Source organism: Bos indicus x Bos taurus, chromosome 3, assembly GCF_003369695.1.
Source record: "Bos indicus x Bos taurus breed Angus x Brahman F1 hybrid chromosome 3, Bos_hybrid_MaternalHap_v2.0, whole genome shotgun sequence".
Classification (NCBI taxonomy): Eukaryota; Metazoa; Chordata; class Mammalia; order Artiodactyla; family Bovidae; genus Bos; species Bos indicus x Bos taurus.
In genome coordinates, this window is record NC_040078.1 from 49,153,082 (window position 1) to 49,297,260 (window position 144,179).

The window sequence follows — 144,179 nt, forward strand, 5'->3', positions numbered from 1 at the left end:
AGATCCTCCGGAGAAGGCAATGGCACCCAACTCCAGTACTCTTGCCTGGAAAATTCCATGGACGGAGGAGCCTGGTAGGCTGCAGTCCATGGGATGACTGAGAGTCGGACACGACTGAGTGACTTCACTTTCACTTTTCACTTTCATACATTGGAGAAGGAAATGGCAACCCACTCCAGGGTTCTTGCCTGGAGAATCCCAGGGATGGGAAGCCTGGTGGGCTGCCGTCTCTAGGGTCACACAGAGTCGGACACAACTAGAGTGACTTAGCAGCAGCAGCAGCAGCAAAGATCCTCAGTCTGCGGCTGCTGCACTGGAAGGTCTATCACACATGGTCTGTTAGGACTTTTCCTGTTGTAAGGTGCCGAAACTCAGGAGAACTTAAGCAAAATTGGGAGGACTATTCTCTCTTTTTGTCAAGTGAGCTAGTTGTTCGAAAGTTCAATAGTTTTTAGCTTAAATTCTGTGATTATGTGTTATTAGATACAGCACAAATAATTACCAACTGAAAGATAACAGTACCTCTGGCAGAAATGGAAATACTTTATAACAATCCAGGAGTTTTGTAACAGAAATTGCAATTCACCTTGAACACACAAAATCCAACAAACATTTAGAACGGGGTTCTAAAAAAGCTTTAAGAAAGGTTTTTGACATAATGTAGCCTGAATTTCAAAAATCACTGGAAATCTATGCTCCATCTGCGAAGCAACACGTCTTCTTTAAGTTTATAAGGTCAGAGAACAAGAAACTTTCAGAGGGGCAGGAAGATGCTTTTCCTTTGCATAACAGCATCTGGGTGGGAAGTACCCTTTAAGACCAAGATTGTGGCGCCATCTTCGGTTCCTGAGAAAGATTGCAACTTGACTAGAATTCATGAACTGGGCTTCCCTGGTGACTAAGCTGGTAAAGTGTCTGCCTGCAGTGTGGGAGACGTGGGTTCAATCCCTAGGATGGGAAGATCCCCTGGAGAAGGGAACAGCTACCCACTCCAGTATTCTGGCCTGGAGAATTCCATGGACTGTATAGTCCGTGGGGTTGCAAAGAATCAGATACAACTGAGTGACTTTCACACATACATAGTAAATAAAACACCTATAAATGGTTAAGAATGAAGGAGCATGGGGGTTGGAGTGGTCAGAATCACTGGACCAGAGAACCTTCTCCAAGGTGCTACAAGTCTACCTGTGATGGTCTCTTTAGTCTAAAGCTAGACAGCTCCACTCCAGAATCTGCTTTCAATACTTAAAAGTGTGGCCTTGGGACATCATTTGAGAGGCACAGATAGAAATTTTCGGATCCTACCCCCGTCCTACCAGAATCTGCATTTTCCAGGCACTTTGTATGCACACTGATGTCTGGGAAGCTCTGTGCTTTCCCCAATCATTTAGCTCACTCTTCTGATTTCACAAAGGCAGGGTAGGGGAAGTAAGGTGGAGAAGGGAGACAGACACTTAAGCAATGGACAGAAGTGCACAGCCCTGACAAGAAGATGCCATTTAGTAACCTTAAATATCAGCAAGTTATTAATCCATGCCAAAACTAAAAGCAGAGACATGATAATACTCAAATACTACACATTTCACTAGGATAGTATTTTGAGGACCTCTGCTTTAATTCACAAGTTTCTTAAGACCAAAAGCTTTCCTGCCTCGATTTCACAGATTCATGCGCCCTGCTTCTATCTACCCAGTGATTTCTTCAACGGGGCAGGTGCAGAAGTAGCACTGATTAGGAGTTTCCTCCCCTTTAGAAGAGCATCATTACACGGTGTGGTCAATTCTTAGTTACTTAGCTGCAACAGAGCTTCCCCATTTCCCCACACAACCTCCAATTAGAAGACTATTATCTAGGTTTAAAACAACAAAGAGACCTTTATCAATTAAAAAATAAAAATATATCTTTCTTTAAAAAAGTTTTAGAAAGTACTAGCTCTATTTTTTTTAATTTAGGATGATCATTAATATTTTAAGAAGCATTTTCAAAGAACCAGAATGACCAGGTCACAGAGCTTGCTCTTTCATTCGAAGAACTAGCAAAAAGAGCTTTACCTGAGTCAGCAGAACATTCTAAAAAAGTTATATATCATGGGTCTCTCTACATAATCACTGGAAATATGATACTCTAAAGAACACCACAGAATCACTGCCCGATTTTTCATTTTGAGTTTTCTTAAATGTATTATCCTCTTTACTGCTAAAATAAGCAAACTTTTGTGAAAAAAAAAATGAATATAATGACTCTTAAAAGTCTTTATGGACTTCCAAAGATGAAACATGCTTCTCTTCTCCTTCCTAAGACCCCACTACCATGATACTAAGTAATCTTAAAAGGTTATAATCTATAGGGACAAAGAAAAAAAGAGAGAGGAAATTAATGCACTCAGTCAATAATGCACTGAGGCACAGAAAAAGCTTATACGCAGAAAGGGGAGTCATACCCTATTGTGTGCAGAGGAGGAAAGGAGGAGAGGAAAATTAATTTGTCTTCACAGAGCTCTCAAGAGGCTCAGACACTCCGACTTGCCAGATATGGCAGAGGATATTCTTGAGACTATATTCAGTGACTATAAATGGAAGGACAGTGGCTATAAAAAATATTTAGGGGAAAATGATCTTAAGCTTAAGTTCAGTTATTATAGCTGAACTTCCCACCAAGTGTAACAGAACAGGATATTTTCACACATAAGGGACTTTACAGAATTTTCCTTCCATGCTTTCTTTCCCAGGATGCTGCTGTAGGACACATTCCACTAAGCAAGTGAGTAAATCCCAAACAGAGGAAGATGTGGGATGCAATGCAAGAGAGCTCAGTGTCAGGCTGACAGCTCGGTGGGCCTACAGAACCACAGTGAAGAGGGACAGAGGAGCCCAGGAAGACTATCTCTGGCAAGTAATAGAAACTTTGACATGGTGCACAGCTGGGAATAATTAAAGATTGTTATCTAACAATTAAAGCAGATGGGGCAAAATTTTTTTTTTAAAGGAAGGCAATCAGAACCTAGAGGGGAAAGACAGGAAGAAAGGGACACAGTTTTCTGCTTGGTTCTGCAGTAAACAGTATTACAGATTCATTACAGAAAAACACTGGAAAAAAAAGAAACAAACGCTGATCATTAATTTTAAATGATTTAACTGGAACTTCTGCTGTATTCTATCAATTGCAGAAGTATTCTATAAATGAGCCAGAGACAGCTCTTCAGTAATCATCTATAATGGCTCCTGTGTTGCTTATTTCTTCACAGGAAGTTAGGATGATAAGCTAAAAGTCCACCTGTGACAAAATCAAACCCTCACACATCGACTGCTTTAAATATAGTCCCAAACCATGGTTTTAGCTGATCAGAGCCTACCTACTTTACATATCCCATGAAATTGTACTGAACATCTGCTAACCATAGGTAAGATAACCCTGTTGCCAAACCACTGTTGTCACAGAGCAATTGCTGCTGAGGGACATCACCTAGACATGTGAACCCTTCTCTGATTTCCACGACCCCCCTGGAGTCCCCTTGTCCTACTGCCTTATAGGCGGTGGTCTCACGCCACCATCACTGGAACTAATTTTTTCTTAGTTCTGTCAGTTTTCACATGTTGAAGGGCTTCCTCTCATGCAATCCTGTCCAAGTGCTGCCAAATAAAGTTTATGTGTTACTGCCTCCCATGATCTTGTCTCCTTGATCAACTCCCAAGCCCCCGAGCTTACCACCAGAAGTTACAAAGGTTTACAGGCACAAGGGGAGGGAATAGAGACCTCACTTCCCGATGCAGTATGTTGACCCCACACTGCAAAGAACATGTGGGGTGGGACCATCCTTGGAAGACACTATCTGTCACAAAGGCACATTTATAAAAAGTAACAACTAGGAAATAAGACAGATACAAGAATCAGAAAATAAAATAGGATCAACAAATATCAAATGCCTAGCAATAAAACTAATGAAAATATGTAATACCTCTACACTGAAAACAACAAAACATGCAGTTCAGTTGCTCAGTCGTGTCCGACTCTTTGAGACCCCATGGACTGCAGCCTGCCAGGGTTCTCTGTCCATTACCAACTCCCAGAACTTGCCCAAACACACGTCCATCGAGTCAGTGATGCCATCCAACCATTTCATCCTCTGTCGTCCCCTTCTCCTCCTGCCCTCAATCTTTCCCAGCATCAGGGTCTTTTCAAATGAGTCAGTTCTTCACATCAGGTGGCCAAAGTATTGGAGCTCAAGCTTCAGCATCAGTCCTTCCAATGAATATTCAGGACTGATTTCCTTTAGGATTGACTGGTTGGATCTCCTTGCAGGCCAAGGGACTCTCAAGAGTCTTCTCCAACACCACAATTCAAAAGCATCAATTCTTCGGTGCTCAGCTTTCTTTATAGTCCAACTCTCACATCCATACACAACACAGAAAAAACTATTTGACTAAATGAAACTTTGTTGGCAAAGTAGTATCTCTGTTTTTTAATATGCTGTCTAGGTTAATCATAGCTTTCCTTCCAAGGAGCATCTTTTTAATTTCATGGCTTCAGTCACCATCTGCAGTGATTTGGAGCCCAAGAAAATAAATCTGTCATTGTTTCCGTTGTTTCCCCATCTATTTGCCATGAAGTGATGGGACCAGATGCCATGATCTTCATTTTTTGAATGTTGAGTTTTAAGCCAGCTTTTTCACTCTCTTCTCTCACTTTCATCAAGAGGCTCTTTAGTTCCTCTTCACTTTCTGCCATAAGGGTGGTGTCATCTGCATATCTGAGGTTATTGATATTTCTCCCAGGAATCTTGATTCCAGCTTGTGCTTATCCAGCTCGGCATTTTGCATGATGTACTCTGCATATAAGTAAAAGAAGCAGGGTGACAATATACAGCCTTGACGTACTCCTTTCCCAATTTGGAACCAGTTTGTTGTTATATGCCCAGTTCTAACTGTTGCTTCTTGACCTGCATACAGATTTCTCAGGAGGCAGGTCAGGTGGTCTGGTATTCTCATCTCTTGAAGAATTTTCCACAGTTTGTTGTGATCCACACAGTCAAAGGTTTTGGAGTACTCAATAAAGCAGAAGTAGATATTTTTCTGGAATTCTCTTGCGTTTTCTATGATCCAACGGATATTGGCAATTTGATCTCTGGTTCCTCTGCCTTTTCTAAATCCAGCTTGAACATCTGGAAATTCTCAATTCACATACTGTTGAAGCCTAGCTTGGAGAATTTTGAGCCTTCCTTTGATAGTATGTGAGATGAATTGAAAAAGTCTTAAATAAACAAGGAATCTATCATGTTCAGGAATTTTGCAGTTGTTGGGTGCACACATTAATTAGGTCAAGGTGGTTAGCTGTGTTCAATATTTACGTGAGGTTTTGTTTTGTTATTGGTTGATGAAGCCTTTATCATTACGCAACATCCTTTTTAATGTTTAGAAATGCTTGATGCCTTAAAAGTATACTTTGGGTTCTGAGACAAAATGATGGAGTAGAAGGATTTGAGCTCACCTCCTCTCACAAAAACACCAAAATCACAATTATCTGCTGAAGAACCATTGACAAAAAAGATTGGAACCTACCAAAAAAAAGATATTTTACATCTAAAGACAAAGAAGCAGCCACAACGAGACAGTAGGAGAGATTTGTGATATAATCAAATCCCATATCTTCCAGGTGGGTGACCCACAAACTGGAAAATAATTTTATCACAGAGGTTCTCTCACAGGAGTTAGAGTTCTGAGCCCCCATCAGGCTTCCCAGGCTGGGGGTCTGACATCAGGTAGAGGAGCCCTCAGAGCATCTGGTTTTGAAGGCCAGTGGGGCTTGATCAAAGGAAGTTTACAGGACAAGGGGAAACAGAAACTCTACTCTTGGAGGGTACACACAAATCTCATGTGCACAGGACCCAGGGGGAAAGCAGTGACTTCCTAGGAGCCTGGGCCAGAAGCACCTCGTGGTCCTGGAGGGACTCTGGGAGATGTAGGGGCAGGGTGTGGCTATGGCTCATTGTGGGGACAGGGACACCAGTGGCAGAGGCACCCCCAACAGCCCTTAGGTGCCAGTGCTGGGACGCCTCAGGCAGACAACAAAGAGGGTGACACAGGGGACAGGCTGCCTAGTCTTCCTGAGCCCACAGCTACCTGAAAACACACCTGTTGACACAGCTCTGCCCACTAGACAGACAGACAAGACTCAGCTCCACCCACCAGTGGGCAGGCACCAGGCCTTCCTACTAAGAAGCCTACACAAGTTTCTAGATCAGCCTCACCCACCAAGAGGCAGACACCAGAAGCAAAAGGACCTACAACCCTGCATTCCAAGCATCGGAGGTCACACACACAGAAAGTTAGACAAAATGAGACAGCAGAGGAATATGTTCCAGATGAAGGAACAAGAGAAAACCCCAGAAGAATAACTAAGTGAAGCAGAGATAAGTAATTACCTGAAAGAGAACTCAGAGTAATGAGTGTAAAGATGATCCAAGATTTTGGAGAAAGAATGGGGGCACAGACTGAGAAGATAGAAGAAATGCTTAACAAAGAGCTAGAAGATATAAAGAATAGTTGAACAATACAATAGTTGAAATGAAAAATACACAAAAAGGAATCAATAGCAGAATAAATGAGGCAGAAGCATGGATAAGTGAGCTGGAAGACAGAATGATGGAAATTACTGCTGTGGAACAGAATACAGAAAACAGAATGAAAACCAATGAGGACAGTTTAAGAGACCTCTGGGACACAATTAAATGCACCAACATTCACATAATAGAGGTTCCAAAGGAGAAGAGAGAAAGAGCCTGAAAAAAATACCCAAAGACACAGTAGCTGAAAACTTCCCTAGCGTGGGAAAGGAAACAGCCACCCAAGTCCAAGAAGCACCGAGAGCCCCATACACAATAAATCCAAAAAAGAACAAGCCAAGACACATAATAATCAACTTGACAAAAATCAAAGACAACATTAAAGAAATTAAACAACAAAAATTAAAGAAAAAACATCAAAAGCAACAGGCAAAAGCAACAAATAATATATAAGGGAATCCCCATAAGGTTATCAGCTGATTTTGCAGCAGAAACTCTGCAGGCTACCAGGAAGCAGCACAATATTTATTATAGTGACAAAAGGAGAAAACCTACAACCAAGAATACTCTACCCAGCAAGGTTCTCATTCAGATTCAACAGAGAAATTGAAAGCTTTACAAACAGGAAAAATCTAAGAGAATTCAGCACCACCAAACCAGCTTCCCAACAAATGCTACAAGAACTGTTCTAAGTAGAAAAGAAAAGACCACAGCTACAAACAAGAAAATTATGAGCGGGAAAGCTCAATAGTAAAGGCAAACATACAGTAAAAGTAGGAATCATCCACACACAAGTATGGTATCAAAACTAATAATTGTGTTCAGTTCAGTTGCTCAGTTGTGTCCGACTCTTTGCAACCCCATGAATCGCAGCACACCAAGCCTCCCTGTCCATCACCAACTCCCAGAGTTCACTCAGACTCACGTCCATCGAGTCAGTGATGCCATCCAGCCATCTCATCCTCTGTCGTCCCCTTCTCCTCCTGCCCCCAATCCCTCCCAGCATCAGGGTCTTTTCCAATGAGTCAACTCTTAGCATGAGGTGGCCAAAGTATTGGAGTTTCAGCTTTAGCATCAGTCTTTCCAATGAACACTGAGGACTGATCTCCTTTAGAATGGACTGGTTAGATCTTCTTGCAGTCCAAGGGACTCTCAAGAGTCTTCTCCAACACCACAGTTCAAAAGCATCAATTCTTCGGCACTGTGAGGAGAGTACAAATGCAGGATACTGGAAATGCCTTTGAAATTAAGACACTAGCAACTTAAAACAATCATAAACCTAAGCACCTATGGTCAATTAATCTAAAACAAAGGAGGCAGGAATGTACAGTGGAGAAAAGGTATTCTCTTCAATAAGTGGTACTGGAAAAACTGGACAACTATATGTAAAAGAATGAAATCAGAACATTCTCTAAAACCATATACAAAAATAAACTCAGAATGGATTAAAGACCAAAATGTAAGACTGGATACTATAAAATACTTAGAGGAAACATAGGCAGGACACTCTGACATAAAGTGCAGAAATATCTTTTTGGATCCACTTCTAAGAGTAAAGAAAATAAAAACAAACATAAACAAATGGGTCCTAATTCAACTTAAAAGTTTTTACAAAGCAAAGGAAACCACACACAAAATGAAAAGATAAACTATAGAATGGGAGAAAATATGTGCAAGCCATGTGACCAAAAAGGGATTAATCTCCAAAATATACAAACAGTTCATGCAGCTCAGTATTAAAACAAACAATCCAAAAAATGGGCAGAAGATCCAAACAGACTTTTTTCCAAAGAATATATACCATAATTTGAAAATATACATGCACCTCAATGTTCACTGCAGCATTATTTACAATAGCCAAGACAGGGAAGCAACCTAAATGCCCATGGACAGATGAAAGGATAAATAAAATGTGGTACATCTATACCACGGAATATTACTCAGACATAAAGAATTGAAATAACACTATTTGTTACAACACAGAGATTATCAAACTAAGTGAAGTAAGTCAGAGAAAGACAAATATATATCATTAATATGTGAAATCTAAAAAAATGATACAAATGAAATTATTTACAAAACCTAGACAGACTCACAGACATAGAAAACAAACTTATGGTTACCCAAAAGGGCAGGTTGGGGGGAGAAGAATAAATCAGGAATTTGGGATTAACATATACACACTACTATATGTAAAATAGATAATTAAGAAGGACCAGCTGGTCTAGGTTTTGTAATCAGACAATTTAGAACTCAAATTGTTGGTCTACCATTTATTTTTTCTATAAGCCCAATAATTTACTTTGTGCTATGAGTCTTAACTTACCTTTCTGGGGATCATTTTAACCATCTTATAGTATACTTGTCAAATAAACAATAAACATGAGGATCTGGCAAGTTTTAAGAGTCTACTTTGATATTTAAACATTCATCTAACAAAGGACTCATATTCAGAATATATATAAATCTCTAACATCAATAGGACAATTCATAAAAGGAGGCCCAAAGATTTAAATGGCCCCTTCAAAAAGGAGGCTATCCAAATGGAAACATGAAATGAGCTCAGTTGTTACTGGTCAGGGAAATGCAAAATGAAACCACGATGATTTACTGTTGATGGCTAAAAATACATAAATAAAAGAGAAAAAACATTCATAATACCAAGGACTGGGAAAACAGATTCTCATACACTTACAGTGGGAGTGTCAAAATGGCACTTCAGTGAACAGTCTGGTGGCGGTGTACGTATCAAAGTTGAATACATTACATTCCAAAAATGAACACGTATGTGCACCAAAAGACATGCATAAGGTTTATAGGAACTATTTGTAATAGCGCCAAAGAGAAAGCACAATGCCCATTGATGGTAAGATTAATGAAGTGTCATCTATTCATATAATTAAATATTATACAGCAAATAAAAGTGAAGGCACTTTTGCCACATCTAAAATGTATCAGTCATTTTCATAAGGTTGACGGAAAGCAAACACACACAAAGGGTATTTAATTACATATGAAGCTCGAAAACAGGTAACCACATTTCTAAGTCTAAATAAAATGGTTTTTACAGTCATGATTGAACGAAGACATGAAGGTGGCCTTGAAGTGGGACAATGTCCTATTTCTTGATCTGGGCGGGGATGGTAATGAGCATGAACACTTTCTAAAAATTCAATGAGCCTAAGATTTATGGGCTTTTCTGTTTACATATTATATTGCAATAAAGTGTTTACAAATTTTTTAAAATGATTTAACTATATGCGGTGGGTGTGACAGGAATACAGGCAGTAGGGAATGCCTAAAACTGATAAATTAAGAAACAGTTATGTAACCCACTATCTAAAAAATACAAACCACCACAAAACAATTAGAAGTTAAAAATGGTTGCCCTCAGGGCATGGGGAGGGGCTGTTATTCATTAATTTCTGGTACTAGAATTTATTAAGTGACATGCTTGTTTACAGGTTAGAGCATTTCAATTCTTCACAAAGGAAAAATAACTGACGTAGGGAAAAATGTAAACCATTTCCTACAGTTAACAATGCTGAAGTCCATCTACTAGAAGAAAATTCATTCTGCTTTTAGGCAAATAATGGTTTTAAACATCAAATTTAAAAGTTAAAAAATTATATAAGGAAATGACAGATGTTATAACATCACCACAGTTTTAAGTCAAATGCTAATCATTAAGTAGGGTGGAGGTGAAGGGTGGCAGGATTTGTCATCCCAAAATACCCACTTTGCAATAAGGACTAGTTTGAGTTAAAGGCACTTAAAACAGCAGGTGCAGGAAGGTCACTCTGACTCTCCCCCCTTTCTTCCTAAAAACAGGAAGTAAAACCTCCGTAGACAAGATGTCCTTCCTACACCAGAAGGAAAATAACACTCTTACCAAGGACAGGATGTTGAGGCTGACAGAATTCTATACAAACCTTATTAAATAATGCTTACCTTCCCCTAGGCTCTCCACAGTTACTTTTCCACAGTCACCTCTCTTTGCAGCATCATCGGCTTTAGTTTTGCCACTTCTTTGGGGCTTCCCTTCCTTATAAGGGCTCCTGTAAAACTTAAATAAATGTGTCTGTTTTTCATCTGTTAATCTGTTTTATGCCAACTTAATTCTTAGGCTGGGCCTAAGAGGGTAGAGATAAAATTTTACCTCCCCTATAGAGGCAAACCCCAGGTACCTGCTATTCTGTTAGTGCACAGCATACAATGCTAGTTGTTTACATCCCTGTTTTCTCATATAAAAGTAGAAGCTCGCTACGAGAACCAAGTGATAAACTTGATATGCAGTGTTGCTCACGGATGAAAGCCCTTATCCTTAGCTTCAGTTAGTTCAGTTCAGTCACTCAGTTATGTCCAACTCCTTGCAACCCCATGGACTTCAGCAGGCCAGGCCTCCCTGTCCATCACCAACTCCCGGAGTTTACCAAACTCATGTCCATTGAGTTGGTGATGCCATCCATCCTGCCTTCAATCTTTCCCAGCATCAAGGTCTTTTCAAATGAGTCAGCTCTTTGCATCAGGTGGCCAAAGTATTGGAGTTTCAGCTTCAGCATCAGTCCTTCCAATGAATATTCAGGACCAATTTCCTTTAGGATGGACTGGATGGATCTCCTTGCAGTCCAAGGGACTCTCAAGAGTCTTCTCCAACACCACAGTTCAAAAGCATCAATTCTTTGGCATTCAGCTTTCTTTATAGTCCCAATATGACTACTGGAAAAACCACAGCTTTGACTAGACGGACCTTTGTTGGCAAAGTAATGGCTCTGCTTTTTAATATGCTGTCTAGGTTGGTTGTAACTTTTCTTCCAGGGAGTAAGTGTCTTTTAATTTCATGGTTGCAGTCACCATCTGCAGTGATTTTGGAGCCTCAAAAAATAAAGTCTTTCACTGTTTCCCCATCTATTTGCAGATTAAACAGCCATTTATTTCCCACTGCAGTCTATGGATGATGCTAACAGGAATTATGTGGAAAAGGATGTCCCATGGTCAATCACATCTTGGAAACACTGGATTCCTTTATTGTAAGCCTTCCTAGAACTATCAAGTTAATGTACACGGTGATTCTCCAGGGAAGGGATCTTCTTTCACACCTCAAATGGTGAGGCAATTTTTAATTTACAGGGAAGAAAAAATCAAGGAGAAACATTTTTTTTTTGATCACAAGAGGCATAACGGGGCAGTTAGGAAAATACTTCTATTAGTAGGCTTAGGGTATCTTAGCAATCTGATAATTTGAAACTTCCCCCATGTCATAAAATCTTCCCTAGGACTGATACGATCTTTCAAGGTCCCCTGACTATTTGGTAGCATTTGTGAAGTACACCTAAGGTTTTTTCATGATTTTTCTAAAAAAGAAATTTATTTCAATAAAACCACATTTGACAAAACTTTTTAAAATTGAGACACTGGGTGCCAAAAAGGCCTTCTGAATTTTTATTTTTGTATTTTTCAAGGCAAGACTGTATGAACTCTGTATGAACTATCTAGGATTTATATACCAGAATAAAAAGAACGAGCAAAGATTGTATAGGATATCTGATTCTTTTTTAATCTGAACAGAAAATAAGTAAGTATACAAGTTTGCTAAACAGAAGTTGTAAAAACTGAATGTTATGTATTATGGAATCAGTACAAGTTTTACTTCGGTAGTTGGTGATTCTTAGAGTTAATTTTGCAAAAAAAACAAAACCAGTTATGCAAAAACAAGAATATAAAAAGCCCCTTTCTGAATCCCAGTTTGATAAAACTGATTTCATATCTAGCTTATTGATAATACTCAATTGCAGTTTTCCCTGTGCAAATAATACACATAGTCATTAATGGTGGTTTGGTGAGATAAAATTGATTTCTCTTAGGATATAGTTCAATATAATAACCCAAATATAAAAAAGTTATTCAAGATTCACAGAGATAAACCAGTGCCTCAGGAAACATAATTCACCCACGTGCATAATTTTATAACACACTTCTTAAACATACAATCACGGTCAAAGACAGTGATAACATTGCATACTCAGTGCTTCACATGATGTAGTGCACTCTTAAGGCTCATCTGGAGTTTAACACCGTGTAACCACCATGCATTTAATGAATGGGCTTCTAACATACACAAATCCACTCAATTCATTAGAAATTCTAAAAATCTTAGAAGACTTTGAGCTTGACATGTAAGGACTTTGTGTTCTAATATCCCAATCACTGAGAAGACTAGGTGGAAACACAGTAACCCTCCCCTGTAAGCAAGACTGCACATGTACTTTCGTTGCATCATCACAAAGAACCCCAAAACAACTCAATACTGAAGACTGTGAGGGGCATATTTATTACTTAGGCAAAGAAAATTCAAATGGCTTTCTTGGAGTCCAGTGTGCCCCAAGACATATGCAAGGAATGAGGATAACTGTGGCAGCCCAAGAACTCTGCCACGGTGTCATAAATGCCATTATGCCAAGATACACATTTTGATAAAACACTGTGATTTGTTTCCCGCTATCATGGGACACAAGAAAATGAAACTCAAGACTCTTGTTAGAACAGGACAAGTGATGACCCCAGTTTTAAATAGGGTTCTTCATTGAAGGAAAAGATAGAGCCATAAAAGTCAAAGTAGCTGACTTCAAATGGTTTACATCCCAGGATGAATCAGGTTACACTGATTTAAGCCCAATTTAATTTAGGCAGGTTTTTAACCACAAGAATAAGGACATTCTTAGTACATATTAATAATTAAACCAACATATACACAATTAGCAATATCCTATATAATATTAAATGTTTCAATAACTTGTTCTCGATTATTTGGTACCTAATTTGTTGCTTTGTTTTAAAAAACAAGCTCAACTTTATTTTACAATGTACTTTGTATTTCTAATTGTATTGTGTAATTATTTCATTGAAGCTGGTACAATACAGTTCTCCGGATTCTAGGAGCCAAATTCAACTGTATCTTCTGTTATCTGTTTGAATTCATAATTGCCTCTGCCATCCATATGTAGGTAGTACTATGGGAAAGAAGGGAGAAAGAAATCAATAACTGAGAATCTTCTTTCAGTCAGGAATTTATGTAGAGGTCATCATACAAGAAAATGACTGGAAACAATCATTGTAAGCCACTAAAATTTTCAAAAGTTTATACTCAGAAATGCATACCATTTTCCAAGGAAAGACTAAATGACGAAGTTTGCTCTTTTTAAAAATAGTCACAAAATACCTCTGCTTGTAGCGGATATAGCACTTTCCATTATGAGAACTAAAACACCAGACCTCCTCATTCATTTTAAAGGAACCAAATCTGTAAGCATCCCGCAGAGTAGAATGCTTCTGTCACTCCACAACTGATCTGGTCAGCAGAGGTGCAGCTGTACTGTGTGCAAGCCTATCAGGCAGGACAGCCTCTGAAACATTCACTTTAGCTGGTTTCCCAGATTGGTTCCGAACCTCTAACTTAAGGCTTTTTGTTCAATTGTTGACTTGGCAAAGGCGGAAAAGAGCCCATATAATTCCATCCTACAAAGATGCTTAGGATAGCAGCTACAAAGCCTTCTGTTTTATTTAGTGGTTTTTTTGTTTACTGAAAAGATCTTCTTTTTTCCAGTTTTCTATATTGTTATTTTAAGCTATTTTGGACTCAACACTGCAGTTCTTTGTGTCTCCCCCTCCATCACATGGTCACTGATCCGATGGTTACTTTGCTACTTGTCTACACCTCCAGGAGAAGAGGAAAGGGGAAACCCAAGTCCTTGCACTGTTCTATGGTTGTAATGTTTATGAACTTCTGTGAAAACACAAAGGCTTGGGTATATTTTAAACTGCCTTGATATCCAGTTAGTCTTCCATTCAATTAACAAAAGTGGGAAAATCATAATGTGCCATTATAAAACTATCTTTAAAAGTCAACAGCTATACACAATTTCATTAAAGTTTATTAAGAGCTTTCATACAGACTACATCTGATCCTCATGGTAACCTAGGAGACAGCTGGGCAAGATCAGTAACTCTATTATACAAAGGAAACAATGTCAGAAACAGTGTTGCCTAAACCCAGGTATTCTGACTTCAAATTCCATGATCTTCATTTAACCATCTGTACACTACCATTTGGACCATAATATTCCTGAGAGCAAAGACAGTACTCTGTATCCCGCATAACACTTAACCCAGTATTTGGCTTTTTTTTAAAAAAGGAGCTCAATCAGGTGTATTTTATGGGACAAGATAGCCTTACCATATTGCAATTTTTCTCAAACCCTTTCTTTCACCTGAAATTTCTGTATCATTTAGGAAGGAAAGGAGGAAGGAAAGAAAGAGAGAAAAAAAGAGAGGGAGGTAGGAAGAAAGAAAAAGAGAGAGCAAGAGAAAGCAAGCAGGGAGAAAGAAAGAAAAAAGAAAGGAAAGAACGAAGAAATGAACTAAGCTGGGTTTATTCTTCGGGGTTGATCATTTTACACTAGGAGAGGAAAAGAACTGCTATGGTGAGAAGGGCTCTGTGATACTGCCGGAGAACCTGAACTGCTGCAAAGCTCACTGTAGTGTCTTTGTAAATTAGAGGGACCACTTAATGAATTCTATTTTATTATAGTGTGTGATGATAAACAGCTTACATTATAGTTTCCTCCTTGTAGTCCTGATTTCTACTAAAGCTGTCCCTAAACTTTTTGCCATCTGATCCTTCTTAAGACTCTCTTTCCTTTTGGTCAGTAGAGAATGGTTAGAAAAGGCTGTGATCAGATTATGTACATTTTAGTCAGTTCATTATGTAATAGTGATTTATAAAACTGGAGAATCATTAACTGGTTCTCTAATACCTTTCCTATACAACTAGAGACTATCCATATTAATATATATTATATAGCCCTCAAAATTGACAACTACAATAATATTTATAAAAATGCTATTTTATAACAATGAATTAGAATCACCTTTTCCCCTTAAATTATATATCTATGATGGAACACACACCAAGAAATCTAAAGTCATAATCACCTAAATTCATATTATGAAAATAAAACAAACTTTCACTATACCATTCAATATAAGAAATACAAACCTCATGGTGTTTCCAAAGAGACTTTCTATGTGACACAGTGAAGAGGGTAATGCCAACCTAATACAAGGAAAACGATTTAGGTTTACATCAATAACACAGTTACAAAGTAAATTAGTTTATATAATTTAAGCTGTTAAGATGACTGGCTTCAGTAGCTATAGTTAAAAATCAACTGATACCAAATGTTTAAAGTAACAGAAAGTATAGGCCATCAACTACATAATAAAAACTAACAAGTATCAATAGAGTCTAAGAAAGAAAAAAAACTAAACTAACAGTTACTAGCTTAATTAAGTGTATTGTTTTGTTTTGGGCACAAAATATATATCCTAGCATATTTTCTATTTTATTGTGAAAAATATATGAAAAGAGCATAAGGATGGTAAAAATAGCAAAAGGTCAAAATCAGGAAAATTAAATCAATATAGTATTGCCTACAATAAATCTGTTTTTCAAATACAGTACAATCTTTACTAGAACCCCTTAATTTGGAACATGTCTTAGAATTCAGATTTTGGAAAAGCAGCATTTACCACTCCCAGAGGGTTCTGAGGTAGAATTCTGAAATTAACACATCAATGTTTCTGCAGCAACACATATGGACATGGACATTCAGGAAGATAAATATCAATAAAAGGGCTTAAAAATCTATTAGTTCAGGCCAGCTCTGGCTACCCAGTAAACTTGCCACAAAACAATGAAAAATCTTTTTCAGTTTTAAAAGCTCACTGGATTTTAGACTGTGAATTAGGGTTTATGGACCATTCTTCAGATTTTCAAAACAACATCAAGAGATGTAGCTAGCTGCTCTGGATCAGTGATTCTCAACCGGGAAGAAGAGGCAGGACATTTTGCCCCGTAGGGGACACATTTCAAGGTCTTCTGATTGTCAAAACTAACAGTGCTAGAGACATCTAATGAGTTGAGATCAAAAATGTTCCAAACATCCCACAAAGCAGAGGACAGCCTCCCACAACTAAGAATAATCCACCCAAAACGTCAACAGTGCTGAGCCTGAGCAACCCTGCTCTAGGATCACGGTTTCTCAACATGGGTCTCTCGAGGCTGAGAAACAGGCTAGGGTAACCAGGAAAAAATCTCCACCCTGAGTTCCAAATCTTACTTTCATTTTGAGAATTAAAAAGAATTTGGGTAAGTATATTCTTCTTATCACTTCTATCATGAGATTTAAGTGCCTAGGTTCGTGCATACACTTCTGCTGGTACCATGTGATGACTTAAGCTGGTATTGTTTAAAATTTTTAATGTGTAATAAGTTCAGGTGCCAAAGGAAAGGTTATCAGACAGGTCAGAAACTGCATGACAAATATACTATCAGTTATTAATAAAATATATATTTCAATGGTGCAACACATGTGATTTTTGAAAGCTTACTTCAGATATTATTTCTCCTATAATTCTAAAATAATTAGATCAGATCTCAACTGAATGAAGGCATTCTTTATTACAGAATTATTTAAGTCAAAATACATAGGCAAAATTCAAAACATAAGATCTGGACTTCATATTATATTTGGACCTCACATTTCAAACTAGTAGTTTAGTTTCAGCAAAACAGTATCAAATGTCTTTCTAATGCTGCAATTTTGAAACTGTGTTTTAAAATTTCTTCTGTACTTAATTTGTAAGTTTATACCAGTTTTGTAGCTGTAAAGGAGTTTCAAGTTTAAGTTCATACCTCATATCATGTTTATCCATTTTTAAGTGCCATTAAAGTAATACAATTTATCAACCGGGGGCCCCACAGGAATTTTTTTCTTTTAAATGGAATCTATACACAGGAGAATTGCATATTTTATGTGGACTTGCAGCCTACAGCTAGATATAAGAGGAAATTGCATGGAGCGTCTAAGTCACTAATCAAATACAGACTACATTGTTTTATGTATAAGAGAATTCCACAAACACCTCTTAATACCTTCAAATCTGAAAATCTATATAGATAAATGGATTAAAAAAAAAAAAAAAAAGGCTACTATACTAAAAGAAGCCTTGGTAAAATATTGACCAGGCCAGACAAAAAAAACAGATATATTAAAAGTTGCCAAATAATTAGCCAATTTTTTTAATTAAAAATTTTTTAAAATTTTCTTTATAAAAAAACAAATGATATTTAGGTAAAGCTAATGGAACAAATTAAGAAAATATCAGTTTATTAACAATGAGGATAGGGAATGAGATAAAAGGGGAAATTTTTAAATATTTATTTTATATCTAACACATGGCTAGAAAGAATTATACACAGAACTCACTGACAATTTTCTCTTTTAGTCGTATCTATTTTATCAGTTTAAAATCTTTATTAAAGCAAGATACCTTCCTTTGATAGTAATTTTGTCACTTCATAACTTGGAATCTTCTCTTGGATAGATATTTGGTTGGACACAGTAAAGTGGGAGCAGGGACAGAATATCACACTCACCTCTCGACAATGACTGTAAATGTAGTCTTCCACATCCACACTAACTGCACTTGTACATTCATCCAAAATAGCAAACTGGGGCTTGTGATAAAATAGTCTTGCCATCTGAAGCACGAAAGGAAATACTCTGTATAATCATATGTCACACTACTGAATAACATTAGTAACCTAAAACAGATTTACTTTCAATTAAATATATATTTATATTCTTGTAAACAAAGAAGGAAATGTATTCTAACTCAAAAAATTTACTTCTCAGAAACAAAAACAACATAAAGAAACTTGATTGCTTTCATTGCCTTCCCAAGCAAAGAGAAAAATGTAACACATGAGAAACACTGTTACGAGTAAAGCAAAAGCTCTTGACTGATATGAGATGAAGTTGAGCTTTAAATTAATATTAAAAAATTCTCTAAACAAGATTAGAGGATACACATTTTCATGAAATCTTAGAATTCAGACTATAGATAACTCAATGCAAAAACTATTTTTAAACAGTCTGTTGCTTAAGGAATGCCAACTAATATTAAGTTGCGAATTTATATTCCTACCAATAATGTCTAAGTGCACATGTTGTATATATCACTGTGGTCAATATTGGGCATGCTCATTTTTAAAAGTCTATGTGAATTTCGTAAGTGAAAATTAACATCAAGACTGTTATAGCTTAACATTTCTTTGATTAGCAGGAATGCTGAACATGTTGCTATTTATTTTCCATATGTATTTTATTTTCCAGGAATTATTTATCCTGACCCTTTGTCTAACAGATATTCCAAATGTCATCTGCCTCCTAACACCAATCTCGATGATATAAAGTGGGCACTTTCTATCCTTGCCCAATTTATCTTCTCTGCAACACTGAACTCAGGTGACCATTCCCTTCTTGAGAAAGTGAGAGTGAGACCATGGGGTTTCAAGTATCTTAAGCTGTTTTCTCAAGTTTCTTTTCCAGCATTTTCTCTTTTGCTGGACCATTAAATGTTGGGGTCCCTGAGGGTTAATTTCTAGGCCCTCTTCTGTTTTTCCTATTTTGTTTCTCTGAGTGATCTTTTCAAGTCTCATGATTTCAAATATTATTTACATTTACTCCCCCAAATCTCTCTCCCACCCATACTTCTGTTCTAATTTCCAGGCTGATACATAAAAATTCCTATTTAATCTTTCTATTTGGATATCTTACAGGACTCACAGATTTTAAACATAAATCCATTCATCCATTTCCTCCACCCCATATTGAACACTTCAAAGCAGCTGCTCAAGCTAGAAAGCTGTCAGTCCTCCCTGGTCTTCTCTTCCTCCCCTACCCCCATCTTTAGTCCAAGTCAGCCCTGTGACATCTACTCACTTTCCCCCAGCTTCCAATCATGCCCTCAGCCCAGAGCACAACCTTCTCCTGCCTGGATAACCACAAACAGCCTCCTGCTTCCTCCTCTGTGCCTCTTTAATTCTCCATGTAATCAGAGAGGATCTTCCAGAAATGTGAGAATTTCATTCTTCTACTTAAAACCCTTCAATGACTTCCCATTTCACTCAGAATAAAATCCAAACTCCTTACCATGACCTACAAGACACTGCACAACCTTATTCCTACTCACTCTCTAACCTCAACATTCCACACCATCACCTCCTCTCAACGATCAGGAGACAAGGTGTCATAGGCCTTAGAGGCTTAGTACATGTCACGTTCCTCACGTCTCAAACGCCTCACTCTGCTCCTTGCATCATTCAAATTTCTGCTTAACGTCACCTTCTCAGACAAACCTACCTGATCCCTCCCAACCCAAGCGGGTCCCTTTTGTAACATCTCTGTAGCTCTTCACACAGCATAAACTACGTTGTCTGTTTCTTTGTCTATCCCTTGGCTGTAATACTCACAAAAGCCAAGACACCATTTTAATCACTACTGCGTACCTAACGCCTGTATAGAATAGCAGACATTCAAATATTTGATCAGTGGATAACCAAATCAGCTTTCTTGGGGTTTACACTTTATTTATAAAGGGTGAGGAAGGAGAAACAGCAGGGACAGACTATTGAGAAGTTCAGCTGTGCAGAGAACGAAAGGCGTGGACAACCTGGGACCTTCGGTTACGGGAGAGTTTGGTCTCTAGATCACAGCGACCTGAAAATATCTTTCTGAAAGAGGGCTGCTGCTGCTGCTGCTAAGTCACTTCAGTCGTGTCCGACTCTGTGCGACCCCACAGACGGCAGCCCACCAGGCTCCCCCGTCCCTGGGATTCTCCAGGCAAGAACACTGGAGTGGGGTGCCATTTCCTTCTCCAATGATGGAAGTGAAAAGTGAAAGTGAAGCCTCAGTCATGTCTGACTCGAAGTGACCCCAGGAACCACACCCTTCCAGGCTCCGCCGTCCATGGGATTTTCCAGGAAAGAGTACTGGAGTGGGGTGCCACTGCCTTCTCTGGAAAGTGGACTATAAGAAATTAAATATAGGTGTGTGTGTGTCAGGGTGGTGCAGAACTGAAGGAAAGGGATGTGATACAGTTGGAGGAGGGAGGGTCCAAAAACACAGATGGAAACAGTTAGCCTAATTAGGCTTTCTCAAGAGGAAGGATGATATATCGTCCACAAACAGAGGAAACAGGAGTTCAGGACAGCCCAGTGCAAGGTTATTAAGAGGGGTGGTTATTTGAAAGCATTCAAATGCTCGTCCTCTGCGTTCCCAGGGAATGCTTTGCATTCCTTGTCTCCACACTTACCACGCTGTAAGGAAGTTTTCTCATCACATGTCTTTCTCTCTCCTACTATGTGGTTAGCCACTTGGTATTGCAATACAAGGAGATTTTGAAGAATATGAACACTGCAGTCATACTGCTGCCTGAGCTTGACAAGCCACCCACAGCCTTCTACCAGCTTTAACATTTACTAGATATCTTCGCCTGGCAAGCCACTTAACTGTTCTACAGTTCTATTCCCTCTGCGGAATGGGATTCTCGTAGCTCTCATCTCACAGGACTGCTGAGAGAATGAAGTGAGATAACCTGTGTAAAGTGCTTGGCATATTGCCTATCACCTATTAAGCACTCAATAAAAATTAGCTGTCATTTAACTGAAATAACAGCTTCTCTTTTTTCTTTAAGGGATAGGAGGTGAGTTATTCTGCTGAGAGTGGTGGAGTAATAATGGGGTAGAAGGCCTGAAACTGGTAGTTTTCATATGATTATCATGAAAAATGAGACAGAGGGACAAAAATCAGTAAAATGACTGCCAAGACATGCTGTGAGGGCCTGAAAGACTGGAAACCATGAAGTGTGGTGGCAGCAATCCATCTCTTTCTCTGACTTTTTTTCCAGCGGTGCTCAGAAGCCCATGTACAGAAATGCTAAGGCAAGCAAATGCTCTTGGGTCGGTATTTAAATAATATGAGAAAACAAAAAGTGAAAAAGGAAGTTAAGGGGAAGAGATCATTTGTTCATGTAAGAAATACCTCCTCTGTACCTCCTATGTGCCAGGGCCTAGATTAGTAAGTCTGTGCGGGATAGGAAAGAAGGCAGAGTCAAAAGGGAACTGATCAGCTGTAGAAAAGGAAAGGGTCAATATTAGAGAGATCTCAGTGACTTTGAGGAACGGGAACAACTGCCAATAAGGTAAAAGAAATAATTACAAAACGGACTTAAAAAACACTAAAAATCTTATGACACTGGAATCTCTGGTAAGAGGCTTTGTGCCTTTCTTCATACTTTTGTAAGTATTTCAACTTTTCCATCATATATATTTTTTCATTAAAAAAAAAAAATCACTAAAGACGAATAGGAAGGAATAGTGGAGCAGAGGCACTTCCCTGGTGTTCAGTGGCTAAGACTTCACGTTCCCAAATGCAGGGGGCTCGAGTTCTATCCCTGAGCAGGGAACTAGACCCCAGACACCACAACCAAGAGTTAGCATGCTGCAACTTAAAAAAAAGATCCTTCATGCTGTGACTAAAGATTCTGTTTGCTGCAACTCAGACCTCATGTAGCCAAATAAATATTAAAGAAAGAACAGTGGAGCAGAAAAGATGACTATGAGTCAAAGAAATAAAGCAGACCAATCTATAATATTATCTGGAGCAACCCTGGCTGATGGTGCTGGACCCAAATGAGTGTAACGAAGGAAAGAGACATGTCACCCAATCACTCAATGCCAATCACTTCAAATTCTCACTCCTCCAGCCCAATATCCACTTTGAGAATGGCTGATCTCTCTCTTCTGTTTATGATGTATTCATCAGTCTAGATTAATTTCACCTTATAGCACTAGCCAAATGAATCACAATATTAGGTTGATATTAAGTTCATAAAGAATGGGTATGAACTGGGGGAAAACAACAGGCAAAACATGTTCCTCACAGAGTGGGAGGCAACCATGAGGCTGGATACAACCTGAAGAGACAGAGTGAGCAGTTCAGGATACGTCAACTCGTGCTATGCTTCCTTGGCTACGTTTTCTCTCATTTACACAAAGTTTACACTCCCTCCCTCCAAAATCCTCTGGATCTGCTCAAATTATGGTACTAGTTAGAAAATGACTCTTTAAAAAGTTATCCCTCTTTACAGAGTACTCCTCGAATCACTCTTAATATGCTGTGTTTTATAGCCATGTTGGATTGGGATAAGTTTAGCCAATTATAGAAACATTAAAACAATTCCTTTCAAATGTTTCTTTATATTATGAAATTTTGAAATTCTAACTTTAAGTAGTAAATATTGAGCTCTGAAACAAGAATACATATAATGATAGAGGGAAAGGGCAAGAACAGAACAAAGAATAAAAATAAAATAAACATCTCTAACACCTTCAGCTACTTTAGAGAGAATAGCCTGAGTAAGACAGAGAGATGTTTACAGGGAAAAAAGTACTAAAGGGATCTCAAACCCAACCAGGACCAATGTGCTACAAAGTTCCCCTAACTTTTAGAAAAACAGATTAATGGTATATAATTGGATCTGCATCTTTTCCTTTCAAGGGAATATTTATGAATTTTTCAGAATTCTAAATTTACATGCAAATTATTCTTTTATTATCATATAAACAACTATACTATAGTCATTGATAAATAAAAAGATTAATAAAACTGTATGCCTTGATTATCAAAATGCTGGAGTCTAAGAGTGGACTTCATGCAACCAGCTGCATTGCTGTGCAGTGTCTTCAGAGCACACTTACCGCCATTCTTTGCTTCTCTCCACCACTTAGCACATCCATCCAGTCCTGAACACTGTCCCAGCCACCTTCACGTTCAAGGATATGACTCAACTGGACATTATCTAAGTACTCCTTCAGCACCTTTCAGCAAAATGATTAAAGATGAAATCGTGTTTAACATAAACCAACATTATCTGTCTTGCTTTATTTTTAAAACTAGAATTGCTATAATTCTATTGCCAATATCACTAAAAAAAGCTACATTCACCAAAGAATGTGAAAGGTAAACCAAAAACTCTTTTACTTCCTATTTATAATAATTTTGACAAAATAAATCTAGCAGCTTAAAAAGAATAACATTATTCTGCACAATTAAGGGATGAGGACAATGAGGAAACAAATAATAGTGTAAAGATGACACTAAACATTCAACAGTCATATTTAAGCAAAATGGTTAACATCTTACCACAGCCTGAAAAGTTATAATTAATGATAAGGTTTTAGAATTCTTTACAAAAGGTTAGGATTAACCACTTGGCATCTAAAATACTTAATTGATTAAGATACAGACTCTGAAATGGAGTGTTTTCAGTAAGGCTAGTATATAAACATTTCCTTACGAGGTCAGAAATCCCCTTCTTTTTCTGATCTTCCTTTCCATCTGGATATATCACTTGGTCTCGAAGGGTTCCAAGGGTCATGTAAGGTCTCTGATAGTAAAAGGGAAAAAAGCATTAGAAGTAAATTTATTAAAAAAAGATCTTTAAACCAAAGATTATAAAATAGCTCAAGCGAGGCCTTACCTGCGGAACATAAAATAACTTTCCTCTCTCAGGTTTAGTTAGACGTCCTCCAAAAAGAGGCCATAACTATAAAAGCAAAGGAGGAAGGGGAACAGTTGTAAATTTCATAGTGTGGTATAGATGACAGGCCAAAGTAGGACTGCAACATCCTAAGGCCAGTCTTTACTTACTTCACCAAGAACACGGAAAAGTGAACTCTTTCCACAGCCGTTTGGACCACAGATTAGAACATTGGCCCCAGATCGAACCTGAAAAGAAATCAGTCTATGAATTAATTAAATAGAACATACACACAATCAACATTTCCTTGGAGTCAAATAAGCTAATGATAAGCTTTCCATTTTGTCTACAGATGTGACATTAGATAGAGGCAGCGGACGGTATAATGAAGAGGCCTTTTATTTTTGTTTACTTTCCATTTTTACTCAGTCACTTTTTTTCTTACTTAAAAACCACTATTGATATCAACTTAAATCTCCATCATAATACAAAGAGCTAAAGCTTGAATTCTTGAAAAACAGCAATTATGTATATATACAATCTTTTTTTTTTTTAATGCAGTTGTTCTATATATACTACTCTGTAACTTGTTATTATTTAACAATATATCACAGATGTTCTTTTACGTCAGTATATTCAGATTCTCCCCATTCTTTTCTTAATGCCTGTACTGTATTCCATAGTAAGGATGTATCAAAATTTATCTAAATACTCTCCTTTTGTTAAGTATTTAGGTCATCTGTATTTTGTTTGCTTTTTAATAATACTGCAATGAAACTCCAAGTCAGCAAGCAAATTGATACATGAGTGAGAAATATTTCTATAGATCAGATTCTTAGAAATTATAAGTTGCATTGAAGTATATGTATATTATAAATATTTATAAGTTCATCAAATTGTTCTGCAAGAATATAAGGATGGAAGTTAAATGCAAAAATGTCAAAAGGGATTGAGTTCTAAGTTTATATAATGTGAGTTAATCAAACCTGTGATGAATCAAAAACCCTGGGTCATAATTCTAGCCTTCCCAGCAATGCAGCACAGCAGGAAACACATCAGAGAGAGATGAGTTACCCTAGCTGCGGAACCTGCCTTTTTAAAAACTGTCGAGTCTTAGGTTCCTGTTACTTAACTCAATGAATATGTATTGAATACTAAGTGTCAGGCTCTGTTCTAAGGCAATACAGATAAATTAGTGAGTAAAAGAGACCAAAAAACCCCCCAAACAACAACAACACACCAAAATCCTAACCCTTACCAGTATACATTCTAGTGGGAGACACATACAACGAGGAACATGCATAATAAATAAGTAAATTAAACAGTACGTTAGAAAATAAGTACAATGGGGAAAAAAATCAGAGATCAGATCAGATTAGTCGCTCAGTCGTGTCCGACTCTTTGCGACCCCATGAATCGCAGCACGCCAGGCCTTCCTGTCCATCACCAACTCCCGGAGTTCACTCAGACTCACGTCCATCGAGTCAGTGATGCCATCCAGCCATCTCATCCTCTGTCGTCCCCTTCTCCTCTTGCCCCCAATCCCTCCCAGCATCAGACTCTTTTCCAATGAGTCAACTCTTCGCATGAGGTGGCCAAAGTACTGGAGTTTCAGCTTTAGCATCATTCCTTCCAAAGAAATCTCAGGGCTGATCTCCTTCAGAATGGACTGCTTGGATCTCCTGGCAGTCCAAGGGACTCTCAAGAGTCTTCTCCAACACCACAGTTCAAAAGCATCAATTCTTCGGCGCTCACCCTTCTTTACAGTCCAACTCTCACATCCATACATGACCACAGGAAAAACCACAGCCTTGACTAGACGAACCTTTGTTGGCAAAGTAATGTCTCTGCTTTTGAATATGCTATCTAGATTGGTCATAACTTTCCTTCCAAGGAGTAAGCGTCTTTTAATTTCATGGCTGCAGTCACCATCTGCAGTGATTTTGGAGCCCAGAAAAATAAAGTCTGACACTGTTTCCACTGTTTCCCCATCTATTTCCCATGAAGTGGTGGGACCAGATGCCATGATCTTCGTTTTCTGAATGTTGAGCTTTAAGCCAACTTTTTCACTCTCCACTTTCACTTTCATCAAGAGGATTTTTAGTTCCTCTTCACTTTCTGCCGTAAGGGTGGTATCATCTGCATATCTGAGGTTATTGATATTTCTCCCGGCAATCTTGATTCCAGTTTGTGTTTCTTCCAGTCCAGCGTTTCTCATGATGTACTCTGCATATAAGTTAAATAAACAGGGTGACAATATACAGCCTTGACGAACTCCTTTTCCTATTTGGAACCAGTCTGTTGTTCCATGTCCAGTTCTAACTGTTGCTTCCTGACCTGCATACAGATTTATCAAGAGGCAGATCAGGTGGTCTGGTATTCCCATCTCTTTCAGAATTTTCCACAGCTGATTGTGATCCACACAGTCAAAGGCTTTGGCATAGTCAATAAAGCAGAAATAGATGTTTTTCTGGAACTCTCTTGCTTTTTCCATGATCCAGCGGATGTTGGCAATTTGATCTCTGGTTCCTCTGCCTTTTCTAAAACCAGCTTGAACATCTGGAAGTTCACGGTTCACATATTGCTGAAGCCTGGCTTGGAGAATTTTGAGCATTACTTTACTAGCGTGTGAGATGAGTGAAATTGTGGGGTAGTTTGAGCATTCTTTGGCATTGCCTTTCTTTTGGATTGGAATGAAAACTCACCTTTTCCAGTCCTGTGGCCACTGCTGAGTTTTCCAAATTTGCTGGCATACTGAGTGCAGCACTTGCACAGCATCATCTTTCAGGATTTGGAATAGCTCAACTGGAATTCCATCACCTCCACTAGCTTTGTTCATAGTGATGCTTTCTAAGGCCCACTTGACTTCACATTCCAGGATGTCTGGCTCTAGGTCAGTGATCACACCATCGTGATTATCTGGGTCGTGAAGATCTTTTTTGTACGGTTCTTCTGTGTATTCTTGCCATCTCTTCTTAATATCTTCTGCTTCTGTTAGGTCCATACCATTTCTGTCCTTTATCGAGCCCATCTTTGCATGAAATGTTCCTTTGGTATCTCTGATTTTCTTGAAGAGATCTCTAGTTTTTCCCATTCTGTTGTTTTCCTCTATTTCTTTGCATTGATCGCTGAAGAAGGCTTTCTTATCTCTTCTTGCTATTCTTTGGAACTCTGAATTCAGATGCTTCTGTCTTTCCTTTTCTCCTTTGCTTTTCGCTTCTCTTCTTTTCACAGCTATTTGTAAGGCCTCCCCAGACAGCCATTTTATAGATCAAGGTAAAAAAAAAAAAAAAAAAAAACTAGGGGTAAGGGGGTGGGTGCTGCATTTTTAAGCTGGTCAGGCCAGGCCTCACTGAAAATGACAACTGGGCAAAACTTTTGAAAGAAGTAAACTAGTTTACCTGGAGGAAGATCATTATAGTTTCCACCCACAAGGAGGAGCTACAAAAGCTGAGCAGGAATGCACCTGTCCTGTTCAAAAATCAGAGAGGATTCTACTAGAGAAGTAAGAGCAGGAGAGAAGAACGGGAGAACTGAGCTCAGAGGAGTAGACGGGGTGGCAGGCAGTAGCGGGCAAATGCTACAGGGCGCTGTAAGCCACTGAAGGCGCTTCTCCTGATGTAACACACCCAGCCACTTGCATTATTCACACCAGTCAAAAGGTGGAAGCAACAAAATGTGGCATATACATACAATGGAATATTACCATTTGGCCTAAAAGGAATGAGATTCTGTGTGTGCCACAACATGAATGAACCTGAAGACATGATGTTATGCAAAAAATGCAAGACACAAAAGGACAAACATGATGACTCCACTCACGAGGTCCTCAGAATAGGCAAATTCATTGAGACGCAAAGTAGAACAGAGGTTACACGGGACTGAGGGTGGGGAGAAAAAGGAGCTACTGTGTAAGGGTGGTTTGTTTGCTGCGAAGACAGTGGTGACGGCTGGACCATACACTACATGTACTTAATGTCACTAAACTGTACACTTAAAAATAGTTAAAATGGTAAATTTTATGTTGTGTGCATTTTACCACAGTTGTTCTCTAACAAAATGCCACAACTTATGCATGTCAATATTAGAGAAGGAGCTATTGTGAATGAGTTTTCCAAATGATGAGCGGTCTCTTTTTCCGAGAAATTAGAGAGTCATTTTGATGGACTTCTAAATACATACTTCTTGCTTCTATATAATTGAAAATAGTGACTATTCCTAAGAATACATTATATATAATAACTGTACTCTATTATAATAGTGATGCCTTGAGAAGTGCCTGAAGTTCAGAGAACTATTAATTAAATGGATCCCTATCACCCTGATTTATCTAGATAATGTTAGCCATAAGTATTTTTTTCCTGCACCTAACTACTTATTGTGGTTTTCACTGCCATCCTATAGCTCTCCACATTATTTGGTGCAACATGCCAGGAAACCTAGAAACCAAGTTTGTAATGACGTGTATAAATAATAACTAGAGTTACTGAAATCCTTAGATACTCTTATGCACAAATGTCTTGAGACTCAGCATTAACTTTTCTTTACTCCACGGTAATAATAATGTTGGACAAAACTTCCAATTATGCCATCAGCCATGGTAAGCCAGTGATAATTTTTCCAAATTAAAGAGTTATAGGACTGTATTTCCCCGCCCCCGCCCCGGAATGAATTACGACTAAAAGCCAAGGATAACTTTCACTGAAAACCAAGTTCTTAAGAACACTCTATTACTGAGGATCCTGGATTGCTTTACTAGGGCAACAAATGCTTTGAACCACATTATGTTTCTTTATTTTCAAGCAAGCCAGATGGGGAGAAAACAATCAGATGCTTAAAAAAAAAAAAAAAAGGATGTTTGAATTAAAAAAAAAAAAATTACGTTAAACAAATGTTGGAAAAGACAAAATAAATGAGAAAAAGGCAAATCTAACTTAAAATATCTTAAGTCAGAAACAGACAGAAGAAAAGCTTTTAACAGTGGACCAAAAGGACAGATGTCAAAGAAAGGTCTCAGTGGAGAAGAACGCAATACAAGAATCATAGAACAGGTCAGAGTGGTATAGAATATGATCACAGAGTTAAAAAACTTAAACAAGCAGGATTGTAAAATAAGACTTTCCAAAGTGAAACCCAAATAAAAGCAAAAAAGTAAGGGCCTCTCTCAGGCTAAAAAAGTGAAGTTACCAGGACTGGCCAGAAGTATACTAAAATTCAAATATAAAGGTTTTAAAGGGAAGGGCTTTGGACTAGAATGAAAAGGACAGCAGTAGTGTGGTCGCCTTATGACAAAGTGAGCAGACCAAATTCATGATCTACTTTCTTCTTGTATCTGTACACACAGATGGCAAATCTCTGCCCACTAGGCACAAGACACGTGTGCATCTGTGCTGCCGGTGTATTCTCTGCTGCGTAAAGACAGAAGTAAGGGAACCAGGAGAAAGGGCCCAGAGGATTCTTCAATGGAGAAAATCTCATGGCTCTTTCTATGCTTGGGTGATAACAATAAAGGGGCTACTGGAAATCTATCAAAGATGGGGTTTTGAGCTCTGTTTATTCCTGATACCAAGCCCTGTAGGTGGCCACATACTCTGCCAACGGAGCCTATTTGACTACAGCACCCAGGGCTAAATGAAAAACACACTTCTGTAATACTTGCGCCATTAATCATTTATCAACCATACTCACATTTTCAGTACTTCCCTTTGTGTTTCCTGGCTTTAAAACAAACATGACAGTATATAATATTCAATACTGAGTAAGTCCCAATACTTTACAAAACTAACACTTTACAGTTTTACAGTTTTTTTAAAAAAAAGTGGAGATGTACGTAATAAATATACATGCTAAAAGTAGAAAAACTGAAGACTTACCTAATAACACTTTGAAAACAAATCTAATAACTCTACTTCTATTTTATAAACTATCAGACAACATTCTTCAACGCAAGCAGTTGGAAATAATCTCCATATACAACACAAATTACAGAGGGCCATGAACATAGAGCATGTGGAGAATTCTGGAGTTGTGCTTTCCAATACAATAGCCACTAGTCACATGTGGCTATTTAAGGGCAAATTTATTAAGTAAAATTTAAAATTCAGTTCCTCAACTGTACTAACCACATTTCAAAAGTGCAATAGCCACATGTGGCTACAATACTGGACAATGCAGATACAGACCATTTCCATATCACAGAAAGTTCTATTGGATAGTGTTATTCTAGAGTAATGGTATCTGGAACTAGAGAGACAGCACATGTAATAGACATTGATTACTATCTTCAAGATTTACAGATGTGAACTAGTTATAAAGTCACAATAGATACAAACAAAATAATAACCCCTAGGTCTGTGAGAATCATATACAATCATACAATAATTCTCATGTTTTGCTTTGCTTTTTAATTTGGCCTGCTCTTTTGGTTAACAGACTCTTCTGCATCAGCATCACAGTCCACCTGGCTCGAGCTGTCTCGTGTCTTGGGTGAGGGGCAATCTGCAGTGGTATTGCGCTGGTCTCGTATGGTTTTCATCAGTAATATAAAAAACTGTATTTTGTTTTTATAGGTACAGATCTTCCTGTACCATCAAAACAATACCAACTCATAAATTATTTTAATTTAAAGAGACTAATGTTATATATGCAAGTTTAAATATTCATCTTACAGTGAAGATTCCAATTATCTATATCTTCTATGGCTTTCTTGAAAGGGACTTTATTTGCAAAAAGGTTTTTTGATAGCAGTATTTGAAACTTTAAAGTTCTGTCAAATAAAAATAGATTTCTGTTTCAAAGACTTATTTTTTACTTTTTATTCCAATTATACTGAGATCTCACTGACATGCAGTACAGTTTAAGGTATACAGCACAGTGATTTGACTCCCATTCACCATGAAATGATTATCATAGTAAGTTCAGTGAACATCTCATACAGATGTCAGATTAAAGAAACAGAAAAAAAAAGTGTGTGTGTGATGAGAACTCTTAGGGTTTCCGCTCTTAACAACTTTCACATATAACATCCAGTATTATTTCTATATTTATCATGTTGTATATTACATCCCTAGTACTGATTTATTCTGTAACTGGAGATTTACAATACCTTACTCCAAGGCAGTCCTCCTTTACAAAGGCTTACTTTTTAAAGCAATTTTGTGGATTCAGAGACTAAGTGAAGCCTTAAAATTCTTTTAAACATTCAGACAACAGTTTCTCAGTTCACGTTTTGAAGATGATTTAAGCTTTTATATAACCGTGTAAAAACTTACTTCAAAATTAAGGTCTCGAATCAAGATATCTCCATTTGGCGTTGCTAAAGGAACATGATCAAATCTATAGAGGAAATTAATAAAAAGAGAATAGTTTGACGTTAAACACTAAGTAGATGTAGCTGAAAGAGAAAGGCTACTGTGTAGTTTAACAAATGTTTATGGAGCTAAAGAACCCTTTTCTGTACATACTTTATAATGTTATCTGTATTGATGATTTCTCCAATTCCAGGTATCAAGGGAATGTCTTGTGCTCCTTCAACACATTAAATGGAAAACTAAGTATTAAAGCATCAAGCCATGTCAGCAAAAACTTATATGACTGAGTGCATTCATATTTACCCTTTTCCTGTTGTGAGACCATAGTGCGTTCATATTTGCCCTGATTTAAATCCTTTAGTACTTGCATTAATTCTGTAATCCGAGCAGTAAAGCTGGAATTAAAAAAAGAAAAAGAAACAAAGAAAGCCATAAGCAAAACTCCAAAGGCTATCGTATCTTTTATTTTTATTAATTTGAATATAACTGACATGTAACATCAAGTTCTTTTCTTTTATTTTATACAAACCTGACTTAAGTTTCTAAACTTATTATGTAGTTTCAATGAAATCACGTAAAAGAATTCTCACCAACATTAGTGACGTTATACAAGTATTAGTGATACTATACACATTTTACTATTATGGTTTAGTGGGAGAGCAGGAAGATGGGGCTAAGAAAAGAGGTCTCATAGGATCCCACCTCAACAGATACTGACTTTATTAATAGGCAAGTCAAGAAGGTTGTCTGCCACTAGGACTTTAAGGAATTTTCCAGTAAATACTAAAAAAGGACACATGCTAGTGGCATTTCAGGGTTCGTGAAGCACGAACCCTGAGTTCCTGCTGGGGTGAGCTACGCAGCCTTGGATAAAGCTGGCCTTTCTCTCTGAGGACATCATTTATTTTAAGTATGCCACATGCACACTACTTTCCTGCAAACAGGGAAGAACTGGAGAGATCCTTCTCCTTCTTCCTCTGAAGAGGGGAAAAGATGAAGTGTTCTTAACATTAGAGAGAAATCACTGTGGTGATAAGAGAGAAAGCACAACTACTGACAACAAGTTGAAAAGTATGAATGGCATGACGGCCAAGGAGAAAGCATTCTAACCAGAGAAGCAAACAGAGTTGTCCTGTGAATAACAAGCAGAAACCTCCTAAAGGAATGGAAGCATCCTCTACGCCAGGAAATGTAAAGGCATGAGGAAGTTATTAACAAGTTGGAAGAAATTCAGCATTCTCAAGAACGATTCCGCACAATAGTCACAGCTTCTTCTATCCTGTCATGAAGACCTTAACTGCTAAAGGAGTAGAGAAGAAGGAATAGAGGAAATAACGCAAATTAATCACAGGCCTGGAAAAGATCCAAAGTCATTCAACTTCTTCAGATAACCTGAAACTTAAGGCTTTTTTACATTATGTGCTGTCTTAAATATCATACCAAGCCCTTTATACTAAACTTTGAAATTCTGAAATATTTAATTCCATTTGATGGTCTAAGAATAATTTTACCAGACACCTTGACCGGTTTACAACTGGACTTAGAGCTACCACAAGGTAACTTTTCTTTTTTTTTTCCATTAAAATAAATTTCATCCTTGCTTATGCATTACCAGTACCAAAGACCTAAGGGGAAGAAATGTCTGGTAGGGGACAAAAAAGTCCAAATGAAAAAATTTTATTCACTAACTTAATTTTCTGTAAACTAAGGAAAGACTGCCGTGATTCAACATTTCCCATCTTACTGAATACCAGTATTCACAGAGCAGACAGCTTGAGAACAACTAACCTAGTTTAAGGCTCAAAACAGCTATCTTAAGGAAACATGAAAAGCACACTATCAGAAAAAAATCTTCCTAATTTTCTATCAAAACCAGCTTCCAAGAGTAGGAAATATGGGGATTCAGGTGCTCCTTATCTCAACCTCAACTGGTCACAATCATTAAGGATAACATCTTAAAAAAAAAAAAAAAAAAAAAAGATTCTCTGAGTTGCTCAGTATTACAAATCTTAACTCACCCAGCCAATCGAGTCATTTCACGGCCAGCCAAAACTATTCGACCCAGAGCCTGAGACATTCGCAAAAGCATTCTTCCACTTTGGTAGTAATCCTGAAACAGAAAGAAATATTAGTTTTCACTTGTATTTCGAAGATTACAACTAGCTGTTTAAAATTTTTGTTTTTAAGATTTCAGTTGAGTCTGACTACCATTACCACTTTACCTCCAGAAGCTCCGAGTGTGAGCTCTTAAGGTGTCGAGGGTGAGCCAAGTCTAAGAAAGGACGACTGACCACTAGGTACCCGACTACAGTGGCGAGGTCTGAAACCAAACAGTTAAGACTGAAAAACATCAACACCACCTCACTTGCCCCACAAATTCCATTCTACTATCTCTTTTAAAGCATACTTACATTTGGCAATTATGCTGTCAATGAAGCCCATAGAAAACCGAAACAAAATGAAATTATGTAGGTGCTCCACCTGACAGAAAGCAAAAATCAAAATATATATATATACTTCCAATGTATTAGGAAAAATTAATCCACCATGAGGACACAAGAAACTGTATAATTTATGCATTCAACAAATATTTACTGAGTACCTATAATTTCTGATTACATTATACATCACATTTCATTGAGCACAATGCTGATCACAGAACAGGTGCCAAACAAAGCCTTCATGAATCCATTTTTATGCAAACAGAGTGGAAAACATAAAGAATATGTGTGTGGCGTCCCTTGCATGAACTAGTACAATGATACTGTATTCATAATACTGTCGGATACATATAGGCAAAAATTGATAATCAAGACAAACAAAAAACAGAAACAGATAATTTAGGTGAAACCAGCTGTCTGGAAATAGCATTCAATGCTTTACTTTAGTTGGAAACACCTGGTCTTTCGCTAAGACTTGTACTACATTCAATTTGAGCCAAGTGCTAATGTAACACCTCATAACTTGAGTCTGTAGTTTTAATCTCAGCATGCATTACCCCAAAATTGCAAATCTAAAAATGTATTTTATTCTGCATTTTTAATGTTCTTGACTTTTTCATCTATCAGATTACTCAGGCCCTGCATGATCTGCCACTGGGCTCTATCTTCAACCTTATCTGCTTCTACTTTGCTCTTTCTCACTGAGCTCCAGAAATACTGGTTCCTCAAACATGCTTCTGCCTCAGGCCTTTGCTCGCCTTGTTTCCTCTGTCAGGATTACTGATTTCCAGATATAAATGCCACCTTCAAGAGAGACTTTCTTGTCATCCTAAATTGCTTGGCAACAGCCCCCATCACACTCTACCACTTTATCCCATTTTATTTCTGGTCACAGAATTCACTATGACCTGAAAGCATATAAAATATGTTTACTTGTTTATATCCCCCCCACTAAAATGTGGGTTTCCTGAGTACAAGGTAGCTTGCTCTTAATATCTTCTGCAAAAGAGCAATGGCTGGAACATTTATTCAGTGAATGCCAGATGTTATATATTGAGCTCAGTGATGAAGACGCAACAGTGAATAAAAAGACAAGGTTCCTGAGCTCATGGAATTTACATTCTAATGAAGAAGACAACCAGTAAAAAAACAAGATAATTAGAAATTGTAATGAATGCTTTTAAGAAAAACAGATCATTAAAATGGGAAGTAACTGGTGAAGGTCACTTTAGATGGATTAATCAAAGAAGACATGGCCTCAAAAGGTGTTAACTTTGGGGCTGAACTCTAATGCAAAAGCATGGGCAAGCCACGTGAAGAGTGAACTAGTTAACAGCAGTCCCTTAGACAATTACCGTAAATGCATTTTATCAGTGAATGCTATCAAATTTCAGTCATGTTAAACATAAACAGACAAAAACTCAATTTCTTTAACCTTAATTTAAATAATTTAAAATAACAACTTCTTTAACCTTTAAAAATCACCTCAAATATGTATTTGATTTCAAAACTTTCCACTAAAATGTAAGCTCCTTAAAGGCAGGATTTGGTCCATTACACACCACTGTCACCTGGACACGCAAGACCCCTTTAGATGGTGCTCGGTATCTTCTGAATGAATAATCAACAAAATTAACTAAATTCAAATCTTCCCCGTGGCAAGTAGATAAAAACCGAAGCATAGTTTGCATACTGTTTACATAAGAAACAATGTTTATATTCTAAGTAAAAGGCCAGCAAACTATGATCCACAGTTCATATCCAGCCTGCCACTTACTTCAGTAAATAAGTTTTATTAGAACATACCACATCCATTCATTTACATATGGCTACTTTGAAGGAGAGAGTTGAATAGTTGCAAGAGAGACCATAGGGCCTGAAAAGCCTAAACCATACATGGTACTTATCGTGCCCACTACAGAAAATGTTTGCTGAACTGTGCTCACAGTATTCCCAGAAATACTACAGAACAAATCCTTTCTGTAATTATCACTTGGTTTATCATTAAATAAGACTCCTAAGTAACCACTTCAAAAATACATGATAATTATTTTAATAAATCTACCCATTTTTATAACTGGGCAACTTAACGTATTGGTTTGATAGTTTTTAGGAAAACACAGCATAAAAATTCTTTATAGCTATTTAAAAATAAATCTTTTAAAGATTAAAGGTATATATGTATCCTGGCACAGGTCAAGATTTTTTTTTCCATACATACATGAGCCTCCAACATGTTTATCTTACCAGTTTTTGGAAGACTGAGTGGATTGTCTGCTTTTCTCTTTTATTTCCATTGTAAAAGGCAACTTCTTCACTATTAAGGAAAATAATTTAGCAATTAGTTTTAATGCTACTTAAGCCTAGAAAATAACTTAAAATACCATATTTATTGACTAAGTATTTGTATATAAACGAACACTCTGTGACTAACAGTTTATTGGGTACTTCTCAAGCCATGATCTATACATAGCTCAACTGATCAGAGCACAGTTAAACCTGTACTGATACACCTGACTGCATCACAGGCTGCACTTTGGACACGAGTTGCATATCCCACATGTAGCCTGGCTGGAAAAGATGTGCTGAGCTAGTTCTCAGAAAAGTGAATAAAGAAACAAGAAGGAAGATACCATGACATATAGGAAGGCAGGACTGGGACAGCCATCTCAGATTACAAACTGAGCCAGAAGTTAAAGGAGACAACAAGAGTTAGGAAAAAAACAGGTAGTGATGCATGACATATAGCCTTTAAAGGACAGAAAAACAAATTAATTCCTCCCTGCCTGACAGTTGCCAGCTCCCAGGAGGCCTAGCTGCACAGTTGTCCTTATTCTTGGAACCCCACCATATCCTCACAACAATTCCTCTTTCCCTGAGCTGATCTGAACAGGTACACAGGGGCCACAACAATCTTAACTAGGAAAAAAAGGGCATTTTATGAGTGAAGAAAGGTTTAGTGTAGTTAATGTGCAGAAGTCATGCAGCTGACAAGTTAAACAGCTGAGATTATAACTTGTATCTGACCCTAACATCTAGTTTTCTACTCTACCCAGATTGATGCAAACTGTCTCAGCAAAGTATCTCTTACAGCAGAGGAAAGGAAAGATTTACATGCGAGTCTAGAAGGCAAAGTTAAAACACAATATTTCTTAAAAGTCTCTTCCCCCGCCTCAAAAATTTATGTGAACATTATATTCTAGTCTAAAATGTACCTGTATTTTTTTTGCATCATAAAAACAAGGTAGCCCTTACCTCAATACCTTTAAGTAAATTAACTTTCCATATAGTTGCATCATGTTTGACTAGCCTTTCCCAGTTTCCTTTACACAATAATAGCCCCAAGGAGAAGGCAATGGCATCCCACTGCAGTTCTCTTGCCTGGAAAATCCCATGGATGGAGGAGCCTGGGTAGGCTGCAGTCCATGGGGTCGCTAAGAGTCAGACATGACTGAGCGACTTCACTTTCACTTTTCACTTTCATGCATTGGAGAAGGAAATGGCAACCCACTCCAGTGTTCTTGCCTGGAGAATCCCAGGGACGGGGAAGCCTGGTGGGCTGCCGTCTATGGGGTTGCACAGAGTCGGACACGACTGACACGACTTAGCAGCAGCAGCAGAGAGCCCCAGGGTATCAGAATCCTAGTTTAACACAATTCTGTACCTAAAATTTCTTAATTCCTTCTACCTCCTCCACACATTTAAGTCCATTGAGAAAGACAAGGTGAGAACCCTACTTCTCCTGAACATTTTATCCTAAACTTAAAACCTGAAAGCTCAGAACTTCCACAATACTAACAACTGCCTATTCAGCATCTTTTCTCTTCCATATCCTTCCTCCTAAGAGAACCCCAATTTTCTTAAAGTTTTGTATCCTTTTCTAGGCACCCAAGTGGTTGAGGAACAGCCTCAAGCCCCAATCCAAAGGGGAAAGAGTTCCAACTGATCTAAGCCAGTGACTTCGCTGTAACTGCTTTAGTGATAATTCTGGCCAATGAGATGTGAAAAGAAAGTTGTTGTGGGGGCTTCCCACTCTCTTAAAGAGACAGCAAAAGTGGCTGCTTTTGTTTCTGGACTTTTTGCAGGAGACGAGGGCTGGTGGATCTAGATCTAGAACTGCTTTTGCCATCCTATGATCAGAAAAATAATTAGCCAGAGGAAAAGGGGAACATATAGAGGAGGACAGAGTCAGGAGAAGAGTCAGACACCCTGAGCATGCTGTGCCTGGAGCTGGTCCATCTTAAGAGTTTTTACGTGAAGTAGTAAATGTCCTTATTGTTGGAGCCACCCGAGTCAGGGTTTTCCGTTTCTTGCATTGGAAAACATCCTAGCTAATAGCTCTTTCATTCACTTGGCAAATCACCTCTGTACAAAACCTTTTATTCTTCTGCCTCCCTACAACACAAAAAGCCTATTTAAAACCAGTAAGTACTGTTTTATCAATCCAAGGAAATAAAGGAAGAAGGAACTTTTAAAAGACCATTTCCTAAATAATTCTGTAATGCCAACAGGGTAGTAAATAAATATGACTCAAAATGACTTAAGGTTGACAGATCATCAATACATGAGAAAATTTATTGAGTACCTGCTACACATTAAAAACAGTGCTGGAAGTTTTATATATATCATATTAGTCCTCATGACAACCCTGAATTAGCTACCTAGTATAAATAAGAAAAATGAAACTATAAATAACTTTCCAAAAGTCATATATTATATAATTGATAGGTGGAGAAGGTAGATTTGGAAACTAGGCAGGCTGGCTCTAAAGCCCAATACTTCTCCCTACTTTGGATTTTTAAACTATCTGGAAAATAGACAGAGACACATGCAAGGAGACTGCATTAACTTTGAGTGCTCCAAATATAGACTCAAACAAAAAATACTTGTGGATAAACTGAGATAAAATTTTCTCTGAAGAAGTAAGTAAATTTGAATTAAAATTTCTGACTTTGCTTTATGTGAAATTAACAGAAAATTAGCCAACAGAAGACACGAAGAGGTCAATCAGGGATACTAAATAGTTAATAAGAAAAAGGGTTAGAAATGTAGTTATTAAGATTACTTAATAAAACCAATATCCTTCATAATGTATATTTTCAAAAAAAGTAAATACACAGAGACATAATTTCAGTAACAGCGTTACTAGATTTTTTGGAGTTGGCTTATATGACTTCAATATCCACACAAAGGAATTTTTAGTACAGTTAAATACATTTAATACATTTGTCCTTACCTGTTTGTGATGAGCCGAGAATTAACGTATCTATACTCTCCTTCAAGTTTTTGCTCAGTTATTGTCATCTTACCAATGGGTCGTCTAATTCGAGTTAGGAATAGCCCAGAAACAAGCAAGTAGGCCATCATGCTTGCTGGGCCCTGATATTATTAGGAGAGAAAGATATACAAAGATCAAGGATATCATAAATTCACTGAATGCAACATGCACAATTTATAATTAACTCCAGTTACCTTGAAAGAAATCACTCTTTTGACTTTTTCCCTTGTTTCTTTTCTAAGAAGATACCCACTGGGCCTCTTTGTTTTCACTACTCATTTACTTCTCCTCCCACCATACATCTCTCCCCCAGCTCTCCCAAATTTGCTCACTTAAAAACTCCTAATTGCAGTCCTCACTCTTTCTACAGCATCTAAAAACTCTTCTGACGGAGCTCTTCTTGATATTCTTGATTCCACAATAATGTGCAGAACTCTCTTTCACCTTCTCACTAGTTAGTATTGCCTGAGGTTTCCTTTTCTTGCTCCCTTTGCCTCCCAAATTTATATCTCTAATCCCATCAGTCCTAGATACTGTTTCCAAATATTTACTGTACATCTTTTGTTTACTTCTCTGTAACCTCAAGCTCAGTTCCCGCAAATGAGCTCAATTTGCCTTTCCCTTCTCCGGCGTCTTGCTTCTAGCTGCCATAATGTGGTAAAGTATCTCCATATGCATTGACCCTTCCAAGAGAGAAGCTTCAAGCTTGCCTTTTCAAACTCTTCATTCCCATATATATCCTTATGTTCTGCCATACTGAAATAATTGTTTCCTGAACATGCTACTCAGTGAAGTTGTTCTTCTGTCTAGCAAGCCTGACATATCTAAAAAAGTCTGACTTATCCTCAAAGCAGCTCCAGTATCACCTCCAATTCTTCTGGACACTAAAGACATTATTCACTTCCACTACTGGGCTTATCACTCTCCATTACAACTGTTTGACTATCTATTCTTTCACCAGATCATAACTCCTCTTCAGTAGGAACTGTGTCTTACTCATCTTTTTATTCAGACAGTGTATATGGAATATAGCATATATTAAATTGGAATATGGTGTGTATTATTTTTAAATTCAATGTGACTGATTCAATGCTTTTCAATAATTACTAGAGGTACGGATAAAAGAGATAACTAAAGCATAGTCTCTACCTCTAAGAAATACAAAATCAGAAAATAAGAATATATGGAGACATTTTTAAATATAAATATAATACTTAAGTGTTATAAACATGTAATAAGTACCATAAAAAGTTATACCAATAAGAGGCATTAAGACTATTTACTTATTTATAGTAAAAACAAGTTATAAAAATGATTTAACCCAACTTATGAGGTATCAAAAGGTTAGGAAGACAGACAAGAACATTAAAATAAAAAACTATTTTCCCCAATGTTTTGAAATGGAACAAAAGTCACTATATAAATTATTTATTAATAACCACAAAAATATATACATAAATATGTATATATATATATACATAAAACAACCAAATTATTATATGATTGTTATAAATATATAACAATAATCTTACATATTAAATGACTAAAGTTAGACTTCAATAAGAATACTCAGAACATTTAAAGATCTTATCAACACAAATGTCAAAGAGACCTAATAAGATGACCTCATGGGACAGTCAACAATTTATATTATTATAAAATACTATTAAAACTGTTATAGTCATTCTAAATGTAATTAAACATTCATATTTCATATTAAAATAGCTGTCTCCAAATCTCTTTTTAGGCACTGAAATAAAAAAGAAAGTGAAAGTCGCTCAGTCGTGTCTGACTCTTTGCGACCCCATTGACTATACATACAGTCCATGCAATTCTTCAGGCCAGAATACTGGAGAGGGCAGCCTTTCCCTTCTCCAGGGGAGCTTCCCAACCCAGCAGTCGAACCCAGGTCTCCCACATTGCAGGCGGATTCTTTATCAGCTGAGCCACCAGGTAAGCCCAGGAATACTGGAGTGGGTAGCCTATCCTTTCTCCAGGGGATCTTCCCAACCCAGGAATCAAACCGGGGTCTACTGCATTACAGATGGATTCTTTACCAGCTGAGCTACCAGTGAAGCCCCTTTTAGGCATTACCTTGCAACAATAAATACAGGTGTGTTCAATGTTTAAGCATTTCTGGTTATTAAAACCACAAAAATTTTCCAAGTGTCTGGCTTAAGAAACACTGAAAAGCTGAATCAGAAAACTTTAAAAATCTCTAGTAGAGTATTATTTTATAACCAGACTTTATTAGCTACACTTGTAAAATCACACTCTTTGAGATACATAAAAATTCCAACAAACCATCCAGCTATTCACAGCACAGTATTAAAGCAATTTAAAAGACAGAAAAAGTAAACTCACCTGAGCTCCTATTGCACTGGTTAACCTGAAGATATACAAAACTATGTCTAAAAATGGCTGTAAAATAAACATCAGAAGGCACAGAATTAAAAAGAACAAAACTGCCTACACTGATAGCTAATAAGCATGTTAAATACACAATGCTAGTCAACATTTAACACATAATTGTCAACACATAGAGTTCTCACTCTGTACAAGGTACTGTACAGTACGTAGCTCGATGAATACATAAAAGACACAATTCTTATTCTCAAGAAGCTCAAAATGGAGACAGCCTGACCAATGTCTACTGACCATCAATTAGGGAAAATATTTACCACTTTCCATCAACTAAGATAGCTCTACTGTGACAACTAACCATTACTTACTTAGCAATTTCTTAATGTACTATAAAGATGCAAGAAAATGATCTGAGTTATAACCCCAAATCTACTACCTGTTTTTCTGGTTTCTATATATCTTCATCTGAAAAATGAGAGACTCTTTCTGCTCTTGATGTTAGACTTTACCACAACATCTATATGTTGAAATACGTTGAGTAAGTTTATAAATCTTAATTTTATGATCTAAAACTCAAGCTCCTAAAACTAAAATAACATTAATTTACTGCTCTTCACATAGAGACAATTTAATTGACATACCAAAAGTTGTACATGTTTTGAAGTGTTTTTCAAGAAACCCAAATCGTGTTCATTTAAGTCCATAGCCACCTTTTCTAATATCTATATCATTACTAGGATAGGTGGGTTGGCTCATAATTGGCTTGTACTAAGATGAACCTTTTCTTTCCTGTCTTATGAACTATCAAGAAGTTAGGCATACTTACCTATACATATAAAGTTCAAGTGCACTTAAATTACTGACAAAAATAATGATTCAGTTTAAGTCAGAGTTCAAACAATTACATATTTTATAAAGTAAATATACTATAGTATATAGCACCACTACAATTAGTTAATATGCTAACATTTTTCTTTATTGCAGATGTGATAAGTCCTGAGCTATGGACTAACTCAAGTGCCAAGATGTAATAAAGAATACACAACAAGGTCTACAAAATTACCAGAATAATATATACAGCATCTCTCCTTCCCGACCCCAACCACCACACACACATGGAGAACAAACTTTAAAATGTGGTAAAAGGCAGAGGAAAAAGGCAGCTGGATTACCGAGCAATTTGTTGCTACCTCAGTTTCTAGAGTTTGGATCAGTAAAGACTTAAAGAAAGAGCTAAATAAAGGACAAAGTTTGGCATGAAGTGAAAAAGGCATCTTAGTAGTAGGCCTATCAAGAGGGGTAAAGTTCTTGTGAATACACATTACTTTTCTAACACCTGCCTGTACTTCTTCGTCCACAAGGCTGAAGAGGAAGTATTCCTAGTCTTCCATTGTGACCCAGCGCCTTGTATACAGTTTTCTGTCTCAAGACTGGATACGTGGATTAACTGTGGCCCAAGGCAAGATACTATAAGTGGTCCTCTTTGAGACAAGTTCCGACCACAGATCAAGAGCAGTCATGTGGATCAGATGGGAAATGGGGCATCTGAGAGGAAGAGGGGGAGGCGGTAATGCTAAGCAGAAATCTTCAAGATGACCACTGCATTTCCCAGCTAATGCAGGAAGTAAAGGCAAAGAAAATGGCTTCACGAGAAAATCACAGCAAAAACTGTAAGGATGGTGAGATAAGAAGAATAAGTAAGAGCTGATATAACCATCATGAAGAACACTGGTTAAGGTCAGAGTCAAAAGCTCTGGCAATATTCTGGAAAGGGGGAAAAACAGTAATTAGAAAAATTGAAATATACTAATATCTTGTGAAAATTTTTTGACTATTAATTAAATGAGCTATTAGAATTAGAAATACTGAAGTGGAGAAATGGGTAGGAAGACATCCACTGTGTATATGTACCACTGCTTTCTTATCCATTCATCTGCTGATGGGCATCTAGGTTGCTTCCATGTCCTGGCTATTATAAACAGTGCTGCGATGAACACTGGGGTACACGTGTCTCTTTCCCTTCTGGTTTCCTCAGTGTGTATGCCCAGCAGTGGGATTGCTGGATCATAAGGCAGTTCTATTTCCAGTTTTTTAAGGAATCTCCACACTGTTCTCCATAGTGGCTGTACTAGTTTGCATTCCCACCAACAGTGCAAGAGAGTTCCCTTCTCTCCACACCCTCTCCAGCATTTATTGCTTGTAGACATGGATTGCAGCCATTCTGACTGGCGTGAAATGGTACCTCATAGTGGTTTTGATTTGCATTTCTCTGATAATGAGTGATGTTGAGCATCTTTTCATGTGTTTGTTAGTCCTCTGTATGTCTTCTTTGGAGAAATGTCTATTTAGTTCTTTGGCCCATTTTTTGATTGGGTCATTTATTTTTCTGGAGTTGAGCTGTAGGAGTTGCTTGTATATTTTTGAGATTAGTTGTTTGTCAGTTGCTTCATTTGCTATTATTTTCTCCCATTCTGAAGGCTGCCTTTTCACCTTGCTAATAGTTTCCTTTGTTGGGCAGAAGCTTTTAAGTTTAATTTTTTTAATAAAAGCATTAAATACTTATAGGCTGCTGTCATGTTCATCATATACATTTGCTTAGATTCAAAATTTAGCAAATTAACAACAAAAACAGACACACTTACCTTACTAAGATTTGAATACAGATCAACTACACTGTTACAAAACTTTTCCACATCTTGTGTAAGTAGCTGGTCTGGATTAGCTATTCTGTTGTCCAGATTTCCCATTTTATAATATGTGAAAGCTCTAAAATAACAAGAAGATGATTTTAAAACAAATGATTCTAAAAAACAACAACAAAAAAATCATGTTATACTATGTAGTACAAATTTGTAGAAACAGAAAACTTTGGAGCTAGAAGAGGACCTAAAGATTGCCCTAATTTATTTTAGAGATGAAGATCCCAGTCTAGAGAAGGATGATTTGCCAGTTAATGGAAGAGTCAGGATTAGATTCCAAATAGTTGAGATCTTTCCATATATGCTTCTGGTTCAAGAGCAATTCACTTGAAAAACATATCTCATAAAAGAGAAAGACTTCTATATCTCATTATCATAAGTATTATTTTTATTTTTAATATAAAATTAGGTTATCACTTACTGGAGATATTCCTCATAGAGGTACTTGGTTAATCTTACTCGGAAGCACAGTTTGAGCTCATTTAACCCAAACTTCAAGAAGTTATTAACCAGAGAAATCTAAAACAAACAAACACACATTATTAGTTTTGCTTCATTTCTGCTTACGAAATCATAATTTATTTTCCTATCATTGGCTTTGTCCCCAAATCCTATAATTTTTTAATAACTGATAGTTTGAATTGATATAATTCAGTTTTTACTTAACAGTCCCAAACACACAAAGAGAATATGCTACATCAAATGCAATTAGCTATTACCCTTTACTTGAAAATTAATTTTAAAATATATTAGTATTAATTATGAAAAGAATCTTGCAACTATTTGCGGTGGGGAAGGTGTGTATAAACAAACAAAAGGCCAAATTTGTCACCTGTTTATTCAATGTAAAGAACTTGCTTCAGGAGTACTGACATTTATGCTTAGTATATCTTTTCTTTGCTACTACCAGCACTACAATCCTAGCTAATGGGATTCTATACACACCACATTTGCATCTGTTAAAAAAAATACCACAAGTTTTACACCAATTAACGCCATTTTCTAGATTATTTCTGGAGTCACCTTTACTCTTTTCCACCACTATATTAAAATTAATTTTTCCATAGTTCTAAAGTCACATTTACATAAAAATTTTGTCAAGAAAACACTGGTCTGCTGAATCTTAATCTTTGATTGACACCAATGCTGCTTAATTTTCTCTTTTAGAAGGATTTCCATGTATGACTATCCTCAAGCTTTATTAAATCTGACATATTTTCTAATAATTAGATTTTACAATCAAGTAAATTTTACAATCAAGTTCCTCCCTATTACTCTCACACAAAAAATACTAAAATTCTTATTGTGCCAATAAAATACTCAAGCTAAGAACATTACTTATGATTTGGACCACTTATCTTTATTTTTAGTAAATCCACGCAATAAATTCCAATTCAACTTAAATCACGTTAGTGGTTCAAGTAACAGTGTATAGCCCACATCAGTGACTCTCAACCAGGATTTCTGCCCTCAGCTCACTGCCTCCACAACCTCACCTTAGCCCTCACAGGACATCTGGCAATGTTTGGAGACACTGAAGACATTTTTTGTTGTCACAGCTTGGGGAGGGATACTATTTCCATCCTGTTTACTATGTTACTATGAGAAACTCTGGCCTAACGGTCAGAAAACATCATCTCCAGTTGTACATACCCACATATGATGCAAAGAAATTGATCCAAGCATAATTCCTTTAAGTTTTTCCATCTAGTATAAAGGTTTGCATTGATACATTTCCTATAAATTACAAAACTAAACTTGAAAAAATTTAGCATATAAATCTTTAAAGAACTTAATAAGTAAAAATCCTTAAAAGATTTTAGTAAGATGCAATTTTTTTCTATGTAAAAATTTTTAAAGAAATAACACTTACGAGAGGCATAGCAGCGATGAAGTTGAATAAGTATTTCTTGAAATCTTTTCTGCTACGACCAATGATACCACTGCAAACCACCACATGCAATGCATTAGTTGCAAAAGAAGCAATATTTGTCACACACAAAAAAACTCTGTAAATCTCTAAAATTATTTTTGGAAAAGTTTATTGAATCAAATGAATCAATAAAAAAAAAAGATGCTAAAGTCATTTTCTAACAAAAGCTTGAACTTTTGAAATTTTACCATTTTAAACAGCTTGCCTGGAAATCACTCTATAAATGGCAAAATTAAATAAGAATGACAGCTAGTTCTTTCCCTCATAAAAATGATAATTAAATAGCAGGCTTAATTAAGCAGTCACAAAAGGGGTTTTATATGGTGAAACAATTAACTTTACAGACCCAGGAGTGGATTACTGTGGATAAAACAAACTAGTATTTGTTTGTTTTAAATATTTTAACATACTGATTGTCATTTGTATGAACTAATGGCAGAGAGACAGACTAATGAGAGATCAGTAAACCCTTCTTAGCTTTGCAGGCCGTAAGATCTCTGCTGCAACTACTCAATTCTGCTATTGGAGAGCAAAAACAACTAAGAAAGCAATAGTTGTAAGAAAATTTTATCAAAACAGATGATAGTGGGATTTCAATGAAACAAGATCTTCTATCTATTTTTAATTTATTTAAAATATTTACTGTTTTTAAAATATCCACTAAGAATTTATTTAAAGGATTCTGCTACTTTTAACCTAGAAAGCCATGATGTCATTATAAGTAAAGGATCTTTGACTACCAAATGCGCTAGTGCAAAAATAGAATTTGATCATGTACTCTTTTTCCAAATAATACTAATATTCCCCAAAGCAAATTAAATATATTTTTAAAAACAATTGTGCTAAATGATTCAAACCTAGCTCCACACACACACACACACACACACAAATGACTGGGATACACACTGACAGAGAAATAATTTGCTTTTTATGAGGGAGTAGGTGAATAATGCCAAGTAACATCAACTGATCTTTTAGGGCAAAAGAAGTCCACAGTCAAAGAAATTTGGGAAAACCTGAGTTAAAGCTAACAAATTTCTTTACCAAAGAGCCTCTCAAAGCTCTCAAGTATATTATACATTGTAAAACTCTCTGAGATAGTTTTGTAGCACTGTAGCATTTCCTTCGCCATAGCTAAGATTCCCAAGAACATATTTTGGGAAATGTTACTCTAGACCAATAGAAAAATTAATGATCCAATCTTGACATAGCTGCTAAAAATTTAAAAAGAAAAAAATTTTAAGCTGAACTAGAAAGAAGTTACAATAGAACCACACAAAAATGTTGTCTACAGCAGTAAGAATATTAGAGATGAGAAGCAATTAAGACAGTACAAAAGTTTAGAGGTTTAAATTAAAACTGAACCAAATTTCACATAAAATCAAAGTGCTTTAGTGCTGCCCAAGCTGTGAAACACACAAGATTATCAAACACTGGTAAAGCACATGCCATCATTCAGCAATGGTTTACCATTGGAGTAGCAGCTATAAATTTAAAAAATGGTTTCTTGAATAAAGCTTTATTTCTGCTTATTATTCCGCTGCAAAAGAAAAATAATCATCAATAAAGAGTAATTTTACAATAGTCCCAATCATAACTACTTCTAAAACATATAGGAATTAAGATAGTTTGGTAATTTTAAAATGTTACTTACAGCCAAGTGGGTGTAAATAAAATATACATTTATGATTGCATATGGCAGTATAGAGGAACACAATTTGCCAAAATGCACCTCTTTGGCCTCAGGCTAGTTTTAGGCTGATTATTTTTAAGAAACAGAAGTGTCAGGAAGCCTTTCTTGTTTGCCTTCCCCTTAGCTACCTAAAGAATTTACAAAAAAGGGCCTGCTCCCAGGACAGAGCTCTGACCACATTTATCTGCAAAGCACATGGGCCAAATGTGCTGAGCGAATCAGATATCAGAGTCCACTCTGAGTCCACTCTGAGTCCACTCTAAGTCTGGGCCACAAGGCCCAACAAACATTTGTTTACCAAACATTTACTTTTCCGTCTTCATGTAAATTGCTTGTCTCCCCTGTAACGCCCCAAACCACTACCCCTAACACCCTCTTCTGTTTTTAGCTGAAGATGGTCTTTAAGATGAGGGCTTTGGCCATTTTGGAGAGTTACTAAGTTCTCCAGGGTCTCTCCCATGTATATATGTTATGAAAATTTTGTTTCATTTTCTCCTGTTAATCTGTCTCATGTCAATTTAATTCTTAGATCAGCCAGAAAAACCCAGGAGAGTGCAGGAAAATTTCTTCCTCTCTAGCAACAGCAACAAGATATGAAGGACTACCTTCCATATCATAGAACTGTCAATCTCTACCTATGCTATTAAAATTTGCCCCGTTCCAAAGACATCAGTTATAAAGGACACTAAAATTAAGCAATCAAGGATCATAACAAGTCTCTTCGAGACTCTATTTTAGCAGAAGTGTATATGAATCTAAACACACTTTGGCAGAGTCAAAATGGAAAAGACAAACTTACAGTGTAGCTTTAGTAGCAGGTTAAAGAAACGTGTTACTTTTTCAAATCAAATTGTTTTATATTACGAATTCACAGTATCTTAGAACTTTAAGTTTGACCAAATATCAAATATCTCATGCACAGCAGAAGCTCAAAAACATTCAGGAGAAAGTTAACAATTAACTTTTTTTAATTTTTAGAGCAGAGAAAGGTTTATTGCAAGGTCAAGCAAGGAGAATGGGTGGCTCTTGCTCAAAACCCCTGACCTCAACAATTAACTTTAAAACAACTGCTTTAGAACCCATGAGTGTTATGTTAAGAATATAACGAGAAATGGAATATTTCCTGTCATATCAGTAAACAAAGGATGTCACAGTCATCAGCAACTGAAGCCACCACAGATGGTTAAGCTGCTGAGCCCTGAGGGTACTCAGGAAGGAAAGAATACCTGCCATCTAGCAGCCATCAGACTGCAGCTGCTCCCTCAATGAGCTCTGAGGAAAGGAGGCTCAGGATGTGAAAGCAGAACACTGGCCCCAGATAGATGAGGTGCATGTTAAAGGAATGATGAATTTCTGTGAGCCCAGACTCTTGCATTTTCCCATACATAGAAAAGAGCTAAATTCCTTAACTTGGGATATTTGGTTTTCTTTAAGTAACAATAACCTCTTGATGTTCAGACTACCTGCCCTTTGCTGCAAAACTTCTATAGAACCTGGCTCCTCCCCTCGCCTCCTTGGAGCAGTTCTCTCTGGGCCACTGGAGATGCTGTCTCCCAGGTTTGAAGTCCTAAAAATTCCCACTGAATAAAACATAACTCTCAGCTTTTAGGTTAGGAGTAATTTTTTAAGTCCACAATAAGGAGATCCTTGTACTATTCTTGCAACACCTCTGCAAGTTTAAATTACAGGAAAATAATATGCTTCTTAAAACTCTTAAAATTTTTTGTTTTCTTACTTTTTCTACATCTCGTAACTAAATTTTAAAACTGAATACCTAACAAGTTGATTACTCTGGCAGAATTATAAGCTGGCTCATGCTACACAATAATTTCCTCTTATCTATCATCACCAATTAATGCACCACCTACTCTTAGTCTAGTCAAGGCTATGATTTTTCCAGTAGTCATGTATGGATGTCAGAGTTGGACTATAAAGAAAGTTGAGTGCTGAAGAATTGATGCTTCTGAACTGTGGTGTTGGAGAAGACTCTTCAGAGTCCCTTGGACTGCAAGGAGATCCAACCAGTCCATCCTAAAGGAGATCAGTCCTGGTGTTCATTGGAAGGACTGATGTTAAGGCTGAAACTCCAATACTTTGCCCACCTGATGCGAAGAGCTGACTCATTGGAAAAGACCCTGATGCTGGGAAAGATTGAGGGCAGGAGGAGAAGGGGATGACAGAGGATGAGATGGTTGGATGGCATCACCGATTCAATGGACATGAGTTTGAGTAAACTCTGGGAGTTGGTGATGGACAGGGAGGCCTGGTGTGTTGCAGTTCATGGAGTCGCAAAGAGTCGGACACGACTGAGTGACTGAACTGAACTACTCTTAGTAATGCATTTTCTCTAGAGCATTCAGTCTTTGAGAAAATTAAAATAAGCATCTATTTAATTAAAGTTGGAAATCCCTAGTTTAGAAAATTAAAAATTATTCTTTTAGGTTACAAAAACATGAAATCACAAAATCTGAATAAAAGGGAAAAACCGTTTAAAAATAATCTTCTATACTATACCATGATTGTGCAGGGTTCTTTATATGTATCATGTGACATATTCTACATACATATCTAATATAATGTTCACAGTGGATGTAACCTGTTATTTTTGCCACAGGTAATTAATAACACTATAGTTAGGAAGCCTATTTTTATTAATAGATATGGCAGTTAAATAATAAGTAAAGCCAAAGGAAAAATATATAAAATTCTATAGTTTGTAAAAGGACATATAAGTCTTCTCTATATTAATTATACAAAGGACTCAAATTACTTGTGCACAAAGCTCACAGAAAGAGAAATTAGCAATGAAACTGATCTAGCTAAAGTTGATGTGCTAGCAGCAATAAACAAATACTTCAATTATATTAATGCTTTACTTCTCAGGATTCTTTAGATTTCTTAGGATTCTTTAGAAGATTTCTCACTGGGACACACACACACAAACTGGCCAGACTCTCCCTACAAATCCCCTTCAGGGACACCAGACAATCAACAATCCCACAACTTGGCTTCTGACAAGTTAAATATGAATACATAGCCAAGAGTGACTGCTTGAGGAAAGCTCTAACATGAATGACAAAGATCAGAATAACAAAGGACAGTGAAAGTCAAAGACTTGAAAGAATGACTACCACCAAAAATGAACATTCATACAAAAAGACAATACTTGGAAATAAAACAAAAATTCACTGGATGATAAAAGAAATCTCCTAGAATATACAATAAAATGTCAGAGATGTATATAGAAGAGAAATTACAGTCAGATGATCAGTCCAGGAAGTCCAACACTCAACTAGTAAGAATTCCAGAAAAAGTAAAGAAAAAAAAATGGAGAGGAAGAACTTTTTTAAAAACACAAGAAATTACTTTGGAATGAAGAATGAGACTGAAAGGGTCACAAAGACAAGGAATGCAAAAAAAAATTCACACTAACATTCAGTGAAATGCCTAAACCCTAGCAATACAGAATCAATAATAAAGAAATAATAAAGCTTCCAAAGGGGGTAAAAGCAGATCTGCTACTAAGGGTGGGCAACCAGCACAGGAATGGGCCTAACATCCAATGTGGGAACTGGATCAGTAGTTTCTAACCTTGGCTACACAGTAGGATCACCTGGGATGCTTCAAAAAAGGAATAACTAATTGAATCAGAATCCCGAGGGGTAGGCCCAGGCATTAGTAGTTCTCAAAATTCCCCAGATGAGTCTAATTATTCTGCAGCCAGGGTTGAGAACCACAGAGCCCTATAGAAGACAATAGGGTGATGCTTTCCACATTCTGACAAAAAGTGATTTCTAATTTAGAATGCATAAATAAAGCTAAATTACCAATCAAGTGTGAGAACAGAAGACTTTATCAGACCTACAAGGTCCCAAAATTTTACTTCCCTTGTAACCTATTCTCAGAAGAAGACTGCATCTGCCAAAAAGACAAAGTAAACTGAGGAAGAGGAAAACCAAAGATCCAGAAGACACGAGTTATTCAATGCAGGAGAGGAAGATGAATAAAATTCCTAAGATCATGATAAAAGTAAATTCAAACATGACTGCTATTTAGTGGAGCTAAAGCACAATCAATCCTGATGAGAGCAGGAAGACAGAAAACTAACAAGAGGTATGGGGAGGGATGGTAATAGAAATAAAAATCAGTAAGTTATCTGATGTGTTTGGCATATTACAAAATTGAGATTTTAAAGTGTTGACAATAAGCTTGAGCTGAATTAGTAAGTAGGCAAAAAATTAATGTACACAAAAACCTGCAGTTTATAAATGGCAGGAAAAACAAAACGTTGTATGTAAAAGAAACTACCAAAGAAGAGCATGTGGCTCAGCTGTAAATAATAATCAAAATTATGTAAACAATAAATTTTGATTGAACAAAAAACTGTGGTACAACATTGAGAGAATGAGCATCGACACACGTAGGACTGTAAGAGAGCTAACTCTCCTCTTCTAACAGATAAAGAAATACACACATAGTGTCTAAAACTGAAAATCTAGAGACAGCAACGTAAGTATGTTACAAAGAAATGCAGACAAAGTAAGAGATGAAACAGTAAAAACAGAGGGCAGGCGGCTCCAGGAATCACAGAGGATCGATGGCTTTGTGATTAAGTTCTGTAAGGTTATTTGATATTAAACTATATTCACGTTTTACTTCTTAAGCTATCCATACATTATCTTGATTAAAATAAAAAGCCATGGGGCTAACCAAAGGATTCAGGGAATCCTGAATTGAATACTGGCATCTATACCCCATTGACTACCCTGCCAGGCTCCTCTGTTCACGGAATTCTCCAGGCAAAAATACTGGAATAGGTAGCCCATTCCCTTTTCCAGGAGATCTTCGCAACCCAGGGATTGAACCCAAGTCTCCTTCACTGCAGGTGGATTCTTTACCATCTGAGCCACTAGGAAAGCCCCGGGACACCCATACACGTATTCTAAGGCATGTGGAATTTACACATTCAGAGATCTGTGGTTGGGGCCTTACTCCCATGCAGACAACCTTCTTAGTTTTCCTAGAGACAGGAGTCAGAAAATACCTGCATAAAACATTCTTCCTCTCCTACAAATCCTCTTAAATCAGGAATCAAGGATGTCAAAGAAAAAAAAAACCTTCAAAATTTGGGAGCATTTAAAAATTTTAAGTACTGTCATTTAAAAAGTTATCTTAAATGTTTTAAGAAATTTTCTGATAAAATACTACATGCCAAGAAACAAAATTTCAAGAAAAAATTTTTTACTGACATTCAAATTGGTATTATCACAAGGAATAAACCCTTCATTTACAGATAAAAGTTAATATCACAACTGTTATTTTTGTTTTTAAATTCAAAGTCATCTATTACAGCAATTAATAATATAATATGTACAAAGACTATAAAAAATATACACAAAGCACTAACTTCAGAAACTGAAGAAAATGCCTTATAATTTTTGTTTAATAAACATTCACAACATTATTCCCTGAAATGCTTTGATATTTTCCTCACATTATCTCATTAATATCAGACATCCAATTTGGTGACTTAAGTTTCCATTACAGAATTTAATATACAGCACATCCCTTTTTATTTTTTTTCTTTTTGGCCATGTCACACAGCACGTAGGATCTTAGTTCCCAACCAGGAACCAGATCACTGGCCCTGCAGTGGAATCACAGAGTCTTAACCACTGGACCACCAGGGTGTCCCATAATTTTCCATTTACTTGTCTCTGACCCTCTATAAACTGCCAGCTCTGCTAGGGTCTCTCCTGTTCACTAATAGGTACATCCTTATCTCTGCCTATGGCACAAGGGAGACAATCAATCAATATCTACTAAATAAATGAACAAAGACATAATCTGACTTACGTTATTTATACCTAATTAGAATCTATTTCTTGCTTAAGATAATGCTTAAATATGACACAAGTTAGTATTTCATACAAAAAAGGAGGAAGATGAAAAGTACCTTTCAATGAGCGTCCCATTTTGAATCATCCAAACGTCACAGAATGTTCGAGACACCAGCATAACAGCAATAAGTATCAAGTAACCTGTCTAAAATAAACCAGGTAGAGTAAATTAATTAAGTGCATTTTAGAAAGTTAAAAGAAACATTACTTTGATAAAGATTTTTGGTTTCTAAATTCAAAGCTTTACTCTACCTTTACTGTAGTTGGCTGACATTTTACTGATAGGTAATTTTTTTTAATATAAATTTATTTAATTGGAGGTTAATTACAGTATTGTATTGGTTCTGCCATACATCAATATAATTTTGAAAGAAGTTTAAATATATATTACAAATGGAAAAGGCCTTGTAGATCAGTTAATCTTTTTCATCCAGAATTAAAAAGTGCTTCCAGCTCAAGATGGTGGAGTAGAAGGATGTGCCCTCATCTCCTCCTGCGAGAACACCAAAATCATAAGTAGCTGTTGAACAACCATCGGCAGGAGGATGATAGAACCTACCAAAAAAAGACACCCCACGTCCAAAGACAAAGGAGAAACTGTAGCAAGATGGTAGGAGGAGCACCACAATCGTGATAAAATCAAAGCCCATACCCGCCAAGTGGGTGATCCATAAACTGGAGAAAAATACCAAAAGAAGTTCTCCCACTGTTGTGAAGGTTCTGAACCCCACGTCAGGCTTCCCAGCCTGGGGATCTAACAAAGGGATTAGGAATCCCCAGGGTATCTGACCTTGATGGCCAGTGGTATTTGATCACAAGACTTCCACAGGACTGCGGGAAACAGAGATTCCAGTCTTGGGAACGTGAACGTGAAGTCGCTCAGTCGTGTCCGACTCTCTGCGACCACATGGACTGTAGCCTACCCGGCTCCTCTGTCCATGGGATTTTCCAGGCAATAGTACTGGAGTGGATTGCCATTTCCTTCTCCAAGGGATCTTCCCAACCCAGGGATCGAACCCGGGTCTCCCGCATCGTAGACAGGCGCTTTACCGTCTGAGCCACCAGGGAAGTCTAGGGAGGGCACGAACAAAACTTTGCACACACCAAGACTTCTATGCAGAGTACATCATGAGAAACGCTGGACTGGATGCAGCACAAGCTGGAACCAAGATTGCCAGGAGAAATATCAATAACCTCAGATATGCAGATGACACCACCCTTATGGCAGAAAGCAAAGAACTAAAGAGCCTTTTGATGAAAGTGAAAGGGGAGAGTGAAAAAGTTGGCTTAAAGTTCCAAATTCGGAAAACAAAGATCATGGTATCCGGTCCCATCACTTCATGGGAAATACATGGGGAAACAGTGTAAATAGTGGCAGACTTTATTTTCTTGGGCTCCAAAATCACTGCAGATGGTGACTGCAGCCATGAAATTAAAAGACGCTTACTCCTTGGAAGGAAAGTTATGACCAACCTAGACAGCATATTAAAAAGCAGACATTACTTTGCCAGCAAAGGTCCGTCTAGTCAAGGCTGTGGTTTTTCCTGTGGTCATGTATGGATGTGAGAGTTGGACTATAAAGAAAGCTGAGCAATGAAGAATTGATGCTTTTGAACTGTGGTGTTGGAGAAGACTCTCGAGAGTTCCTTGGACAGCAAGGAGATCAAATCAGTCCATCCTAAAGGAAAATCAGTCCTGAATGTTCATTGGAAGGACTGATGCTGAAGCTGAAACTCCAGTACTTTGGACACCTGATGCAAAGAGCTGGCTCATTTGAAAAGACCCTGATGCTGGGAAAGACTGAAGGCGAGAGGAGAAGGGGACAACAGAGGATGAGATGACTGGATGGCATCACCAACTCAATGGACAGGACTTTGAGTAAATTCCGGGAGTTGGTGATGGACAGGGAGGCCTGGTGTGCTGCAGTCCATGGGGTCGCAAAGAGTCAGACGCGACTGAACTGAATTGAACTGAAGACTCAGAGGAAAGGAGTAGCGATCCCACAGGAGACTGAAACACAAGTCCCTGCTAGTGTTGGGAGGGCTTCCTGCAGAGGCGTGGGTCAGAGGGGTCCCTACAGGGATGGGGGCACTAGGAGGGCACGGTCCCTTTGGTGTAAACCCTCTTGAAGGTCACCGTTAACCAGAATTACATTAAAAAGTGAATCCTAGGCAGGTCAATGATTTGCCTTCACATAATCAATGACAGAAACCAGCAGTATAACCTAGACTACCTAGATTACATTGTACTGTGATTGTCCTATGTTTCGAATATGCGACTCTAATAAAGAAAAATGACAACTACCAACATACAGTTATCAACAAATACTGAAGACTAAAATTTTGCTTAAGTAGAATAAATTTGGTTCAATTTGTTAGGAAAACCTTTAATAGGCAGTGCCCCTGCCCCAGCAGGGCTTTCAATTTAGTTATTAAGGCAAGATTTACACACAACAAGAAAACAGACCAATGTAAGTAAGTATATTTGCATCGCTTCTTGCAGTAAGTGGCAAATTGGAAGGTGTGAAGTAACAAAAGAGGGTTATGACATTAGAAATACATCAAATAAACCAAGTAAACCAAAAAGAGAATGAGGATTATGAGTTAAAAAAAAAAAAGATTTAATGGAGAATAAAAAATAGATTAAAACCACATGAATTATCATATCCAGCAGAGCTTAAAAAACTACTGCAAGCTTTCAGCTTGAACAAAATATTAAAAACTGTTGTTTAAAGAACATTACTTAAGCAATGCTGGGAGAGATAGATTACTGAGGAGAGATGAGAGACTGAGGTGCTGGTGAGGAGTAACTGTCTTGTGTGCGGGGCAAGAATCTACACTCCAGTCTCTAATTCCCACACACACCCACTCAAAGCCGACCTTAATCTTTCTAAATTGGAAGAATATATACAGCAACAAAGATGCTAACGTCAGAGAGGAGGGGTATGGCAGGGGAAATGTTTGCTGGATAAAGTGTTTGATTTTGAATTTACAGAATTGAGGGGCAAATGCATCTACGACTTCTGCAATTTTTGCAAACAAATCTTGTTTTCAAAAAAGGTGAAGGTACTAAAAATGTCAAAGACAAGGCAGGGAGTCAAAAACACAGAAGTAACAAATGAATCCATAAGAAAGAAAACAACGTCAAAAAAGAGTCTATGGGACTGAGTTGTGACAGCTGCTCCCCCAACGTTTCCCAGAGTTGGCTGGCAGGAAGGGTACCATCTTCCTACCTGGTCCCACCACCTCAAAGTTAGGTATTAAACTGACAACAGAAGAACCCATTGATTTTTAATAAATGCTCTCGGTAGATGACACTCTAACTATAATGCTAACTTTTAGTTCAGACCTTAAATACAGTCTCACTCCTAAATTAATCATTTGAGGAATAAAGGTAACATTAGACAAAGACAGTTTATATTTTCCTTTATTTTATGTACTTTTGCTTAATTTATTCTCAAAATAACTACCAAGTTTATTTGGCTCACTTTAGCAAAATCTAGTAAACTTTGACTACTGACCATCCAGAAATGTATTTTTGTGCAAAAGATGTCCTTAGAATCACCATAATTCCATTCCTGGGTTTGTAGAATATGTCAGAAACTAAAGATCAACCTGATCTAGGCAGTCCCTCACCTCATGATATAGATGAACTTCCATATATTCATATGCAGTACTTTTATTTATTCCATAATCTCGATCTCTACGTCTAATTATCTGTGATTTCTACTGGAGTTTACTTCACTTTCTTGAACTGGGGTTAAGCTTGGATTTTTCTGTCTCTCAAAGATGATTCATAAAATGGCTCTGTGGCATGGATACACCTTGACAGAACTGGAAGGTTGGCCAAGTTAGGCTGATCTATCCAGAGTCTCACATTCATTTTATATTCAGCAAACCCCTGCTAAAAGGTTAAATGAACGTTAAGCTATAAAGTGATGGAGGGGGAGGGGGACATGTAACACAAATCCTTCCAGTGAAGCTTATATTTTAAATAAAGATTCGTCAAAGTCAGGTAGGTTGTGGAATGAGGAAACAATTAACTATCCCTGAAGATACATGGGGCGCCTTCACAAAGAAGATAGTGAGCATTAAGCTATTTTCAAAACATATTTTTTGTTGTGGGTGTTGTCATAAACATGGTGTCATTAAAAAATGAGAACACAGGGCCTGGCTATAAAACAGCGAAGAATCTTATAAGTAGATAATATTGAAAAGCAAAGCAAAGTCAGGTGGTGATTTACAAGATAAAAGAACCCAAATGTCCTTGTAAGTGTTTCAGAAAGAAAGACTAGTTAGAAAAGAAGACCGATTAAGAGATTACAATAATCTAAGTAATGGAGAACAGTATAAAAGGAAAGTAAGGGACTAATCAAAGAGAAACTCAAGGATACTTGGGGAAAAAAAAAAACATTTAAAATATAAGGGATGAAGCAGATTTAAAAAGTGCATATCCAACTTTCCTCCACAAAACACATACTGTCGTTCAGTCACTAAGGCGTGTCTATCTCTTTGTGATCCCTGGACTGCAGCACACCAACTTCCCTGCCCTTCACTATCTTCTGGAATTTGCTCAAATGCATGTCTGCTGAGTTGGTGATACTATCTAAACACACATTATCTCTATCTAATCAGGAAAAAAACAAATGTTATTACATTACTAGAGTTTCTTATGGGTAGAGTCAACAAGACACGATGCTAAGTGAGGGGAAGGAGAGCAAGCCCAGTGTACGGAGGAATGTGTCTTTTCTCTGAGAATTACAGTGCTTTAATGTCTTACCCCTTTCTTGATGTCACTAGATTATAAGGCTAATGATTTTTAAAATGTGAAGAGTAGGAAACAATTATGTTTGAAGAAGACAAATTTGGCAGAAAAGATTTTAAAAGGAGAGATTCTTTGAAATGAGGCTAATTGAAAAATACTGTAGTATCTAGGTAAGAATATTCAGAAAGAAAAATTAGCAGACACCAGTGACTAAAAGGATGACAGGTATGTATGGAGAGGAGAAAGAGTCAAAGGTGATAATATTTCCAGTTGTACAAAAGGAGAATAGTAAGGTAATTAAAGATGGAGAACACAGTATTATTTTATTTTTTAATCATTAAGAATAATAAATAGTGACAAAGATAATCTTGATAGAAGGGCAAAGGAAAGAATAATAAAACTTTATTCTGACAACCAGTTCACTTCCTAAAAATAAAGAATTCAGGTATCTTAAAAACATTAAATCAAATATGAAAAAGCAACCTTCAAACATATTTCGTATCAATGTTACTTGTTAACATCTTAATGTAATAAAAAGATCTTTCTAAATTTAATCTTGTCTTCAATATAATAAAGCAACACCATTTAGGATAGCTGTACTGAAGTACTCCAGTATTTCACATAAAATATAATAAAATAATATTTCACAAGCAATAGAAAATCATTTAAAAACTGGCACTGAACAATAGTGATATTTGACCTGTAGCAGAACAAAGGCTTTATAATTCTGTTGTTCTGACCTCATGTAACCATTAAAGGTGAACAGTGAACAGTTTCATAAAGCAATAATTTCATAAGACTTACCTCTTTACAAAATGTTTTAGGTACCATGATTTTCAGAATTCGCATGAGCCTTGAAAAAAACACCCTGTCCACCACAGCTCGCTCTTTTTTCCCCTCTTTCTATGTTAAAAAAGAAAGAAAGAAAGAAAGCTTTTTAAATAGCTATAACAAATAAGATTTTAAAACCATGTTTCATCTAAGTCAATATAAACAACTATCAAGATGGATACAGTATTTGAAGAATATAGTCCTATACTGTTCTTCATATTCAAACATGCTTTCAAGAAAATAAGATATACCAAAAACTGAAAAAGGAGGTGATAAGTTCTGAAACTTCAGAAAATATATGGAAAAAGAACACTGCAAACAGAAGAAACAGTACGGGCCATATACCAAGGTGAAAGCCCATTTAACAACAAAATGGCCAATCTGGCTGGACCTGTGAGCAAGAGACAGCAGTAGAAGATGAGGTCAGAGGACAACTAAGAAATGGTCAGGTACTTACTGTTTGTTCATTATCCACTTCCTGATTAACAACAGAATTTTTAAAAAATCTTGAGCAGGAATTTTCCTTCTATCAAGTACAGGAAACATTTGGATTCCTAGATTTATCATTTAGCATTTCTAATGTGCACTCTCTTCCTTAAGAATTCAAAGACAGACAAGGTTCCCTTACTCATTCAGTTCACATTCTCGCAGGGGAAACACAGATAAAAATAAACCAATAACCAAGTTATTACAGATAGTCCAGGCAGGGTCAAGAGAAAAAGAATGACTTCAGAAAAGTATGAGAAGAAAGATCCCTTTGGGTGAGGGCAGTAAAGCACGGGCAACACCAGGCACAAAACCCAGTTCAGGAATAAAGCTGGTGTGCACGCTGAAGCACGAGATGACAGAGCAGAGGAAACAAGGGGAGAGAAGAAGGGGTGGGCAGGGCCCCGAAGAACAGAGCTCTGAAGCCACAGGCAGGATTCAGAGTTCACTGTCAGTGCGGAGGGGAACCACTGAAGACAGTTAAGAGCAGTAAGCCATCCTACTAGTAGTGTTAGTCACGCGGTCGTGTCCAACTCTCTGCGACTCCACGGACTGTTGTCTGCCAGGCTCCTCTCTCCATGGGATTCTCCAGGCAATACTGGAGTGGATTGCCATTCCCTTCTCCAGAGGATCCTCCCAAACTAGGGACTGAACCCAGGTCTCCCGCATTGCAAGCAGATTCTTAACCATCTGAGCTAGAGAGACTACTCTCAGACATTTCTTCATTGCCACTGGTCCATGAAAACCTAGATACAAACCACTTGCAAGGATAAGAAAAAAGTGATGTGCACTCGGTATAGTGGACATTATTTACCTTATTAGTTTTGGGCTGTCTGGAAGAACGGGCAGAAGAAACTTATCAGAACTGGCAAGACTCTCCAGAAGGACCTCATCCTCAATTTAGCTCTTTTCCCCAACTCCCATAATCTCTGCTCACTTATTTACTAACTACTATGCTCTTGATACTATGCCCATGATAAACAAATAGCCATGGTATAGTAAATTCTATTAAACAAACTTTGTTATAAATGTGCTTTAATTAAATTAATATCTTATTAAACCTTGTGAGTAGTCTGTAAACTGAATTAAAATAATAAGCTACCATCCACATGTTAGACACTGTACTAAGTGCTTTATATATATAATCCTAATAAACAGTTACTGCATAGCTTACAGAATTGTAGACTAAAACATGAAGGCACTGAATGTGCGGAGTTAGGTCAGAAAGACTAAGACAGAAATAACTGGATAAGAATCAACTTATCATGTACCTTTGATTCCTCTGGAACAAAGTTCAGGTCTTTCCAAACTTCTAACGGTTATAAACCTCATCCTACTGAGTCACAGGCCAAAGTCTACTCCATTCACATGTATATGCATTCATTCATTCAATATTTACCTGGTCCCAGGCGTTGTTCTAAATCATAGGGATACACTCGTGAGCAAAACTTAAAATGCCCTATTCACAGTCGATTCACTCGAGCTAGTCTATTCTCCTCAAGCCAAACTTTACAACTTCAACCTAAATCTCTCCTTTCACACCCCCCTCACAAACTAAGTATAGGAAGAATAAAGAGAAAGCAATATAACATCAACTGCCTTAAAAAGAAAAAGTTAAACTGCCTCCCAACCTCACTTCATCCCACCTGTAGTTAATACCTTCTCCATTTCTAGCTTGAGCCTTAGAATAATTTCAAGATAAAATGACCACCTCTGATTTAAACAAAGAACTACTATTTCTAGCTGCTCTAAAGAAAGGATCTAGGGCAAACCATGAGGAAGGTTTAAAAAAAAAAGTTATAAGAAAGTAACAATGAAGCACCTGGTATATAATTAGCACTTTACCTGGTGTATAACTTCCCCTCCTCTTTTTCTCCTGTTCCTATTGTCACTGCTCCTATTTCTTATGCTGTCTGAAAGCTGACTTTATTATTTTTGTTAAATTTGAATCCATGAAGGCAACTATATACTTCCTAAAATGAGGAAACACCAGACACCTGGACTGGAGGGCTGACTCAGAAAGGCTGAAGAAATATCAAGGTGCTCTACCATTCCTGACACATAATAAAATTCATACCTGAAACCAATCTAAATACAAATAACTACAGAGACAGTACAGCTCATAAACACTACAAGTCTCTTCTAAGAATTCATTTTAAATTCACAATTGACTTCCCCCACCTATAAACTTCCCAGTAATTTTTTAAAATATTAAAAAACACTTTGATGATATAAATCTGACATGCAAATCATAGGGGGGAAAAAACATTAAAGACCATTTAAGAAGCTAAAGTAATAAGGCGTTCAGAAAAAAAAAAAAATATATATATATATATATATATGTCCCTGACATTCAGGAGGCAACAATGCCAAAGGGCAATGAGATTCTATTGATGTGTCAACCAACTTAGAAAGGTGACATGAACTAGAGTTGACCAAAAGACAGATGCTTGAAATAGCAAATAAAAGGTCATAGGGTACTGACAAAGTGTAAGCACCTCTGTATATTGTTAGAGAAACTGTAAATCAACTATTATGTTGTATCCATCAAAATGTACAATGTATACTCACTGTCATAGGTAAAACAATCCAGCAAATTTACTTTCAGAAACATATCCTAGAGGTATTCCTGCACATGTGCTTAAATACATAAAAAATGAAAAAACTCATATACTGTTTTATAATACTATAAAATTAAAAACCTAAATGTGCATCAATTATGAGATACTATATAAATCATGGCAAATTTATGCAGTGAAGATTCTATACAATTGCAGAAAAGGAAGCAGCTCATATTTATACAAGACAATACTACAGAGTGGTTAAATTAACTAGGTCTATATGGATCTTAAAAAAACAATATGCTGAAAAAAAGTAGAACAATAAATACAATGATTTGATTTATAAAAGTTTCCAATAAGCAAAATAATTCTACCCATAGTGTTTATGGAGCTATACACATACCTCAAAAGGATAAAAATATGCATGGGAATGCTAAATGCCAAACCCAGCACAGAGTTACCTTTACATATTTTGAATTTTATATCTTGTGTATTACATCAAAATTAAAAGAATTAATATTTTAAAGTCAACACTCTTTTTATACTCTTCTCTAAAATTTTTTCTCCTTAAATCTCATGTCTTATGAAAATTATCTCATCTCAACCCATCCTACCAAAGACTAAAAATTTCAATGAAAAAAATTCTAATTGCTTCCCCTCATAAGAGACACATTCACTGTAGAAAAACTAGAAAATTCTGACATGCAAAAACAGAGCCTATACCTACCATTTAGAGAAGTCAACTATTAACATTTGGCACGTATCTTACCAATATGTCCGTGTGTGCACTTCTTATAAATTTTACAAATGTGGTACCAATATGTACACTGTCTTAAACCTTTTTTTGCCAACCATTTGTTCTAAAACTAAATTTATCTTGCTTATACTATACAAGTAGCAAACAAGTAGATGTTTTTTAGAATATACAAAAAATAGGAAGAATTTTAAAATGTGTGAACAAATACTGATGTACTGAATAGTTTCAGTCATGTCCTAAAACTTGCAGATATGGTGGTATACAGAGAGTGATATAACTAAGATAACTAAGCTTTGAAGACTCAGGTATAACTTACATATGAGAGACTATGAAGATGGAAATAACAAGATAAGCATAAAATGTCCCATTTTTTAGACTATGGAAACTAAAGAGCAGCAATTTGATATCAATATCCAGGATATGCAGAGAACAGATATTAATATGAGGGCTCAGGAAGACCCAAGAGACTCTAATCACAAGAAGCCAGCAGAAGTTTACTAGGAATGAGTCACATCAAACCCTTCTAATTTTGTTGTTTGACAAGAATATCGTACTAGTATATTAGCTGACGTAAGCTCCATGATGGTAGGAACTTTTCTAACTGCTATACACACAAAACCAGACCAATGCCAGGCATACATGAGGTGCTCAATCAATACACGGTGACAGAATGACTCAATAAAAGGAATTTGATATTTCTTATAAAACTATCGTGGCCTTAATGGAGAAATACAGACCAGATTTTGTGACAGCTGGATATAGTCACAGCTAAATAAACTGTAACCAAAAAAACAAAAGATTAAGAGATGCCACAGAGGAATTTTCTTGTCATAACCCAGACAATACTATCAGCAATTGTGAGAAAGAGAAGACAAATTAAATTTGTACATAATACCTTCCACCTAACACATTAGGTGTTAGAATTATATTCAAAATTACACTAGGAGTTCCCTGGTGGCCTTGTGGTTAGGATTCCGGGTTTTCATTGCCATGGCCCTGGTTTATATCCTGATCAGGCAACTGAGATCCTGAAGGCCGTGTAGTGTGGCCAAAAAGAAAAAAAAATTACAGCAACAGAATACATATATTATAGAATAGACTACTAGTATAGACCCTACCCACTCCAGTACTCTTGCCTGGAAAATCCCATGGACAGAGGAGCCTGGTAGGCTGCAGTCCATGAGGTCGCTAAGAGTCGGGCACGACTGAGTGACTTCACTTTCACTTTTCACTTTCATGCATTGGAGAAGGAAATGGCAACCCACTCCAGTGTTCTTGCCTGGAGAATCCCAGGGACGGGGGAGCCTGGTGGGCTGCCGTCTATGGGGTCGCACAGAGTCAGACACGACTGAAGCAACTTAGCAGCAGCAGCAGCATAGACACTGCAGGTTGACTTAATGTTTATCTAAAAGCAACAACCTGAGTTCCCACATGACCTAGAAATTTTACTCCTAGGTATACACCCAAGAGAAATGAAAACATATGTCCACATGTCCATATGAAAACCTGTACATGAATGCATGAAAGTTCATAGCAGCATAATTCATAATGATCAAAAAGGAGGAAACCACTTAAATTTCCCACAACTAATGGTTAAACAAATGCGGTATATCTAAACAATGAAATGAAGTGAAGTAAAGTGAAGTCGTTCAGTTGTATCCAACTCTTTATGACCCCATGGACTATAGCCTGCCATGCTCCTCCGTCCACGGGATTTTCCAGGCAAGAATACTGGAATGGGTTGCCATTTCCTTCACCAGGGGATTACAATTCAGCAATTAAAAAAAAAAAAATGAAGTACTGATGCATTCAACAACACATATGAACCCTAAAAACATCATGTTAAATAAAAGAAGCCAGTCACAAAATGCCAAATATTACCACATGATTCTATTTATATGAAATGTCCAAAATAGGGAAATCAACAGAGACCAGTGGCTCAGTGGTTACCAAGGGACAGGAGGAGAGGGTAATGAGGAATGATTACTAATGGGTGTGGAATTTCTTCATAAGGAATTGAAATTTTTTTAAAATTAGATAGTGGTGATGGCTGTATACCTCTGTAAACATATTAAAACCACTAAATTGTACACTTAAATGGATGGATTTTATGGTATATGAATTACATCTCAATAAAACTGTTACCCAAAAAAAGAAATAACTGATGAATACAGGTGTCTGTTAAAAGAGCTGTTCATCAGAAAGATACCTCAAGCTTACAATTTACCATAAACTCCACTTAATGTAAACAGAAGTAATGGCTAAAAAAGTAAAAGCAACTTTAGGCTGAATTTTAGCAATATGGTATTCATATCAAGAGATGTAATAGTGCAGATGCATTCCATGCTAGTCAGACCATTTCTGGACAACGACATTTTATCCTAAACATAGTGTCTGGAGGAAGTAACTAGTACAGATCCAGAGGAATGTATACATAATTAAGAACAATCAGAAACCATGTTACCTGAGAAACACTTGAAAGAATGAGAACTGCTTAGCATGGGGGGAAAAAAAAGATTCAGAAAATACAACTATCTTCACACAACATCAGAGTCTGTTAGAGAAAGCAGAGTAAACTTGTTCTGTGTCTCTACAGAAGACAAAATAGAATCTTGGAGAAAGAAGATTACTTGCACCTTGGATTTGAACTAACAAAGTTACAGCTGTCTCCTAGGTAGTACTTTCCACCAAATGAACAGATTCAAGTAAATACTGGAAGTTACCTATCAAGGCTTTCTATCTTAGGATATGTAGTGGGTTTGGGATGATACTTAAGTTCCCTTCTAATCCTAAAATTCCATGACTTTATCCTAGTTCAAAAATATATAATGAAACAAATGAAGTAAATGCATGAAATCCCAAAGAGTAAATGATATAAATTTTACCTCATTGTTCTGTAATGGTGGTTTTCCATTTTTCTTACTGCAGAGAAAAAGAAAAAAGAGCAAGAGAGCTTTATTTGCAAATTGTTTCCATCATAAAAAAATTATTTTAAGAAATAAAAAGAATATACCAAATTCTCCAAATGAGTCTCTTCTTTTACATGTCATACTGAGACAGAATATATTAAATACAATAGTCCAACTGCCTCTTACTAACTATAATTCACAGAAAATGCTCAATAAATGTTAACTACCACTATCATGTGTCAGGCATTACATTGTAATTTTTTCATACACACACAAATATGATTTCTATGAATTCTATGATTTCTCCCATGAAGATATGGAATCTATTTTTCCATCCTTGAATCAAGGCTTGGCCATGACATTAGCAAACTGATACAAACAAGGGCCTGAAAACATTTGTGTACTAGGCTCACTCTCTTGCTGCTGCGAATCCTTTCCCAGCCCTGTGAGCGATCCCAGTTAGTAGCCTAAAGGATGGGAGACTATGTGTACGAATGAAAAAACCGGCTTAGAAGAGTCAGTAGCACCACCAAGGTTCATGCAACTCAAAGTAGTTAATCTACCACTTGTACCCAGATCTGACTACTAACCCAGGCTTCCTCCCCTAAACAATCCAATAACCAAACTTGGCTTCTGTTTATATACACTACCACCTCACCCTATGCTTCTATATAATATTGATCACAGTTAAAATCTCTTGTTTAATGTACGTTTCCTCCCAGTAAATTAGTTCCATGAAATCAGGAGCTACTGCAGGTTGGTCTCTCCAAAGTAGAGTACAAAAGGTCTATTAGAGATCAGCATCTGTGAAAGAAAGGCAAAGAAGGAAGCTAGGCAGAACTCAAAACTGAGATACACACCAACAAAATTTCAGCCAACCAGGTGGGAAGCCCTGAAGCAAGAAATGTTCATCCTAGTGCTCTGAGCCGGGATGAAATGGTAGGGTTTTTTAAACCTCTTCCTAACTCAATAAGCAAATCTACCCTGCTCCAGCAAGACCATGACCTTGGAGAAGGTAGCTCTGCAGCTGAGGCAGACCCTAAGATGTGTGCAGAAGGGGTTACCTGGTGATTCGCACTGCTCATAGCTGGACAATAAGCCCTTCTTTGAAGGGGAATCTGGATAGCACATCTCCTTTTCTACTACAAGGGTCATATATTACCCAATCCTCTATGTTCAATACCTAGTTGAGCCCCAGCGTTTTGCAGATTGAACATTTTCATTACAGGACACCATGTCACTGAGTAAGGCAAGAAGACACACAACTACAACGCAGTAAATGCTATCATTTTTAAAGTGCTTAGGCATATTATTACTGTTTCTAATTTCAACTATACTGCAGGATTGCTCATCTGTTTTTAAATTTTCATGAGACTACAAAACCATTTCAGAAGATGCCTTTTATATATATATATATATATATATATATATATATATACACACACACACACACATGTTCAAGCATGCACAGTTAATTATAAGCCCCTTTTATAAGGCTTTCTAAATTCCTATTTTTAAAGAATTTTTTAAAGTTTCCTCAGTTTTGAAGATACCAGCTATATGTGATTTAGTCACTAAGTCATCTCCAACTCTTGCAACCCCATGGACTATAGCCTGCCAGGCTCCTCTGTCCATGGGATTCTCCAGGCAAGAATACTAGAGTGGGTTGCCATTTCCTTCTCCAGAGGATCTTCCTGACGCAGGAATCGAACCTGGGTCTCCTGCATTGCAGGCAGATTCTTTAGACTGAGCTACCAGGGAAGCCCTTACCAGCTATATAAACACATAAAAATTGCTTAGGATATATGAGAGCAGTATATTAGAATCCTGTTTAATAGATTACATTTTTTTTTTACTTCATACGTCATAAAGATTATTTTTCTTTTTTTACTTCATATGTCTAAAGTGTAGAGAGAAGTTAATGTACTTCCAAAAACAAGATCTACTAGTAGGCAGATTCAAGTCTAACAAAAATTCAGTATTTTCCTTTTATTTTTATCCTATGAAACTAGAAAGGCTCTACAACAGACATGTCTTCTACTCGTCTATGTTTCTTTTGACTACCAAAAAAAATCAACTTAGCAGCTAAATTAAATTCATTAAATAAAAGCATTCAACGTGTTCAAAATATATTACCAGTATGAACACAAATGGTGAAAGTGAAAGTCACTCAGTCATGTCCGACTCTTTGCGACCCCATGGATAATACAGTCCACGGAATTCTCCAGGGCAGAATACTGGAGTGGGCAGCCATTCCCTTCTTCAGGGGATCTTCCAAGCCCAGGGATCAAACTCAGGTCTCCTGCATTGCGGCTGAATTCTTTACCAGCTGAGCCACCAGGTGAGGTATCTATAATCTGATTTGGAGCAGTCACTAAACATCAGCTGTTTTGTTACATCTCAGGGTATAACCGAATTAAATTATTTTTAATCTAATTTTGTGACTATGTGAATGATGACCTTAAACCAGTCTATTATATCAAAATCGATGTTATGTTCAGACAGGAGCTGCTCATCTATTTTCTTCTTGCTCAATAAATCAGCACACTGGATGGCAGTCCTACATCAATTCTTTTCATTGCCTTCCCAATAGCTCAGCCTGGGCAGAGGGAAGGAAAAGAGAATCAAAGTACCAGGATAAGATGTATAAAAACAGTTTGGTTGCTAGAGTAAGAAACAGAGGCGCACAGAATAGATACATTATCAAATGCACGTGTTACTGAAAAGACAGGTAAATTATAAAGTAATGAGAGGGTAACAGGCAGGAAGGCCAGGGGTCTCTAAATGGAGGAAATAGCCTGCAAGTGTCAGACATTTTTATCTCTCTTAATCAGCAGGAGGAAACAAACTAGCAATATTTTTTTCCTTCTCTATACAAATTTAAAGGGAGGTTTCTCTTAAAATACTGTGTTGCCATAATGACACCTGGTTTCGCCTGAAGTTAGCTATTCTCGAGCCTAGAGATAATCAATGCCTTTTTCTTATGGAAATGTTCATCTTAAGCTATGCTAATGTACTATATGCCTTTACCCCAAACTCTGTCTCCAAGTTGGTTCCCCTCTTGGCCCAGAACCTACTTGACAAACCAGTATGGATATTGTTCCCCTAATCTATGTAAATGAAACTATTTGTATGGTGATCTGCCCTTCTTCAAGATTCAAGTTAATCATTTTATGGCCCAGGATAAACCATTTGGCACCAAGACTATCCCAAAATGCATCTTATGGGTGAGGGGCCTAGTGCCATTCTGAATTTTAAGACATTCCTTTCTTTCATTAACAGACTGCTAGTGACTATATAACACCCAGCTGAAGACTAGCAGGCGGATACTCTTTCTACCCCCCTTCTGATGCCTATGTCAGAAGCTTTCTCTATCTCCTTTATACTTTAATAAAACTTTATTACACAAAAGCTCTGAGCGATCAAGCCTCGTCTCTGGCCCCGGACTGAATTCTTCTCCTCCGGGGGCCAAGAATCCTGGTGTATTCGCGTGATTCAACAACAACCTTTCATCTTGGGGGCTCGTCCGGGATCCTTCAGGACAAGGTAAGGATGCTTGGAGCTTTAGTTCTTTGTTCTCTTAGCGAACATGTTTTCTGCTGTGCTTTACTAACTCTACGGTGCGCTTGTGTAAATGAATGGCATGCCCTGCGTAAAACAAGTAAGGGGCCCTGCTCTGCGGTTCCACGGTGATCTCGTACGGCTTATGGCAAAAACCTGTCAGGGCGTTATACTGACCTGCCAATGCCAAGAGGCACCCAATGTCTCCTTCAGGAACCGACCAGAAATGGGCAAAGCGTGCGGACCGAACTCTCCTTTCTCGGTCAAACTTTTCGGTCTCTTTGACCATTTCATAACTCCTTGGGAATTAGAAGTACTAACCTAATCTATCAGATCACAGACTTTCAAGGGACTTGTGATCTATACTGTTATTGTGTACTGTGGCTTAGGTCCCAAACTTGAATTGGTAGTCAAGAAAGCGCCTACCCTCACTAGGAATTGAAAGTTCGGAAGCTAGATGGAGCTCTAGCTCCCAGAACATCTCTGAGGTTAAAGGTTACTCAGATTGGGACTGCAATGGGTTTTTTTATTTCTTTGTTAACGCCGGCTCTTAGTGGATCAGAGGAGGCTATTATACTGGTGTGGTGATGCTTGGAAAGAACATCTCAGTTTTGTGTTCGTGTCGGTCTTATTGTGGTCAGGAAATACTCAGGGTCGTGCACAGGCACTCAGGTGACAAATGTTTCCCCCGGTAGTCTTAGCTTGGGAGGCATTCCGGAAGGTTACTCTGATTCACCCCGGGTGACATCAGAGGCAAGCAAGGTTAAGGGTGAAGAGCTGGACGTCAAGTAGGGATGCTATCAAGTCTACCCCTGGTACATCCCCACCCCATCTCGGTGGTAGAACCGGGAGGGACGAGTACGGCGCCTGCGTCGGTAAGGGACAGACTAAGTCCAACCAGGAAGGAAAAGCTTTTGGTGTAACGTCTGTCTACACCCCCATCTAGAGCAGGGAGGGACGCCTCCGGTAGAAAAATGGCGCTGGTCGCTTTTTTTCTCTCTTACAGATGGGAGCTAACAATTCCAGCCTCACTCCTTTGAACTGTGTCCTGAAAAACTGGGATAGATTTGATCCCCAGGGCTTAAAGAAGACACTCCTGGTCTTCCTATGTGATACCGCATGGCCACGGTATCCATTGGAGGATGGCGAACAGTGGCCAGTTGGAGGGTCTCTTAAGTATAATACTGTTCTACAATTAGACCGGTTCTGTAAGGAACAAGGAAAATGGGTAGAAGTAGCATATGTGTCGCCCTTTTTCTCTCTGCGAAATATGCCAGACTTATGTCCTAAGGGTATAGATTTGGGCGTGGGATCTTCAGCTCCCTCCTGTCCTCTTACTTTGCCGCCGTACCCGGGACTCCAAACTGGGATTCAAACTGCCCACATGGAGGTCCAAACAACTCCTGTCTCAGTACGACCTCAGACTACTCTGGTTTCAGTAGATACTCAGACCATCGAAATAAGAGATGAGATGGAGGACAGGAGACAAAGAGAAGAGGAAAAACAGGTTTCTCCAATCTAACCCTGGGATCATATGCGCAGAGCAGCCAGAGAGACTGAGGAACACCCACACAAGCTGTTGCCTCTTTATGAAACACCCACCAGGAGAAACAATCAGTCTGTGAGAGTTAATAAGCCTTTTTCTTATCAAGAAATACAAAGAATCAAGGAGGATCTGGGAGACTATTTAGAGGACCCAGAAAAATATATTAGAGCTTTTAAAGGTGTTACTCTGCTTTATGACCTCACTTGGAAGGATGTGATGTATATCTTGGGACAAACGCTGACTCCTGAGTCAAAGACTCGAGTTTTGGGAAAAGCGGTTGCTTATGGAGATGAGTGGCTTGGTAATGAATCAGTAGTAGGGAAGAGGGAGAATGAGATAGCGGCCCTCCCCACTGGGAATCAGGCGGTCCCAACTATAGAACCAGACTGGGACTACAACACAGCTAAAGGAAGATGGGATCAGAGTCATTTTGTTAGATGTATTCTTGAGGGACTTATGCAGGCGCGTTCTAAGCCTTTAAACTATGGCAAATTGGCAGATATAGAACAGGAGGAAAAAGAAGCTCCTGGTAAATTCCTAGATAGACTGAGAGAAGGCCTTCGCAGATTCACTGAGATTGATCCCAAAAGTGAAGAAGGAAAAGTGATCTTAAAGGATAGATTTCTCACTCAGTCGGCTCCAGATATCCGCCGTAAGCTACTAAAACAGGCGTATGGACCAAATCAGTCTTTAGATACTCTGTTACAACTGGCTCAGACAGTCTATTATGGTAGGGAATATGAGGAAAAGAAAGGCAAAAAAAGACAAAGGAAAAGGCGGAAGCCTTCGCCATGGCTATGAAAAACATTCTTAAACAGCCTGAGAAAAATGCCCAGAGGGTCCCAGGTGAAAAGTGATGGGCTTGCTATTACTGTGGAAAGGAGGGGCACCTCAAGCGTGATTGCCCTCAGGCATCTAAGCCGCCCCCGGCTCCATGTCCGGTCTGCAAAGGACCACACTGGAAGAGAGACTGCCCCCAGAGGCGTAGGTCTCCCGGGTCGGACTCTCAAGACAATCAGGACTGAAGGTGCCCGGGGGTCCCCACACAAGCTCCCGTCCTAATTACACCTGAGGAACCCCGGGTATTAATAGTTGTGGGGGGCCAATCCGTCGATTTCCTTTTAGATACTGGGGCAACTTATTCTGTGCTTACTGAAGCCCCTGGCCCACTTTCTTCCCGATCTGCTTCCATAATGGGCCTGTCTGGACGAGCCAAAAGGTATTATTTCAGTTATTCTTTATCTTGCAACTGGGATTCTGTGCTGTTTTCACACGAGTTTCTGATTGTGCCAGAATCTCCCTCACCCCTTTTGGGAAGGGATATACTGAGCAAGGTCCATGCCTCTGTTTTCATGAATATGGAGCCCTTCCTTTCTCTCCCTTTAGTTGAACAAAATGTAAATCCTAGAGTATGGGCTGATGGAAAATCTGTGGGTCGAGCACAAAATGCTATTCCTGTAGTTGTTAAGCTCAGAGACCCACACGTATTTCCACATAAGAAGCAGTATCCACTGAAACCTGAAGTTAAGGAAGGGTTAAAACCCATCATCGAAAATTTAAAGGAGCAGGGACTATTAATTCCCTGTAACAGTCCTTGCAACACTCCTATTTTGGGTATAAAGAAATCGAATGGTAAATGGAGACTAGTTCAAGATTTACGAATAATAAATGAGGCCGCGGTTCCTTTACACCCCGTGGTGCCTAATCCTTATACTCTTATTGTCTGAAATTCCTGAACGGGCCAAATATTTCTCAGTAATTGATTCAAAGGATGCCTTCTATTCAGTGCCTTTGGCGCAAGAAAGTCAATTCCTATTTGTCTTTGAAGACCCTACGCAGCCAGCTTCTCAGTTAACCTGGACAGTTTTGCCCCAGGGATTTCATGACAGTCCTCACTTATTCGGACAAAGTTTGTCACGGGATCTACAAAACTTTAATAGCTCTGAAGCAGTGGTGTTACAATATGTAGATGATATTTTGCTCTGTGCTGAGACAGAGGAAGCTTCTTCGTGAGCCTCAGAAGATTTCTTAAACTTTCTGGCAGACTGTGGTTACAAGGCATCAAGAGAGAAGGCTCAGCTTTGTCAAAAATCGGTTAGATATCTGGGCCTAATCATATCAGAAGGGACTAGGGCCATAGGCCCTGAGAGAATTAAACCTATACTAAATCACCCCCTACCTATGACTTTAAGACAATTGAGAGGATTTTTGGGAATCACAGGTTACTGTCACATTTGGATTCCGGGTTACGGGGAACTTGCCCGGCCTTTATATAAACTTATAGCTGAAACTCAGCAGGCCCAAACCGACAAACTGGTTTGGTCTCCAGAAACTCAAAAGGCTTTTAAGGTTCTTCAGACTGCTCTCCTGCAAGCTCCAGCTCTAAGCTTGCCCACAGGGTCAGAATTTAATTTGTTTGTCACTGAAAGAAAATGTGTGGCATTGGGAGTTTTGACACAACCCCGAGGGCCTCACCAGCAACCTATTGCTTATCTAAGCAGAGAATCAGATGTAGTTTCACGTGGGTGGCCCCACTGCCTAAGAGTAATTGGGGCAGCAGCTTTATTAGCACCTGAAGCTTTAAAAATAATTAATGGATGAAACCTTACTGTACTGACTTCTCATGATGTGAGTGAAATCTTAAATTCTAAGGTTAATATTTGGATGACAGACAGTAGGCTTCTTAAGTATCAGTCATTGTTGTTAGAAAGACCAGTAACTAACCTTAAAGTTTGTGGAAATTTAAATCCTGCCACTTTTCCTTCCTGAAAAGGAAAATGAAACACCTGATCACGATTGTTCTCAATTCCTAACTCTGAACTATGCAGCTCGGGAGGATCTAAAGGATACCCCATTAGACAATCCTGACATGGAAATATTTACAGATGGCAGTTCTTTTGTTCAGGATGGAAAGCGCTAAGCAGGTTACGCTATGGTGACTGCTGAACAGGTTTTGGAAGCAAAATCTCTCCCCCAGGGAACCAGTGCTCAGTTAGCGGAGCTTGTGGCCCTGACCCGAGTTCTAGAATTAAGCAAAGGGCAGCGGATGGGCCTGATAATCTATGTGAGTCTACTTCTGCTGACTCCAAAAATCCTGAGTCTGCTGTTTGAGCCTCAAGACAATGCCTTCCTGTCCTGGGCTCACTCCTATGCTGCATTCCACAATCGGACTAACTGCTGTGTCTGTGGAGCACTCCCCTCTTCATCAGTGGAAGGCTTCCAGAGGTAGACATCTCCACTTCAAGAAAAAGACTTTCTCCAAGTCTGTGAATACCTTCGACAACAATCACATGCGATGCCTCTTCTTCATCTGATGACATCTAGCAACCCTAAAATGGACTGGTGCAACTTTGTACTCTAACTATGGACATAATGTGACTTTTAATTTTGATTCCTCAATTGCCTCACTTTGGGAGACATTAACTAGTTCCCCATGGTGGACAACTATCTTATGGTTGTTTTGTTCTTGCTGTCTGCTCCCTGCATCTGTAATTGTATAACTGGATTTGTTTCTAGCCACATGAAAGCTTTTAAGTTACAAATGGTTGCTCAAACTCCTGCTACTGCTGTAGCTTCCTCCAGCTACTATTTGGGGCCCCTGGATCAGATATCCTCAATATGAGGATTAGGAGAATATGTTGCCTCACCAATTTAGGGACAACGCCCCTTGTCAGCTCAGAAGTAGTTATGGAATGAGGACGCCCCTTTTTCCTAGGCAACATAATTCTCCTAAAAGAAAAGGGGGGAATGAGAGGGTAACAGGCAGGAAGGCCAGGGGTCTCCAAATGGAGGAAACAGCCTGTAAGTGTCAGACATTTTTATCTCTCTCAAGCGGCAGGAGGAAACAAACTAGCAATATTTTTTTCCTTCTCTATACAAATTTAAAGGGAGGTTTCTCTTAAAATACTGTGTTGCCATAATGACACCTGGTTTCGGCTGAAGTTAGCTATTCTCGAGCCTTCTCGAGCCTAGAGATAATCAATGCCTTTTTCTTATGGAAATGTTCATCTTAAGCTATGCTAATGTACTATGCCTTTACCCCAAACTCTGTCTCCAAGTTGGTTCCCCTCTTGGCCCAGAACCTACTTGACAAACCAGTATGGATATTGTTCCCCTAATCTATGTAAATGAAACTATTTGTATGGTGATCTGCCCTTCTTCAAGATTCAAGTTAATCATTTTATGGCCCAGGATAAACCATTTGGCACCAAGACTATCCCAAAATGCATCTTATGGGTGAGGGGCCTAGTGCCATTCTGAATTTTAAGACATTCCTTTCTTTCATTAACAGACTGCTAGTGACTATATAACACCCAGCTGAAGACTAGCAGGCAGGTACTCTTTCTACCCCCTTCTGATGCCTATGTCAGAAGCTTTCTCTATCTCCTTTTATTATTTAATAAAACTTTATTACACAAAAGCTCTGAGCGATCAAGCCTCGTCTCTGGCCCCGGATTGAATTCTCCTCCGGGGGCCAAGAATCCCGGTGTATTCGCGTGATTCAACAACAACCTTTCAGTAACATGGTCAAGAATCATTCAGACATCTACTAATTGCTTACTGCATGCTAAGGACTGTTCTAGATCAGCACTTCTCGAACCTTCTGGTCTCAGGATTCTCAAGAACTTTTATTTATTTGTGTTACATGAATACTTATCACACAGAATTTCAATCTCAGAAATTTTTAAAAAATACTTATTTACTCATTTAAAGATAATAAACACATTACACATTAAATAAAATTTTATTTAAAAAAAGCTGTATTTTCCTAGAAAAAACAATTTAGTAAGAAAAGTGGCATTGTTTCATATTTTGACAAATCTCCTTAACGACTGGCTTAACAGAGAACAAGTGGATTCTCATATCTGAGTCTGTATTTATTCTATCTACGGCAATACAGATCTGTTGCTGTTTAGTCGATAAAGTCGCGTCTACTCCTTGCGACTCCATGGACTGTAGCCCACCAGGTTCCTCTGTCCATGGGATTTCCCAGGCACGAATACTAGGTAGCTGTAAAACAGGAGTATTCTAGTAAGTGTGGATATTCTTCTGTGATACTATAATGTGGCGATGCAGTCTGAAAATTGTATCAATAAACTTATACTCTGATATAATAAAATTCACTAATCTACATTATATTCCACTTTCAATGGCTCTGTTTACCCATTCTAGATTTTTTAAGATCATGTATTAGTCATTTGGACAACAATGCTTCACTGAGTTCAACTGCAGGCCTTCCAATTGCAACACATTATACAATATTTTTCAAAATTACACTTGTTAATATTGCCACCCATCTTACCAGAAAGGCCTTAAGCACTGGGAAGCTAGCAAGCTCAGGGTAGCAAACAACTTTTTAAAATTCCGATTTTTCACTTGAAAGCCTAAATTATAACATTAGCAACAAATACTGCCAGTTGTTTTTCCTTGAAGGCAATACAAGAAAACATCTGCAATATTCAAGGCTGAATAAACACAGTTATTCAGTCTTTCTTCCAAGTAAAAATGATGTCACACACAAAGTAGCTAGTTCAGTTCACAACTCAAATAATTGAACAGTGCTTTCTCTGAAGACAACCTCTATACTTAGTACACTGCATGAAGCACTTTTGCAGATTTCTCATTTTTCTCTGCCAAAAACATTACAAAAAAGAAAGACAATAGTAACTAACTATTTATAAAAACGTTTATGAGGGTTTTATCCAAGAAATGCAAGATCGGGTTCAGTTCAGTTGCTCAGTCATGTCCGTCTCTTTGTGACCCCATCAACAGCAGCACGCCAGGCCTCCCTGTCCATCACCAACTCCCGGAGTTCCCCCAAACCCATGTCCATCGAGTCACTGATGCCATCCAACCATCTCATCCTCTGTCATCCCCTTCTCCTCCTGCCCTTCAATCTTTCCCAGCATCAGGGTCTTTTCAAAAGAGTCAGCTCTTCACTTCAAGTGGCCAAAGTATTGGAGTTTCAGCCTCAACATCAGTCCTTCCAATGAATATTCAGAACTGATTTCCTTTAGGATGGACTGGTTGGATCTCCTTGCTGTCTAAGGGACTCTCAAGAGTCTTCTCCAACACCACAGTTCAAAAGCATCAATTCTTCGGCGCTCACCTTTCTTCACAGTCCAACTCTCACATCCATACATGACCACTGGAAAAACCATAGCCTTGACTAGACGGACCTTTGTTGACAAAGTAATGTCTCTGCTTTTCAATATGCTGTCTAGGTTGGTCATAACTTTCCAAGATCATGTTAACATTTGAAATATCAATGCAATTCATCCTATTAACAGTTTTTAAAGAATAAACATGATCATATCAATAGATACAGAAAGACCTTATGACAAAACCCAACACCTGCTCATCCTAAAAAACTCTCAGACTATAAATAAAAGAAACTTCCTCAATATAAAAAAGGACATCAAGACATCAACAAACACCTACAACTATCACCGTACCAAAAAACAAAAGACTTAATCTCTCTGTAAGATCTGGAACGTGCCAAAGATGCCAACTCTCAGCACTTTTATTCAATATCATTACTGAAGTACACACTACAATAAGGCAAGGAGAAGAAACAAAAGGCACATAGAATGAAAATGGATAAGTATAACTACCTTTATCACATACTCTATTAATATCTATATAGAAAACCCTAAAGAATCTACAAAAAAGCTAAGGGAGTTCAACTAGTTTCTAGGATATAACATCTATACACAAACATCAACTGCATTTTAAATATGAGTGTAGAACAACTGGAAATTGAAATTTTAAACATACCATTTTCAAAAGCATCAAAATATTAAATATTTAGTATTAAAATGAAAACAAAAGATGCACAAGACTTGCGTGCTGAAAAATACAACACCCTGCAAAGAAATGTTCAAAGAAGACTAGAGAGATCTATCATGCTCAAGGATAAGAAGAGTCAATATTATTAAAATGTCAATTCTTCCCTAATTGATTTAGAAATTCAATGAAATCCCAATCAAAATCCTACCAGACTTTTCTGTAAAGATAACAAATTGAATCTAAACTCCATTTGGAAACATGGAGGACTTAGAATAACCAATAAATTCTGACAAAGAACAAAGTTAGAGGAACTGCACCTGACGTCAAGGCTTATCATAAAGCTATGCTAATTAAGAGAGTTTGATATTGGAGTATAAATAGAAGTCAAGAAATAAAAAAGTCCAAAGTAGACCTATACATATGTGGTGCAAAGGCAACTCATTAAGGAAAGGATAATCTTTTAACCAATGGTCTTGGATCAACTATTCCAAATCCTGAAAGATGATGCTGTGAAAGTGCTGCACTCAATATGCCAGCAAGTTTGGAAAACTCAGCAGTGACCACAAGACTGGAAAAGGTCAGTTTTCATTCCAATCCCAAAGAAAGGCAATGCCAAAGAATGCTCAAACTACCACATAATTGCACTCATCTCACACGCTAGTAAAGTAATGCTTAAAATGCTCCAAGCCAGGCTTCAGCAATATGTGAACCGTGAACTTCCTGATGTTCAAGCTGGTTTTAGAAAAGGCAGAGGAACCAGAGATCAAATTGCCAACATCCGCTGGATCATGGAAAAAGCAAGAGAGTTCCAGAAAAACATCTATTTCTGCTTTATTGACTATGCCAAAGCCTTTGACTGTGTGGATCACAATAAACTGTGGAAAATTCTGAAAGAGATGGGAATACCAGACCGCCTGATCTGCCTCTTGAGAAATCTGTATGCAGTTCAGGAAGCAACACTTAGAACTGGACATGGAACAACAGACTGGTTCCAAATAGGAAAAGGAGTATGTCAAGGCTGTATATTGTCACCCTGTTTATTTAACTTCCATGCAGAGTACATCATGAGAAACGCTGGACTGGAAAAAACACAAGCTGGAATCAAGATTGCCGGGAGAAATATCAATAACCTCAGATATGCAGATGACACCACCCTTATGGCAGAAAGTGAAGAGGAACTCAAAAGCCTCTTGATGAAGGTGAAAGTGGAGAGTGAAAAAGTTGGCTTAAAGCTCAACATTCAGAAAACGAAGATCATGGCATCTGGTCCCATCACTTCATGGGAAATAGATGGGGAAACAGTGGAAACAGTGTCAGACTTTATTTTTTGGGGCTCCAAAATCACTGCAGATGGTGACTGCAGCCATGAAATTAAAAGACGCTTACTCCTTGGAAGGAAAGTTATGACAAACCTAGATAGCATATTCAAAAGCAGAGACATTACTTTGCCAACAAAGGTTCATCTAGTCAAGGCTATGGTTTTTCCTGTGGTCATGTATGGATGTGAGAGTTGGACTGTGAAGAAGGCTGAGTGCCAAAGAATTGATGCTTTTGAACTGTGGTGTTGGAGAAGACTCTTGAGAGTCCCTTGGACTGCGAGGAGATCCAAGCAGTCTGTTCTAAAGGAGATCAGCCCTGGGATTTCTTTGGAAGGAATGATGCTAAAGCTAAAACCCCAGTACTTTGGCCACCTCATGCGAAGAGTTGACTCATTGGAAAAGAGTCTGATGCTGGGAGGGATTGGGGGCAAGAGGAGAAGGGGACAACAGAGGATGAGATGGCTGGATGGCATCACCGACTCGATGGACATGAGTCTGAGTGAACTCTGGGAGTTGGTGATAGACAGGGAGGCCTGGCGTGCTGCGATTCATGGGGTCGCAAAGAGTCGGACACGACTGAGCGACTGATCTGATCTGATTGGATCAACTGGGCTTCACAGGTGGCCCTAGTGGTAAAGAACCTTACTGCCAATGCAGGAGACATAAGAGACTCAGGTTTGATCCCTGGGTTGGGAAGATGCCCTGGAAAAGAGAATGGCAACCCAATCTAGCATTCTTGCCTAAAGGATCCCATGGACAGAGGAGCCTGGCGAGCTACAGTTCATGGGGTTGCAAAGAGTCAGACACGACTTAAGTGACTTAGCACGCATGCATGCACTAGATCAACTGGACAGACATATGCGAGGGAAAAAAAAGGAATCTCAAACATTATTGCATACCATATACAAAAATTAACCTGAAGTGAAACAGAGACCTAAATGTAAGAGCTAAAACTACAAAATTTCTAGAAGAGAACAGAAGATCTCAGTAATCTTGAGCTAAATAAGTAAAGTGAAGTGAAGTCGCTCAGTCGTGTCCAACTCTTCGCGACCCTATGGACTGTAGCCTGCCAGGCTCCTCCAACCATGGGATTTTCCAGACAAGAGTACTGGATGGGGTTGCCATTTCCTTCTCCAAAGAGTTAAATAAAGATTCATTAAATAGGATAAACTGCACAGTAAAAAAAAATCAATAAATTAGAATTCATCAAAATCCTAAATGTTTGTTTCTCAAAAGATACTGCTAAGAAAAGTAAAAGACAAGCCACCAAGTGGGAGAAAACATATGTAAAATACACACCCAAGAAAAAAACTGTATTCAGAATAAATGACAGACTCTCAGAATCAAGTAAGAAGCAATTCATTTAAAGATTTAAACAGATATATTGCCACATAAAATGTACGGATGAAAAATAAACAGGAAACATGCCCCATATCATTGGTTCTAAGGGAAATTCAAATTAAAACCACAGTGAGAAACCACTACATACATCCACTAGAATGGCTAAGATTAAAAAGACCGATCCTAGCAAGTGTTATCAATATGTGGAGCAACTGGAATATTTTTATACTTCTGATGGGAGTATGACATGGAACACTCACTTTGGAAAAGTTTCTTAAAAAGTTAAACATAACACCTACCATATAACCCAGCCATTCCACTACTAAGCATTTGCTCAAGGAAAATAAAAGTGTGTTTCCAGACATAGACCTTACACAAATGTTCACAGTAGCTTTATTTTTAATAGCCAAAACCTTGCAACATCCAAATGTTCAACAAGCAAGTGGATTTTAAAAATCAAAGTATTTCCATAAAATGTATTCAACAATTTAAAAAAATGATGAATGCAATATGAATATATCTCGAAATCATGATGCTGACTGAAAGTAGCTAGACAAAAAATGTGCATAGTTAGATTCCACTTATATGAAATTCCAGAGCAGCCAAATATCATCTACAGTTTTATGCAGTAGGTCAGTAGTGCCTTTAGGCTGGTGGAGGGGAGAAGACTGACCACAGAGGGGCAAGGGGGACCTTTGGAGTGATGGAGATGTTTGTTATCTTAATTGGAGTGATGGTTTCACTGATGCTTACATGTGAAAACTTACTAAGTTGTGTTTTAAATATAAGCAGTTCATTATGCATCAATAAAGCTTTAATAAAACTCTAAAAGAAAAGATGACCCACTCCAGTACTCTTGCCTGGAAAATCCCATGGACGGAGGAGCCTGGTGGGCTGCAGTCCATGGGGCCGCTAAGAGTCGGACACGACTGAGCGACTTCACTTTCACTTTTCACTTTCATCATTGGAGAAGGAAATGGCAACCTACTCCAGTGTTCTTGCCTGGAGAATCCCAGGGACAGGGGAGCCTGGTGGGCTGCCACCTATGGGTTCATGAAGAGTCGGACACGACTGAAGCGATTCAGCAGCAGCAGCAGCAGCAGCAAAGGAAGATGACCAAAATTTAGGAGAGACATTTTCCTAAGAATACAATATAAAAGTAAATTTTGTTTGTTCTTTATTGGAAAGGCAAGGGAGAAGGAGTTAACTGTTCTTTAATAAAGTCAACAAAATATGTAAAATTAATAAGCAGAAACTTCCCCCAACAAACTATGAGACTACGAAAAAGAAACTGACAAAAACTGAAGAGAAGCTTTCAGACAATTTCTAGACTAAGCAAAAAAAGAACACAATTCAGAAAACTTTAATCAGAGTTTAGTTATCCAGAACAATAATTCTGATCCTAGAATTTCTCACTTAGTTCATTTTCCTAGACCAGTGTTTTCTAGACTTGGGGTAATGGATTAACCTCTCCTGAAGGAAAAAAAATTCTTACAGACTCCAGCATTGCCTTAAATTGGTTCTTTCTTAAATATGTATAAGAATACAGTTAAGTACAACTGACCCTTGACATGAGGTTTAGGGGCACTGATCCTCCACGAAGCTGAAAATTCACTTATAACTCTACAGCAGGCCCTCCATATCTGAGGTTCCAGATCCTTGGATTCAACCAAGGATTGTGTAGTACTGAAGTGAGTATTTAGTGAAAAAAAATCCACACGTATGCACACTCTCACAGTTCAAAGCCATGCTGTTCAAGAGTCAGCTGAATATATTCTTTTCCTTTACAGCTCCTCTACATTCACAAAATACAGTGTATCACTTAAAAACAAGCAAAAACGTTAAAGCCAATAAAAATGGAATCAATGTTCATTTAAAGTGATAGGTGAAACAGCACTGCTACAACTAATCACCAGTGCCAGGGTAAAAAAGTAGAAGCAACTATTTATGTGTTACATATGCCAGTTAATAGCTGAGAGTTTTTAATAATACTATTTTTCCTTTGTAAACAATGAACTGGTTTTAAATCACTGCTTTATTAATGCTGATGATAATGAATTTATTACTATATCCCCAAAGAAAATTCTAAAAAATCAAAATACTCAGAGAAAATATCATAAGCCTTATTGCAAATAAATATTACAAATTGGTATTTATAGAGATAAACAGGGATTCATGTAATATAACTGCTCACAAAAAGAGAACTCTGCATAAATAAAACATACATACACACATATATACACACATATATCCACCCACACAAGCATATACATACACACACCCACAACAGGCCACACGATCAGTCAACTCTGCCATCACTTTCTCCCTCCAAGCTTTCATAAAATATCTTATTCAGTGTGTACCATGACATTTATGAAGCCTTCACTTGCCCTCAACACATCATCCACATGAAAGCCCTACGTTCTTTTATCAGTTTGTGACAATTACAGTAATACACTGCTCAGTTGCTCTATGTCTTTTTCATTATTTAAATCCAAAGCTTCGTTATAATAAGAGTTCAGTTACTTAGAAATTCTATGAAGACAAGTTTCACCTGTAATTATCACTACAAAAGAAACTTTTAACAGCAAAAAAATTCAGTACAAATATAAAGACTTGATGGTTTCGAAATGTGGTGCTAGAGAGGATTTGTGAGTCCCTTGGACTGCAAGGAGATCAAACCAGTCAATCCTAAAGGAAATCAACCCTGAATAGTCAATGGAAGGGCTGACACTGAAGTTCCAACACTTGGGACACCTGATGCAAAGAGCCAACTCATTGGAAAAACCCTGATGCTGAGAAAGATTGAGGGCAGGAGGAGGAGGAGGCAACAGAGGATGAGATGGTTAGATAGCATCACTGACTCAATGGACATGAATTTGAGCAAAGTCCAGGCGAGAGTGGAGGACAAGGGAGTCTAATGTGCTACAGGCCATGGGTTGGCAAAGTCGGACACAACTTAGCAACTGAACAACATGAATGTAAAAGCTTAAAATGATTTTCTTAGTTTTACATTACTACATGTCAACCTAATACAGGTTCTAATGCAGCAGGTCTGTTTACTGTTTACATGTAGTCTCTTTGGAGACAATTAAACAACCATTCAAACACAAACAGAAACACAAATCTGCAATAGTCATTCAGATGACCCAGAGGTGCATATATTCTTTTATTTATAACATCACTAAGATGAAAAATTTAACAAAGTTAAAAAATTATCAGAATCATTAGATCCATTAGAGTCTAGAGATACCGCTCTAGAACACCTCAGTCAAAACCATGATAACAGCTATCACCTGTACTCAAAAGACTCCCCAAACCTCTAGTACCCTCATCTGTCCTGAACTCCTGACTTGAATATCCATTTTTTAAAATAAGATATTTGTACTTGTATCTACTGAAACTACTTTAAACTTTCCATGTACTTTTATGTCTGAACTTACTGTTCCACCCCAAACCTACTCTTCCATTTTCTCATACTGAAATGGATCCTCACTCAGTGAATGTACCTTTTTCTACCCAACCCCAGCCACAAACTTGAATAATCTCCCTTTCGCATACTCTTTTTATCCAATCTCTCTCCATGCTCTCCTCTTCCTCTATTGCCCCGATTTCAATTCAGGCTCTCAAAATTTCTCATGTACTAACGATTTTCCCACCTACTTTCTAAGAAGGATTTTCCTGTCATTTCTATTCTCTCCCACTTCACTTCCATAGCCACATCAAACAGTGAGTGTATTTAAGGCAGGGGAAGGGGGGTGGGGGGTGGGGGTGGGGGTGGGGGAAGCACACAGGCACACACACAGCCAAGGTCAATCAGGGACCAGAAATAATGAAGAGCTGAGCAAAGGTGGTAGCTAAGAAAATGGAAAGAAAGATGCAAAAAAATATTTGCTAGAAGTAACAGGATGACGGAATAGATAAGAGCTACTGCTGCTAAGTCGCTTCAGTCGTGTCCGACTCTGTGCAACCCCATAGATGGCAGCCCACCAGGCTCCGCCATCCCTGGGATTCTCCAGGCAAGAGTACTGGAGTGGGGTGCCATAAAGGCCTAACTAAATATGGAAATGAAAGAAGAACAAAGATTTAAAGAACCACGTAAAGAGACTGGAAGTATTAGCTCCAAATTTATGCCCTGAAAGGTAAAGATCATTTTAACTCTTGCCTCACAAATAGTTTACACCTTGAGTGACCTGAGGACAGTGATTCTATTTACCATAATAACCACAGAAGCATTCAGGGAAATAATAATGTGAATGTGCTAATTTTCAGGTTCCAATAAGATAACTATATGGGATTGTCCAGAATATAATTTTTTTTAAGCTGAGATTTGAAGTTCAAAAGTAGAGATGTTAATTTCAAAGGAATTAACCTGACAATGGACTCGACTTAGCCACTAAACAACAACATGACAATAATGTGAATATATAATGATATAACTCCTTTGGGAAACAAAACTACGAAACCTGAAATGTGAGTCTTGCGTCTGCTTATTAAGATACTGTATTAAAAATTTTAGTATGTTCTCTTAAGAAATTTGGTTTAAGTTGTTCCCTAACTAACACTGCTCCTAGGCATTTTAAGAAGTAAATGTTCCTCTTAAAATGAAAGTATTGTTTACTATAAACCTCAAAATTATTCCTACAAATGATTTTAAATAACATGTCCAGATCATAATCAAAAATAACCAAGCACATGGGAAACTAAACTCCATAAGCAAGAACTAGCAGAAATCAGAGAAAACAGAAGCAGACCTAAAAAGATTTCAGATACTTGAATTTCCAAACATATCCTATAAGACAACACAGACTGTACTTAAGGAAATAAAATAAAATAAAGATATCTACCAAGACAAGGAAATAATAAAAAGCTACAGAGACTTAAAACCAAATGGAATTCAAAAATAAAAATAAAAAATACAACAATTAAAATTAAATATCTAATCAATTGGTTCAACAGATCTCAGATAAAGGCTGAGAATATTCCAAAATGGAAGAAAGACATCAATCCATAAAAGTTAAAAGGCCTGTGAATCCTAAGCAAGATAAAAAATAAATCCACACTTAACCAAATTATAGTGAGCTTCAGAAAACCAAAGACAAATATAAATTCTTAAAAACTGCTACGGGAGAAAAAAAGAATAATTACCTTCAAAGGAGCAACAGTTACAAACTGACAGGTGACTTCTCAACATTAATAAAGGAAACCAGAAGATAATGGAATCAAATCTTCAATGTACAAAAAGAAAATTACTGCCAATCTACACTTAAACATTTATGGAAAAAAGACACTTACACGAATGAAGGCAAATAAAGAAATTACCTGACAACATGGAGAGGGTTCATCAGGAGCAGACTTGTACTAAAGAAATTTCTAAAGGACATATTATGGGGAAGAGGAGGGTTGATTCCAGCTGGAAGGCACAGGTTGCAAGATGGAATGGAAAGCAAATATGGCAAATATATAATTACCTCTAAATGAATATTATATAAAACAACAACATAATGACTTACAGTACTAAAAAAAACAACAACAGCAACAAATGGCATCTAAATCAGGGGTAAAGTTAATGGGGTCACTGCTCTGAAGTCCTTTTACTGCCTGGGAGGATGATGAAGCATTTCTTATTGATTAATGGTTTAGACTTGAAAAGGCAAGCAGATGTCAAAATTTCTAGGGTAATCAGTAAAAAAAATTTTTTTAATTTAAATAGAGAATAACTTCCAAACAACTAAAACAGGTTAAAAACAAAATGATGAAAAAACAAATCAATACTCTAACCACAAAGCAATTTTGCTGGTAATTAACAGCAAAAAGAAAAATACAAGAAAAACCCCTAAATGTTTGGAAATTGTGGTAGATTAAATACTGAGACAAATTCCTAAAATGGAGGAAATCTTCTCCCATCCTTGAATCTGGGCCAGGCTTGTGACTTGCTCCAGTCAACAGAATGTGTGGAAGTCTTTCTGCTTTCACCTTGACTTCTTGGAATGCTCACCCGAGACTACCATTTGAGCAACTGTTGAGCCTACTGAAAGATACAAAGTCACTAAAATGAAAACCAGGGCATCCCAGCCACCAGCCAGCACCAACTACCAGATACGAACCACAAAGCACAGCCAGTCCTCTACTGAATACAGCTCATAAGGGAAGCTAGACAAACCTGGCAAAGGAACTACTCAGAAATAACTGCTGGGATGGTGTGTTACAATTGACAGAAAGAGATTCACTTTTTCTTGTGAAAAGCCATGGGTCTAAGAAATTTTTCTAAATATTTGAAATGAATGACATATACATCAAATTATATGTTTACAAAATAAGAGTTTACATATCAAAAAAACCTGTGGGATGCAACAAAACAGTGCTTAGAGAACTTTATAACCTAAAATGCATACATTAGAAAAGAAGACTGAAAATTCATTATCTATCTGAACATTTGAAAAAGAACAAAATTAATTGAAGAAAATATAAATAAATGAAACAAAAGACAATAGAGGTAAAGCAAAACTAAGAGTCAATTTTTTTTAAAAAACTGACACATTTTACAATCATAGCAAGATTGATCAAAAAAAGGGCAAGGGCAATATAACCAGTATTAAAAATTAATCTATAAATGAGACGAAATTCTCATCAATATCCCAACATGCTGATTCTAAAATTTAAATAGAAATGGTGCCAATGCAAGAGTTGATAACTGAGGCACATTTCATATATGTATAAGATTCACTGCATGCATAAAGGTTCCTCCAAAGCATCTAAAAGAGTAGTAAATTCTTCTTTTCAAGGAGTAAATCAATAAGTTCATAATGACACTTAAGAAAAAATCATTGATCACCTTTGGAGAATAATAAGAAACTAATACATTATTGTCTTTTTTAATTGGAGGAAAATTGCTTTACCATGTTGTGTTGGTTTCTGCCATATAAACTGTATTATTTTAAAAACTAATATAGAAAAAAATATCTATCCTGCCTTTCCTAACTGAACTGTGTCACTGGATAACCAAACAGATGAAGAAAAGTTTCTTTTTATGGAAGCATTCCACCTTACAAAGGAAATAAGAACAGAATTCAAATATCACCATTTTGTAAGCCCTAATAAGCTCATTGTTCTAGGTATCAAATATCAATGGCTGCTCAAATTACAAAAAGAGAAACAACCAGACATTATATACCTTGCAACAGAGTATACCACATCAACACCTAGGAAGCATTCTTGTCCAAAAACCAAAATCTAAACTTGATCAAGCCCTTCGATTCAACTACCAATTTAGAGGAAATACAGAGAATGAGAAAAAATGACACAAGAGGCATAAGCCAGATTAGCAAACCTCTATAGGTGGAAATACCTGGTTGCTTCACCAAATAAACTATAATAAAGAAAAGGGAAAGAGAAAGGGCATGGGGACACAGAAATTAAGACACACTTGAACAAAAAAAAACCCCACAAACACAATTAAATTACAGTGCTCAGGAGTGTAGCTTTGGATGATAAAAATTATAAAGAAATACAAAGATGCCATTACCAGAGAAGTCAGGACTATAGAGGGAAGGGGCTGTGATTAGGAAGGGCCAAGTGGAAGGCTTCTGGGTGGATGGCAAAGATATTTCTTGACTTGGGTGCTAGTTATACAAAAAAAAAAAGACATTAATTCATATATGTATTTCATGCACTTTTCTACATTTTGTTGCATGCTGCTGCTGCTGCTGCTGCTAAGTAGCTTCAGTCGTGTCCGACTCTGTGCGACCCCATAGACGGCAGCCCACCAGGCTCCCCCATCCCTGGGATTCTCCAGGCAAGAACACTGGAGTGGGTTGCCATTTCCTTCTCCAATGCAGCAAAGTGAAAAGTGAAAGTGAAGTCGCTCAGTCGTGTCTGACTCTTAGCGACCCCATGGACTGCAGCCTACCAGGCTCCTCCGTCCATGGGACTTTCCAGGCAAGAGTACTGGAGTTGGGTGCCATCGCCTTCTCTGACTTGATGTCATAAGTAACATTTAAAGTGAGTTTTCAATTGCTGTTTTTTATAGTGTCACTCAAGAAACCTTAACTTAAGGCCTAACAGCAAAGTGAAGTCCTCAAAACCTCAGTTCTCTAAGAGAACAAAGTGATGTAGTTCAAATATGCTGCTGCTAAGTTGAAGTCAGTCGCGTCCGACTCTGTGCGACCCCATAGACGGCAGCCCACCAGGCTCCCCCATCCCTGGGATTCTCCAGGCAAGAGTACTGGAGTGGGTTGCCATTGCCTTCTCCGACATTTTGTTGTATAATGTACAATAAAAAAGCTTTCAAGATCTTAAACAGTATTTCACCATGACTATAATGTGCCCAGTGCCCAGTTGCTCAGTTGTGTCCACTCTTTTGCGACCCCATGGACTATAGCTCACCAGGCTCCTCTGTCCATGGGATTTTCCTGGAAAAATACTGGGTTACCACTACCTCCTCCAATGATTATAATACTTCAATACTAATGTACTATGACAAAACTGTTACTGTAACAATTAACTTCACTTTGAATTCAACGTAAGACTTCTTTCTAACCTCTGAATAATTCTTTCCTGTCCCTACCCCACCCCCAATGATTCTTGGCTGTTCTTTTGAATCTAAGCTCCCTTACTGAGTTTATGATTAATCTCTCTATCCAATTCTTTACTCCTTTTTTGTCCCCTCTGACCTCAATCCTGTGCTAACTGAACACTAATCAACCACAGTCAGATGACTAAAATTGCTGGTGTCGATAACATCGTTAATGTACTAAAATCGCTAGTCTGTGTATCATCATTAACATACTAACCCAGGTTGTTTCTCCAGGGCAAGATCAGATAACAGACCCCCAAGCCACGGACCACCTGGTCTGAGACTCCTAAGCTAGAACATCCTGACTCCCAAAACTATGATTAAGAAACGTCACAGATGATGATTAGGCCCATTCTCTTTGTTCTTCCCCTTTAAGACAATCTCCAACTCAAAAAACAAGATGGATCTGAGGACAGGCTCTCACTCCCCGGCCTGGCCCCTTGCAACAAACCCTTACTTGGCTGAAAACACCTGCTGTCAAGAGTCTGGCTTTCTGTGTCAATGGACGCATGAGGCCTTGCTTGGTTACAAATCTAAGTCAATCTGAAGGACTGATATAAATGTTTTACTCCGTCCTTTACCCTCTACATGGCTAATTCAACCATAAGAACTCTTATCATCAGGGGTCATTTTTACCTTTCTGATTACTCCCCAATAAAATAAACATAATAAAACAACTATCTCAAAAGACTGTTGTAAGGAATAAATGCAAAATATTTAAACCTATAATACACGTGCTCAATAAACAGTTAATAGTAATGTTACCAGCTTCATGTCTTGAAAGTCCTTCTTCTCGAATCGTAATTCCACCCACACCATGCCTTTGCTCATGCTACCTTCCCTACCTGGAATGCCTTTTACTCCTTATCTCTTAAGGTCAGGCACAAGACTGAAACCTCCCCAGGTAACAACCAAAACAATCAAACATTCTCAGCTCAGAGCTCTCTCCCACAGAATTATTATTAGACCAAACGTCTAATGATATTGATTTGTACAATACAACTTTTCTATGTATTTGCATTTCCATAAGACTGAGGTTAGAAATAACATTCATCAATTTTGTATCTCAGTACTTACCTAGCCTAGTGACACATAACAAGCATTCAGTAGAATGTACTGGATCAATGTTTTATTTCCTCCAACACTGAAACTTTCTTCAGTGATGGGGAAGTAGCTATTTTGTTGAGCCAGTGATAAAATACACAGAGAAATGTATTCACCCATCAATAGTTAAACTGTTAATTATCCCATCTATTAAAAATGGGGATCATTTCATTGATTCTCTGACACCTGCTTCCTAAACACCACATCTTGGGCATTACTGCAGGGGAAAGCAAATGTTTAAAATGTTGAATTAAATCTCATTTCCTGATACAACAAAACTGTATTCACAGGTAAATGGAGAAATAATATTTTAAATAAAATATACCAGATGTTTTAAACTAGAAATTCAGTGTGAAATGTTAAGACACAGGATTCTTTCAATAGTTGTGAGTTTCTTAAGAGCAAGAATTCTAATTCAATGTTTAATCTTCCCAAGTGCCCAATACAAAAGTAAAATGAAATAGGTCTTCTCCCACTATGGGATCCATCTGGGAAACAGGCCTACCTCACTCACTACTGTGTGTCCTCAGGAGCCACCACTGGGTGTTGAATGAAGGTACAGACTTGGATCATACCCCAGCTCTTGACAACAGGAGCTTTTGTTCATCTCTATGGACCCAGGACGACAGAGGATGAGGTGGTTGGATGGCATCACCGACTCGACGGACATGAGTTTGAGTAAGCTGTAGGAGCTGGTGATGGACAGGGAGGCCTGGCGTGCTGCACTCCATGCGGTCACAGAGAGTCGAACACAACTGAGCGACTGAACTGATAAACCCAGCATCTAACATGTAGCAGGCATGCAACATTTTATGAGTTAGTGCATGATCTTTGGGTTCCTTTCTTTGAGTGGTTCACTGATTCCCACGCCAACCTACGCCTCCAGTCCTTGTTCTGAAATGAGGAAAACATCTGACCGTACCTCAGTTCCTTCTTCTGCTATAACCTAAGTTCACTTCTAAGATACAATGAAGAGAGAATGATAGTGACACTGAATTTAGAGCCAGAAGACTGAGTTTGATGCAAATTATTATGAAGCATTTTTTACAAGCAAGTTGAAGATATGCAAAACACATGCATTTCACATAATTCATTTATTTTTAATGCCAATAGATAACTTCTTAAGCAGAGAATAAATCATATAACCCACGTTTATTTCTATTATTACAGTATCATTATAGCAGTGATTCACAGATATCAATATAGCTGAATGCTTTGATGAGCTTTATTTTCAGTTTTATACTTTATTAATCTAACTGCATTCATTTAGGACTGCTAATTATCCAAAGGACAACAAATGAATTAAAAAAAACAAACACCTTTAAGCACACTCACTAGTTTCACCTAGCAGGGCTTCAAACTATCTTAAATATGTGTAATAGTCCCCACAACTATTGGGAACAACCGATCAATTATCCAGAGCATTTTATCCTAATGCTATGGAAGGTTACATTCCTGACAGAGATGCCTAAAACAAAAGTTATTTCCTCATAAAAAAAAGTTATGATAAAAGCCATATTCTTAACCAAGGGCCTTATGCCTAATTTTTTCTAGAAATGACTACACATGTCATTTTTAAACATCTCTAACATTCTGTAAAGAATCATTCCAAAAAAATAACAATAGAGAAATACACTACCCATTTTGAATAAAACCTAATTTGGTATATGTAACTCTATAAAGAAAATTACAAAGAGTGCCTATCTCTTCTTCACAATTCCAATTCAGTGAATTCCCTGGTGGTCCAGCGGTTAGGATTCCGCCTTTCCACTTCGGGGGGCACAGGTCTGATCCCTAGTCAGGAGACTAAGATCCTGCAGGCCATGTGGTGTGGCCAAAAATTGTAATTTCAGTTTCTATTCATTGCAGTAGAGTGGAAAGTGGTGATATTCATCATCCATGACGAAAAAAGAAAAGACCCCTCACCACTGACTCCAGCAGAAACATCACAGAGCAGGAAGGACTCTGGCCCTGATGCCTAGCCCTGTTGTCAGAAGGCCAAATCATCACTAGAAGAAAACATGTGAAAAGGAACCAGGTTAAAGATGAGAACCAATATAACACCCAAAGGGCATCATTTAAAAGAAAGGTTACAGTGCTACAAATATATTGTTCTATACTTAGTCCTATCCAATAACTTAATTTACTGACTAAATATACAGAAAGAATACTAATGTGCAGGATAAAAAAAATTTAGCAGGAAGTAACATGCCCAAAGATAACTTGTAAATACCCATACCCAGGTTTAAAAAAAAAAAAAATCAAACCAGCAAGTTGAGAAGGGGAAAGGAGGGAAACAATTGTGAAGGCTAAAATATGAGTAAAGAATACTTACTGCCACAATAATGAATGCAACTTCCCCTATTTTAACAAAAGCTTTGGATCTACAAAGCAGGTAACAACCTATTCCACCCGATCAGACCACACTTAGAATAATGAATTCAGTTTCAGACCTCCTCTTTAAGGGGCTGGGAAAAAGAGTATCGTATTCAGGAAGCAACAACTGAAAAACACTAAGGCCTGAAACCATGTCACATAAAAAGTAACTTAAATACTTTCCAACTCTGATTCAAAAGGTTTCTTTAGGGAAATTTTTGTGGGCATATTTTTTTTGTGAGGAAAATTTTTAGGAAGGCTCAATAATTATTGAGAACCTCACAATGGGATTTTTGCTGTCTGTTAGCAAGCAAAGGGAAAGTTAAAGTTATCTTTTATCCCTGGTGGCTCAGATAGTAAGAGCGTCTGCCTACAATGCGGGAGACCTGGGTTCAATCCCTGGGTTGGGAAGATCCCCTGGAGAAGGAAATGGCAACCCACTCCAGTACTCTTGCCTTGAAAATCCCATGGACGGAGGAGCCACGGACGGATGCTACAGTCCACAGGGTTGCAAAGAGTCAGACACCACTGAGCCACTTCACTTTATCTTCTGAGCTTTGTTCCAGCTACTGAGTTAGGACATTTCCTCATTTAATCCTCACAACTACTCAGTTAAGTAAATACTATTATTCATGTTCTACAGATAAGAAAACTGAGGCTCAAAGAAGTTGACTAATTGACCAAGATCACAGGTCTAGCAGACAGTTGAATAAAACCCTGAACCTGTATCTAACACCAATGACTATGTTTTATACTATACCAAGTGTCTCCATAACAAAGGTAAGTTTCACATGTAAAAATATGCATTCGTGCCAATTAAAATAAGTCTGCAACATTACTTTACCCCTCTAAAATAATCCCCCTATCAAAAAAATTCTAATATCCCTTAATGATGATTCAGTTCAGTTCAGTCGCTCAGTCGTGTCCAACTCTTTGCGACCCCATGAATTGCCACACACCAGGCCTCCCTGTCCATCACCAACTCCCAGAGTTCACTCAGACTCATGTCCATCGAGTCAGTGATGCCATCCAGCCATCTTATCCTCTGTCATCCCCTTCTCCTGCCCCCAATCCTTCCCAGCATCAGAGTCTTTTCCAATGAGTCAACTCTTCGCATGAGGTGGCCAAAGTACTGCAGTTTCAACTTTAGCATCATTCCTTCCAAAGAAATCCCAGGGCTGATCTCCTTTAGAATGGACTGGTTGGATCTCCTTGCAGTCCAAGGGACTCTCAAGAGTCTTCTCCAACACCACAGTTCAAAAGCATCAATTCTTCGGCGCTCAGCCTTCTTCACAGTCCAACTCTCGCATCCATACATGACCACAGGAAAAACCATAGCCTTGACTAGAAGGACCTTTGTTGGCAAAGTAATGTCTCTGCTTTTGAATATGCTATCTAGGTTGGTCATAACTTTTCTTCCAAGGAGTAAGCGTTTTTTAATTTCATGGCTGCAATCACCATCTGCAGTGATTTTGGAGCCCCAAAAAATAAAGTCTGACACTGTTTCCACTATTTCCCCATCTATTTCCCATGAAGTGATGGGACCAGATACCATGATCTTCTAACGATGATTAGAGAATTAAATTAGCACTCATTCATAGTATTCTATGGCACAATTCTTAAAAAGTAATATGTAGAACTTGTGTAGCTCCAGAATGTTTACACCTTTTCTGGAAAAGGAAAGGTATAAACTAAGGTATAAACTACACTAAGGAAAGCTTGTAACTTTCCTTCATTAATCCTATTTCTGGCAATTATTCCAAGGAAATAATTCAGCAGAGAGAGAAATGTTCACTCACAAATATATACAGTATTGTCCATAAAAATTACAGAAGCAATCTAGATATCCAATATTTAAGGGTAAAATAAATTATGATACAGTCACACAAAGGAGTGTTTATAGATTTATTTTAAAATATAGTAGAGGTTCATGTAAAAACACAAGAATGATGTCTATGCGTTAAAATGAAAGTAGCAAAGCATGCATACAGCTATGTAAAAATATGCATATAAATAATAAAGGTAATAAAAATAAAACAATATGTATATTATGGTGATGACATTATACATGATTTTCAATTTTTTATAACTGTTTTTAATGTTTTCACTCTACTGCTAACTATCAAAAGCAGGTTATAAAATATAATAATAATGATATTATTTTTATAAATTTCTAAGATATGCTTTACACATGCATATAGAAGCAGCCCAGCTCCTAAAGAGTTCATAATATACTTAAGGAGACAACATTTACATTTGTAGCAAGAAAAAAACTATTATTTAAAACAATAGTAACTAAAGCTCTAAGAAATGAGCATTTTAGAGGTAGTCATTTAACAAACTTTTTTGAGTGCCTACTATATGCCAGCCACAGCTCTAGCCACTGGACTTATAACAATGAACAAAACAAACAAAAATTTCTTGCCCTCATGGAACTTACATTCCAGCAGCAGAGATACAATAAGTAAGTTAATATGTGAATTAAATAAGCAATTGATAGTGCTAAGTGCTACGGAGAAAAATAGAGCCAAGAAAGCAGGCAGTGAGTGTGTATGTGAAGGATGCAATTTTACACTAAGTGCCAGTGGAGGGTCTCACTGAGAAGACATCTGCTAAAAGACTGAAAAATGGGAGAGAAAACAGTAGTGATAAATGAGGAAAGAGAATTACAGGCAGGGGAATGGCCATAGCAAAAGCCCTAAAATAGACTGCCTGGCCAATGATGCTAATGTGCCAAAAACTGAGACATGTATTTATTAAGCAGTCTGTACCCAGTTACCTGAAGCATACCACAGACAGCTACACAGTTCTGAGAAAACGAACTGCATCAGTTGGTTTCTGTATGTAGCTGCTTTTCCTGGCAAATCCTTTGAGATCTTCTTCACCTATAATTACTTAAGCATCTCCTTTTTATTCTGAGGATCCATATGGGGCCAACCCCTATAGCATCCAACAAAGCTAACAAATTTCTAACAGGGGGAATGAGACCCTTAGGGTGAACCATGAGAGTGGATGTTATAGGGGTGGCCCCCATATGGGAATGTCCAAGAAACTTGTAAATAAAAGAACTTCATTTTAAGCTGTTCTCTGTGTCATGATATGGTGCTTCCCCAATGGCTCAGAAGTCAAGAATCCTCCTGCAATGCAGGTGACCTGGGTTCGATCCCTGGGTTGGGAAGATCCCCTGGAGAAGAGCACTCCAGTATTCTTTCCTGGGAAATTCCATGGACAGAGGAGCCTAGTGGGCTAGAGTGCATGGGGTTGCAAAAGAGTCGGACACAACTGAGTGATTAAACAACAACAACACGTTGTGATATAATCCCTGCCACTACTTCCAAATTTTCAAAAACCTCTACACCAAAACCTGATTTGTGAATTTAGAGGAATCAAGGCAGATACCAAAATGACAGGCTCAAGAGACAAGATATAAGTGGAAGCTAAAATAGAGCAGAAACATAGAAGTGAAGCAAGGCATGACTAAGAAAAACACAGCTTTCTGAAACTCTTCAGAAACATTTGGCTATTCCTACCATCTACAGACTGGGGCTTTGAAAAAGACGAAGGACCACACCATAAGCTGGTGGACATGGCTACACTTTGATGGCCAACAACTAGATCACACTCAAACAATTAATAGATGAAACAAAAAAAGTACCTAAACACACGGTTCATAAGACTAAAGGGGAATGCTTATCATTCAGATTAAAAGTTGTTTAAAAACACTTCATGGAAAAGGTGACCTTGGCCTAACCTTTAAAGGATAAGAGTTGAAGAACAGAGAATATAGGAAGAGATATTCCAGGTACGGCTAAACCATGAATAAGGCTCCAAAGCCATGAAGCAGTGTGGCCTGTTCAGAAAACAGTGCAGAAACTGGTCTATTTGGAACAGGTAACGGAATAAAAGATTAGCCAGGTAAGGTGAGAACAGATAAAGGCAGATTCTGAAACCCAGGATGAGAAATCTGAACTCTGACAAGCATTCATGAGAAGAGAAAGAAAACTGCTTTGTTCTGCTTCTGCTCTTTGTTTTTTTTTAAGATCATAAAATAGTTTGGCAATGTTGACTGGTCCCTGCCTTGCCTTCTAAAACTGGCCCACTGATTTCCTACCCTCCCCTACCCCCAGTTCCTGTTATATAATCTCAGGCACACAACTATCACCTCTCTGAAGATAATGCCTTTAACTCATGTTTGTGCTAGTACCCCATCTCCAACTGCCTGTCAATTATCCTTAAAAAGTCTTCAACTATCCTGTATCATTTGTCCACCCTATAAATGCTTCTGAATGTCTATCCTGTGACATATGCAAACTAGGAATGTAAAGATAACTCAGTCCATAGCCTCCAGAAACTCACAGTCTGATGCAGACAGAAGCCAAGAAAATAAACTGGTACAATACAGAGCAGAGGAATGCTTAGCGCAGCATGAGAGCAGAGGACAACAACATCAGTTTGGAGATCAGGAAAAGACAGACAACATTTAAAAGAAAGTGCTAACTGAACTGAGTCATGAAGGAAAATACACATCAAAGGGTGGGAAGAAGTGGTGGGGATGAGAATGATTACAATTAGACGGCAACGGCTGGGCAGAGCTCATCCTGCTCAGAGACTATTAATTTCATATGGCTGGCTAAGTAGTAAAGGACCAGATCACGAACACCGTTCTCTCACGCTAAGAATTTTGTATTTTAGAATAGCTGAAGGAGTTGAATGATGAAATAACATGACCATATTTGTGTTTCTTAAAAAGAGCTCTTGTGGCAGTGGACACTGGACTGAAAGAGCACGACCATGCCTCATAAAATGCAACAAAAATCTGTTAAAGGCTTCTGTTAACATTCAATTTATCTCCAGTCATTCATTCCTACCCTCATTCTAGGCTTAGCTCATATCCTTCATAAAACCTTCGTTAACTCTTCCCAACCACATTAATCTCTTCTTTCAGAAATTTCTAAGGCCTGGCTGTCTGTACACTGCACTGTCATCATCTTACATTTTTAACTAATTCACACTTAAAGATGTCATATATTGTCTGAATGTACGTGTGACACATGCATACAAACACCTCCATCTCACAGCACCTAGTGTGGTAATACATTATGAAACAGATAATTCCTTTGAACTGAATACATGAGTCTCCTTTATCCATGAATAAAATGATTCCACTATTCTCCATATAAATAATAAACACATAAGATGTATGACTAATCAAAACTAGGGTGAAAAAGTTAGTACAGTGGTCATATAGAACAAATACAAGGGAACTTTCTGGGGAGATGAAAACGTTCTAATTTTGCAAAAGGAATGTGTTAAACTGTTGCATCTATTTATTTTAAAAATACACAGGATGTGTACAGCTCAATATATACAAATTTTACCTAAAAATCTTTAAAAAACAAGGGGTAGGGAGCAAGGAGCTATAGATGAAACAAGAATGGTAGAATGTTGACGGTACTTTTTGTGTAGAGTGTATGGGGGTCCACAAAATTATTCTGCTTACTTTGAATGTGTGTGAGATTTTCTGTAATAAAAAGTACATTTCTCCCAGTCAAATCATATATAACTAAAAAACTACTCAGAAGATTAAATTACTCATTCTCCCAATGTCTGGAATAATGTAACATTGTATCTTTTAAAGTGATTTCACTATCTTTATTACCTATCTGGTTCTAAGGAATATCTTCTAAGACAAATTTGTCAATAGCACAGACAAGCTATAAAGGTCAAGCAGTCACAATTTCCTTAATTAGGTGCTAGATAGTAAAGTTAATTAGCCCTGTTACCAAAGACACCCAAAAAGCCAGTAAAATATAAAGTTAGAATTTTCTAATCTTCAAACTATTGAAGGAGGAAACAGACAGAACAAGCTCCATCTTGAAAGCAGCACCCCATCTTGGGCCGGACTGTGGACTTTGAGCTATATGCCCAATATCTATGGAAACGACATACCAACTGGAAAACCAGACGCCCAGGATGTAAGAGCCCCAGGGCTCGTACCTAGCCTCTCAGTAGCCTAAAAGAATATCCTAATCATCTGTGTAACCAAATAGAATCATAAATTTTATTATGCTTATTGGGGTATAGCCACAGGCCTATTGATAACTGTCCACTGTTAATTACCTAGGCTTAAGGCATATGAATCACGGATTAACTTTGACTGTATCTTTCTTTTCCTTTGTTCAGACTAGTTTCAGGGAATTTGGGGAGGTGGGTTTGGGCACGTACACTTAAGAGTATATAAGGTTTTCACAAAAACTTGTCAGGGTTCTTGGCTAAGAGGAGACTCTGCCTTGGGCCTGCCAGTGTAATAACTGCACTCCACCATCTGCATTGTCCTTCTGAGTGAGTTTGTTTGCCGGAATGAGTGGCTACAACACTATGATGCCAAAGACGGCAACTGAAAGATATCCAAATGATTCTGGAAGTATATTATCCACAAAGATAGATTTGACACCATTCTTCATGACTTTAAAATAATTCAACCACTTTATCTCTGTAATTTAAAATTCAAGCTTATCTGCTCATAATTTGCATTTGCCTCCCACAAACTATTTAATGTGTAAAATAAAGATTTTCCTTAGTACTGTACTGCCAGCGCAAAAGATTAACAAGAATCTTTTATTTAGTAAATTAACTGCTGCATAGTTTAATCCCCTCCAAAGTTCACAAAATTTCTCAAAAAGAGATCTATAGAGCCTTTTACATTAATAATGAATAAACACCCAAAATTACTTACTAAGCCAGATTATATTGTTTTGCTATTATTGCTACTATTTCCCATCAGATTATGCTTAAACTTTCCCTTACTCAATTATCTATGGCCTTATTAATCAGGAACTACTTTAGCTGTGACTGGAAGGGACCTGAAGGACTTGGAGAGTGTTTCTGGGATGCTGACAATGTTCTTAATTGGGTGCAGATCTGAGTGATGATTACATGAGTGAGTTTCATTTGTGAAAATTCTTCAAGCCCTACACTTACATGTATTTTTCTACAAGTATGTAATTCTACAATAAAACGAAGTTTTTATTTTAAAGAAATCATAAAAGCAAGCCAGAGCTGTTAGGGCAGTCCTCAAATCCCCCTCTCCCATAATAAAACACCTGTTCCATGCCCTTAAGTACTTCTCCGCAAAAGTGTAATTCAAAGTTATTTTACAACATTCAACATTTTCTACTGGCATATTCCCAGATAATGCATAACTTCCATTTGCAACTGGGAGCTCAGAAAACATACAATCTCATCTAAAATTTTGTTTATATTTTCCAGAATAAGTAATTTTAAAAGCAAACTGGATAGAAGAAAAAGCTCTGTATTGTTCCGACGAAGATGCCAATCATTTTCAACTTTGTTAAGCAGATTTACGAAGGAAAAGAAGGCCACTACTTCAAACTTTAATAAGATAAAGAAATCAGGGACAGGGGAAGGTTTAGGAAGAACTTCATGGGAAGGAAGCCCACTTGTCAATGTTTTAAATCAACGTTTACTACTAATCAGATACAATAGGCAAACCAAAAGAGAAGGCAACAATACCTGCCCAAAGAAATGAATGAGATAAAATGTATGAAAACACTATGCCAAGATTCCATATGAAATACCTAATACTTTCCAGGCAAGCATGCTTGACATAGCCTTTTCTCATTCATTTGCTGAAGCAAATAAATTATATCTATAACCCCACAACAAGTAACTCAATTCTCTATTCCTTCTCTAATCTTATAATCTCCCAAAGTTAAATTTAAACATTAAAATTCTCGAGGGAGAAGCAACGGAGTATAATCAAAAGATCTCCTAACCCTTATCTAAAGCACACTTGCACCTTCCACCTGCGAATCAGGAAAGGGAACCTTGCCCTCCAAATACCTCGGAACCCATTCAGCCTTTTCGGCTGAAATGCCAGGGCGTCCACTGACCAACTCCAACGGACACCACTTTAGAAAGCAACTTTGCAAGTGGATCCGGGATAGTTCACGTGAACCATCCTAGCGACTTTCAATGGCAACTACTAAGGATTCATGCCAAACCTCACCCACTGCCTTAAACAACAGCCTCCAGCCTGTGCGTCCAATCCCCATCCTCAAATCACACATAAACGTCCACAAAGCAAATCCACTGACAGTCAGATGAGATGGCAAAACTACAACACACCCAGAAAGTTGATGCAAAAAAGGAGGTGGTGGAGTTGATGTAAAAAGGGGAGGATATGGGGGACGACTCCTCGGGTCAGAGGCACAGGTTTGCTAGCGGGTGCAAGAAAAAGATTCACACCCCCGGGGGCAGAGTGGGCAGCTGGACAGGCAGGCGGAGCGCAGGGAACACGGAGAACTCCCGCGTCGCGGGACACCCGGACACCCTGACATTGGAGCCCGGCAGCGCCCGCGGCCAGCCCCGGCTCCACTCGACCCCACGGGGCAAAGGGGATCGTCCGCCGGGCGAAGAAGAGCGCCCGGGGAGCTCCAGCTCGGGCCCGGGAAGGCGGCGCGGCCACGGGCCTTCTTACCTGTGCAGGCCGAGGGCGCGGCGCCGCTTGTGGAGCAGGCAAAGCAGCAGGAACGTGGCCCCCGCCAGCGAGGAGTTTCGCACGGTCAGGTACTTGCTGAAGGCCGCCATGGCACAGCCAGCACGAGCGAGACAGGGAAGGGATCGGGGACGCGGACGCGGCGGCGACTACCGTAGTGCAGGAAGCGCGAGGGAGACTGGGAGGAGAGGAGCGCGCGGAGGGAGGGCGGTGCCGACCGGTCAGGGCCGTCCCCTGGCGCGCGCCGCCGCGCCGGCCGCGCGCCGGAGCCCACCTTGGACTTTGGCTCGGCGGGAGCGCGCGCGGGCGCCTCTGGGCCGGAACAGACTAGCTCTGCGCACGCGCCTACCCTCCTGGGTTCGCCGAGCACGCGAGCGGAGAGACGCCCCCGAGGCTCTGTTTGCCGCTGCTCGCTCTTATCCCGCGGTCTCAGCCTTACCCCACCTCCGCGCGCGCACACGCACATGCACATGCACAAGGCTTTCACAAGAACTGGAAAAGCGGCCCTGGGCTGTGTCAGCGGCTTGGTGAGACTTGCCACTCCGCCTCCACTGTTGGGCAGTTACCAGCCTCTTAAAGGAGCCAGGAAGAAGGGGACCGGCCCCATCACAGATCCTTTACACAAAACTGAGGGCACAGTAATCCTTTAGAGGAAAACAACTGTAGGAAACTCTCAGAGGTGTACGGAAACGTGGAAAGACTGACTACAAATCAAAAGTCTTTTTCCAAGCCAGTGTTTTCTAAACCATAAATTATCACCTCTAGGGGATTATATATCGGTTTGGTAGATGGAGACCATCACTTTTTTTTTTTTTTTAATGAAATATAGAATAGAACAATCTCAGCGTGCTTTACGTGTAATGGAGTTGTTCTGAGAAATTTTTATACCAATCTTTTGGATCTATGTGCCCCGAGAAGTGAAACAAAATGTATTTCTTAATGTGGCTCTGATCAAACACATTTGAGAAACACTATTCTCTGCAGAGGGACATTCAGCCATAACAAGAGTGCATTGTGATCATGCTGGCCTTACTCCCGAAATCAGAAGGGCATTAGAGATTACAGCATTCTTCAGCTAGGGCCTGTGATACTGAAATCCTTAGCATTTAGACGGCTTTGTACAGTGACTAGTGAGCCCCTGTCTTTAGTTGAGGAAAGGAGAAAAAAGCAGGTGTGTCAATAAGAAAACAAGTTTGTATATTAAAGTAGCCCATTTGAAGTAGCCCATAAAACATTGGTTTCCTAAGGTGTTTTCTCAATTTAAATTGACAATTTCTTGATACAGATGACAAGAATCACTCAAGAAGGCGAAAGGGAAAATTACTAGTTCATTTAAAAATTGCATAGCACTGTGAAAGTGTTAGGAACAAGTGGAGAAAGTTTATCATGGAGTTTCTAGCAGTGAAGAAAGGGTATGCAAGGTTAGTCCAAAATATGTCTATTTAGTAAATAGATTTTATTTCAAAAAAAAGATATATTTAGGAAGTAGACTACAGATCAGAGAAAAGACAAGAATGATTCATTGGGCAAGATACTCTAAAAATACCCTTGTTCAAGACGCATCAGTGGACTTCCCTGGTGGCCCAGTGGATGAGAGTCTGCCTGCCAATGCAGGAAAAATGGGTTAGATCTCTGGTCTGGGAAGATTCCATATACCTCGGAGCAACTAAGTCCATGAGCCACAACTTCTGAGCCCAGATGCTCCAACTACTGAAGCCCACGTGCCTAGAACCCGGGCTCCTCAACAAGAGAAGCCAGGGCAATGAGAAGCCCATGCACTGCAATCAAGAGTAGCCCCCGCTGGCGGAAGGGATTGTTAGGGACTTTGGGAAGGTCATGTACACACTGCTATATTTAAAATGGACAACCAACAAAGACCTACTGTATAGCCATGAAATTAAAAGACGCTTACTCCTTCGAAGGAAAGCTATGACCAACCTAGACAGCATATTAAAAAGCAGAGACATTACTTTGTCAACAAAGGTCCGTCTAGTCAAGGCTACGCTTTTTCCAGTAGTCATGTACGGATGTGAGAGTTGGACTGTGAAGAAAGCTGAGCACCGAAGAATTGATGCTTTTGAACTGTGGTGTTGGAGAAGACTCTTGAGAGTCCCTTGGACTGCAGGGAGATCCAACCAGTCCATCCTAAAGGAGATCAGTCCTGGGTGTTCATTGGAAGGACTGATGCTAAAGCTGAAACTCCAATACTTTGGCCACCTGATGTGAAGAGCTGACTCATTTGAAAAGCCCCTGATGCTGGGAAAGATTGAGGGCAGGAGGAGAAGGGGATGACAAAGGATGAGATGGTTGGATGGCATCACCGACTCAATGGACATGAGTTTGGATGAACTCTGGGAGCTGGTGATGGACAGGGAGGCCTGGCCTGCTGCGGTTCACGAGCTCGCAGAGTCAGACACGACTGAGTGACTGGACTGAACTGAACTGATAGCACATGGAACTCTGCTCAAAGTTGTGTGCCAGCCTGGATAGGAGAGGGTTTGGGGGAGAATGGATACATGTATATGTATGGCTGAGTACCTTCCCTACATACTTAAAACTACAGCAACATTGTTAATCAGTTATACCCCAGCAGAAAATGTTTTTGGTGTTAAAAAAATAATTTTTGTTTAAAACTCAAAAAAAAAGAGTAGCCCCCACACTGCAACTAGAGAAAGCAAAGATGATCCAATGCAGCCAAAAATAAAATAAATAAGTAATTTTAAAAAGAAGCATAACTGATTCTTAATAATGAAATTAGTTAAATATGAGCTCAAATAATTTTATTCCATCATATAAATACCACCAGGGACAAATCTGTAACCCAACAAAGTTACATTTACTAATTTGCTGCAGCGGAGGAAACCACAGAGCAGAGGAAACCGAGGAATTATGGGTATGTCTCCAAAAAAGGGAGGAAAAGTGGATGATTATCATATTAGGGGAAAGAAAGAATTTAGGTAGACTAAATGAAACAGTACTTAATAGATTCAGAGCAAATCAGATCTATATGTAAAGGAATTAATATCAGACCTGCATCGAGAAGCAGACTAGGGGATCTGATTCTTGAAAGATAAGATTAATGTAGAATATGCGTGTGTGTGCTAAGTTCACTTCAGTCGTGTTTAACTCTTTGCACTCTATGGATTGTAGCCCACCAGGCTCCTCTGTCTATAGGATTTCCCAGGCAAGAATACTGGAGTGGGTTGCCTTTTCTTCCTCCAAGGAATCTTCCTGACCCAGGGATCAAACCCAAGTCTCTTTTGTCTCCTGCATTGGCAGGCAGGTTCTTTACCAGTAGTGCCACCTGGGAAGCCCCTCACTAATAGGAGTTCCAAACAATTTTCTGTCAACCTAGGATTTTAGAGAAGGTTCCTTAGTACTGTATCCTTCAATAATTAACCAAAGCAATTTTTTAGATTCATACTTTTAATTTTTTTTAATGTGATTTTATTGGGCAATCTCCAGGAGCTCTGATTTTTAAAGTATTTGAACTATTGAGAATAGGGAAGAGAGGGGTATATGGAGCTAAGGAATCTAGAAAACCTCTTGAATAGCCTCCAGCACTGTCCCAGGTGATTCTTGCTTCCTGGTATTCATACCTTTGGGTAATCTCCCACATACAAGGGCTGATGTGTGTGAACAAAAGATGGCAAAGGTGATACATGACTTCTGAGATTAGATCATGAACGGTGTTGTAGTTCCTGCCTTGGTCTCTCAGATTGCTGCTGCTGGAGAAGCCAACTGCTGCAAGGAACAAACAGCCCTGGGGAAGAATTGAGGACTTATGGCACCCCACTCCAGCACTCTTGCCTGGAAAATCCCATGGACGGAGGAGCCTGGTGGACTGCAGTCCATGGGGTCGCTAAGAGTCGAACACGACTGAGCGACTTCACTTTCACTTTTCACTTTCATGCATTGGAGAAGGAAATGGCAACCCACTCCAGTGTTCTTGCCTGGAGAATCCCAGGGACGGGGGAGCCTCATGGGCTGCCGTCTATGGGGTCACACAGAGTCAGACACGACTGAAGCGACTTAACAGCAGCAGCAGCCAAGAGCCAGCACCAGGTCACTGAGCCCTGGAAGCAGATCTTTCATTTCCAGTCAAGTCTCAGATGACTGCAGCCTCATGAGCCATCACCAGCTGGAACACTAAACCCAGATACCCCTGAATTCCTAGCTGACACAAGCTATGAGAATACATACTGATCGCTGTTTTAAACTACTGAATTTTGAAGTAATGTATTATGCAGCTGATGTGATTAGGGCTAACCCTTGTAAAATGGGTAGAGGAAAAGGACTTTAGGAGAAGATATAATAGGAGGAAAAAGACACAAAGACAAAAAGATACAGAACAGGAAGATGATTAAGTCTGGTGTGGATGGAGGTTCAAGAAGGGGTGTGAAATGACAGACGAGGATGCAATGTTTAATGGAAGGTCTAAAACACCAAGATAACCAGTTGGGACTTTATTCTATGTATAAAAGGGAGTATTGCAGGTTTAGGGGCCTCAGCTATCATTTAAGAAATGTAGTGTGTAGGATGGATTGAAGGAGAGTAGAGAGACCAGTTTGAACACTTTTGAAATAATCTAGATAAAAGGTCGTGGGCATCCGAGTGAGAGCAGCACAGAGCAAACAGGAAGGAAAGCACTTTGTGGATTCAGATTGGATGGAGATGGGTGAGATTGTTGTTTAGTAGGATCATTATTTAGTTATTTTTTAATTAACTCTGAAATTTCCAGGTTGAGTGCCTGAGAGGACCATAATATTTACCAAAAGGCAGAGGCGCAGAAATGGCACCTGCTTGTCAGGAAAGATAATGAGATGCAGATAAATGAATTCCTCACTAGTTCCTCATCACCAAGATAAATCCCAAGATTCTTAGCATCCTATTCAAAGGCAATTATATAAGCTCTGTCTACCTCTCTGAAGGGAGTTCCCTGGTAGCTCAGTTGGTAAAGAATCTGCCTGCACTGTAGGAGACTGGAGTTCAGTCCCTGGATTGGGAAGATCCCCTGGAGAAGAAAATGGCAACCCACTACAGTAATCTTGCCTGGGAAATCCCATGGACAGAGGAGCCTGGCAGGCTACAGTCCATGAGGTTGCAAGAGTTGGACACAACTTAGCAATTAAACCACCACCTCTCTGAATTCCTAACTTTGCACTCTTCCCCAGCCCCAGCAGCTATATTCTACCCCTGACCCAGGAGACAAATGCACATTCCTATTCCCCTCTGTGGTTTTCCCTTGAGTATGTTATTCCTTCTACTTGAAATACCAATCCCGTTTTGTCCTAACATACTTTAAAATGAAGCTTTGATGGTCTCCTACCCCAAACTATCTTTTCTGAAACCACTTCCCCAACACCATCCATCCCCACTCCCAGCAAAGTTAACCACTCCCTCCTTTGTACTACTTCTGTTTCATATGTAATTCTATTAATGTATAGCAGGTTAATGTATAGTAGTCATGAAATCAAAAGACACTTGCTCCTTGGCAAAAAAGTTATGACCAACCTAGACAGCACATTCAAAACCAGAGACATTACTTTGCCAACAAAGGCCAGTCTAGTCAAAGCTATGGTTTTTCCAGTAGTCATGTATGGATGTGAGAGTTGGACTATAAAGAAAGCTGAGCACCAAAGAATTGATGCTTTTGAACTGTGGTGTTGGAGAAGACTCTTGAGAGTCCCTTGGACTGCAAGGAGATCCAACCAGTCCATCCTAAAGGAAATCAGTCCTAAATATCCATTGGAAGGACTGATGCTGAAGCTGAAACTCCAATACTTTGGCCACCTGATGTGAAGAGCTGACTCATTTGAAAAGCCCCTGATGCTGGGAAAGATTGAGGGCAGGAGGAGAAGAGGATGACAGAGGATGAGATGGTTAGATGGCATCACCAACTCAATGGACATGAGTTTGAGTAAATTCCGGGAGTTGGCAATGGACAGGGAGGCCTGGCGTGCTGCTGCAGTCCATGCGGTTGGAAAGAGATGGACACAACTGAGCGACTAAACTGAACTGAACTGATAGTAGGTTATCAAGGAGGCAGATCTTAAAACTTTCTTTTAAGACAAACTGCTAGTCATTTCTCTGACAAAGTAAACTTCAAGTCACCAGGAACAGTTCATCTTTGCTTAGAAAAGAAACACTTGAAAGGCCCTTCTTACTGACACATTTATAGGAGTGTTTTATACCCATTGGATTGGGGAAAGTATGTAACAGGACATCTGGACAAGACCATTCCTCCAAATAATCCTAGTTAGCCCAAGTTGGTAATGGGAAAGTTTGCCTGGGATTGCCTCTTGGGAAGAAAGATTAAGATGTCAACCTCTTTGCTTTCCAGGTTCAACATTATTACAATCTTTTGATAGATTTAGATAGACTGAGATAGTCCTATCTCACAGCTTAGGATCCTAAAGAGAAACTCCCAGGTGAAATAGGAAGCCTGGGCTGGTGAACCAGTTCAACAACAGAGTCTCATGGGCGCAAGAGCTGTTTCCAGCACAGTCCTTGGCAAAGCCACGCATGGCCCATGTGCTCCATTGTGTCTGACTCTTTGCAGTCCCATGGACTGCAGCCTGCCAGGCTCTTCTGTCCATGGAGTTTTTCCAAGCAAGAATTTTCCATTTCCTACTCCAGGGGATCTTCCTGACTCAGGGATTGAACCTGCATCTCCTGCATTGGAGGCAGATTCTCTACCGCTGAGCCACCTGGAAAGCCCAGCTAAGCCATGAAAGCCATCTGAATTTAAATATATATATATATATATAATATAAATAAATCCAGTCATCTAGGAATACCCACATTCTTTGGGAACAGTATCCAAACATAGAAACACCTTGGGGATCCATGCTTCAGCTGCTCTACAAGCTGTGCACCCAGGATGTCATGACAGAGGAGCAAGGATGGTGAGGAAAGCCAACTCGCAATGGCAACACCAGCTAGTAGCCACAGATTTTTGGCAACAGTTTCCTGTCTTGTGTGGAGACAGAGAACTAACTTCTGTGAGCTGAATTAGCACGTGAAGTGAATTGGCTGAGAAAGGCAGTCTCAAAGATCAGGTACTGGGTTTCCTAATAAGGACCTAAACTGGTCAATTAACTGAAAAAATAAATGATGTGAAGTGATATGTGAGTATTACCGCAAACTGATGAAGCAGGTCATACTGATTACAAGCATACACACATGTGTGCATACTCAGTTGTGTCAGACTCCATGACCCCGTGGACCGTAACCTGCCAAACTCCTCTGTCCACGGGATTCTCCAGGCAAGAATACTGCAGTGGGTCGCCATGTCCTATTCCTGGGAATCTTCCCGACCCGGGGATCGAACCTACATCTCTTATGTCTCCTGAATTGGCAGATGGGTTCTTTACCACTAGTGCCACCTGGGAAGCACCCCCTACATACACAGTTGTGCTTTTTGTTTTCTGTGGAGTAGGTACATTCCTAAGCCCTGTATACTGTTGACACATAGCATACACATAGCAAATGTTTGTTAAATTGAGCAAATATTTTCTAGTGTTAACAGGAATACCCTGTGGAAAATGCCCAGCCAGTGATTACAAAATTAAGATCTAGTTCATAGGAGAAAAGATTAGTACTAAACATTTTCTCATTTGAAAATTTTTATTAATGACTGACCATGGGTCAAGAACTGAGGCCAATGGTGAGAAAAACAGAATAGTCCTCACCCTGAACAGATATTAAGCAAAAAATAAAATAATTATAAAATCCAAATACAGTAAGAGTTTCAAGTATACATTTAGAAAAGATATACGGTAGAGCTAGCGGTAAAGAACCTGCATGCAAATGCAGGAGACGTAAGGAGACATGGGTTCGATTCCTGGGTCAGGAAGATCCCCTGGAGGAGGGCATGGCAACCCACTCCAGTATTCTTGCCTGGAGAACCCCTGGTGGAATATGGTCCACAAGGTCGCAAAGAACTGGACACAACTGAGCGACTAAGCACACACACAGACATGGATTTAGAAGTCTTCTGTTTACAAACAGATGAATTCTTGGAATGGAATAAGAATTAAAAAGAAAAAGGGGCAGTTGAGAAGTGAAGCATAATCTTATGAAACACCTACATTCAGGGATAAAGGAAGGAAAAAGAGCTGGGGCAGTGAGAATAATTTATATGGTAGTATAGGAACACAGAGGCATGATACTCACAGAAGTCAAGATAAAAGAGAGTTCCAGAAGGGTATAGGATTAATTAATTCAGATTATTGGTAAGTATTGGAGATATATTCTTTTGTGAAGCCTTTCCTGAACTCTCTTGTCCTCTCTCCGGTGTCCCTAATGCACACTGTTCTGACTTTTGTGACAGCTTCTTTATAATGCTTATTCATGTTAATGGAAATAGCAAGGAAAGGAACCAAGTCTTATTTTTCTTTTTTTTTCTTTTTTGATGTGGACCAATTTTAAAGTCTTTATTGAATTTGTTATAATATTGCTCTGTTTTATGTTTTGGTATTTTGGCCCCAAGGCATATGGGATCTTAGCTCCCCCACCAAGGATCAAACCCGTACCCCCTGCTTTGAAAGTGAAGTTTTAAAACCCAGGTCTCCCAAATTGCAGGGGGATTCTTTACTGTCTGAGCCACTAGGGAAGCCCTTGGACCACCAGGAAAAAGTGAAAGTGTTAGTAGCTCAGTCGTGTCTAACGCTTTGTGACCCCACAGACTGTAGCCTGCCAGGCTCCTCTGTCCATGGGATTCTCCAGGCAAGAATACCAGGGTGGGTGTTATTCCCTTCTCCAGGAGATCTTCCCAACCCAGGGATTGAACCCTGGTCTTTTACATTGCAGGCAGATTCTTTACCACTGAGCCACCAGGGAAGCCCCTTATTTTTCTGTAACCCCATATCACCTCAATAAAAAAATTGGAACCATACCTCATACTGCAAACAAAAGAAACAGAATAATTTCTAAACTGCTCAAAGAATGAATAAAAAGAAAAAAGAAATTAAAAGAAACTATTAAAATCATTGAAAGAAAACAAAGAATTCCTCATGAAATAATTATAATCTTGACATGAGGAAGACCTCCACAAGTATTAAAATCCAGAAACTGTAGATGAAAATAATTGATACTGGCTACTAAAAATAATGTCATCTTGATAAAAAAACAAAACAAAACCATAAACTAAGCAAAAAGAAAACTGTAGGAAAAACCTGCACTTTATTTCTTACACTAGAGGTTCATTTTCCTAAAAGTACATCAAATCAGTAAGAAAAAAGCCACAGCTAAATAGAAAACTGGGTAAATAATATGAATAGTTCACAGAATAAAAAATTCAAATTTGAAAACTTTTATCACACATGATATGTGACACAAAACAAAGCAACACTAAAATACAATTTTCACCCACCAAATAGGCAAAGATCCCAAATTTTTAAAACATACTGTGTCATTTTTTAATGAATATTTCTGAGGGCCAGGCAAATTAGAGCAAACTGTAAGATAATTGGTCAAAGAGATCTCAGAGAGACAGCAATGAGTGGTCCTGAAGAGAGATCTTAGCTGCCTGTCCAGGGATTGAACCTGGGTACCCTGTATGAAAATCAGAAATCCTAGCCACCAGACCACAAGAGGCTATAGGCCAGAAGGAAAGTGTCCTTGGCTCTTTCTCCTGTTTGAAAGCAAGGCTGTTTCAAGGAGATAAAAACTGTAAAAACAGGTTCAACGTTTATTATTAGAGACACAGTTTGACACCTGGGAGAGCACATAGAAAATCAGTTTAAGTCAGAAGCAAGGCAGAAATGCACAGCCAGAGAAGAGTGTGGGCATCCTGAATGAGGAGCGCGGTACAAAGGAAATCTAAATCACTTACATAGGACAGTTCTTCTGAGATTTTGCTTACCTTTGGCAAATTATCTTGTTTCTTTTTTCACACCTGGTCCTAGGACCACCTCTCCCCCCAAATATGTGTGCACAAGTCTTTGCTAAGATGGATCCCACTGCAGAGGCCTATGGGTGCACGTCCATACTTATTACAGGGGTGGCACCCTCTTCCCTTTTTGACCTCCAAGAAGCCTTCCTGGGCAGGTGCAGACAGGGAAGTTTACCTTGACATCAGAAGTGGGCACCTTATCTCTTTACTTTAGCAGAGCTTAGCTTTTGCCGCTGGCTTTGTCCTTGGAGTGTCTGGTTGAGACCAAAGCTTCAATTTTACTGCACTTGACAAGCACCAGCTGTCCAGTCCAAGGGCCCATCTATCTCCTACCTCAAAAAGCTTTAAAATAGTCCCAAATATACATACTTTCTGACCTAGCAATTCATTTCAGAGAACTGATTCCATAGATTTACTCTCACATAGATATGATGCATCTTTCTGTAAGAGCAAGGAATGGGAATATTCTTTAATTCTATAATGTAATTATTCCTGTAATGTCATTCTTATTAATAATGGAATATTATACATGCACTAAAAGAATGAAGCAATTCTGTATGTACTATGATGGAATGATACTAAAATATAATGTTAACCAGGGGGGAAAAAGTTAGGAGTAGAATAATTTGTAAAATATGTTACCATTCATAAAAGTGTTTATAGATAAATATAATACCTTTAAAAGGATACTCATAAAGTTGATCATATTGGTCAGTTGCAGGAAGGGTAGAATGGAATTGAGAAGTAGGAAGAAAGATTTGCACTGAATAAATTTGTACCTTTTATGTTTTAACCATGTGAATATATCATCTAATACATTTCAGAAAAAAATTCAATGAGATGAAATTCATATAAGATAATATTACCTATTTTTAAATCAACAATTCAGTGGCCTTTAGTATGTTTACAATGTTATACAACTACAACCTCTGTCTAGATCATCATCATTTTCATTACCTGAAAAGAAAACCCCATACGCATTAAGCATTTCCACTGTTTCCCTCCCTCAGCTCCTGGCAACCACCAATCTTATGTCTCTATGGATTTATCTATCCTGGATATTTCATATAAGCAAAATCATACAATATGTGACATTTTGTGTCTGGCTTCTTCCGCAGAGCATACTGTTTTCCAGGTTAATCCACATTGTAGCATTCCTTTTTAGGACTGAATAATGTTACATTGTATAGACAGACCACATTTTATTTATCAACTAATGGAAGTTTGGATTGTTTCTACCTTTGGGCTACTGTGAATAATGCTGTTATGAACATGCATGCACAGTGTTAGCTAAAGTACCTGTTTTCAATTCCTTGGATGTATACCTCAGAGTAAATTGCTGGATGTATGGTAATTCTGCTGACATTTTTTGAGGAGTCACCAAACTGGTTTTCACGGCAACTGAACCATTTTGTGTTTCCACCAGCAGTAAATGAAGTTTCCAATTTCTCGACATTTTCACCAACACCTGTAATTTTTTGTTTTTTTTTTTTGTTTTTTTTTTAACCTGCTGCACCTGCTGCTGCTAAGTCACTTCAGTTGTGTCCAACTCTGTGCGACCCCATATACGGCAGCCCACCAGGCTCCCCCGTCCCTGGGATTCTCCAGGCAAGAACACTGGAGTGGGTTGCCATTTCCTTCTCCAATGCATGAAAGTGAAAAAATAAAGTCAAGTCGCTCAGTCGTGTCTGACTCCTAGAGACCCCATGGACTGCAGCCCACCAGGCCCCTCCGTCCATTGGATTTTCCAGGCAAGAGTACTGGAGTGGGTTGCCATTGCCTTCTCCTAGTGAGTGCAAATACTCATTGTGGTAATAATGTGCATGTTCCTAGGAACTAATGATGGTGAGTATCTTTTCATGTGTTTGTTAGCCATTTGTGTATCTTCTTTGAAGAAATGTCTGTTCAAGTCCTCTGTCCTTTAAAAATTGTCTTTTTGTTAAGTTGTAAGAGTTCTTTACATATTATGGATACTAGATCTTTATCAGATATTTGATTTGCAAATATTTTCTCTCATTGTTAAAGTTGTCTTTTCACTTTCTTGGTAATGTCCCTTAAGACACATTCATTTTTAATCAAGTCCAGTTTATCTATTTTTTCTTTTGTTGCTTGTGATTTTGGTGACATATCTACGAATCCATTGCCAAATCCAAGATCATGAAGATTTATCTGTTTTATCTTACAGAGTAAGTTTTACCTTTGACATTTAGACCTTTCATTAATCTTTAGTTAATTTTTGCACATTAGTGTGAAACTGTCTAATTTTTTCTTTATTCTTTTGCATGTGAACATTCAATTGTCCTAGAACTATTTTTGAACCTATTATATTTTTGAAATGGAATTTAAGTATGAAACAAATAGATAAACTTAGTCTTTTCAAGCTTTCCTCCTTTGGGGCGTGTCAATGTTTTGCAGTCTCTTACATGACTTAGGAGTTTTAGAGGCACCTTCCTGTATCAGTCCTCTGTGCTAGCTGTGATTGAAGCATTGTCTCAGCATGCACAGTTCCTTCCATGCCAGGAAACCTCGGATGAGGCTGGGATCTTCTGATCTAGTATTTAACTGACCTGGTACACTATGCAGCTAAGAACCCCCTTCCTCCTCCAGTCTTGGGCATGATCTTTTTATTTGTCTTCAAACTCCAATCTCAGTGTAAGCTTGGACAATCAAAAGTCATGAAGCCATCCTACCAAGCCCAAATGAAGCAATGAAGCAGAAGATTTCTTCTGTGAATGGGGAAGGGAAAGGGGAAATGATAGGGAGAAACATAAACTAATGCCTCAAGAAATTATCCTGCTACACATGTATTGGGAACGTACTTACAAGAAATTCAAAAGTAAGTAAGATAGCCCCTACCCTCTTGAAACGAACAACGTAAGGACAAATACAGGCTAGGGAATTATAAGGAGCCAAGTTTCTGATAACACTTATTTCTACACTTAAATTTTGCATTTATCCTCACTTCAGTTCTCCGTCTGGTACACTGTGCCCCACATTTGTATGCTCAGTTCCGATCATTTTTAAGCAAACCTTGATTCAAATAGCAGTTACAGTCGTTTTAAAAAATTTGTTTATTTTTGGTCGCGCTGGGTCTTTGTTGCTGCATGAGGGCTTTCTCTAGTTGCAAGGAGGAGGGGCTACTCTTTGTTGCGGTACGTGGGCTTCTGATTGCAGCGGCTTCTCTTGTTGTGGAGCACGGGCTCTAGCACTCGAGCTTCAGTAGTTGTGGAGCACAGACTTCGTTGCCCTGCAGCATGTGAAATATTCCTGAACCAGGGTCATGTCCCCTGCATTGGCAGGTGGTTTCTTCTCCACTGTACCACCCGGGAAGTCCATAGTTAAAGTTTTGATGCCCTATCTGACTGGCTAAATTCTCAGTCATCCATTTGTATAGGGGATCCAGTCAAAGAGACACAGTTATGGCCTCCATAATGATGTTTGACTCATTACTCATCTGGATACCACTTTATCCCTCTTTCAGAACTAACGTGCTGCCCTGACCCCAACTGGGATTAGACACTGTGCTGAGTCTTCTCAGGCCTCCTGTGTAGAAATAGAACTTTGCACAGTTGCTTGCCCAGCCTAGGGTCCTGCTCCACAGCCTCTTTGTTTGATGATCAGCCATTGTCTGATTCCTGGATTCTCTAGCACTGTGTGCTACCCACCAGAATGGAAACTTAAGAAGTTACTAAAATTTGATGTGTAATAATAAAGCCAGAAAGTTTTGAAATTAAAAAACTATAAAAAGGCCAAAGAACTCTTTATTATTTTTATTTATATAGATTTTTAACAACTGAAAATGTACACTGTTTTACCAATACAATTGACCCTTGAACAACACAAGATTGAACTGAATGGGTTCATTTTCATGCAAATTTTTAAAGTAAATATAGTACCTATATCTTCATTTTATAGGTCTTTAAATTAGCAAGTATGGGGGAAAGTTAGTGTTTGATAAGGGATCACAATATGTGTAATCAATATAACTAAAATGTGAGTCCTGATTCTATCCAAACCGACTGACTTACTTTGTTTACTTTAATGCTTGATATTTATTTTATATTTATTTGGGCCCTACTTTGTGAAACAATTACAAGAAGATGATTATTTAAATCATAATGATAGCTATGAGGGGGGAAAGCTATAAAAAGGCAAGCACGAACAGATTCTAAAGCTGATGCTGATGCTTTGTTCTAATTGAAGTATAGTTGACATACAATGTGATGTTAGTTTCAAGTCATAGCAAGACATATGTATCTATGTCTACTCTGTTTTAGATTATTTTCCCTTATAGGCTATTACAGAATATTGGGTAGAGTTCCCTGTGCTATATAGTAGGTCTTTGTTGATTATGTATTTTCTACATGGAAGTATCTATATGTTAAGCTCACACTTCTAAGTTATCCTTCCTTCTCTTTCCCCTTTGGTAACCTTAAGTTTGTTTTCTATGTCTATTGACCTATTTATTTTGTATATAAGTTCATTTGTACCATTTTTTTTAATATTCCACATGTAAGTGATATCATATGATGTTTGTCTTTCTCTGTCGGGCTTATTTCATCTAGTATGATCATCTATAGATCCAGCTATGTTGCTGCAAATGGTATAATTTTATTCTTTTTTATGGTGGAGTAGTATTCTATTGGATCTATATGATTCCCCAGTGGCTCAGCAGTAAAGAATCTGCCTGCGATGCAGAAGCTGCAGGAAACTCATGTTTGATCCCTGCATGGGGAAGATTCCCCGGAGAAGGGCATGACAACCTACTCCAGTATTCTTGCCTGGAGAATCCCATGGACAGAGGAGGCAGGCAGGCTATAGTCCATGGGATCACAAAGAGTCAGACACGAATGAAGCAGCTTAACACATGCACACACATATATGTGTGTATCTTCTTTATCCATTCATCTGTCAATAAACATTTAATTTTTTAAAAATATCTGTATATTTCATTAAGCTGTGAGGGTCTTAGCTGTGGCATGCAGCATCTTCAATCTTCGTTGCAGCCTGTGGACTCTTTAGCTGCAGCATGCAGAATCTAGTTCCCTGACCAAGGAGTGAACTTGGGTTCCCATGCATGGGGAGTATGGAGTCTTCACCATTAAACTACCAGCCAAGTCCCAACATTAAGTTTTTAAAAAATGAAAATAGAGCTACCATGCTGCTGCTGCTGCTGTTAAGTCATGTCAGTCGTGTCCGACTCTGTGAGACCTCACAGAAAGCGACCCACCAGGCTCCCCTCCCTGGGATTCTCCAGGCAAGCATGCTGGAGTGGGTTGCCATTTCCTTCTCCAGTGCATGAAAGTGAAAAGTAAAAGTGAGGTTGCTCAGTCGTGTCCGACTCTTTGAGACCCCATGCACTGTAGCCTACCAGGCTCCTCCGTCCGTGGGATTTCCCAGGCAAGAATACTGGAGTGGGGTGCCATTGCCTTCTCCAAGAGCTACCATATGATCTTTCAATCCCACTCCTGGGCATATATCCGGAGAACACCATAATTCAAAAGTACCCCAATGTTCACTGCATTGCTATTTACAATAGCAAGACATTGAAGCAACCTAAATGTCCAGCAACAGATGAATGGACCTTTATATCTAGACCCATGGCCTGTTTACAGATGAAGAAACTAAATTAAGGAGAGGTGAAGTACCTTGGCCAATATTCTGTGATTAATTAGTGACAGAATCAGTATAATCTTCCCTGTTCCATTTTTTTTTATTTCTATACCTTTCTCACTTCTTTCCTCTTTAATACGATTATATTAAGAAGACAGACCCTTTAAAAGTAACGTATTAATGTTACTACACACTTGAATTCAGATATTTCTTTTTAAAGTTGTTAACTTGAGATTTTAATAATCAAAGCAGGATTATTAAAAAATAAATAATGAGATTCATTAAACAAATTAAGAAATTGCTAATTAAATAGTTATCGCTAATTAAACAGTTATAGCTAATTAACTATTAACTGTAACCATTTAATGATGCTGAAGCTGAAGCTCCAATACTTTGGCCATGTGATACGAAGAGACGACTCACTGGAAAAGATTCTGATGCTGGGAAAGATTGAGCGAAAGAGGAGAAAGAGGCAATCGAGGATGAGATGGTTGGGTTGGATGGCATCACTGACTCAATGGACATGAATTTGAATAAACTCCAGGAGACAGCGGAGGACAGAGGAGCCTGGCAAGGGTAACGTCAGTCTTCCAACTTTGTTGTTCTCCTTCCATACTGTGTTGGCTGTTCTGAGCCTTTTTTTTTTTTTTCTTCATATAAACTTGAGAAGTAGTTTGTCAGTATCCATAAAATAACTTTAAGGGATTTTGACTGGGATTGTGTTGAATTTATGAATTAAATTTATGAATCTGTGACTCAAGTTGAATGTAATAATCAACTGACATCTTAAACACTGAGTCTCCCTATCCCTGAGCATGGAAGTGCATCTCCATTTACTTATTCCTTCTTTAATATCTTTCATCTGTTTTGTTGTTTTCCCTCAAGTCTTATACATATCTTAGGTCCATTTCATTTAGTGCTAATGTAAATGGTAGCATCTTTTAATCTCAAATTTCAGTTATTCACTGCTGCTTATATAGGAAGACAATAGACTTTTGTGTATTAACTTTGTATTCTGCAACTTTGCTGTATCTTTCATTAGTTCCAGTTGTTTGCTTGTTTTTGTAAATTCTGGTGGACTTTCTATTAATACATAATCATGTTGTCTACAAATTAACACAAGTTTACTTCTTCCTTTTCAATCTGCATATATATTTTTTCTTTCCTTTTTGTATTAGCTAAGACTTCCAGTATGATGCTGAAAAGCAGAGGTGAGCCAGGAAAGACATTTTGCCTTGTTTGTGATCTTAATGGGAAAACTTCAAACTTTTCCTGTTAGGTGTGATATTAGCTGTAGGTATATTAGTTGTAGGTTTTTGTAGATGTTTTTAAAAAACCAAGTTGAGGAAATTCACTTCTATTCTTCATTTACTGAGGTTTTGGTCATGAATGGTGTTGGATTTTGTCAAATGCTTTTTCTGCTATATCCATTGATAAGGTTATGTGATTCTGATACAGTTCATACACTCGCAGATTTGGGCACGACTGAAACAGCTGAGCGTGCGTTCATATACACCTAGGTATTGTTGATATGTGGCATTCTTTATCTCTGGATGGTATTGCTAAAATTTATTTGTAAAGAGTTCTATTTAGTTGGCTTAAAAACAAGCAAGCACTATTGAAGTAAAGAAATGTTACAGAAACTAACCCCAAATGCTTTTCAAGTTCACATAATCTAGGGTGGTGGCTGTTGTTGTTGTTTAGTTGCTAAGTTGTGTCTGACTCTTTTTTGACCCCATGGACTGTAGCCCATCAGGCTCTTCTGTCCATGGGATTCTCCAGTCAAGAATACTGGAGTGGGTTGCCATTTTCTTCTCCAGGGGCTGTTAACTTTTATTTGTATAGGTACATATCAATATATGTGTTCCAAAGTTGTGTAAAATCTCTAAAATTCTAAGTTGTCCTGATACACTTTTACTGGCCATATTTTAAAATGTATGTCACAGAAATAAGCAGATCCCCTTGTCAATCTCATTCTAATGAAATCTCAACAGATCTTTAATAATGGTCATCTTCAAGTCTTTTTGCCATTTATGGAAAGTTACTACTTCAGTCTGGTGTTTTTGCAAAATGCTTTTCATCTTCAAAAACCTTCGTGGAAAGGATTCTGATAGGTACTCTGTAATACAGGGTTTTTTGGATAAGTTTAAGATTATAACACTGAATTGGATAAGAATTTCTAAAACTCCAATGGAAAACTAATTGCCTTAGTGTTTTATGTTTCAGATGTAAAGGATCCCTTTTTGTCCTCTCCTCTAAGCTACCTATAACTTATAGCAATTTGATAAATGATGTCTTCACAATAAAGGTTGAAGCAGTTATTTTTTTCTGCCTACTTGATCTTTCAAAGTGTTCTGAAGCGCTTATTAAATGTTCTTTTTTTCTCATGACAATGTAAGTATTTGTGTAGTTTCCATGGCAGGCTGTTCTTGTAATGGGATGCCCAACGCACCTCGTTACTGCATCTTTTGATCCACAACTGATAAAGCGCTTATTAAATATTCTTTTTTCTCATGACAACGTAAGTATTTGTGTAGGTTCAATGGCAGGCTGTTCTTGTAATGGGATGCCCAACGCACCTAGTTACTGCATCTTTTGATCCACAACTGATAAAGGGAGACAGACATCTACACTGTAAAGGCCTAAGTTGCTTCTACTAAAAACAGCCTTGTTCTGGTAGAGCACTGTTTTTCATTATGCACCTAGAAGACAAAGATTCCAGACATCACATGCTACAACCTGGTGATTTTGTGTACTGGAAAAGGCACCTCCAAAAGGTGCCTCCCTCCAGCCTGAAGGGCAATTATCAGCTCCCATTAACTAACCCCTGTGCCGCCAAAGGCCCGGGAGTAGACTCCTAGCATTTGCACATGCTGTACCTAAGGAGGCACCAAACCCCAGACTGGACCTACATATTGTATGGCAACCTGAAGATAAAGCTCACTAGGATCTGATGCAGAAGACATCTGAGGCTGGGAGCTTTCCCGAGATGTCTATGCCAGGCCTGTATACTTTTCTTTCAGTACTGTCTCTTCCCTTATTTTCTCATTCCTCCATGGAAGGACAATGCTTTGGTCCATATTCCCTAATTCCTTGTGAAAGAAGGAAAGCTCTCCAATTGCTGGATCTGCCACTGAAAACCTCGGTCCATCCAAGATAGCAATGACCCTTGGGCTCAGTCTGTCCAAGAATGCAATGACCCTTTGGTTCTTCCTAGAAGTAATTTCACTGGGGTTCCAGAGGCTGTTGTCTACCCAGATTCTTCTGTGGGTCCATTTTATAGAGTCAGTGACTGCCTAAATTTATTCCTTGCTTCAACTGGACCCAGTCCTAGAATGGGTAAACAAGATCTTTTGAATATTTATATGGAAGTTTCTCCAGAGTTAGAAATGCAAGTTGGATTATTTATAAATTTGTTGAATATCTATACACACAGGTGACCCCTCAGGATGTAACAATATAATGTCTAAGGCTTTGTTAAGTAATGCTAATGCCTCTGTACCAACAAATAAATCCACAGATACAATCTCTTATGTGGGCACCTTAAGAACACCAGCTGCTTTTATTTTCATATATGGAAGTTTGAGAAATGGCCTCTATGCTTGAGCAATCCATCACCTTGGTAGCTAGAGAATACAAGGTCAGGGTGTCTTTGTTGTGTTCACTGGCCTATTCTCCCTACATAACTGAACAGAGCCTCTCATTGATCTGTCCAATTAAGCCTCTATAACTGCCTTAAGTGAGAACTTCTGGGAGGTGTACGTAATTCTGGTTTTGCCTCCCTAGGGAGACCTTTGGAGTGCAAATAAACAAATGGTCAGGAGCCTCTCCTGACATTAGAAAGTTAGTTGATTCTGTAGACAGAGTTTTAGCTCAGCAATGGTCACTTAAATTCCTGGCCAAAGTGGTTTTGGATAATCACATAGTCCTTGATTACCTATCTGCTGAGCAAGGAGGGATCTGTGCAATAACAAACACCTCTTGCTTCACTTGGATAAAAGCCTCTGAAATAGGTCAAACACACTGGTCACATCAACTTCTACCAGACTACCCACTGTCTCTTAGTTTATTCACCTGGCTACCTTTGGGTCTGGGTTCCTGGTATAGAACCATCTTACAAACTGGGTTTATTATGTGGTTTTAAATTCTGCTCTGTATACTTGTTAAGTTCTGTATTTATTGCTTGTCAGGCCTTTATAAAAATGACTTGCCTAATGTAAGAAGGTGCTACGCTAGCTCATAGCTTTGAGATTATTTCTACCACTTACAACCTTGACTTTAAACGGACTTTTAACCAAAAAATGCATGAGAGTTTTCCCTACTTCTTTCCAGCTTCGTGCGGTTTCTGATTTGTGTACTTTCTCTTTGATGTGGGACATGACAATCAGGCAAGGTCCCTTCTGGCACCAAGGGACAAATCAGTACATGCGGAGGTCCTGACTTGATCTGCAACCCTTAGAGGAAAGATCTTGACCAAAAGGAGGGAATGTAGAATTAATTAAAGAAATTTCAGTTAAAATTAGAGTTGGGACAGGCCTGCAGGGCTAACTCTCATGCTCAGCCATCATAAATCACTCCAATCAGGAAGAGATGTACATTTACATCTCTGACAGGAAAATGTTGCCTACTTTACTGCCCAGCAGGAAGAAGAAAACTTCTCTCTACCCACCAACAGCCCAGTCAGTCATAGACTATAGCGGCCAACGAATCAGAAGCATCTAACTTTTTACTCCCAGTTTCCTCTAGTGGACCCTGGTTAGACAGTCCTTCCCAGCTTCTCCCTTTTCCCTGTAAAAGCAAGTTTCCCTTCTTTGTTCTCTGGATTTTCTATGATCTGCCAAAGTTCTCATATCCCAAATTGCAATTCCTCTTTCAATTCCCAAATAAACTTCCTTGTACTGATAAAATAACTGGACATTATATCATTAAAGTCTACAAAGTATAGCAGAACAAAGGACCAGAAAAGCAAGGAGACTTAGGTTATAATTCTAACCCTACAGCTAAGCTATTTGTGATTTTATTCAGTTCATTTAATCTCTCTGACCTTGTTCACTTGTGTGACAGGTGAAGATATTGATCAAGATGACCTTTCATTCCTTCTGAGCTCCAAAATTCTTTAGACCATGGAAGGTACAAGAGTTCTAAATTTCTGTGCTATGGGACGTGAAGTGCCTCACAAAATGTTCCCTTGATTCTTTTTTTTTTTTCCAATTTTAAACTTTTTATTTTCTTTTGGGGTATGGCCGATTGACAATATTGTAATGGTTTCAGGTGAACAGCGAAGGGACTCAGTCATACATACACGTGCATCCGCTCCCCCACAAACACCCCTCCCATCCAGCCTGGCATACAACATTGAGCAGAATTTCACGTGCTGTCCAATAGGTCCTTGTTAGTTACTAGGCTCTAAATGTTCTAAACCTTTGCCATAACCCATCTTTGTCCAAGGCACTGTCTTGGCTCCCCTCTTTGTTCCAAATTCAGTACCTTAAAGCTTATTTCACCCCATTCCTACTCCAAGTGAAAAATGGAATTACCTGGGTAAGCCCTACCCCAATGTCACACAGTGGGGAATTGATCCCCTTCTAGCGGGGAAAGCCTTAAGGTAGTATCACAATACTGAATTTTCTTCTGTGGAGGGCATAAATGTTCCTTAAACAGTAAGTCCAAAAAGCTTTTCTTAAACTGCTTGCAATACAACTAAATATTGAGAAGAATGTCTTCCGGCAAATTCAGCAAATTCCTCGGGCCTGAATGCTTTCAGTTAAAATACAAATGGTGTATACAAATTCTTCTTTAAGCTAGATTTTTAAATGACTTAAAGCAAATTCCCATATATACAGATTTCTAAATTCACTACATTTTATTCATGGCTGCTCACCTGTTTACATAGACATCCACAATCACATTGCCTCCCCCACATGGTTGGGAGTTACTATAGATTAGAGAGTTTATGAAGAGGGATGGCGTCTAAAAGTGCTGTGTCAAAGACAAAGAAACTTTGAATATAATTTCAATGAAAAGCACTAAAGGTACACTTCCAAGAATCTGTCTTTAACCAAAATGTAAAAAATGCAGTCAAACTCTTCTGCTTCCTCAGGGTCTTGACCTTGACTCTGTGTCCTGACTTCAGGCTATACCATGTCTGAATATAGTGCGGCCAGCATCAACCGCACTGCAAGGTATATTTTTAGTCCTGCCAGTTTAGTGCCCTCTCTTTTGTGCAGTATTTAATAAGCTTGATTATATACATATTAACTTTGTTATGTTCGGATTTTCTTTTCTTTTTTTTAAACGGAGTCTTTTCTTAAATTTATTTTATTTTATTATTTATTTTGGCTGTGCAAGGTCTTAGTTGCTGTGTGTGGGCTTTCTGTGGTTGTGGCGATCGAGGGCTGCTCTCTAGTTGAGGTGTGCGGGCTTCTCTTGTTGCGGAGCTCTGGCTCCAGGACCCGTGAGCTCAGTGGTTGTGGCACGTGGGCACTGTGGCAGGTGGAATCTCCCTGAACCAGGGATTGAACCCATGTCTCCCGCGTTGGCAGGATGATTCTTAACCACTGGACCACCAAGGAAGTCCTATATCCTTTTTTTTTAATTTCCCACATTGCACAAATCTTACCAGGATTATAAGATGTCCATGCCCCAATGTACTGTGGAGCAGAACCAACTTCTCACAGATCTATAGTAAATGGGATAGACTGCTTTTTTCCTTAGTGGCAACTGGTGCCAACCCTCTCTTCGCTAGTTCTTGAACTTGGTAAATGAAATCAACATTCCCTTGTCTGGAGACACTTGAAAAAAAAAATCTCAACTGAGGCAGATTCCTCTTAAGGTTATACTTTTTTCCCTCAAGATCTGACCTATTTCCCTCATTGCCTTCAGACTGGTAACTATGGTAAGAGCTCAGCATAGTCCCAGAGCAGAAATACAGTTCCTATTCTGGGAGGAAGTAGCCTACATGCCAAAGAAATTTCAGGACCTGGTGAATATGAATATTTCAGGAGGACACGTGTACAAGGATCTTGAGGATACTGGATCAGGGATGGTGGTGGTTGGTGGGGATATAAAGCTCGGTGGAGTATAGTTTATTGACATGGGAGCACTCCTCCATGACTTAGAGCTCAGTGTTCTGGCAAGAACACAAGGAGCCCATCTCACATAGTGCTGCTAAGATGACTCTTTGAAGCTTGTGCATTAAGAGCCTACTATTAACATAAATGAGATGGGGATGCTGGAACTGCCTTGACATAGTATTGAGGAAAAATGCCAATGATTCAAGGAGGTAAAAATATTAGAATAAATTTATTATGTGTGATCAAGAAAAGCTAGCACTGGACAATCTTCCCTGGGAAAACGGAGAGGACACTTCTTTTGCTAAAGCAATGAGGAATACTTGCTAAGGGACATCAGCTAATTTAAGAAGCTCAGTGACAACTATCCCATTTAGGATGGGGTTGACAGAAGAAGGTATTGCAAAGGAATTGAGATCACTAATATCAAGGTGCTGATAGGATTCTGGAATGGCAGAGACCAATGGCAGCACTTAGAATAAAGAGGACACAAGCCATAATAAGGCAATGGCAACCCACTCTGGTACTCTTGCCTGGAAAATCCCATGAACAGAGGAGCCTGGTAGGCTGCAGTCCATGGGGTTGTGAAGTGTCAGACACAACTGAGAGACTTCACTTTCACTTCTCACTTTCCTGCATTGGAGAAGAAAATGGCAACCTACTCCGGTGTTCTTGCCTGTAGAACCCCAGGAACAGGGAAACCTGGTGGGCTGCCGTGTATGGGGTCGCACAGAGTTGGACATGACTGAAGTGACTTAGCAGCAGCAGCAGCAGGCTATCTGTTATAGGATTCAATCTGCCTTAACAACCACCCGACCGCCCCCCCCCCACCCCCCGCAGGAATCAGTAGCAATATCTCATAAATCATGGTATTCTCTGAGGGCAGGTCAGGTAGAGAACCACTCAGAACATTATTTAACTTGTAACAAAGAATAAAAACTGGTGAACAGAAAACCTTCACCAGCTTTCACTTCAGCAGAAAAGAGTCCATCACCCAGTTTCCAAATATGTCATTTCATAGACCCAAAGCTCACTCATTGAAAGAGAGGTGGATCCCCTTGAGGAAAGACAATGCAATGCTACTTTAAGTATGTATGATAAACATTCTCGTGATCCTAGCCAAAGGGGATCTAAGATTGTTTATCAGGGTTAACATACACTGACAGAAAGGGAATCCCCAGACTTTTAAAGAACTGCTGAATATTGGGACTATGGTTCTGTGTTCATACTGACTCAAGGGTGCTGCAGCCCCTTCATTACCCTCTCTTTGAAAGGGGTTATAAGGAGGGCCAGGTTAGAAATGGAGTTCCGCCTGTCTCAGATGGGTTCAGTGGATCTGTTGAAGCTACCCTGTGGTTATTTCTCTAGTTTCTGAGTATATAGTTAGGGTGCATAACTATTAATACAGTTAGCAGTAATAGCTGGGAGAAGCCGTACATTGGTTTCCCAACCTGTGAAGAGCCGTTATGGCAAGAAACTTGAAACTGTCTCTTCCCTCCGTCAAGTTAGCATGGCAAAATAATACACACTGGCAGGATTGCACGCCATCTACCCAGCATGGTTGCTAAGTCAATAATATATCACAGAATTTGGAGGTAATTTTTTTCCTTCCATGTTTTACTCTTTCAGACCCTCAATCTTGCTCTTTGGGATTACTTTTTAAATAAACTACTTGCATACGAGACTGCTTTTGGGAAGACTTGGGATAAGATGATTCCTCAATGGCCTTGTCTGTGTTATTCCACTTATTTTGGGGAACCACATTTGGTCCCATCACTTCATGGGAAGTAGATGGGGAAACAGTGGAAACAGTGTCAGACTTTATTTTTTTGGGCTCCAAAATCACTGCAGATGGTGACGGAAGCCATGAAATTAAAAGACACTTACTCCTTGGAAGGAAAGTTATGACCAACCTAGATAGCATATTCAAAAGCAGAGACATTACTTTGCCAACAAAGGTTCATCTAGTCAAGGCTATGGTTTTTCCTGTGCTCATGTATGGATGTGAGAGTTGGACTGTGAAGAAAGCTGAGCACTGAAGAATTGGTGCTTTTGAACTGTGGTGTTGGAGAAGACTCTTGAGAGTCCCTTGGACTGCAAGGAGATCCAAGCAGTCCATTCTGAAGGAGATCAGCCCTGGGATTTCTTTGGAAGGAATGATGCTAAAGCTGAAACTCCAGTACTTTGGCCACCTCATGTGAAGAGTTGACTCATTGGAAAAGACTCTGATGCTGGGAGGGATTGGGGGCAGGAGGAGAAGGGGACGACAGAGGATGAGATGGCTGGATGGCATCACTGACTCGATGGACATGAGTCTGAGTGAACTCCGGGAGTTGGTGATGGACAGGGAGGTCTGGCATGCTGCAATTCATGGGGTCGCAAAGAGTTGGACACGACTGAGCGACTGAACTGAACTGAACTGATACCTCTATCTTCTGTGGCTACATTATCTGAATGGAAGCTGCCATATTCTTAGAGGACTTTTCCTGGCAGTAGTAATTTGTCAAGGGATGGATATGGGACACAAATGGGCCAAGAGGAGTGCTTCTCCAAATTTCCTCCATATGGAGCTTTTGGGGAAAATAGCCTCAAGTCTGAGCACTATTGGCAGAACAGAGAGTCTGCCCAGACCTGCAAAAACTCATATTTGCTAAAGCCACCGTATCTGCTATACCTCGTCTGGAAGAATGCATTCTATCTGCCGTCCCTTCCCCAAATAGTTTGAGAGTATCTTATTGAGGCATTTAAATTACATTCAGAATTATAGTTCCTGAGCTTCTGGTCCCTTGAATACAAGCAAAAGCAGAGAAGAAGGTGGAAACAACTGCTGATTGCTAATAAACAGTATCAAATAGGGGAGATGTTGTATACTTCACAGGATTGGGGATGGCTAAATGAGATTATGTGCAATGGCTGGTTTAGATTAGGAATTAAATATATCAGAGGAAATTCAGCTAAAAAAACAGCAGGTAAAGCAGTATTGCCAGGTGAAAGATTTTATCTGTTACAACCTATTTCTCTTTAACACTTCTAAAGGGATAAAACAATCAGCCATTTCTATAAACATATGACATAAAAATGTACCAACTTTTGTACCATTATATTATTGCTATCAGTCAGTCAGTTCAGTCAGTCGTGTCTGACTCTTTGCGACCCCATGAATCACAGCACGCCAGGCCTCCCTGTCCATCACCATCTCCTGGAGTTCACTCAAACTCACGTCCATCGAGTTGGTGATGCCATCCAACCATCTCATCTTCTGTCATCCCCTTCTCCTCCTGCCCCCAATCCCTCCCAGCATCAGAGTCTTTTCCAGTGAGTCAACTCTTCGCATGAGGTGGCCAAAGTACTGGAGTTTCAGCTTTAGCATCATTCCTTCCAAAGAAATCCCAGGGCTGATCTCCTTCAGAATGGACTGGTTGGAGCTCCTTGCAGTCCAAGGGACTCTTAAGAGTCTTCTCCAACACCACAGTTCAAAAGCATCAATTCTTCAGTGCTCAGCTTTCTTCACAGTCCAACTCTCACATCCATACATGACCACTGGAAAGACCATAGCCTTGACTAGATGGACCTTTGTTGGCAAAGTAATGTCTCTGCTTTTCAATATGCTATCTAGGTTGGTCATAACTTTTCTTCCAAGTGTCTTTTAATTTCATGGCTTCAGTCACCATCTGCAGTGATTTTGGAGGCCAAAAAATAAAGTCTGACACTGTTTCCACTGTTTCCCCATCTATCTGCCATGAAGTGATGGGACCAGATGCTGTGATCTTCGTTTTCTGAATGTTGAGCTTTAAGCCAACTTCTTCACTCTCCACTTTCACTTTCATCAAGAGGCTTTTTAGTTCCTCTTCACTTTCTGCCATAAGTGTGGTGTCATCTGCATATCTGAGGCTATTGATATTTCTCCCGGCAATCTTGATTCTAGCTTGTGCTTCTTCCAGCCCAGCATTTCTCATGATGGACCTAACAGAAGCAGAAGATATTAAGAAGAGGTGGCAAGAATACACAGAAGAACTGTACAAAACAGATCTTCATGACCCAGATAATCATGATGGTGTGATCACTCACCTAGAGCCAGACATCCTGGAATGTGAAGTCAAGTGGGCCTTAGAAAGCATCACTACGAACAAAGCTAGTGGAGGTGATGGAATTCCAGTTGAGCTATTCCAAATCCTGAAAGATGATGCTGTGAAAGTGCTGCAGTCAATATGCCAGCAAATTTGGAAAACTCAGCAGTGGCCACAGGACTGGAAAAGGTCAGTTTTCATTCCAATCCCAAAGAAAGGCAATGCCAAAGAATGCTCAAACTACTGCACAATTGCACTCATCCCACATGATAGTAAAGTAATGCTCAAAATTATTGCTATAGGTATTATTTAATCTCTGAGCTAGGTATTATTATCTTCATTTTACAGATGGAAAAATGGGCTTTGAAGAACTATGTATTTTCCTCTAGTTTATGTCATTAGTAAGTGACAGAAATAGGTCTTGAACTTAGTGTTTTTTAGCTTCGAAGTTTATGGTCTTTTCTCTGTACCATGTGGACTTCTAATAGAAGTACGAATGGTCTTTGGAGTACAAATGAATTAATCCCAGTTGGGGGAATCTGAGAACCATTTTGAAGGAAGTAAGACTTATGGCTGGCCTTTGGAATAACTCAACAGGTGACTATGGGGAAGGAAAGCACATTCCAGGTAAGGACAAACCTGGAGAGAGAAAAGCAGACAGCCTATCTGGAGAGTGATGAGTGGCTTGGGGTTCAGAATTCAGTGGCTGCCAGAAAGCATTTCCCAGATGAAGCTCAGCAAGGCCAGTGACTGGGTCTGCACCACTGTGTCCTCAAGAGCCCAACACAGCACCTGGCACAATACTGTAACAAGTTCAGTAAAGATCTTTAAAAAGGTTGAAGCCAAGAAAAAGAAAAGATAATGATCATAGCCTGGTGCTATATAGGGTAAGGGGGGGCTCGAAGAACTTGTAGGGTCAGAAACTGCTGACTTTGTGCCTTTTGTTGTTGCTGTAGTTCCCGCAGTGAAGCCACCACCCCACTGCTAGTCTCCACCCAACCAATACTAAGTAAGTGATGTGGACAATATCACACCACTCAAGGCCTCTTGTTAAATAGAGGCTGGGAGAAGTGCAGGAACCACCCAAGAAGACAGAGTGACCTGGGCAGTGTCAAGCCCAGGCTGTCTTACCCCAGGATTTGACAGAAACATTGGGGAGGGCATCAGCTTTTCCTTAAATTATGAAATGGAGGTTCAAGCATGTCTTAGTAGGATAAGTTTCACATAGAAAAAAGTGCACAGGTAAAGAACCAAAGCCAAATAGTATATCTGAGCATATTTACTGAAAACAAAGTGTTAGCAAATCAAAGAACAGTTAAAATTCTTATAGCAGCTCAAAATGATCACCATAAACTCTGAGACACTGAACTCTGAAAATTAAATCGAATAAAAGAAATGTTGCTCAGAGAAACCCTTAATTGCGCCAATGAATTTTTTCAGTGCATTTCTTTAATGTAATGATAAATATTTGACTGCTTAGAAAATCCAAATATTTACATTTGTAATCCTCATAATGACCCTGAAGGATTCAGAAAGTATAAAAAGTTATTGTGAGCATTCTACAGCATTATAACTGCCTTTGCTAAATCTATTGTATTCTGACCTGTGATATTGTTATGCACTTGCATTTTCTCTCCCACTAGATTGCAGTTCAATTTTGCAGTCCTTCAAATTGCCTTGTACATAGTAAGTGATGAATAGATGCTGAATTCAATTGACAGTTTTCCCAGTGTTTATCCTATGTATTAGAAGAGAATGAAACATTAGTTACCTTAGTAATTTAACATTTGCTTGAAAAGGGTAAGAATGTGTTTATGAAACTCTTACAATTTTATTATTTCTAATATGAAATTAAAATATAATTTAGAACCACCTGAATTTTTTTGGTTTTATTTATTTTTTATTTTTTGGCTGTGCTTCTTGGCATGTGGGATCTTAGTTCTTCTACCAGGGGTTGAACTTGTGCCCCCTGCAGTGAAAGCACAGAATCTTAACCACTGGACCACCAGGAAGTCCCAGAATCACCTGAATTGTTATCACACTTTTTCTCTAAAGAGCTCATTGCTCACCATGGACTTTAAGGCCACAATTTCAGTAACAGATGGCCATTGCTGATCCCACACAGACATCTACCCATCTCCGGCTCAGAGAGAGATGCTTTGCTTAGAATGGAGAAGTGGTTCCTGTAGTGAAGGTGGAGGAATACAAATGTGGATCAAAAATGAAGATGAAAATGAATATAATCTTGTAACAATCTTGTAAACAATTTGGTGAATATCTTTCCATTCTTTTTTCCTGAACTTTTTTCATATTTACAGTTATGTACTATATGGTCTATTGGTATCTGTGTATATGTCTGTGTGTCTGTGTATTTCCTCACTGTTTATAAAAATTTCAGACAAGTCCTTAGTGACATAGATAAACATCTCCTGAAGTTGGATTAGGGTGACATTTCTCAACTTACAGGTAATGAATGACAGAAAATTCATAACTCAGACAGCAGTTCAGTTCAGTTCAGTTGCTCAGTTATGTCCGACTCTTTGCCACCCCATTAATCACAGCAAGCCAGGCCTCCCTGTTCATCACCAACTCCCGGAGTTCACTCAAACTCATGTCCATTGAGTCGGTGATACCATCCAGCCGTCTCATCCTCTGTCGTTCCCTTCTCCTCCTGCCCGCAATCCCTCCCAGCATCAGAGTCTTTTCCAATGAGTCAACTCTTCGCATGAGGTGGCCAAAGTATTGGAGTTTCAGCTTCAGCATCAGTCCTTCCAATGAACACCCAGGACTGATCTCTTTTAGGATGGACAGGTTGGATCTCCTTGCAGTCCAAGGGACTCTCAAGAGTCTTCTCCAACACCACAGTTCAAAAGCACCAATTCTTCGGCACTCAGCTTTCTTCACAGTCCAACTCTCACATCCATACATGACCACTGGAAAAATCATAGCCTTGATTAGACGGACCTTTGTTGGCAAAGTAATGTCTCTGCTTTTGAATATGCTATCTAGGTTGGTCATAACTTTCCTTCCAAGGAGTAAGTGTCTTTTAATTTCATGGCTGCAGTCACCATCTGCAGTGATTTTGGAGGCCAAAAAAATAAAGTCTGACACTGTTTCCCCTGTTTCCCCATCTATCTGCCATGAAGTGATGGGACCAGATGCCATGATCTTCGTTTTCTGAATGTTGAGCTTTAAGCCAACTTTTTCACTCTCCTCTTTCACTTTCATCAAGAGGCTTTTTAGTTCCTCTTCACTTTCTGCCATAAGGGTGGTGTCATCTGCATATCTGAGGTTATTGATATTTCTCCCGGCAATCTTGATTCCAGCTTGTGCTTCTTCCAGCCCAGCGTTTCTCATGATGTACTCTGCATATAAGTTAAATAAGCAGGGTGACAATATACAGCCTTGACGTACTCCTTTTCCTATTTGGAACAAGTCTGTTGTTCCAAGTCCAGTTCTAACTGTTGCTTCCTGACCTGCATACAGCTTTCTCAAGAGGCTGGTCAGGTGGTCTGGTATTCCCATTTCTTTCAGAATTTTCCACAGTTTATTGTGATCCACACAGTCAAAGGCTTTGGCATAGTCAATAAAGCAGAAATAGATGTTTTTCTGGAACTCTCTTGCTTTTTCGATGATCCATAGGATGTTGGCAATTTGATCTCTGGTTCCTCTGCCTTTTCTAAAACCAGCTTGAACATCTGGAAGTTCATGGTTCACGTACTGCTGAAGCCTCTGAAATGTGAAGTTACTTGGAAGATGAGTTACAAATATATTCATGGGCAGGAAAATAGAATTTGTCCCTGTTTAAGGCAGTGACTGATACATACAGAGTACTTTTCTACCATCAGGTTCATGGCAGTCAAAGGAACGTTGGCTGCCCGTAAGGTGATAAGTGCTTTGTGTAAGAACCTGTTTCTAGTTCTTGGGCCCTCTTTTTTCGTAACTGCTCCACTTCAAGTGTAGTCTCTTGATGTGCTCCCTTCCTTCCTTCTCAGCTTGCTCTCTTTCTCTGCTTTGTATTCTGAAGTCACTTCAGGTGTTGTGAAATCTAGAATTCACATTCCAGTACAGGATTACATTTTAGTTGGTCAAGCCTTCTAGACTTCCTGGAATACCGAGTCCAAGAGTATCTCCTTTGTTTGCCAACATTCACCTTAACGTATGACCACTTGCCCTGCCCCTGGGCTAAGAGAATGTCTCAGTGCTCACTCTGGAATAAGCCCCCTAAAATATTTCAGCGAGGATAAGATCCAGTCTGCCCAGATCTGGTTCTTGGTACAGGTACAACCTTAGTTTTGAGGACTTCATCTTTGTTGCTCCCAATCTGCTTCCTTTCTTGGATGCCTTCAAAATCATCCACAGTGGCCACCATTTTTTTTAAAGCAAGTTCAGCCTCTGAATGTACCCGGTCTTTACATGTTCACTGCCCTTCAGTGCTGAATGAGCCAATAACTCCACTGCTCCTGTCTCTCAATCTACTTTGCACTTTGGAGAGAGACCCAGGCTTTTGACTCTAACTTTGCTCACCACTGCTTTCTCTAAGGGCTCTGAGCAACCATTCACACCTAAAAGTGTTTGTCTGGGTTAAGAGGGAGCTACTGCTGAGTTGAGAAGAGCTACTGCTCTTTTCTCACTCTGCTGAGCTTTTAGAATCTTCCTCGTACATCTGAGACCACTGGGAAGCAGAGTAAGTCCCACAATCCTCCTGAGAGGTTATAGTTTTAAGACATTGTCCTTCATTGCAGAAATGCCCACAAAAGTCCAGGGATTGACATTTGCTTTAATTGAAAGATCAGTTTCAGAAAATGACTCTCAGGGCGATAAGTTAAGGTAGCAGTAGTGCTTAGGATAAGAAATGTTTGTATTAACTGCTAATTATTGAGTTCCCAGGTTGGGCCATGTTCTCAACATATGTTATTTCATTTTTATCAACACAGAACATATGATAAAGTAAATATTGTTTGCCCCATCACAATTAGCCAAAGCTGAGAAAACTGATTTACTTTCCAAAGGCACAGAGTTAACAAATGGCAAAATCGAAACTCAAATCTAGGACTCCAGATTCTAGCTCTTAGTCACCAGGCTAATAGCCTCCCACAGAGAAAACACTGAGATCCACTCCATCCACATGAGAGCGTGGGTCACATTATTTTAACACAGGTTATTTGGAATCTGCTCTAGTCAGTCAATGATTGACAGAGTCCAACGATATGCAAGGCATGTGGGCAGGTACACTGAAGGACAAGCCAAAGTATGACATGGTCTGTGCCCTGCAGTTAGAGAGAAGGCATCACACTGAGTGAAGAATATAAAGGCAAAAAGTTAGAGAACAACATTAGGCAATAATGTAAGAGATAGCACAAATAAACCAGAAACTTTAGTATGTATCAGACCCTGTTCCTTTAAAACCGTTTTTATTGTGGTATAATATACATAACAAAACTCACCATTTTCAGCATTTTAAGCTTACAGTTCAGTGGCATTACATGCATTCTTATCGTTGTGCAGCTCTTACCACTTTTCATCTCTAGAACTTTTTCATCACCTCATATCAAGGTTCTGTATCCAGTAAACAATGACTCCCCTTTCTTTCCTTCCTTCAGCCTCTGATAACTTCTGTTCTACTTTCTGTCTCTCTGTATTTTTCTGTTCTAGGAATCTCATACAATATTTGTCCTTTTGTGTTAGGCTTATTTTACTGAGTGTAATGGTTCAAGTTTGATCCATATTGAAGTTTTCATTAGAACTGCACTTTTTTTAAAGCTGAGTAAGAAATACTCCATTATATGTTTCTATGTCATTTTTCAGTCCATTTGTCTGTTAATGAACATTTGGGTTGTTCCAAGTACCTTTACAGGAATTAACTTAGGACTTCCCTGGTGGTACAGTGGTTGAGAATCCACCTGATAATTTAGAGGACATGGGTTTGATCCCTAGTCCGGGAAGATTTCACATGCCGCGGGGCAGGTAAGCCCATGTGTCACGACTGAGCCAGTGCTCTAGAGCCTGTGCTGCACAACAGCAGTCACCATAATGAGAAGCCCATGCTCCAAAACGAAGAGTAAAGCTTGCACACTGCAGCTAAAGAAAGCCCTTGTGCATCAGAAAGACCCAGAACAGTCAAAAACAAAGAAAGAAATAGAGTTAACTTGACCTTTGAGGTAATTATTATTATCCCCATTTTCAGATGAAGAAACTGAGATAAATTAAGAAACTTGGCCAGTAAATAGTGAATTTGAATCCAGAAGCCTGCGTAAAGAGCCCGAAATCTTAGTCATTATGCTTTCCTCTCCCTGTGTTTTTAAGTGGAAGATACAGTTAACAAAATTCAGTATATCTAAGGATGAGGAAATCACCACAGGTTGAATTGAGAGAAGAGCTCTTCATGGCAGCTGTCGTTCTGGTTCTGAACCTTACAGGAGATGAAACACTGAAATAAACCTTGGGCTACAAAGCCAACATCTGAAGGGGTGGAGGCAGGGCTTGCTTTGAGGGAAGGGCCATTTAAGGACCTGCAGGATCAGCCATTTTCCACAAGGGATACCGTGTGCCAAGGAAAGCATTGTGAACCAGGTGAGATGACTTCAGTAGCTCCATAGGCTACTTGGCAGACATAGCCTTATCGGAACTGTACTGCCTTAAGCACAGCTGCTGAGTCCAGAAGACTAAAGGGCTTTGAAAACTGAATATACATTTTCCCCCAAACCTGTAGTACACTTCACTTTTTAAATTAACTGACATTTTAAGTGCCCTGGAAAGACTGGCTCTTAAATACGTCATTCCTTTTTAATGTAGCGTGAACTACAGGCCATTTCCTTACATTGTTTTTCACGGAATCATTCAACACCATCTAAAGGCAATCCACCTTTTCACCTGTTTTACCTCCTCCTGCAATGCTTTCCAGGTGGCGCTAGTAGAGATCAGATCAGATCAGATGAGATCAGTCGCTCAGTCGTGTCCGACTCTATGCGACCCCATGAATCGCAGCACGCCAGGCCTCCCTGTCCATCACCAACTCCCGGAGTTCACTCAGACTCACATCCATCGAGTCAGTGATGCCATCCAGCCATCTCATCCTCTGTCGTCCCCTTCTCCTCCTGCCCCCAATCCCTCCTAGCATCAGGGTCTTTTCCAATGAGTCAACTCTTTGCATGAGGTGGCCAAAGTACTGGAGTTTCAGCTTTAGCATCATTCCTTCCAAAGAAATCCCAGGGCTGATCTCCTTCAGAATGGACTGCTTGGATCTCCTTGCAGTCCAAGGGACTCTCAAGAGTCTTCTCCAACACCACAGTTCAAAAGCATCAATTCTTCGGCGCTCACCCTTCTTCACAGTCCAAATCTCACATCCATACATGACCACAGGAAAAACCATAGCCTTGACTAGATGAACCTTTGTTGGCAAAGTAATGTCTCTGCTTTTCAATATGCTATCTAGGTTAGTCATAACTTTCCTTCCGAGGAGTAAGCGTCTTTTAATTTCATGGCTGCAGTCATCATCTGCAGTGATTTTGGAGCCCAGAAAAATAAAGTCTGACACTGTTTCCACTGTTTCCCCATCTATTTCCCATGAAGTGATGGGACCGGATGCCATGATCTTCGTTTTCTGAATGTTGAGCTTTAAGCCAACTTTTTCCCTCTCCACTTTCACTTTCATCAAGAGGCTTTTGAGTTCCTCTTCACTTTCTGCCATAAGGGTGGTGTCATCTGCATATCTGAGGTTATTGACATTTCTCCCCACAATCTTGATTCCAGCTTGTGTTTCTTCCAGTCCAGCATTTCTTATGATGTACTCTGCATATAAGTTAAATAAACAGGGTGACAATATACAGCCTTGACAAAGTCCTTTTCCTATTTGGAACCAGTCTGTTGTTCCATGTCCAGTTCTAACTGTTCCTTCCTGACCTGCATACAGATTTCTCAAGAGGTAGATCAGGTGTTCTGGTATTCCCATCTCTTTCAGAATTTTCCACAGTTTATTGTGATCCACACAGTCAAAGGCTTTGGCATAGTCAATAAAGCAGAAATAGATGTTTTTCTGGAACTCTCTTGCCTTTTCGATGATCCATAGGATGTTGGCAATTTGATCTCTGGTTCCTCTGCCTTTTCTAAAACCAGCTTGAACATCAGGAAGTTCACAGTTCACATATTGCTGAAGCCTGGCTTGGAGAATTTTGAGCATTACTTTACTAGCGTGTGAGATGAGTGCAATTATGTGGTAGTTTGAGCATTCTTTGGCATTGCCTTTCTTTGGGATTGGAATGAAAACTGACCTTTTCCAGTCCTGTGGCCACTGCTGAGTTTTCCAAATTTGCTGAAACCGTACTCACAGAAAACTAGTCAATCTAATCACACTAGGACCACAGCCTTGTCTAACTCAATGAAACTAAGCCATGCCCGTGGGGCAACCCAATAGGGGCAGGTCATGGTGGAGACATTTGACAGAATGTGGTCCACTGGAGAAGTGGTAGAGAACTTGCCTGCAAATACAGGAGACATAAGAGATGTGGGTTCTATCCCTGAGGTGGGAAAATCCCCTGGAGGAGGTCAGGGGCAACCCACTCCAGTATTCTTGCCTGGAGAATCCCATGGACAGAGGAGGCTGGCAGGCTACAGTCCATAGGGTCACAAAGAGTTGGACATGACAGAAGTGACTTAGCAGGCACACACGTGATGCTTTCAGCTGAGGTATGGGTAGGTGAAGACACCCAGCGCAGTTAAAACTTGCATGGAGCCACTGATTTTTAAACAGTAGCACTTTGAGGCTTTAGGACTGCAAATACTTTGAAAGCAAAATCCTTGGCTTTGTCTTCCTTGGAGCCTAGCATCAAGTCGTCATCTAAAACTTTGGAAACATGGCCTGCTGGATGAAATGAAACCAAAAGGCAGGGATGCTTGGATTGAGGAGGAAACAAGGCCCTAGTCTGACCTCAACCACTCTAGCATTGTGACCACAAGCAACTTACTTAAACGTCCTAGGCATCAGTATTCTTAGTTGAAAAAATAACATTGTGCTTGTTGTTGAGAATAAAGATGTTCCTCTATCTTTTCTTTATCAGCTCATGACTCCTCAGCTTGGATGTCTACCCACTCCTGGAGAAATCAGTGCTCCAGTCCAGCACAGCTGGTGTTGTTTACCTAAACTCACAGCTTCTAGTTCCTACAGTGAGAACACTCAGGCAATCACAGACAAAAAGAAGGTTAATGACAGACTAAAGTTACCCAAGTCAGAATATGATAAACTCAGCTAAGGCAGGCAAATGCTATGGGATAGCAAAAATGGAAAGTTATTGTTTAATAGGTACTGAGTTTCAGTCTGGGTTAATGAAAAAGCTTAAAGGTGGTGTTAGGACTCAGGGTGGGCCACCCCAAAACATGTTACAGTGGCATCTTCATTATGTTGAACTGAAGTTCCTTGAAGCTGAAGTTGAACAGTTCTATGGAGACGAGAAGACCTTCTAGAACTAACACCCCAAAAGATGTCCTTTTCATTATAGGGGACTGGAATGCAAAAGTAGGAAGTCAAGAGATACCTGGAAAAACAGGCAAATTTGGCCTTGGAGTACAAAACGAAACAGGGCAAAGGCTAACAGAGTTTTGCCAAGAGAACACACTGGTCATAGCAAACACCCTCTTCCAACAACACAAGAGATGACTCTACACATGGACATCACCAGATGGTCAATACTGAAATCAGATTGATTATATTCTTTGCAGCCAAAAATAGAGAAGCTCTATACAGTCAGCAAAAACAAGACTGGGAGCTGCCTGTGGCTCAGATCATGAACTCCTTATTCCCAAATTCAGACTCAAATTGAAGAAAGTAGGGAAAACCACTAGACCGTTCAGGTATGACCTAAATCAAATCCCTTACAATTATACAGTGGAAGTGACAAATTGATTCAAGGGATTAGATCTGATAGACAGAGTCCCTGAAAAACTATGAATGGAGTTTCATGACATTGTACAGGAGGCAGTGATCAAGACCATCCCCAAGAAAAAGAAATGCAAAAAAGCAAAATGGTTGTTTGAGGAGCCTTACAAACAGCTGAGAAAAGAAGAGAAGCTAAAGGAAAAGGAGAAAAGGAGAGATATACACATTTGAATGCAGAGTTCCAAAGAAAAACAAGGAAAGATAAGATGGCCTTCTTCAGTGATCAATACAAAGAAACAGAGGAAAACAATAGAATGGGAAAGATTAGAGATCACTTCAAGAAAATTAGTGATACCAAGGGAACATTTCATACAAGATGGTCACAATAAAGGACAGAAATGGTATGGACCTAACTGAAGCAGAAGATATTAAGAAGAGGTGGAAGAATACACAGAAAAACTATACAAAAACTATGTCTCCTGGTCATCTTCATGACCCAGATAACCACAATGGTGTGATCACTGTAATGCAAAGTCAAGTGAGCCTTAGGAAGCATCACTATGAACAAAGCTAGTGGAGATGATGGAATTCCAGTGGAGATTTTTCAAATCCTAAAAGATGATGTTGTGAAAGTGCTCCACTAAATATGCCAGCAAATTTGGAAAACTCAGCAGTGGCCACAGAACTGGAAAAGGTCAGTTTTCATTCCAATCTCAAAGAAAGGCAAAGCCAAAGAATGCTCAAACTAGCACACAGTTGCACTCATCTCACACGCTAGCAAAGTAATACTCAAAATTCTCCAAGCCAGGAGTCAAAAGTACATGAACCATGAACTTCCTGATGTTCAAGCTGGATTTAGAAAAGGCAGAGGAACCAGAGATCAAATTGCCAACATCCGTTGGATCATCAAAAAAGCAAGAGTTCCAGAAAAACATCTCCTTCTGCTTTATTGAGTATGCCAAAACATTTGACTGTGTGGATCACAACAAACTGTGGAAAATTCTTCAAGAGATGGAATTACCAGACCACCTGACCTGCCTCCTAAGAAATCTTTATGCAGGTCAAGAAGCAACAGTTAAAACTGGACATGGAACAACAGACTGGTTCCAAATAGGAAAAGGAGTACATCAATGTTGTATATTGTCATCCTGCATTTAACTTCTATGCAGAGTACATCATGCAAAATGCTGGGCTGGATGAAGCACAAGCTGGAATCAAGATTGCCAGGAGAAATATCAATAACCTTAGATATGCAGATGACACCACCCTTATGGCAGAAAGTGAAGAGGAACTCAAAAGCCTCTTGATGAAAGTGAAAGTGGAGAGTGAAAAAGTTGGCTTAAAACTCAAGTCAGAAAGCTAAGATCATGGCATCTGGTCCCATCACTTCATGGCAGATGGATGGGGAAACAATGGAAACAGGGCCAGACTTTATTTTCTTGGGCTCCAAAATCACTGCAGATGGTGACTTCAGCCATGAAATTAAAATCGTTTTCTCCTTGGAAGAAAGGCTATGACCAATATAGACAGCATATTAAAAAGCAAAGGCATTACTTTGCCAACAAAGATCCAGCTAGTCAAAGCTATGGTTTTTCCAGTAGTCATATATGGATGTGAAAGCTGGACTATAAGGAAAGCTGAGTGCTGAAGAATTGATGCTTTTGAACTATAGTGTTGAAGACTCTTGAGAGCCCCTTGAACAGCAAGGAGATCCAACCAGTCCATCCTAAAGGAAATCAGTCCTGAATATTCATTGGAAGGACTGATGCTGAAGCTGAAACTTCAATACTTTGTCCACCTGATGTGAAGAACTGACTCATTTGAAAAGACCCTGATGCTGGGAAAGATTGAAGGCAGGAAGAAAAGGGGACGACAGAAGATGAGATGGTTGGATGGCATCACCAACTTGATGGACATGAGTCTGAGCAAGCTCTGGGAGTTGGTGATAGGGAAGCCTGGTGTGCTGCAGTCCATGGGGCCGCAAAGAGTTGGACACAACTGAGCAACTGAACTGACTGAAGTTGCTTGAAAAGCAGGTGATTCAAGAAGGAAACCCTGATCCTTCTCTGTCTCCATGAAAAAAGCAGGAAATAAATCTTACATGAAGGGTGCACCCTCTGCATCTGGAGGGAGGACACTTCATCACCAAAGTTAGGAATTCAGAGCAGAGAAGCCTGTATTAATAAAACTTGTTACTTATTCTCATTTATCACCTCAAGCCAAGCTCAGTTTACATTCTTCACCCAAAACCTTTGACCTGTCAATTCCTCACAGATATATTTCTAATTTTTCTACAAAGTATATAAGCTGCCTGAACTGCTTATATATTCTTTGACAATGCCAAAGAATGCTCAAACTGCTGCACAATTGCACTCATCTCACACACTAGTAAAGTAATGCACAAAATTCTCCAAGCCAGGCTTCAGCAATACATGAACCGTGAACTTCCTGATGTTCAAGCTGGTTTTAGAAAAGGCAGAGGAACCAGAGATTAAATTGCCAACATCCACTGGATCATCGAAAAAGCAAGAGAGTTCCAGAAAAACATCTACTTCTGCTTTATTGACTACATCAAAGCCTTTGACTGTGTGGATCACCACAAACTGGAAAATTCTTTAAGAGATGGGAATACCAGTCTACCTGACCTGCCTCTTGAGAAATCTGTATGCAGGTCAGGAAGCAACAGTTAGAACTGGATATGGAACAACAGACTGGTTCCCAATAGGGAATGGAGACTGAACTGAACTAAACAGATATAAGCTGTCTATTTTGGCCACTTAAGTTCTATTTCCATGGGACTTCCATGTGCAGAAATTAAAATTTAATTCTTTTTCTCCTGCTAATCTGCCTGTGTCAATTTTATTATTAGTCCTGTTAGGTAGTTAGAATGGGGAAAAGGAGTCCAGAATGGCAATGGCTAAAAGACAAGGAAAGAAAAGCCCATGAAAACAGAACAAAGGAAGGTCGGAGGACCAGAGTGAGGACCTCAGGTAAAACAAACAACACTCCTGGCTGGTCCAATTTACATAGGACAGGCCCAGGGAGAGGAAAACATGTAAAAAGAGGAGCCAAAGGGCTGGGGCTCTCTCTCTCCCCCGCGCTCTCTCTCTTTCTCTCCCCCCGCCACCCCCACGCACTGGGGCGCTCTTCTCTTCTTATCTTTGGGTCAACATGCCCTCACGCCTCGAAGATGGATTTTCCTGTTATTATCTAAATAAAATAGAGCTGTAACACTGAGCTGTAACACTGATTTGTCTAAGAGCTATAACACGGTCCGCTCGAGACCTGAGAGCTATAACACGGTCTGTCCAGGACCCGAGAGCTGTGACACGCCGAGGGGGGCTTTAATGTCCGTCACTCCAAATCTTTGTTGTGACGAGACAGAACTGAGGAGCATACACTCGCCTGACAGTCCAACCACAAGAACTCAAGAGAGGTAAAGGGGGAAATGTCCCTCTCCTTGACACTAGGTAGATGGTTGCACAACAATTCCAATGTACTGAATGCCATTAAATCGTACACTTCAGTTCAGTTCAATTCACTTGCTCAGTCGTGTCCAACTCTGTGACCCCATGGACTGCACCACACCAGGCTTACCTGTCCATCACCAACTCCCAGAGCTTGCTAAAACTCATGCCTATCAGGTTGGTGATGCCATCCAACCATCTCATCCTCTGTCATCCCCTTCTCCTCCCGCCTTCAATCTTTCCCAGCATCAGGGGCTTTTCCAGTGAGTCAGTTCTCCACATCAGGATTGGAGTTTCAGCTTCAGCATCAGTCCTTTCAAAGAATATTCAGGACTGATTTCTGTTAGGATGGACTGGTTTGAGCTCCTTGCAGTCCAAGGACTCTCAAGAGTCTTCTCCAACACCACAGTTCAAAAGCATCAATTCTTTGGTGCTCAGCTTTCTTTATAGTCAGACTCTCACATCCATACATGACTACTGGAAAAACCAAAGTTTTCACTAGATGGACCTTTGTTGGCAAAGTAATGTCTCTGCTTTTTAATATGCTGACTAGGTTGGTCATAGCTTTTCTTCCAGGGAGCAAGCATCTTTTAATTTCATGGCTGAAGTCACCATCTGCAGTAATCACTGCCCAAGAAAATAAAGTCTGTCACTCTTTCCATTGTTTCCCCATCTATTTGCCATGAAGTGATGGGACCGGATGCCATGATCTTGGTTTTTTGAATGTTGACCTTTAAGCCAGCTTTTTCACTCTCCTCTTTCACTTTCATCAAGAGGCTCTTTAGTTCTTCGCTTTCTGCCATAAGGGTGGTGTCATCTGCATATCTGTGTATAAAGGAGAAGAATCAGCCACCCCAAAATATCTCTTTGGCATGTAGATTTTTTTCAAGACAACCAGAAAATATAGAAGACTCAAGAAGTCTTTTTTTCTCCCCCTTAGCTGCTCAAAGAATTTAAATAAAGGGCTTGTTTTCAAAATAGAGCTATGACCAGAAATATCTGCAAAGCATATGGGCTAAGTGTGGTGGTGGGAAGTAGCGAGGATGTAGAGATCAGAGTCCGCTCTGTGTCCCATAGTCTCCACATGACCCATCAAAATTTATTTACCAGACATTTGCTTTTCTATCTCTATATAAATTGTCTTCTTTCCCTGTGAATCCCTAAACCCCTACCCACAAGATCTTTTGTTTTTAACTGAAAATGGTATTTAAAGTGAGAGTTTAGGCTATTTTGGCAGAAATAGCCAAATGGTGTTTGGCAAATAGAAATGGTGTTTGGCAGAAACCAACACAACATTGTAAAGCAATTATCCTTCAATTTAAAAAAAGTTTAATGACATGGCAGAACTTGGACACTTCTAGTACAGGAGATTCATTTCAGAGATTTCAGTCAGAAAATAGCAATATCGAGAGGCATCTGGGGAGAGATGATTTATCCAGTGAAGTAAGCACCTGCATTTGCCCTTTGTACTTTCAAGCTTGTCCTTCCCAGTTGCCTGGGGTAGTCATATCAGCTGTCACTCCACAGAACGAAGTTCCCCTCCTTATTTTAACTAAGTCTCTATTCACAGTCTGTGAATTAAAACCAACACATCCACAATCTAGCTGACTGAGCAACTAGACAGAAAACTAGGAAAGATACAGAAGAACTCAACAAGACATCAGTCAACAAGACTGAGCAGACATTTACAGAACACTCCATTCAAGAACACATCTTCTTTTCAAATACACTTGGAACATATGCCAAGATACACGGTACCTCGAGTGGTAAAGATACCACCACGCACCTACTACAGTGGCCCAAATCCAAAAATCTGACAACACCAAAAGCTGCTGAGCGTGTGGAGTAATAGGAGTTTCTCAGGTTCCTCAGACACCTGGGCCCTGGAGGCGGGTAGCCTGGATTGAAACCTGGCTGTGCCACTTAAAGTATGACTTTGACCCAAGTCATCAGCCTCTCAGAAGCTCAGACTTCCCATCTGTTAATGGAAATAGTAATAACTATTTTCTCTTAAAGCTGTTGCAGTTTTTAAGCTACACTGAATTTTCACAAACTTAACTCATCCATGTAACCAGCACCTTGATCATGAAACAGAACATTTCCTTGACTCCAGATGTGGTTCCTGTGCTCTCTTCTTGTCATTATGTCCCAAAGCACGACCTTTTTTTACAGGCTAACTTTGCCTGCTTTGTACCTCATCTCAGTGGAGTCATATAACATGTATTTTTTTGTATTTGGCATCTTTCCTTAACACTATGTTCAGAGATTTACCCATTGTATGGAATTATAAATTCTTCATTCACATTACTGTACAGTATTCCACTGTATGTTTAAAATTCAGTCCTTTATGGGCATTTACGATCATAGAGTTGTTTGGGGGATTGAGTGATATGTACTGAACTCTTACAAACTGAAAACAGACCACATCTGTTTTTGTTTGGCATTGCATTCCTAATGCATAAATGCAGTAGGATCTTAAAAATACTTATTCAGTAAAGAAGCATTTTTTATTCTCTACATTAAACATATTGCCTTTAAAAACTAAAATATATCTGACATAAATATTAGTTTCGGGTGTACTACATATTGATTTGATATTTGCATACATTATGAAATGAACACTGAGATAAGTAACCACCTGTCTCCACACAGAGTTATTACAATATTATTGACTATATTTCTTATACTATAAATTTCATCCCCATAGCTTAGTTTATAACTGGAGGTTTGTACCTCTGAGTCCCCTTCACCAATTCACCCCTCCACCATGGGCTTCCGCTCCAGCAACCACCAGTGAGTTCTCTGTATGTGTAAGTCAGCTTTCATTTTGTTTGGTTCATTTTTTTAGATTCTACAAGTAAGTGAAATCATATGGTGTTTGTCTTTGTCTGATTTCTTTCACTTAGCACAGTACTATCTAGAATTCATTCATGTTGTCACAAATGACAAGATTTCTTTGTATGACTGAGTGATATTCCACTGTACATATACCACATCTTCTTCATCCATTCATCTATTGATGGACTCAGGCTGCTTCCATGTCTTGGTTATTGTAAATAATGCTGCCATGAACACTAAGGTGTGCATATCTTCTCAAATCGATGCTTTTTTTCCCTTTGAGTAAATACCCAGAA

At 38.9% G+C, this 144,179-nt stretch overlaps 1 protein-coding gene across 1 annotated transcript; it reads right to left on the reverse strand.

Annotated features, from left to right (window-relative positions):
• Positions 1 to 12,095: 12,095 nt before the first annotated feature.
• Positions 12,096 to 101,241, reverse strand: ABCD3 (ATP binding cassette subfamily D member 3). The gene is made up of 23 exons (XM_027536451.1): positions 101,042 to 101,241; positions 65,907 to 65,943; positions 59,191 to 59,289; positions 53,679 to 53,767; positions 45,970 to 46,039; positions 44,518 to 44,615; positions 44,040 to 44,163; positions 41,398 to 41,454; positions 38,992 to 39,134; positions 36,003 to 36,072; positions 33,726 to 33,795; positions 33,537 to 33,634; positions 33,333 to 33,424; positions 31,618 to 31,709; positions 31,468 to 31,531; positions 31,276 to 31,339; positions 24,175 to 24,252; positions 24,005 to 24,070; positions 23,822 to 23,911; positions 23,223 to 23,342; positions 18,057 to 18,161; positions 15,615 to 15,671; positions 12,096 to 13,569 (listed from the first exon to the last, which is right to left on the reverse strand). The coding sequence occupies exons 1-23, from the start codon at positions 101,149 to 101,151 to the stop codon at positions 13,492 to 13,494; spliced, it is 1,971 nt and encodes a 656-aa protein (XP_027392252.1). The 5' UTR covers positions 101,152 to 101,241; the 3' UTR covers positions 12,096 to 13,491.
• Positions 101,242 to 144,179: the final 42,938 nt, after the last annotated feature.

What these genes read in the sequence shown, in the direction of transcription:
- ABCD3 (XM_027536451.1), bottom strand. Translation starts at nt 101,151, where the DNA reads ATGGCGGCCTTCAGCAAGTACCTGACCGTGCGAAACTCCTCGCTGGCG. An exon ending in TCATCGCTGCTATGCCTCTC is followed by an intron (nt 44,616 to 45,969) that starts GTAAGTGTTATT and finishes TGTTTGTTTTAG; the next exon opens with ATTTCTCTGGTTAATAACTT. An exon ending in CTCTATGAGGAATATCTCCA is followed by an intron (nt 44,164 to 44,517) that starts GTAAGTGATAAC and finishes TTGTTATTTTAG; the next exon opens with AGCTTTCACATATTATAAAA.